Here is a 144,179-nt window from a genome sequence, read left to right as displayed (position 1 = left end):
CAAGTGGAGATGCCTTGATGGCAGAAGGAGCAGCTTCCTTTCCCACAGTGACCTGACAGTCTAGAAGGGGCGTTAGATCTTTGAGCCCCATACGGGACAGGGACCGCATCCGATCTAATCCTCTAACCTATTGTTTAGTACGGCGCTCGGCTCATAGTAACCGTCTAACACAAGCTGCAATTATTTTTATTATAGTTGAAGGATGTGAAAGAGTAAAACACGCTCATTTAAATTCTCTTCAGTCTTCTCATCTGTAAAACGGGGATTCAATTCTTATTCTCTCTGCTATTTAGACTGTGAACCCCAAGTGGGACCTGATTATCTCCTATCTACGCAGCACTTTATACGGTGCTTGGCATATAATAAGTGATTAACCAATTCCACAATTGAATAATATATATGTATATATATACTTATATATGTATATATATAAGTTTTCCTACTCATTTGCAAGTCTTCTCACACAGAATATAGTTTATACTGTTCGGACCTAATCAGTAAGTATCCTTTTACAATTTGCAATAACACAAAGTTCTAGTTTTCTCATCACACTTATTTGTCTGATTCTTGGACAGGCATTTAATCACTTATCGTTGAAACGTATTTCCTTCAGTTTTTTATATCGGTGAACGTCATTTTTCTCCCTGCCTAAGGCATTCGATGAGTAAGAGGAAAAATTGATCAAAAAGATCCGGGAAAATAACGGATTTCTTTCGGTCAGAAAAAAGTTGCTTATATTCCCGGAAAGAACAGAAGTTCTTAATACTGAACACGAACCCTGATAAAAGCGGAGTGACCGTTTATTATTTACGCTTCTTTAAAAATGACCGCCTGAGCCCCCGCAACTGAACCCTCCAGGATCTCTAGAAATGGGTCTCGGGCGTGAGGAAAAAGCGTTCTGGTGAGGGAAAGCACCTTGAGGGGAGGGAATGGGTCAGTCGCCTGTTTTGAGACGCATCATGAGCGCAGGCCTGGAAGGTACGAGACCTAGGTTCCAATCCTGACTCCACTCCTAGTCTGCTGTGCGATCTAAGGCAAGTCGCTTAACTTCTCTTTGTCTCTGTTTTTTCATCTGCAAAATGGAGGTTAAATACCGGTTCTCCCCCACCTGTAGACAGTGGGGTGAACGGCTCTTTCTGATTGCATCTACCTCGGTGCTTGGCACACAGTCAGTGCTTTCCATATTCCATTCTCAATTCTATGATTATTATCTTTTCCGAGCTCTGAGTTCGGTTTATCGTACCCAACGTGTGCTCAGTAAATACTTCGACTGATTCATATCACAGCTACTACAAAATGGCAAGAAGAGCCACAGAAAGAGGTAAATATTTGCAAATGAAATAGCACTGGAAAACATGGAGAATTCTGAATGCAGTCAGGAGATGAATAAACAAAATTCCGGAATTCACGAGTGTGCAAAATATAGTTTCTTGAGAAATCAAACTCGACTTGCGGAGTAAAACCTGCACCGTTCGAAGAGTGGAAGAAAGTGTTAATTTTATAGTTCTTCGTGATGCAGAGACATAAATATTTAGTTACAACTGACATACCAGGCAGGTATCACACTGATATTAATAAAAGCAATATTGAATAAACCTCAAATGAACAAAATCATTACATACACACACACACACACATATATATATATACACACACACATATATATATATATATAAGTTTTCCTATTCATTTGCAAGTCTTCTCACACAGAAAATAGCTTATACTGTTTGGACCTAATTAGTAAGTATCCTCTTACAATTTGCAAAAATACAAAGTTTTAGTTTTGTCATCACACTTATTTCTCTGATTCTTGGACAGGCATTTAATCACATATTGTTGAAACGTATTTCCATCAGTTTTTTATATCGGTGAACATCATTTTTCTCCCTGCCTAAGGCATTCGATGAGCAAAAGGAAAAATTGCTGAAAAATGGAATTACAATTAAACTATGAAGAAATTATTCAAAAGACTAATATTTCCCTGGAAATAAGACACCTTAAAGAAAACGTTCGAGAGTTGGGATTTAATTGAGCAAGATCCCAGACATTTTCAGGTGATTTAAGATGAAGAAAGTAGAATCGTAAATGAAGAAACTATTCAATTACCTTTTTTAAAAAATGTTTCTTCCAACTCTCTATAGTATTATGGAAATTTTCTGCTGATTCTTATTTTCTAAAGGCATTATGCTAATCAGGACTCACAGAGTCATGAGGAAATGTGACAATTTTTAGCTCTTTTAGTGTAGAAAGAAAACTAAATTGGTCATATTTAAAACTCTCAGATGATTTAAAAGTGATTACGCTCAAAATATCGCCAGCAATCTTCCTGTCAAAAAAATAAAAATATACCTATGGTGTCTTGGAAAATTGAAGCAATGTGCAAAATTTGAAAAATCACTGTGGTACTTTCTGAGTGCCTAAGGCAAAGCGCTGTGCTAAGCCCTTTACAACAGAGCGTGGGCCTGGGAGTCAGAAGGACCTGGGTTCTAATCCTGACTCCGCCACCCGTCTGCTGTATGACTTTGGGCTGGTCACTTCGCTTCTCGGGGCCTCGGTTCCCTCACCTGTAAAATGGGAATTGAGACTATGAGCCCCATGTGGGACAGGGACTGCGACCAACCGATCTTCTCTTATCCACCCCGGCATTTAGTACAGTGCTTGGCACATAGTAAGCACTTACATATCGCTATTGTTATTATTACTAGTATTACAGTACAGGGATTCAATATCTGTTCTCCCTCCTTCTCAGATCTTTGAGCCCCAAGCGGGACAGGGACTGCATCTGATCTATTCCTCTAACCTCTTGTTTAGTGCAGCGCTTGGCTCATAGTAACCATCTAACAAAAACCGCAATTATTTTTATTACAGTGGAAGGATGCGAAAGAGTAAAACATGCTCATTTACATTCTCTTCAGTCTTCTCATCTGTAAAATGGGGATTCAATTCTTATTCTCTCTGCTGCTTAGACTGTGACCCCCAAGTGATTATTTCCTATCTACGCAGCACTCTCACTCTCACGCACAGAGGTTAGACACGATCCCTGCCCTTAAGACGCTCATGGGGAAGAGAGATATTAAAATAAATTACAGGTAGAGGAAGCCCCTGAGTATAGTATCAGTATTTTGGAGTTGGGGAGTGAGGTGAGAATAATAATAACGTCGGTATTCGTTAAGCGCTTACTACGTGCAGAGCACTGTTCTAAGCACTGGGGGAGATACAAGGTCATCAGGTCGTCCCACGCGAGGCTCACAGTTAATCCCCATTTTACAGATGAGGTAACTGAGGCAGAGAGAAGTAAAGTGACTCGCCCACAGTCACACAGCTGACGAGTGGCCGAGCTGGGAGTCGAACCCATGACCTCTGACTCCGAAGCCCAGGCACTTTCCACTGATGGACTCTAGGGAGGGGAAATGGGGCGGGGACGTAAACTATTACTCAAGAAGGACTTCCTGGAGGAGATGTGATCTCAGTAGGACTTTGGAGAAGCAGCATAACATAGTAGAGAAAGCACGGGCCTGGGAGAAAGAAGGATTTGGGTTCTAATCCCGGTTCAGGTGTCTGCTGTGTGATCTTGGGCAAGTCTCTTAACCTCTCTGTGCCTCAGTGACTTCATCTGGAAACTGGGGATTAAATCCTACTCCCTCCTACTTGGCCCGTGAGCCCCATATGCGTCAGGGATTAGGTCCAACCTGATGAACTTGTATCTCCCCCCAGACTAGGACAGTGCTTGGCACATAGTAAGCGCCTAACGAGTACCGTAATGATCATTATCATTCCTTCTTTTGGGGTCTGAGCAGTGGAGGCATCTTTATTCAGTGGCAGTGTGGCATTTGGTTTGAGCAAATGTATATTTTTCGGGGGGTGAATAAATGAATTAATTGTAAAATTTAGTGAAAAGGGAGGAATTCATCTGTCTCTCGATGGCTCTGGATTTCGCCACCAGATGGAACTGCACCACAAGCTGAATGACAAATGAAGTAAAAATCAGGACTTTTGTTTCTTCAGCATCCCCTGGGTGTTAATCGACCAATCAATGTTATTTACGGAGCACTCACGCCGTGCAAAACACGGGTCTAAGCGCTTGGGAAAGTCCAGTACACCAGGATAGGTAGGAGGGATCCCCGGCCTAATGGAGTTTACAGTTTACAGGGTGCGGTGCTTTCTTGGGTTGCTTCCGGGCACACATACAGAGCAAGGGTGGCTCAGTGGAAAGAGCCCGGGCTTAGGAGTCAGAGGTCGTGGGTTCGAATTCCCGCTCCGCCACCTGTCAGCTGTGTGAGCGTGGGCGAGTCACTTCACTTCTCTGGGCCTCAGTGACCTCATCTGGAAAATGGGGATTAAGCGTGTGAGCCTCCCGTGGGACAACCTGATTCCCCTGTATCTACCCCAGCGCTTAGAACAGTGCTCTGCACATAGTGAGCGCTTAACAAATACCAACATTATCATTCGGACTTTTTTTAAGAATGGTATTTGTTAAGCGCTTACTGTGTGCCAGAGACTGTTCTAAGTGCTGGACTAGATACAAGCCTCAGTTACCTCATCTGTAAAATGGGGATTAAGACTGTGAGCCCCACGTGGGACAACCTGATTCCCCTGTGCCTACCCCAGCGCTTAGAACAGTGCTCTGCACATAGTAAGCGCTTAACAAATACCAACATTATTATTATTACAAGGCAATCCAGCTGGACACAGTCCCTGTCCCACATGAGGCTCCCAGTCTTCACCCCCCATTTTCCAGATGAGGTAACTGAGGCAAAGAGAAGTGAAGTGACTTGCCCAAGGACACGCTGCAACCAAGTGGCAGAGCGAGGATTAGAACCCAGGTCCTTCCGACTCCCAGGCCGAGACTTTGACCATTAGGCCACACTGCTTCTCCGACATTCACACTGTTTCCATGAGATCCCAAAGGGGAATGATCAGATATTTCAAAATAGGAGCACCCGTGTGGGTTCCAGGAAAAATACAAACTCTATTTTACAACAGTTGCCCGGCGAACGCTCCCCATCCCCGCCAATTCCACAGTGATCACTTCAGATTATTTTTGTTCCTGTGGGGTATGAGGCCCTGAGGGGGTTCAGCTGGCAGTGGACAGTCCCAGGGATTTTATGACCTGCTAATAATAATAATAATGTTGGTATTCGTTAAGCGCTGACTATGTGCAGAGCACTGTTCTAAGCGCTGGGGTAGATACAGGGTAATCAGGTTGTCCCACGGGAGGCTCACTGTCTTCATCCCCATTTCACAGATGAGGTACCGAGATGTTCAGTGACTCGCCCACAGTCCCACAGCTGACAAGTGGCGGAGCCGGGATTAGAACCCACGACCTCTGACTCCTAAGCCCGTGCTCTTTCCACTGAGCCACGCTGCTTCTACGGATGAGACAGCTATTATTACGTTGGCAGGGCAGAGCAGCAAACAAATGCTTTCCTTTCACTGCTAATGTTCCCCCGGCAGAGCCAGTCATTAATGATGACCTGTCTGGGGCACTGAGGAAAAAATGTCTGAGGAAAAACCAATCAATCAGTCAATCAATAGTATTTATTGAGCGCTTACGGTGCCAAGTGCTTGGGAGAGGACAGTATAAAAGGGTAGGTATAAATAAATCCCCGTCCTCAGCGTGGCTCAGTGGAAAGAGCCCGGGCTTGGGAGTCAGAGGTCATGGGTTCGACTCCCGGCTCTGCCACTTGTCAGCTGTGTGACTGTGGGCGAGTCACTTCACTTCTCTGGGCCTCAGTTCCCTCATCTGTAAAATGGGGATTAACTGTGAGCCTCCCGTGGGACAACCTGAGTACCCTGTATCTCCCCCAGCGCTTAGAACAGTGCTCTGCACATAGTAAGCGCTTAACAAATACCAACATCATTATTATTAAGAGCCAAGCGGGAAGGAGAGGTTTTTCCTGCGGAGATACAGGGAACGGTGCAGGAGGGGGTGGTTGGGGACAGATGGTAGAAGGCGTAAAAATGTCCAGTGAACCTTCGGTGAGTGACCAGAGAATAATAATAATAATAATGATAAGTACAATTCCCACATAGTCTCTGATGCAATCTGGTTTCCCTAGCTCTGCCCGCACAAAGTACCAAAGCTGCTAACGACAAAACGGACATTAACCGAGAATGCAGACGAGGTTTCGCAGGCACGAGGGTTTCACGGACACACTGTGAAGCGGTGGGTTGGAGACCGAAGACTTGCCTTGCGATCTAAATCACCGGGCCTCTCTCCGTCCCTCGGTCCTGTAATCCGGAAAATGAGAAGGATGTGTGCCTTGCAACAACTGGACGGGGATACTACGAACGGCAAAGCCTAGTTGCAAAGGGCACCTGCGAGACGGGAGTATAATACATTGTTACAAAATGTATGTAATTTTGATTTTATGTAACTGACGCAGTTTCTCATCTCTCCCCCTCTATTTGCCCACAATTTCCCTCTTCCTGGCAATTACCACCCCTCAAACCCAACGGATTTGCAGCACTTTCCATCTTCAAAGCCTCCTACAATTCATTCATTCACTCATTCATTTATTCAATCGTATTTATTGAGTGCTTACGGTGTGCAGAGCACTGCGCTAAGCTGTTGGGAAAGTAGAGTATAACAGTAAACGGGGACAATTCCTTGCCAGCAACGAGCTTACAGTCTAGCGGGTAGAGCATGGACCTGGGAGTCAGAAGGTCATGGGTTCTAATCCCAGCTCCACTACTTGTCTGCTGGGTGATCTTGCACGAGTCGCTTCACTTCTCTGTGCCTCAGTTACTTCATTTGTAAAATGAGGATTGAGACGGCGAGCGCCACGTGGTGCAGGGACTCTGTCCAACTCGATTTGCTTGAATCCACCCCAACGCTCAGCACAGTGCGTGGCGCGACTACCATAACTCTTATTATTCTTAAACGAACATTCCCGTAAATAAATAAATTACAGATACGTCGTAATTGCTCACACGTTGGCCAAGCTAAGAAGCTTAGCTCACTAGCCCAAGAGGGGCTGGCAGTGAGTGATAAGGACACACGTCCCACACCTCCCGGAGCTGGCGATCCCAGAGCGGCTTGGTGACCAATAAGGCCGAACGCTTAGACCCAGAATGAGAAAATGGCGATGGGTCTTGTCACACGCTCCTTTTTCACCCCAAATCTGGCCAACGGAAGGGAAGAGGATCAGGGAGTAGCGGGGTATATCTGGGGAGGGGTCTCCACGAACTCTTGGTAACAGGTGGAAACTCTGTAGACTGTGAGCTCACTGTGGGCAGGGGTTGTGTCTGTTTGTTGTCAGATTGTAGTCTCCCCAGTGCTTAACACAGTCACATAACATAGAAAGCGCTTAACAAATAACATCATTATTATTATTATTATCTTTCTGTGCTCCTTTTCAGAGTCCTGTTACCTTCCAGAGCCTAGAGAGAGATTCTGAAAGCAAATGATTGCTTTAATGTCCACTCTTGCTCCGGTCAGCCCAGCCAGACACAGGACTCCGTCAACATAGAGTGGAAGATTGAGGCAATTATCGCGACAATTTAGGAAAAGAAAACTAGCAGACGAAAGCCTCTAATAAGCTATTATGGAAGTAAAAGTATCTTAATCAGTTTGGCTTTCAACACTGATCCATATAGATTTTTCCTCGGTTCTTTACTTCATCCTCTCACACTCAAGAAGGGGAGGTTGGAGATGTTCATAAGGAATTCTGAGCGTAAGTAGGCTTATCTCAAAAAAATTCTCCAAAGTAAGATCTTTCATTCATTCATTCAATAGTGTTTATTGAGCGCTTACTATATGCAGAGCACTGTACTAAGCGCTTGGGATGTACAAATCGGGAACAGATAGAGACGGTCCCTGCCCTTTGACGGGCTTACGGTCTAATCGGGGAGTACAAAGCTACAAAGATCTGGGAGAACAAAGTTAACGGCCCAAAGAAAGATGTAGAAGCTGTGTCCAACTCGATTTGCTTGAATCCACCCCAAGGTTCAGCACAGTGAACGGCACAAATACTCTTATTACTATTATAGGGGGAAACAAACATTCCCGTAAATAAATTACAGATACGTTGTAACTGCTCACCCTTTGGCCAAGCTAAGAAGCTTAGCTCACTAGCTAAGAACCTCCAGAACCTCCAGAACCACTCCTCAAGAACCTCCAGTGCTTGCCCATCCACCTCCACATCAAACAGAAACACTCTACCGTCGGCTTTCAACCACTCGATCAGTTCACCCCTCCTACCTTTCTTCCCTGATTTCCTAGTCTAATTCAATCTGCACGCTTCGCTCCTCTATTGCCAACCTACTCACTGCACCTCCATCTCGTCTTTCCCACTGCTGAGCTCTTGCCTCTAGTTCAGAACTCCATCCCCGCAGATTCTTTAGGTTTACTTAGGACACGATTGCTCTCCTTGGCAAGTCTGACCTAAGACCTAAATGGTCTTAAAGCTGACGAGGCCTTATCGTAAAACATCCTCACATCAAAGCGAACTTCTTAGAACAAGGATAATTTTTTGGACATTTTAGTTGGGAAATCTGTGCATTAACTGCCCAAATAAACAGGGGTCATTGACTTCTGGATAACTCGAAGTCTTAACCTGCTGCCTTTTAATTTTGGGTTTCAGCATAAAAGAGCCAAGTTCTAAGAGGTTGTTCTTTGATGGCTTCCGAGATTGAACACTGTCTTATTTTGCTGTTGTAGACATTTAGGCAGGCGAGTTCATAAAAGCAGTGTAACGTGTAATGAAATGCAAGTAAACTACCCATAATAATCACAGTACCTCGCTCTTTAATAACCCCCGTGCTCATAAGTTCCAAAGAGATCTATGAATATTTACCAAGTTCCCAAATAGCTCAACATCTCGGGGAGGTTGTTTGTGTTATACAAACACGCGGAAATTGAGAGTTATAGAGAACGAAGACCTTCTCCAGCAAGATTAAGAATTGCTCAAGGCTGAATAACATGTGTTGGTAGAGGGGAGATTAAGAAAGTACTTCCAAAACTAGACCTTTACACTCTAGGCAGTAGTAGAATAGAAGCTCAGTTACCGATATTTGTGCTTTCTACTGTCGACTTACTGGAACTGAGGGATAGACATTGAGTTTCGCCGTTCTTGGTTTCCCCACTCAGCGTCGTACCTGGAGAGTTTCCAGTACGCTACCAGTCTCGACTACGGGAGGGACGGCCAAGCAATAATAATAATGTTGGTATTTGTTAAGCGCTTAATTGAGCACTGTTCTAAGCGCTGGGGTAATAATAATAATAATAATAATGATGGTATTTGATAAGCGCTTACTATGTGCCGAGCACTGTTCTAAGCGCTGGGGTAGACACAGGGGAATCAAGTTGTCCCCCGTGGGGCTCGCGGTCTTAATCCCCATTTTACAGATGAGGTAACTGAGGCACCGAGAAGTTAAGCGACTTGCCCAAAGTCACACAGCTGACAAGTGGCCGAGCCGGGATTCGAACTGACTCCAAAGCCCGCGCTCTTCCCACTGAGCCACGCTGCTTCTCAAGCAGAGGCCAACCCATTCCATTCCTAGCTTAGGGAAGGGAAGGAAAGTCAAAAGCCACCCGCGCCGGGCAGCAGCGGCACGGGAGAGAGTCGAGGGCGGAGACTCAAATTTACTGCACGGAAGGAAGCAGTGGAAAACCACTTCCGTAGTTTTACCAAGAAAACTCTCTGGATCCACTTCCAGAACCACTGCAGACGGAGGCGGGGAGTTCTGTGGGAGAGGCGTCCGTGACGTCGCTGGGGGTCGGAGACGACTCGACAGCATAGGACCAGACAGGTTCTTGGTTTATCCATCTGTGTATCTATCTGTAATTGCTACCCACCATACTGCTTAGGTAGAATAAATTGGTGCTTCCAACGCAATCGTAATGATAATTTTTACCTGTCTCAGATAACTTTTCAATAATGAATATTTAGGTATATACTGGGGGTGTTGGAAAAAAGGAAGCCTTTTCAAATACAGCGCTAAGTAGAGGACAGTCCCCTTCAAACAGACCTATTTAATCACTGTCTGCCGAATCTACCCTACTTCAGAGCTTAGTAGGGCTTGGCACATAGTATATAGGAGCAGGCTGGCCTAGTGGAAAGAGCTAGGGTCCGGGAATCAGAGGACCTGGGTTTTAATCCCAGTTTCGCCTGCTGTGTGACCTTGCGCAAGTCACTTAACCTCTCTGTGCCTCGGTCACCTCATCGACAGTGTACAGTCTACATCCTGACTACTTGCCATCGGGGCAGAGGAAAGGTTTTGACGCTCTTACTTCAGCATCTCGGTTGGTCGGTCAACTCGGACCCGAACCCAGCCCGCTTCCTTGATCTCCTCCGCCCACGCCTCCCACTCCCCACTCCGGCGGGTGACTTATTTTTTAACCGAAGACTAAAACCAGCTTGGGTGTGAATAGACTAGCTACCGTGTTGAACTCCAGGTAGCCTAATTTAAAACTGAAGATGGAGCAGTCTTGCGTCTATTGCGCATTTTCAGGTAATCAGAATGTAGACTGTGAACTCGCTGTGGGCAGGGAATGCGTCTACCATCTCTGCCGTAGCGTATTCACTCGTCCAGTCGTATTTAGCGAGAGCTGACTGGGTGCAGAGCACTGTACGGAGCGCTCGGGAAGTACAGTTCAGCGACCAATAGAGACGATCCCTGCCCGCAACGGGCTCACTCTCCAGAGTACTCAATAAAGTGCCCTTCACGCCGTTAGCGCTCAGTAGATATCACTGTTTATTGGCCGAACGATACGACTTCTGCAGAAATCAAGGTTTGCCTTCAAACTGTCGTACGCCCCAGTTGAGCCTACTGAAGCTGTTACATCCCCTAACTTGCCAAGGGGATGCAACATATCATACTGACTTTAGGAGCTGCTAAATTAAAAATTAAGTCAGCACAATGCCCGACAGGAGCCCATGGGGGATAATTTTATTAAATGTACTATGCTGCGCTTAAAATACTTCAGTAAGCTGAAAGAAGTCAATCGTGTATCTCGTATCCCGGATATTATATCAAAACCATGCCTGTCCTGCCGTAGAGCTCCATCCCCTCTGAAGTTACACACGGGGCCTGTGGAACGAGCACAGGCCTGGGAGTCGAAGGACCTGACTTCCAGTCCCATCTCCGCCCCTTGGCTGCTGCGTGACCTCGGACGAGTCACTTCGCTTCCCCGTGCCTCAGTTTCCTCATCTGTAAATTGGGATTAAATAACAATGAGGGTAGTCGTTAAGCACTTACTACGTGTCAAGCGCTGTTAATAATGGTGATGGCTTTTGCTGAGCGCTTACTATGTGCCAGGCACTGTACTAAGCGCTGGGGTGGATACGAGCTAATCAGGGTGGACGGAGTCCCTGTGCCACATGGAGCTGACGGTCTTAATCCCCATTTTCCAGGTGAGGTAACTGAGGTCCAGAGAGGTGAAGTGACTTGGCCAAGGTCACACAGCAGACAAGTGGCGGAGGTGGAATTAGAACCCAGGTCCTTCCGACTCCCAGGACTATGCTCTATCCACTAAGCCGTGCTGCTTCTAAATAAGCGTTGTTCCTCCTACTTAGACTGTGAGCCCCGAGTGGGACAGAGACCATGTCCAACCCAATTATTTTGTGTCTACCCCGGTGCTCAGAATGCTGCTCGACACAAAATGGGCGCTTAGCAAGTACCACAGTTACTAATGTGAGACCAGACCCGACCAGACTTGAAAATCCGGTCCCACATTGGGCTCGTGATCTCCGTAGGAGGGAGCCTGGGTATTGAATTCCATTTTACGGATGAGGAGCCGAGGCACGGAGAAAATAAGTGACTTGGCCAAGGTCACACAGAAAGCAAGTGTCAGAGCTGGGGTGAAAACCCCTATCGTCTGACTCTCAGGTCCACGCTCTCTCTTTCCGGCCATGCTGATACATTCCACCGGTAAAGAAACACCCCTGTCTCTGCTCTAGTACATTCCACTGAAGAAATTTGTCAAATTCCACGAGAATCCTAAAAGTAGGGGGAAAAGGGAAATCTCGGTTTCCGCATCCCGCTGAAAAACAGAACGGAAAGGGAACGCCAAACAAAGGAAAGAACGACAGATGAGATTTTCATTTGCCTAATACCTTTCATGCCTTTCCATCCCCCAGCCCTTGCCTCGTTGCTTCTGCCCAGCCTCTGAGAATGCCGCTGATCCCACTTACAGCACCATCACACATCGCTGTTCAGCCGAAGTCTGCTGATTTTCCATTTGGAAAGAAGGAAGTTTGGAAAAGAAAAGATTTTCTGATGTCCCAGATTTGGATTTCAATCCATGATGGAGTCGACGCCTTCTATGAAATAAGGACTCCTTCGCTTTGTTTCGGCAGGGGTACGGGTTGATTCCTGAGGTTTATAAATGCCAGACTCTACATCACGCGAACTGCTGTTAGTGATCTCTGACATTCCACCCGAGCTACGATTAGTCCTGGCCCGATTCCGGTAATCCAACTGGAAAAATTGATATCCCACAATAGAGTGGCTATGTAAGTCTATGGTGTAGGTGATCGATTTATAAAAAAGAATATTCTACAGCAGGCAGGACGTAGCGGATAGAGCATGGGCCTGAGGGTCAGAAGGTCATGGGTTCTAATCCCGTCTCCACCCCTTGTCTGCTCTGTGACCTTGGGCAAGTCACTTCACTGGGTCTCAGTTACCTCATCTGTAAAATGGGGATTGAGACTGTGAGCCCCACGTGGGACAGGGACTGTGCCCAACTTGATTCCCCGAAGTTTAGCGATGCCAGGCACATAGTAAGCACTTAACAGTGCTAGGAAATAAGTCTAATATATTCATATTCATAGTGACAAAAATAATCGATAAAAAACTTTCATCCAGGTCCCACATTCACAGTGCTGCTAAAATCTGCCCTTTCCTCTCCATCCGAACTGCCATCACGTTACCACCATCACTCATCTCATCCCGCCTGGATGACTGCATCAGGCTCCTTGCTGACCTCTCAGCTTCCTGCCCCTCCCCACACCAGTCCAAACTTCACTCAAAACTTTTCATGACATATTATGACATACCGATGACATTACATGACATATTCATATTCATAGTGACAAAAATAATGGATAAAAAACTTTCATCCAGGTCCCATCTTCACCACGCCGCTAAAATCTGCCCTTTCCTCTCCATCCAGACTGCCATCACGTTACTACAATCACTCATCTTATCCCGCCTGGCTGACCGCATCAGCCTCCTTGCTTCACTCTGCTGCCTGGATCTTTTACCTACAAAACTTTTCATGACATATTATGACATATTGATGACATTACATGACATATTCATAGGGACAAAAATAATTGATAAAAACTTTCATCCAGGTCCCATCTTCACCACGCCGCTAAAATCTGCCCTTTCCTCTCCATCCGGACTGCCATCACGTTACTACAGTCACTCGTCTTATCCCGCCTGGCTGACCGCATCAGCCTCCTTGCTGACCGCTCAGCCTCCTGTCTCTCCCCACACCCGTCCAGACTTCACTCTGCTGCCGGGATCTACAAAACTTTTCATCACATGTCACCCCACTCCTCAAGAATCTCCAGTGGTTGTCCATACACCTCCCTGTCAAACAAAAACTCCTCACCATTGGCTTTAAAGCACTCCACCATCTTGCTCCCTCCTGCCTCACTTGGCTTCTCTCTTTTAACAACCCAGCACACCCGGCTCCTCTAGTGCTAACCGTCTCACTGTGCCTCCGTCTTGCCCGACTCGCCGCTGCCTCTGGTCTGGGACGCCCTCCCTCCTCAAATCTGTCTAAACAATTACTCTCCCCCCGCTTCAAAGCCTTACTGAAGGCACATCTTCTCCAAGAGGCCTTCCCAGACTAAGCCCCACTCTTCCTCATCTCCCATCCCCTTCTGCATCTCCCAGATTTGCTCCCTTTGCGCTTCCCCCTTCCCAGCCCCTCAGCACTTACGTACAAATCTGTAACTTTATTTGTATTGATATCTGCCTCCCCACCTCTAGACGATAAGCTCGTTGCGGGGCAGGGAACGTCACCGTTTATCGTTGTAGTGTACTTTCCCAAGTGCTTAGTAAGTGCTCTGGTCACAGTAAGCGCTCAATAAGTACGATGGAATGAATAGGAATGAGTAGACTACAGAGCAGACTATTACCTCTGTGCTGCTCAATCTTATTCATTCCATCGTACTTATTGAGCGCTTACTGTGACCAGAGCACTTACTAAACACTTACTATTACCTCTGGGCTGCAGGCGATTCGGCCCCAAATGGATCCTGTACAGAAAAAGCTTCCCTTCTTTCGTTCATTCATACTAAGCGCTTGGGAGAATGCGACAGGAAACGGACACATTCCCTTCTTCGCACTTCTGGCCCTGTTCCACCTCCGCCTGCCTGTCGGCTCACTACACGCCCAGCCCCGGCATGAAGGCCACCGGAGGGGATGAGAACACTCATGGGGTGGTGGATAAAACCCTAATACTATCATCCATTTCCTCTTAGAAGTTCTTGGTCTTTAGGCTTCTGGACCGAGGCCCACCGATGACTCAGAAGGGAAGACGGCATCGCCGCGGACAGATGACCGTGATGAGCCCGTACGGTAGAAGCGGAGACATTTCCTGACCTCAAAAACCTGACGATCCAATGGATCGTCACCATCGACAAGGAGCGTGGCACGATGAAAGCACAGTCGATAATCGACGATTCCTTCCTTCTAAACCGCAAGCTCCTTCTAGACTGTACGTTCCTTCGGGCCTATTATTCTTATTTTATTATATTATTCTTTCCACTGGACCAAAAGGAGAGCTCGGGATGGATGGGACTGTGCCTCTTCATTCATTCATTCAATCGCACTTATTAAGCGCTTACTGTGTGCAGAGCGCTGTTTAAGAGCTTGGAAAAGTACCGTACGACAATAAAAAGTGACATTCCCTGCCCAAAGCGAGCTCACGGTCTAGAGGCTATAATAGTATAGCTATAACAGGCAATAATAATAATAATAACTGTGGTATATATCTGTGGGGTGGGAACAAGAAAATCGGGTTGGACACGGTCCCTATCCCACAGTCTTAATCCCTATTTTACAGATGTAGGAACTGAGGCACAGAGGAAGTGAAGTGACTCGCTCCAGGTCACACAGCAGACAAATGGCAGAGTTGGGATTAGAACCCAGGTCTGTGTTCATATAAACTTTAATTTTGAGCTGAATGGAGATGTGGAGCAATTTGAAGGAGTGTCACAAATTCTGGAAAATAAACGAACAAGGGGTTTTGATCTGTGCACTTGAATCTGCGACCCTTGGGCAAACTCCCACCTTCAACCCCACAGCACTCATGTACATATCTATAAATTGTATATTAGAAATTGATTAAATTAATGTCTGAACACCCCCCAGACTGTAAGCTCATTGCTTCTAACAACTCTGTTGTATTGTTGTTGTATTGTACTCTCCCAATTGCTTAGTACAGTGCTTTGCACACGGTAAGCGCTCGATAAATACGACTGAGTGAATGAACGGCACTCTCCAAAGGGCTTAGCCCAGTAGTCGGCACACATTAAGTGCTCAGTACATACCACTGAGGATGATTGATGATGTTGGGTTTGGGGCCAAAATATCCATCAGATTCATTAGGGCAGATTTGCCCTCTGAGGGTAGGTACAAGGTAATCAGGTTGTCCCACGTAGGGCTCACAGGCTTCATCCCCATTTTACGGATGAGGTAACTGAGGCCCAGAGAAGTGAAGTGACTTGCCCAAAGTCACGCAGCTGACAAGTGGCAGAGGCGGGATTAGAACCCACGACCCCTGACTCCCAAGCCCGGGCTCTTTCCACTGAGCTTCATGTGGGGCAGGTACCGTGTCCAACACAGCTTTGGTTGTGTCCACCCCAGCGCTTAGTAATCATACTAATAATGGTATCTGTTAAGCACTTACTATGTGCCAGGCACTGTACTAAGCACTGGGGTGGATACAAACAAATCGGGTTGGACAGGGTCCCTGTCCCGTGTGGGGCTCACGGTCTCAATCCCCATTTTACAGATGAGGTAATTGAGAGCCAGAGATGCGAAGGCTAAACAGCGGACGAGTGGCCGAGCTGCTTAGTACAGTGCCTGGCACATAGTAAGCACTTAACAAATACCACAGTTATTATTAGCTCTGGCCTGTTGCCAGGATAGTCCAGGTTCATTATTGGCAGATGTCAGATGTGTCCCACACTTCAAAAAAAAAAAAAATGGCATTTGTTAAACGCTTACCACTGTTCTAAGTGCCAGGCTAGACACAAGCTAATTGAATTGGACCAGTTCGTGTCCCACAGAGGGCTCTCGGTCTTGATCCCCGCTCTACAGCTGAGGGAACTGAGACACTGAAGTGAAGTGACTCGCCCAAGGTCACCCAGCAGACAAGTGGCGGAGCTGGGATTAGAACCCAGGTCCTTCAGACTCCTAGGCCTGTGCTCTATCCACCAGGCCCTGTCGTTTCTCATACTTGGGAGGGAGGACGTGGGGCTGGGCTGAGGTGGGGCGATGGGATGATGGTAGGAGGAGAAGGGGAAGAAGACAAGCGGGAGGGACCGGGGCCTCCTTACCCCTCGTCCCCCAAACCCCGACCATCATCTCACCTGGCACAGGACTCTCCAGAAGGTACAGGCCCCGGGAGCTTCTCCCCATTCCTGATCTGTGGATAAAGCACACAAGAGTGAGGTGGGAAAGGAACCATTTTGGTGTTTGCCTGGGTCAGGAATCTGGAGAGGCTCCCTTAGTGGCGGGGACTTAGGCGCCCTCCCCTATTCCCAGCTAAATTACTGTTTTTAAAGGACGGAAAAATTGGCTTGCTGGTCCACCCCCTCCACCTGCAGAGCCAGCCGGTCTCCCCTTCGGCTCTCCGGCCAACAGGACGTCGTATACCCTGCTTGGAGGGCCCTGGAGAACAGCCAGGAATCAGTCGGAGAGAAGCAGAGAACCGAGGGGGGATTTTCAATCATCGTCGTCAGTGGCATTTACCGAGCACTTACTGTAATTATGATAATAATAATGATAATGGTGTTTGTTTAGTCCCTACTACGTGCCGGGCCCTGAATTAAAAGCTGGGGTGGATACACGCAAACCGGGTTAGACATAATCCCTAGACACGTGGGGCTCACACTCTCAAACCCCATTTGACAGATGAGGAAACTGAGGCCCAGAGAAGCGAAGTGACCTGCCCAAGGGCACAAAGCAGACAGGTGGCGCAGCCGGGATTCGAACCTTCCGATTCCCAGGCCCGGGCTCTATCCACTAGGCCACGCTGCTCCTGCTAAGAACCTGGGAGAGTAAAATGCAACTAAATTGGCGGGCATTTCCCCCTTCCGCGGTGAGTTTACAGTCTAGAGGGGGAGACAGACTTTAATATCAGCAGTCGATTTTCCCACCAACCGAGCTCGGGCGTGGAGCGAGACAGGAATAAGAACCTGCCAATCCGCAGGGTCCCTTAGGATGGCACAACCCAGAAGAGCTGTCGAGTGATTCCTAACACGTACACAGGAGACCGCATCATCCCCGGTCGGAAAACATCCGCTCCTCTCCGCTTTCGCATTTGGATGATGGAGCTTTCCGGTTTCCCCGGTAGAACCGATTCTTATCTTCCCCTGAGGCGGACACCTCTCTCTGGAATCCTTAACTCAGGCAGGGAGGGTTCCACCTGACTTAACCGCAGGGCAGAATTGCTGCCAGAGAAACAGGAGGGCTCGCCATATGACATGTCTTACCCTATGCCATTCCGCCGCGGAGCTGACCCCTTCTATTGCACGCGGTTGGTTTTTAAGGCACCTCGACCGTTAACCAGTCCAACGGGCAGGCTTTGGGTGGGGGTGGGGGTGTCATTTCTTGAGAAAATAAAAAGGTCCAAGTCGTTTTTACCGTTTCAGATCCATCTCCCTCTGAGTTGGAAGGGAAACAGGTTTCTTTTTCTGATAAAAATGAAAAGCCAGTGAGCTGCTGATTCCAGATTTGGATAGGCGATACCGGAACAGGGACAGGTAAAGTAAAATCAATCAGTGGTACTTATTGAGCGCTCACTCATCGCAGAGAGCATTTTACTAAGCGCTCGGGAGGGTACGATACAACAGAGACACGTTCCCTGCCCGTAACGAGCTTGCAGTCTAGAGAGGGAGACAGACATTAATGTAAATACTGTACGATATATAATTTAAAGCTATGTACAAAAGTGCTGTGAGGCAGGGAGTGAGGTGAATATCAAATGCCAGAGATGATCACAGATCCAGATGCAGAGATGATGCAGAAGGGAGAGGCTCGGCAAGTGAGTTCCCAATAAGTAAGCCAGTAAGTGCTTATTGAGAAGCCGCGTGGCTCAGTGGAGAGAGCACGGGCTTTGGAGTCAGAGGTCACGGATTCAAATCCCGGCTATGCCACTTGTCAGCTGTGTGACTGTGGGCGAGTCACTTATCTTCTCTGTGCCTCAGTTACCTCATCTGTAAAATGGGGATGAAGACCGTGAGCCCCACGTGGGACAACCTGATTCCCCTGTGTCTACCTCAGCGCTTAGAACGGTGCTCTGCACATAGTAAGCGCTTAACAAATACCAACATTATGAAGTGCTTAATAAATACCACAATTATTATTATTATTGTGCTGTACTCTCCCCAGAACCAAATAGAGTGCACTTCGCGCAGTAAATGCTCAATAAGTACCACTGAATGACTGACTCTGAATCCAGCCACCTCTTTGAGAACCTTATCTCAGCTGTTTCCCGAAGTTCCCCCGGCGATAGAAAGTGGAGAGGAGGTTTTCCCAGCAGTTCCGCTCCTGTTTTTTCTATTCCAAGAATTCCGGTGCCCAACAAGAAGGACAGGAAATAGGCAGAGGAATATCAGGAAAACAGAGCAAGCCGTGGGAGGCGTTCTGGCTGGAGGCCTGATGGGATCGAGTGTTCCCGAGCTCATTAGCCACCAGCCACCAGCCTTGCCCTGGCCCTGTCTGGGATGTACAGATGGAAAAAGAAGCAGCAGGGAATAGTGGTTGGAGAACGGGCCTGGGAGTCAGAAGGTCATGGGTTCTAATCCCAGCTCTGCCACCGGTCTGTTGTGTGACCTTGGGTAAGTCACTTGTTTATGCCTCGGACACCTCATCTGTAAAATGGGGACCGGAGACTGTGAGCCCCACGTGGGACGGGGACTGTATCCAACTCGATTTGCTTATATCCACCCCAGGGCTTAGTACGGTGCCTGCCACACAGTATGCTCTTAACAAATACCACAATTATTATTATTATTAAGAGGCACAATCATCACCTGGTTGAGAGATTGAGACCCAGAGTGGAAGTATGATGAAGTGAGAGATTAAAAACCACATACACACACACGAGATTAGAAATCAGAGTTCCTGAAGTTACACAATTTCAATTACAAACATCTACCATGCCCAATACACACACACACACACACACAGACACGCGACATACACAGAATGCAAATCAGAGGTCCTGAAGATTTACAATTTTACTTAAAGACGTCAACCATGTTTTATACACACATACGCAGATTAGAAATCAGAGTTCCTGCAGCTTTCCAATTTCATTTAAAAACATAATGATGCAGACACAGATACAGGGACATACACACAACCGCACGTACATCCACACGGAAAGACGACGCGAGGCCTCCTTTGGATTTGACGACGACGCGACTGAAAAAGACGTCAGGAAATGTGCCGGTTAACTGTCGTACTGTACTCTCCCAAATGCTTAGTGCAGGGCTCTGCTTGAGGTAAGCGCTTAATAAATTCGCTGGATGCATGTTTACACTGAGCGTTTACACTGTGAGCAGCAGCTTACAGTGCTTGGCACAGAGTAAGCACTTGACAAACTCCACTAATAAAAAGAAAAATGAAGAGCACTTACTACGCTCGATGCATTATTCCGATGGCTCCCGAGGGTTCGAAACATTTGGCAGACAGGATTCCTCCCCTCAAGGGAGTGGGGAAGATGGACAGCTAAATAAATTACAGAGAGGGAAAACGCCTAGGTAAAATGACACATGCTATGGTGAAGAAGGAGGAGGAAGGGGAATTGAGAAAAGGAAGGAGAAGAAAAGGACCAAAAGGGTCCTCTCCCGTGTTGTCCCCTCCTCCTCCTTTCCCTCCCCTCCCTCCTCCTTTCTCTTCTCTTTTCCCCTTCTTTTTCTTCCTCCTTTTCCTCCTTTTTCTTCTCCTTCTCTTTATCTCCTCCCTCTCCACCTCCTCCCACTCCTCTTCCTCTTCTTTCTCCCCCTCCTTCTCCCTTTCCCGCTCCTCCTCCTCCTTCTCCTCCTCTCTCCCCTCCTCATTCTCCTGCTTCCCCACCGCCACCCACTTTTCTGGTCCTCACTAGGCCCCAGAACTAATTCCCCTCAGCCAACCCTGACACGGGTTGAACCCGATCTCCCTGTCTGAGTCCCAGCCGGAGCATCGGGGACGGGGCAAGAGTTATCCTTCCATGGCCTCCGTGGCAATTTGCATCCACTTCACACTCGAGCTGCTTCCAGGCCACAGCATCAGCTGGCCTCGGTCAACAAGGCCACTTCAGTTGCTGGGCCACCCTGAGGCGGGGAAAGTGAGCCGACCCCTCTGTTCCCTATGACGCATTCTTCGTTCCTCTGGTGCTCACCTTCTCATGGTACTTCGATCTCGTCTATCTCGCCGCCGACCTCTCGCCCACATCCTACCTCTGGCCTGAAACACCCTCCCTCCTCATATCAGACAGATAATTGTTCTGCCCCACTTCAAAGCCTTACTGGAGACACATCTCCTCCAGGAAGCCTTTCCCGTCTGAGCCCTCCTCTCCTTTTCTCCCACTACCTTCTGCTCCGCTCATACTTGCTCCTTCATTCATCCTCCCTCCCTTCCCCACAGCACATATGGATATATCTGTAATTTATTTATCCATTTTTCTATTTATTTATATTACCACCTCTCTCCCCGTCCAGACTGTGAGCTTGCTGTGGGCAGGGAATGTGTCTGATGCTATGCTGCACTCTCCCAAGAGCTTAGTACAGTTCTTTGCACACAGTAAGCGTTCAGTAAATAGGATCGAATGAATGACATCGCTGAGAGATGCTGACCGTGCATCCATCACTACGTAATAGCATCGTACACAATATTTTGCATCAAGACATTGCTCCATCCCTGAGGAACTACCATGCTCCTCCTTCTTCCTCCTCCTCCTCTCCCTTCTCCTCTTCCCCTTGTGGTCAACCCTTGACCAAGTGACCCAGGCAGTTCAGATCTCACCTCCCTTTTCTTCCTACTAACAGATTTCATCCCCTCTCGGAGTCGCACCTGAAGAGTTTCCAGTACTCTACCAGTCTCCACTATGGGAGGGAGAGTCAAGCAGAGGCAAACCCTAGCTCTAGCTCGGGCAGTGGCTAGCAAGCGGCCGGCAACGTGCTACGAATCAAAACTCCCCTGCGCTGGACAGCAGCGTGTGGGAGAGAGTTGAGGGTGGAGGCTCAAATTTTCTGGGTGGAAGAAGGCACAGTAAGCGCTCAATAAATATTAAGGAGTGGTCCAAAATCTCTGGGGGCAACGATACGCCCACCCCACCCTTCCGTGCAGTCAGTGCTTATCAACCAATCGTATTTAGTGAGCACTTACTATGTGCAAAGCACTGTACTTGGAAGAGTACAATATAACAAAATAACAGACACATTCTCTGCCCACAGTGAGTTTACAGTCTAGAGGGAGAGGCAGTTTATGTTGTTAGGGAGGAGAATTCAGGGACCACATTCTGCCCTGTGTTTCCTCTGAAAATCCTGGGTCATATACAATGCTCTCCGGTTCTATCTGCTTGTCAGTTTGTCTCACTGAAGCCAAGACTGTCGTTGGGCAAGTTGAAAGTCCCGAAGGTAGTTTCATCAGAGAAACTGAGACAGAGCCATTTTCTAATCAATCGTATTTATTGAGCACTTACTGTATGCGGGGCACTGTATTAAGCGTTTGGGAAAGTCCAACACAGTGAACCCACGAGGAGCTTACAGGCTAGAGGACTTCTCTTCTTTTTAAAATAAAGATAATAGAAGAGTTCTTATCTTTCCTAGTGACCCTTTCAGAACCCAAGATGCCGGTGCAGGGGGGCACAGGAGAGGATACACATCATTCTACTTCTTTGTCCCTTAAATGGATAATTTCCAATTCAGCATTCTCATTCAGGAGCATCTATTTTCTTTATTGACTAGAAGCATCTTAACAAACTATGCCTCTTTAGAAGGGACGCTATTGTTATGCAGTTCATAAATTAAAGTGGAAGAATCACGCTTAAAGAGGGCCAAAAGTCCAAACCATTCAGTTCACAAGCCTCTTTCCGGTAATGAAACAAGGAACAACAAAAAAAAAAAACCCAGTGAATCATCGGTGAATCAACATACTGGAGGCAGGAGAATGAAAGCTGGGGCCGGAATGTCACAGCCTGATGTATTGATGACAAGTTTGGAGTCATTCCAAACATGAAAAAGTGGCCGCTAAATAAAAATTTTGCTAACTGAAGAAGTCCCTCCCTCTTTCTAGCACTTTGGAAGACTAGGCAGAATCAAAAGTTAAAATGGCCCCATACGCAAAAAGGAGCTAATAATGATGACAGTATTTGTTAAGCACTTACTGTGTGCCAAGCACTGTTCTAAGCACCGGGGGAGATACAAGGCTATCAAGTTTTCCTAAGTGGGGCTCACAGTCGTAAACCCCATTTTACAGATGAGGCAACTGAGGCACAGAGAAGTGAAGTGACTTGCCCAAAGTCACACAGCTGACAGGTGGCGGAGCCTGGATTCGAACCCATGATCTCTGACTCCCAAGCCCGGGGTCTTTCCACTGAGCCACGCCGCTTTTCTAATCCCAGGCAGTAACCCATTATAAACTACAGTTTCTGGTTCCACCTCTTGGATTGCAGGTTTTTAAAAATTTTAAAAACGAAATATGATTTTGGTGGTGTCTAGCGGCTTACTATAACCTGGGTATGTCATTTTCCTTTGTCTGTCATTTATTTTAATGCCTGCCTTCCCCTTGAGGGAGTAAGCTCCTTGGAGGCAAAAATCACGCCTACTATTTCCAAGAACTTAGTGAAGACATTCATTCATCCAGTCATTCATTCATTCAATTGTATTTATTGAGCGCTTACTGTGTGCAGAGCACTGTACTAAACGCTTGGGAAGTACAATTCGGCAACAGACAGAGACAATCCCTACCCACCAACGGGCTCGCAGTCTAGAAGAGATCTGCACATGATAAATGATCAATAAAGACCACTGATTGATAGAATGATTTAATATACGTTCCAATTTCCCCCAAATAGTATATATATCTATAAGCTCCTACATCTAGGTGAAGTACGTCTACCTGATAGGCTCATTATACATCTAAGGCACCAAGACTCTTGGGTTCTTTTCGAGGCCTTATCTTTGACATGTCGTTCTCCTCCGAGAGGCCGTCCCAGACTAAGTCCCGCTTTTCCTCATCTCCCACTCCCTTCTGCACCTGAATTAAGTCTCATGGCATTCAGACAGAGCAGCAGCGTAGCTCAGTGGAAAGAGCCCGGGCTTGGGAGTCAGAGGCCGTGGGTTCGAACCCCTGCTCTGTGTGACTGTGGGCAAGTCACTTCACTTCTCTGTGCCTCAGTTCCCTCGTCTGTAAAATGGGGATTAAGACTGTGAGCCTCCCGTGGGACAGCCTGATTACCCTGTATCTACCCCAGCGCTTAGAACAGTGCTCTTAACAAATACCATTATTATTATTATTCTTATTCCACCCTCCCAGGCCCCAAAGCCCTTATGTACAGATCTGTAATTCTACTTATCCCTTTGCCCTCCCCCGCCCCCAGCTTCACAGCACTTACGTACATACCTGTGATTTTATTTACGCGTATTGATGTGTGTCTCCCCCATTCTAAACTTTGAGCTCGTTGTGGGCAGGGAATGCCACTGTTTATCGTTGTACTGTACTTTCCCAAGCGCTTAGTACAGTGCTCTGCACACGGAAAGCGCTCAGTAAATACAGTTGAATGATTACGTTGGGGTAACCCTTGGGAAAGTTAGCAGTGGAGCCAGGAATAGAATAGAAGTCTCCTGATTCTCAATCCTTATTTAATCCCCAGTTCACCAATGGGAAACTGAGGCATTGTAACACACGGTCACTCTCATTTTGGGGGGTGCGCGTGAGTCATATGGGCACTAAACTTTTTCTGAGAAGGGAACGTTTCTACAGACTCCATTGTATAGTACTCTCCCAGGCACTTAGTACAATATTCTGCGTCCAGTAATCACTCTACAACTACCATTGCTTAACTGATTATTATTAATAATTAATAATAATTCTATTTATTAAGCATTTACTACGTGCCAAGAACTATACTAAGCGCTGGGGTGGATACAAGCAAACCATGTCGGATAGTCTCTATCCCACATAGTCTCACATTCTACCAATGAGGGAACTGAAGCACAGAGAAGTGACGTGACCTGCCCAAGGAACTTGTTTGAGTAGGGAGTCGAAAATCCTACCTCCTTAAACTACGTCTCAAAATGTTTTTAAATCATGTGACGCATCTGCCCCCACTAGCCTCAGGGTTTAAAATGAATTAGTCCCTCAGCCAAAAGTTGAGTCATTATATCTGGAAGTTGAATGAATATACCTTGAGGGCTTCTGATTAAGGGAAAGAGGAAGCAAGGCCTGATTCAATCATATAAAAAAAAAAAATCAGTTTTAGCCCTTAACCTTGAATTTCTCCTCCAGCTGAACTATTTCAATTTTTGAATGCTTGTTTCGTGCATCTTTTCTCCCCTAGGTTTTTCTACCGTGGGGCCTCCGTGTGATTCTCGGTTGGAGCCAGAGGTACCGAGGTCAAAATGCTATTAAAGGGGCGATCGATCATATTTATTGAATGCTAACGGTGTGCAGAGCATGATCTTGTGGTATAGTTGGGGGAATTACAGTTTTACACAATGAGCAAGGAGCTTTCACAAGCTAGAGGTTTGGTGCCAAACTCTTATATAAACACATTGGGGGTAACGATTAGGACTGAATGTTTGAATCACCAGTGGGTTATCGGCATAAAGTGTGGTAACTCCCCAAGAACCCAGATCGTGTCGGTGTTTCTACATGGAGAGAGATGTAGTGAATGCTGAATTAAGTCTCATGGCATTCAGAGAAGATTTTAGGAGACAATTATGGGCTCTGTTGCATCTTATGCAATGCTCAGAAAAAGAAAAACAAAATCTCTTCCTGTTCTGACACCAATGGGACAAAGTTCCAGTAACTTCAAGAATTCAGCTGAGACCTAAGGACTAATAGCAGAGGGCAATAATCAGGTCTCCGGTCCTTATTTAATCTCCAATTTTCCCCATGATGAACCTGAGGTGCGTATAAAGAGAAACAGACACTGCCCCCAACCCCCTCATTGGGATGATTCACTGGGTGAGATTTATGGCATTTATTAAGCACTTACTATGTGACGTTTATTGAATATTTTTATATAGGCCACTGGACTAAAGCGCTTGGGAAAGTACAATACAGTTTGTAATCAATCATATTCATTGAGTGCTTACTAAACTAAGAGCTCGGGAGAGTAAAATATAACAGAGTTGGAAGACACATACCCTGCCCACAACAAGCTTACAGTCTATGGGAGGATACAGACATTAATATAAATGAATAAATTAGGAATATGTAGGTAAGTGCTATGGGGCTGATGGAGGGGTAAATCAAGGGGACAAATTAAAGAGCAAAGGGAGAGGGAGGAAAGGAAATGAGGTTCCGAAAATAGCGAGGGTGGTCATCTGTCAGATATGAAGAGGGAGGGCATTCCAGGCCAGAGGCAGGACGTGGGTGAGAGGTTGGAGGCGGATAGACAAGATCAAAGGACAGTGAGTGGGTTGGCATTAAAGGGGCAAAGTGTACTGATTGGATTGTAGTAGACAATCAGGGAGGTAAGGCAGGAAGGGGCAAGGTGATTGAGTGTTTTAAAGTGGATGGTAAGGAGTTTCAGTTTGATATGGAAGTGGATGGGCAACCCGTGGAGGTTCTTGAAGAGTGGGGAAACATGGCCTGAAGATTTTTGCAGGAGAGTGAAATATGGCCTGGAGTTGGGAATGACAGGAGGGAGGGAAGTCAGCAAGGAGGCTGATCGAGGGGGAAAAGAAAAATGCTTGGATTGACATAGTAGCAGGGAGGATGGAGAAGAAAGGGTGGATTTTAGAGATGTTATGAGGCCGCACTGAAGGATTTGGTGATTTTGAATATGTGGGTTAAGTGAGGAGAAGCAGCATGGCCCGACGGAGCACGGGCCTGGGAGCAAGAAAAACCTGCGTTCCAATCCCAGCTCTGCCACATGTCTGCTGGATGACCTCGGGCAAGTCACTTAAATTCTCTTTGTCTCGGTTACCTCATCTGAAAACGAGGGATTAAGATTGTGGGACAGGGACTGTGCCCAATCTGATTAGTTTGTATCTACCTCGGCACCGTAATACAGTGGCACATAGCAAGCGCTTAGGAAATGCCATTAAAAAAAAGAGATGAATTAAGGATAATGCCAGAGTTATGGGCTGGTGAGGCAGGGAGGATGGTGGTGCTGTCTACAGTGGTGGGAAAGCCAGGGGGAGGACAGTCTTTGGGGGGGAAGATAAGGAGTTCTGTTTCCCTCTAGACTTCATCGTGGGCAGGGAATATGTCTACCAACTGTTGTATTCTCCCAAGCTCTCAATACAGAAAGCACTCAATACATTTGATCGATTGAGTGATGGATTGATCGGACGTGTTAAGTCTGAAGTGTCGGTGGGACATCCCAGTAGAGATGTCTTGAAGAAGGCAAGAGGAAATATGGGACTGCAGAGAGGGACAGAGATCAGGGCTGGAGTTGTAGATTTGGGAATCATCCACATACAGGCGGTAGATGGAGTCACGGGAGCGAAAGAGGGAAGGGTGTAGACGGAGAATAGAAGGGGACCCAGAACGGAGCCTTGAGGGACAACCACGGTTCGGAGATGGGAGGCAGAGGAGGAGCCCAGGAAACAGAATAAGAAGTGGCTAATGCCTTCAAGGGGCTGGGTAGACAGACACCCAAATAAATTCCGATGGGAGGAAGCCTCAGAGTTGGAAGATTTGAACACAAGCGATAGAGGAGAGGGTTTTCTGAGGGAAGGGTTCCTCATGAGAAGCATCGTGACGTAGCGTGGCACGGGCCTGGGAGTCAGAGGGTCAGGGGTGCTAATCCTGGCTCCACCACTTGTCTGCGTGACCTTAAGAGAGTCACGTCACTTCTCTGTGCATCAGTTATCTCATCTGTAAAATAGGGATTGAGACTGTGAGCCCTACGTGGGACAAGGACTATGTTCAACTCTATTTGCTTGTATCCACCCCAGTGGCACATGGTAAGTGGTATTAGTATTTGTATTGTATTTGTCATTATTATGTGGAGGGGGAAGGAGTTCCTGTCAGGAGGGAGAATGTGAGCCCCCCATAGTCCCACAGCACTTATCTGTAATCTCTATATCTATATTAATGTCTGTCTCCCGCTCTAGTCCGTAAGCTCTTTGTAGTCAGGGAATGTGTCTGTTATACCGTTGTCCTGTATTCTCCCAAGCGCATAGCACAGTGCTCTGCACCCAGTAAGTGCTCAATAAACACGATTAACTGAGCAAGAGATTTTACAAGAATATTTGCAAGTTTTAATTTTTGTTTCACCGAGATGCCCCCTAAAAGACTCGTATTTTAAATTATTTCCCACTAAGAGAATTTTCCCTTATAGGCTTTTCAAAAAGATAGACTATGTTCATTCAGTTTTTGTAAAGAACAATCACTTTTCTCTTTCTATGGGCTTTGTGATCCTGCTTATTATAAAGCGGCATTGTAATATTGCTATTAAGTATCTATAAATCTTTTCAGATAGAAATCTAAATTAAATTTTATTTTAAAAGGAGCCCTGAGTTAACTAATATTTTTTCTAGTTCTTATACTTAAATTGACAATTTCCTATAGTAACATCAAGTTCTGTCCCAAATGACTGAAAAAACAGTTACTGGGAGCAAAGCATAACTTTACTTTTGTATTACTGAACATCCCAACGGCAATTTCATTCGACCCAATGAAGACTCTTCCTTTAACGGATGGGAACCACCCTAATACATCAAATTGCCTTCTAGATTTAAGATATAATTGCTGAGGCCATAAATATGTCGTGCTTTCACCTAACATTTGCACTGATTCATTCAGAAAAAGTCATCTCAGTCAAAAGTCTCCTGAGTCTCTGTATTCAGCAAAAATGCTTAAAGTTTGGCAGCCTTCCAGTTTACACATTCCCTCCTCCAAACTCCCCCGATGCTTGCTTTGAATCCTAAGCAACAGTACCAACAGGCAGAAGCGTTGGAGATTAAGTTGCTTTCAGAATTTACTTCGCTGTTTCAGTAAGATTTTTATGGATGTCTAAAAAAATTTTTAAACATATTTTCCAGACATAATGAAAACAAAGGAACATAAAATCTGCTCTTTAGGATGAGAATTTTTCAAAGGGAATGTTTAGAGCATTCCATAATGCTAAATAGAATTCCCAGCAAAACTCTCACAAACCCAGTGCCCCTTGCACCAGAATATGTGCTGTTTTTTTAAACATAGATTCAAGACATGTTCTTGAATCTATGTTAAAAAACTTCTCAATCTGGGCTTCAAGGTTCTCCGTCACCTCGCCCCTTCCTACCTCTCCTCCCTTCTCTCTTTCTACCGCCCACCCCGCACGCTCCGCTCCTCTGCCGCTCACCTCCTCACCGTCTCCCGTTCTCGCCTGTCCCGCCGTCGACCCCCGGCCCACGTCCTCCCGCGGTCCCGGAACGCCCTCCCTCCTCACCTCCGCCAAACTGATTCTCTTCCCCTCTTCAAAACCCTACTTAAAGCTCACCTCCTCCGAGAGGCCTTCCCAGACTGAGTTCCCCTTTTCCCTCTGCTCCCTCTACCCCCCCTTCACCTCTCCGCATCTAAACCCTCTTCTCCCCCGTTTCCCTCTCCTCCTCCCCCTCTCCCATCCCATCCTCTCAGCACGGTACTCATCCGCTCAACTGTATATATCTTCATTACCCTATTTATTCTGTTAATGAGATGTACAACACCGTGATTCTATTAATTTGCTATTGTTTTAATGAGAGATGCTCTTCCCCTCGATTCTATTTATTGCCATTCTTCTTGTCTGTCCGTCTCCCCCGATTAGACCGTAAGCCCTTCAAAGGGCAGGGACTGTCTCTATCTGTTGCCGATTTGTACATTCCAAGCGCTTAGTACAGTGCTCTGCACATAGTAGGTGCTCAATAAATATTATCGAATGAATGAACATGTAAAAACCATGGTATAAATATTAGTCAAGTGCATTGATTAAAAGAAGCTCAGAGGGTTTCATGAATGGCTCCAGGATTGTGAGGCGGCTGGGACTGGAAATGAGTAGAATGACCTCCACTTTACACTTGGCCCCAGGTGAAAGTGAAAGCATCTTTCTGGAGGGCTAATGTGCCCCTACCACTCCACTAATAATAATAATGGTATTTGTTAAGCACTTAATTATGTGCCAGGCACTGTATTAAGCACTGGGGTGGATACAAGCAGATTGGGTTGGACACAATCCCTGCCCCACGTGGAGCTCACAGTCTCGATCCCCATTTTACTGATGAGGTAACTGAGGTCCAGAGAAGTGAATCGACTTGTCCAAAGTCACACAGAAGACCGTTGGTGGAGCTGGGGTTGATAATAATAATAATGTTGGTATTTGTTAAGCGCTTACTATGTGCCGAGCACTGTTCTAAGCGCTGGGGTAGACATAGGGGAATCAGGCTGTCCCACATGGGGCTCACAGTCTTAATCCCCATTTTACAGATGAGGTAACTGAGGCCCAGAGAAGTTAAGTGACTTGCCCACAGTCACACAGCTGACAAGTGGCCGAGCCGGGATTCGAACTCATGACCTCTGACTCCAAAGCCCATGCTCTTTCCACTGAGCCACGCTGCTTCTCAACCCATGACCTCTGACTCCCAGGCCCATGCTCCATCCACTACGTCCTGCTGCTTCTTATTACAGAAGCAGAGACACTCAATGCTGGTGGTAAATGGCAGAGTGTGGTGAAGGTGGGGTAAGGGGGTAGTTTGGGGTAGCCCGTGGCAGGGGAGAGGCCTGGATCACCCCCTCTGGCCCCTCCAGGAGAGGGGAAATTGTGGAGCCTCCATCTTGGCTCCACAAAACAAGACAAGGCCTCCTCTACACTCTTAAGTTCCTGCAGTCAGGCAGTCATACATATTGAGTGCTTACTGTGTGCAGAGCACTGGACTGAGAATACAACAGTAAACAGACACATTCCCTGCCCACAAAGAGCTTATGGCCTAAGAGAGGGAGACAGACACTAATATAAATAAATGACAGATATGGACATAAGTGCTGTGGGGCGGGGAGAGGGGATGAATAAAAGGAGCAAGTCAGGGCGACGTAGAAGGGAGTGGGAGAGGAGGAAAGGAGGGCTTAGTCAGGGAAGGAGGTGAGCAGCAAACGTGTCTTCCAATTCCGTTACACTGTACTCTCCCAAGCCCTTAGTACAGTGCTCAACACACAGTATGTGCTCAGTAAATAAAAATGATTGTTTGAGTGATTGATTGATTTGGACTTCCCCTCTAGGATTCCAACTCAACCCCCAGATGAGAAGTACCTGCCCCTCCACTTGAGCCCCTGTACCAAAAGGGGGTATTTCGAGCAACTCCTTCGAAATAATTCCTACCAGAAAAGTCACCTTGACACTCGTCGTTTCACCGGAACCATGTTAACCACGTATTTTTGCCCCTGCAGATGGGGAGAGTGAAACTGAGGGAAATTTAACAGTATGTCAAAATATCATACAGGTCAGGGGAAGGTCTGGAACCGAAACCTATCCGGTCTAGTTGTTTGTCCAGGACTCATTCAGTCAGGCAATCGCATTTACTGAGCGCTCACTGTGTGCTTACCGTATTAAGCGCTTGGGAGAGTACAATAAATGGACACATTCTCAGCCCAGAGTGATTTCACGGTCTAGAAGGACTCATTCTACATGAGTCCGGTGTCTCTCCCTCCTGAGAGGCACAGGTAAATTCTGAGGGCGGGGAAGAATGATAAAGAATGAAGAACTGACAAGGAAGTTTAAATGCACTGATATTTTCCCCTAAAATAATTTCCCTGGGGCCTCCAGAGGAAGAAACCAGTTTGGCGAAAATGACTCATAGACTCAAGAAATATTTACAACAAAACAAGCAGTGTATTGTCAACATTGGACTCTCCCCAGTGCTTAGTACAGTATTCTACACAAAGTGAGCACTCAGTAAATGTGATTGACCGACTAACTGAAGGAGTTAGCCGATGGATTGATCCTGAAGCCACAATAAAGAAGATGCTCGTAGGGGCCTGGGTCATGACATTCAAGTCAGGAAAAGGACTGTCCATGACAAGTGGTTGGATACCACAGGCTAGGAGAAGCAGCTGACACAGTGGAAGGAACACAGGTCTGGGAGTCAGAGGACCTGAGTTCTAGTCCCAGCTCTGCCACTTGTCTGCTGTAATCTTGGGTAACTCACTTAACTTCCCTGTGCCTCAGTCTCTCATTTCTCTCATCTTCATTTCCCTCCTACCCTTCCTTTCCAGACTCCTGGAGCGAGTCGTCTACACTAGCTGCCTCGTACTCCTCTCCCCCACCTTTCTCCTGGACCCCATCCAATCTGACTTCTGCCCCCTTCACTCCACGGAAACCGCCCTCTCAAACATCACCAATGACCTCCTTCTTGCAATATTTAACAGTTCTCACTCCATCCTAATCCTCCTCGACCTCTCAGCTGCCTTTGACACACTGAACCGTCCCCTTCTCCTCAACAAGTTATCCAACCTCGGCTTCACTGACTCCATCCTCTCCTGGTTCTCCTCTTATCTCTCTGGCCGTTCATTCTCAGTCTCCTTCGTGCGCTCCTCCTTCCCCTCCCATCCCCTAACTGTAGGGATTCCCTCGAGGGTCAGTTCTTGGTCCCCTTCTATTCTCCATCTACACTCTATTGGTGAACTCATTTGCTCCCATGGCTTCAATACCATCTCTATGCGGATGACACCCCAATCTGTATCTCTTCCCCTGTTCTCTCTCCCTCCCTCCAGGCTCGCATCTCTTTCCGCCCTCAGGACATCTCTACTTGGATGCCTTCCCACTGCCTAAAACTTAACATGTCCAAGACAGAGCTCCTTATCTTCCGTCCCAAACCCTGTCCAATCCCTGACTTTCCCTTCACTGTGGACAGCACAACCGTCCTTCCCGTCCAACAAGCCCGCAACCTTTATGTCAACCTTTACTCCGCTCTCTCATTCACCCCACAGATCCAATCCATCACCTAAGCCTGCCGGTCTCACCTTCACAACATCACCAAGATCTGCCCTTTCCTCTCCAACCAAACCGCTATCACATTAGTATAATCACTCATCCTATCCCGACTGGATGACTGCAGCCGCCTCCTTTCTGACCTCCCCACCTCCGTCTCTCCTCACTTCAGTCCATATTCTGCTCTGTTGCCCAGATTATCTTTCTACAAAACATTCTGGGCATGTCATCCCCATACTCAAAAATCTCCAGTGGTTGCCTATCAACCTTCATATCAAACAAAATCTCCTCACTATTGGCTTCAAAGCTCTCTATTACTTTGTTCCTTCTTACCTCATCTCCCTTCTCTCCTTCTAGATCCCAGGCCGCACATTCCGCTCCTCTGATGCTAACCTTCTCGTTGTGCTTCAGTCTCGCCTATCCCACCGTCGACCCCTGACCCACATCCTACCTCTGGCTTGGAACGCCCTCTTTCCTCAAATCTGCCAATCACAATTCCCTGGTTCAAAGCCCTAATGAAGGCTCACCTCCTTCAAGACGCCTTCCCAAACTCAGTCCTCCTTTTTCTCAGCTCCCCCTCCCCTCCGCGTCGCTCCGACTCGCTCCCTCTGCTCTAACCCACCTCCCTGCCACACAGCACTTGTGTACCATGCTGCTTCTCTATGAGCGTGAACTCAATGAGCTCCTCTAGGAACATGACGACCTACAAAAACATAAGGAATCTTTCACTTTACAGAGACACCGTTCTGGTTCCAACTTTTGAGCCAGTCAGTAGATCAGTGAGAACTAAGAAAAATTGGAAAAGCGCTGTTTACTGCTGCCTTATTTCTGAGTTCTATAAGCACAGAGGCTTCTTTAGTATTTCCAAAACTTTTTCCTCAGTATAGACAACATTTTAGAGTATCTTCGAGAACCTTAGTGGGGGAGAAGGAGGTTGAAGTAAATTACAGGTAGCAGGAAGAGGGAAAGGGGATATGCATTTGAATTAGTGCTTATCAATCAATCAATCAATCAATGGTGTTTATTGTGCACTTAATATATACAGAACACTGCACTGAACGCTTGGGGAGTACAATCCATCACATGTGGTAGACATGTTCCCTTAAGCTTATGTACAAAGATCTTTAAGAGATAGGCTGAAATATTATGGGAGTACCTGCCCTCCACTCTATTGAATTCCTATAAGGAGAAAAAAAAATATTTTACAGTATCAAAGGCATAGGCTGAAACTGTGGATCATACTCTATAAATCTGATTCTAGAAAGAGAAAAATATTTTTCCACATACAACATATGTAGAACCAACTGGGCACAGAAATACGTGTAAATGAAATGACATAATTAGGCAAGTTTCCAGGAGAGGAAAAAAAAATGCTGCAAGCCAGGTGTCAGCTTCTACTCAGGTTTGTACTGACCACCAATTCTTCTCATTAATGATCCAAATTCTTAATGGGGAGGAGATTGGTTATAGCACTTTCAGCCAACTCTAAGTGGGTAGCACTACACTCAAAGGCTTCGGGCTGGGAAGGAGACTCACTGGTTCTAGTCAGGAGGAAAATGCAGGGCCCTAAAATGGTTAGAAAGAGAAGCGGCGTGGCCTAGTGGATTCATTCATTCATTCGATCGTATTATTTGAGCGCTTGCTGTGTGTAGAGCACTGTCCTAAACTCTCGGGAAGTACATTCAGGAACAAAGAGAGACAATCCCTGCCCACAATGGGCTCACAGTCTAGAAGGGAGGAGACAGACATCAAAACAAGTAAACAGGCATCAGAAGCATCATTATAAATAGAATTATAGATATCTACTCATTATTAATAAAAAAATAAATAGAATTATAATTATAAATATGTACATATATACACAGGTCCTGTGGGGAGGGGAGGATAGAGCAAAGGGAGCGGGTCGGGGCAATGGAGAGGGGAAGGGGAGCAGAGGAAAAGGGGGGCTTAGTCAGGGAAGGCCTCCTGGAGGAGGTGAGCTTTCAGTAGGGCTTTGAGGGGGGAAAGTGTGCTAGTGGATAAAGTATGGTCTTGGGATCCAGAGGATCTGGGTTCTAATCCTGGCTCTGCCACCCTCCTGCTGTGTGACCTCGAGCAAGTCATTTAATTTCTGTCTCATCAACTTCAAAATGGGAATTGAATATACTTGTTCTCCCTCCTACTTAGGCTATATACCCCACATAGGACTGGGACCGTATTTGCCTGATTAACTTGTATCTATCCCAAGACTTAGAACAGTGCTTGACACATAGTAAGCACTTAACAGAGACCATAAAAAAAGCACAGACCATTTGCTTCCACAATATTCCTTGACATTGCCTTTTACAAGCTCTGTCCCTTCCCTTGGGTGAAAGCCTGCACGAGCACTAAAAATGTTAAATGAATCAAAAGGAAAAGATCAATAGTTTTCACAGTTATGAGAATGTAAGACTCCACTGTGTGCAAAACATTGATTGTACTAAGCACCAGGGAAACATAGCCAGGTGAGAATTAGATAGAGTCTCTGGCTCCCGATCTAAAATAAAGGGGGAGAAGAAGGGATTTACCGCAGAGAAATAGGGAAGATGAAATAATAAAAACAAAAAACAACATACAGAGATAAATACACAAAATGGAATGGAAGAGGAGGAGGACGACACTGCAGTTAGAGAAGCAGAATTCCAAGCTCCGAATCCAAGTCACAACTGAACCCATCAATCAGTGGTGCTGATTGAGCTCCTACTATATGCGGAGCACTGTACCAAGTGCTTGGGCGAGTACACTACAACAGCACTAGCAGACCTGTTCCCTGCCCACGGTGACTTTTCAGTCTAGAGAAAACACCGAAACTGTCGCAGAAACAACTTTTCTGACCTCTGTGGCTTTCTGGAGTTGGCAGAGTTTACATCCTCCCCACAGGCTCAGATCAGGCCAGCGGGCGACCGGAGGATGGCGCGGAAGGAGGAGACCAAGTTTGATGTTGCGAGACGAAGGTCGAGGCTGCCTGGCACTTCCAGTGGAGGCATTTGCCTGAAGGAATCACCTTCTTCTGGCTAAGAGAGTGTGGAAGCATAACAGTTTAGGCCTTGCATGTGTCTCTTCTCTCTCTCTCTCTTTCTGACCTTCCCCTCTGAGCTGTTTCAGCTCTGGTGTGCTCCATTACTTGATTGCCTCATAACAAGGAACCCAAGAACTGCTGATCCTTGCTATTCAAGCAAGCACATCACACCATATCCTCTTTTCTTTGTCCTCTGAAAGATTAGCAATAGTCCCTTGACCTAATCAAGACCCCTGGCCCTGCTTATCAGTAGTAACAGATCACCCAGACAGAAATGCCTGTGGGACTTGGAGATTTCTATCCTAAAATATTTCTCTCATATTGGATTCTTCTGATCATTATGAAGGCTGTACCCATTGTAAAGAAACTCTTGTTTTATTTGAAGTCGAGCTGGCCTTGACTAGCAGGGGAAACTCTGCCCGTCAACCACTACTCCCTAGGAGTCCTAGAAGAAGCTCTGGACTTTAAGCTTGTTGTGGGCAGGGAATGTCACTGTTTATTGCTGTATTGTACTTTTTCAAGCATTTAGGACAGTGCTGTGCTCAGAGTAAGCGCTCACCTCCTCCAGGAGGCCTTCCCAGACCAAGTCCCCCTTTTCCTCAGCTCCCCCTCGCCTCCGCGTCGCTCCCACTTGCTCCCTTTGCTCTACCCTCCCTCCCTGCCCCACAGCATTTGTGTATATATGTACGTATCTATAATTCTATTTGTTTATATTAATTCCCGTTTACTTGTTTTGATGTGTATATATCTAGAATTCTATTTATTTCTACTGACGCTATTGATGCCTCGTCACTTGTTTTGACGTCTGTCTCCCCGCTTCTAGACTGTGAGCTGGGCAGGGATTATCGCTCCTTGTTGCTGAATTGAACTTCCCAAGCGCTTAGCCCAGTGCTCGGCACAGCAGCAAGCGCTCAATAAATGCGATTGAATGAATTAATTCATGAATACGACACCACAATAAACAGTGACATTCCTTACCAATCCAGAGATGAGTTTAATCCAGGAAAGCCTTTCTAGTTTAATGGAACACATTTGCATTTAGTCCTTCACAAACAGGACTAAATTCAAAACCAAACCCATTTAAAGCTGTATTTTCAGCTGTGTGACTTTGGGCAAGTCACTTAACTTCTCTGGGCCTCAGTTCCCTCATCTGCAAAATGGAGATTAAGACTGTGAGCCCTCACGTGGGACGACCTGATCACCTTGAATCTACCCCAGCGCTTAGAACAGTGCTCTGCACGTAGTAAGCGCTTAACAAATACCAACCTTACCTTCTGGCCAATGGAAATCCTAAGAGTCGTATTTGGCTTACTCTGTGCCAACCATTGCACTAAGCCCTGGGGTGGATACAAGCAAATCAGGTTGGACACAGTCCGTGTCCCACGTGGGGCTCACAGTCTTAATCCCTGTTTTACAGATGAGGTAACTGAGGCTCCGAGAAGTGAAGTGACTTGCCCATGGTCACACAGCAGACACCCAGATCGGCACCCAGATCCTTCTGACTCCCTGGCCCGTGCTCTATCCACTAGGCCACGCTGCGTGGCTCAGTGGAAAGAGCACGGGCTTGGGAGTCGGGGGTCATGAGTTCGAATCCCAGCTCTGCCACTTGTCAGCTGTGTGACTGGGGGCAAGTCACTTAACTTCTCTGTGCCTCAGTTATCACATCTGTAAAATGGGGATTAAGACTGTGAGCCCCACGAGGGACAACCTGATTCCCCTGTGTCTACCCCAGCGCTTAGAACAGTGCTCTGCACATAGTAAGCGCTTAACAAATACCAACATTATTATTATTATTATTATTAACAGCTACCTCTAAAATCATCGTGTCCATTTATTCTATTTTACTCTCCCAAGGGCTTACTCCAGTGTTCTGCCCACAGAGAGCACGCAGTCAGTGTCACGGTTGATATAGAGAAGCAGCGTAGCTCAGTGGAAAAAGCAGAGGCTTGAGAGTCAGAGGTCATGGGTTCGAATCCTGGCTCTGCCACTTGGCAGCTGTGTGACCGTGGGCAAGTCACTTAACTTCTCTGTGCCTCAGTTACCTCAACTGGAAAATAGGGATTAAGACTGTGAGCCTCACATGGGACAACCTGATTATCCTGTATCTACCCCAGCGCTTAGAACAGTGCTCTGCACACAGTAAACGCTTTACAAATACCAACATTATTATTATATCCCATTCAGTTTCCCCCACCCGATGCAGTCTGTGCTGCTCAGATACGAAAAGGAATAAAAATAATCACCATCCTTTAATCCTAACTTGCCATAACTTGTCACTAGTGCCAGACACCAGGGCCCATGCGGCTTAACGTAAAGTTGCCTTAGCAGGCTCCGTGTGGCTAGTGCCCTGAGGCAACCAGGCTGCTGTACTTTACATTAACTGGAAATGACTTCTAATTCCGGCCCAACAAAGGCCGACTGTGTTGACATTCATGGGATGGGGCAAAGCACACCTCTTTAGTTTCCGAATGAATGGAAATAACATATTCTCAGCCAGGCCAGCTAACTGCAAAGCAATTAATAATGACTCACAGGAAAGCCAGAGAGGAACTGCCAGAGAAGATGAAGGCCACCGGTTCCTTTATTAAGCAATTCCTGGGAAAAGATGGTCCGACTCCCGAGGACGTAATGGTCAGGAATCTCGAAAGACTCCGGAGGATATTCTTCTGTTTTGCGGCTGGCAGCTCAATTCCTGGCTTCCAGATGAGGTGACAGTCTGGCAGAGGCAGAAGAACCGATACCCTAGTGCACCGTTGAAAATTCTCCCCGTACTTTTTTTTATGGTATCTATTAAGCACTTACTAATAATGTTGGTATTTGTTAAGCCTTACTATGTGCAGAGCACTGTTCTAAGCGCTGGGGTAGACACAAGGGAATCAGACTGTCCCTCGTGGGGCTCACAGTCTTAATCCCCATTTTACAGATGAGGTAACGGAGGCACAGAGAAGTTAAGTGACTCGCCCACAGTCACACAGCTAAGTGGCAGAATCGGGATTCGAACCCATGATCTCTGACTCCAAAGCCCGGGCGCTTTCCACTGAGCCACGCTGCTTCTCTAGGTGCCAGGTACTGTACTAAGTGCTAGGACAGATACGAGCTGATCAGGTTAGACACGGCTCACGTCCACATGCGGTCCGCAGTTTCAATCCCCATTTTCCAGCTGAGGTGACTGAGGCACAGAGAAGTGAAGTGACCTGCCCGAGGTCACGCAGCAGACAAGTGGCAGGGCCCGCATTAGAACCCAGGTCCTTCGGATTCCCAGGTTCACGCCCTATCCACTAGACCCCACTGCTTCTCAGTTCCACTGTGGAAACACTCTCAGATGGCTTTGCTAAGGAGCCCCCGAAATATGTGTCTGGAATCCAAAATAGAGTGAAGCAGTTATTCCGTGGGATTTTTTGAGCACCTACTGTGTACTGTACTAAGCGTCTGGGAGAGTACAATACAACAAAGTGGGTAGACATGTTCCCTGTCCACAACGAACTTACATTCTAGAGGGGGAGAGGTGTATTTATTGTAGGACACGTGTGGGTAGGTGAAGGGGTGTTGGGATGGAGGAGAGGTCGCACGTCTCTGATTGCTTCTCAACTGTAAAATAGGAATAAAATGCATGTTCTCTCTCCCCCTTAGACTGTGAGCTTCATGTAGAACAGGGACTGTGTCCAACCTGATCATCTTATATCTATCTCGGCGCTTAGTTCAGTGCTTAAACGCCACAATCATTATTATTAACAGGACTGTAGGAGTCAGTAAGAGACAGTAGGAGTTTGGAAAAGAAGGATGCCTCAAGGGCCAATGAAAGTAAAAAAGACAAGGAGAGAAAATACCTGAGAGGCAGGAACAGGACTGTGAGTCAGGAGACCTGAGTTCTAATCCTAGCCCAGCACTGTGACCGTGGGAAAATCACTTAACCTCCCTGTGCCTCAGTTTCCCCCTATGTAAAATGGGGATCATCTCCTTACCTTTTAGAAAGCGAAGCCCACGTAGGACAGGGACTGTGTGTCATCTGACTGTCTCGAATCTATCCCGGTACATAGCACGATGCTTGGCCCATAACGCTAAATAATTACCATAAAGAGAACAGACGGGAGAGTACGTGTGGGCTGCTAAGTGAAAGAGTGATTGAGAAGGAAAATACGAGTGGTTAAGCATCTCAGAGAATCGGGAAGAAAAATGGAATCGATGACTGAGGATTGTAACTCTTTGTGGGAAGGAACCATGCCTACCCACTCTGCTGTATTTTCCCAAGTGCGTAGTACAGTGCTTTGCACACAGTAGAGCACTCAGTAAATACCACGGACATTGATTGATCGATGAGTGGGTGAGTGGCTAGGGGAGTTCCTCTGAATTTTTAAATCACTCCCCAGTCTTCAACTCCCTTACTTTAGGATACATTATCTCTATTTTAAAGCCCTCGATGGCCCTACCCTATCTATGCCCTGGTTGAATGAGAGTAACAACCTTTTACCCCGAAAAAAAGACTGACTTGTTACCAGACTGGCATCACTATGGAAATATCGCAGATTAGAATTAATTCAGCAGGGTCTGCCTAAGAGACAAGTTGTTATCAAATATAAACGGAAAACATCCTTCGATTCACCTGGGATTCCAGCAGTAACTAGGGATTTGAAAATATGCAATCACTGCACACCTCGATGACAGTGGATCAGTTCAGTCGATCATCGGCATCTAATCGAGCACCGTGCTGGGCGCTGGGGAGCATACTATAAAAGTAGGAGAGACAGGCCCTCGTGGTAGTAAAAGTCCATTGTATTAATGATAATATTAATGATAGCAGTATCCGCAGGAAGAATAGCAGCGGCGTTTAGTAAGTACTCACTGCCCTAGGCACTTGGGAAGTACAGAATAACAAAATGGCAACACCCCTTCCCCACAGAGAGCTAAAACTCATAAGCGGAAAACAAATATATGCATATATTTTTAGTTAGTCTCCACAGCTAGTATGGTCCAAATAAATAAAATCGAGCAGACGTGTGTGCTCAGGTGGGTGTAAATAAGTGCTGGGAATGGCTGAAGAGATGATAAGGCAAAGGATGCCGGGAAACCAGGTTCACTGGAAACTTTAGCTGCGGGGCATTTTTTCTTGCCCCAGTAGATGGTTCTTTTTCCTGTCTATCGGGGATGCGTCGGGCTTTCTGAATTGCACCTTCAACCATTTCATTCTCAACTCTACTTCTGACTTGCCTAAGTACTGTGAAAATAGGGCAACTATCTGGGTCAGATAGGAAACCAGCATAGATGTGGATGACATCAGCTTACTGATGGCACGGCAGTTTAAACTGTCTCACTTTCTTATCACTCGGCCTCCCACAGGCTCTGAAAACAAGAAGTGATCCGCGGAACCATGATCGTGGGGAATCTCGGGCTCCACATCTGGATTGGTCAGTTAATGACTCATGCCGCATTCTCGGGGCAAAGCAGGCGTGCAATTAGACCTCCACACTTCCCAAAATTTCAAGTTCGACCAACGTTTTTCTTCAAGTTTTTATCCAAAGGCAGGCCAGCAATGAATAAAAAACTAGTTGCTACACTATGATCAATATGAGCTGACATTACAATAGCTCCGTGACCAGTCGAAAGGTTATTTCTACACATCTCCATTCATATCTGCCTGCTCGCATCCTTCCTTTGATATCTACCTTTTCCTATCTTAGGTCAGTTAGTATTATAATCATTATTATCATTAGCCTTATCACTATTATCTTTTTACTCCAAAGTCTCCTCTGAGTGAAAGGCCTCCTTAAAGAATCTGTCCAGCTGAACACCACGTCCAGGATTTTTCAAGCCTCGCGGACGATTTTGGCTGTACGCGAAACGATGTTGCTGTTTTCTTCAGAGCTCAAAACATTAGCCACGCGATCTTGCAGGACCGGGAAAGTAGCCCCTATTAATTTAATGTAATGTGCTGCTGAGACCCCCAAAATTCTAAAATTCTCCACCTCTACATTTTTCTCCAAATAAGAGCCATTTTAATACTATAAAAAACTCCAAATTGTTTCTATTTGCCAATAAGCGGTCCTGGATATATATGGGCAGTCCTGGATATATATATGTGGACTGATTTTGCAGGTGAATTGGGCAAGATGTGATGAAAAAAATCCCAGCCGAATGCACGTGTGGCATTCCATTGGCTCACTTGACAGGTTTTTGATAACGCTCCTACGATGGCTATTTGAGCACCCACAGCGATATTGCTGGCATAGGGTTTTATGGGTTAATCAATCAATCAATCAGTGGCATTTATTGAGCACTTATTATGCCCAGAGCACTCTAGTAAGCACCTGGGGGAGTACAAGCTCTGAGGTTCTGCATCTCGGAAGTAGAGCCGTCCCTATGTTGTGTCGGGCAGGGGTGGAGGGCAGGGAAGGTATCGGGGCCTCTTCCAACCCCAAGAAATGGTCTAGCTTCAAGTAGCTCTACCCGTTTTTTCACAAAACGGTACGCCTGAGGTCACTGGGTTATACTGCGCAGACAGCCTATCTCAACTGACCTCACATATACTTATCTATCATTCTCAATGACCTACGGAGGCCTATAAAAAAAAACCCCGGGAAACCCGACTGACCATAATAAACCATTTTCTGCTTTCATTCAGCTACTTCAAATCAATCAGTCAATACATAGTAATTCAGCAAATCAATAAGAAGCAGCACGGTGCAGTGGAGAGAGCACGGGCCTGGGAACTAATCCCAGCGGCGCCTCTTGTCTGCTGTGCGACCTGAGGCAAGTCGCTTCACTTCTCTGTGCCTCAGTTACCTCAGCCGTAAAATGGGCAGTGAGACCGTGAGCCCCACACGGGACAGGGACTGCGTCCAAATGAATTTGCCTGTATCCACCCCGGCTATTAGCACAGTGCCTGTCACACAGTAAGCGCTTAACGAATACTATCGTCGTCATCGAGGGCGCTTGGAAGAGTACATGGTCCCTCCTGCCCTTGAGGATCTTGATATTATATGATTGTAATTCTCATGATCGTTTCCTTTTTTAAATGCTTACTTTGTGCCAAGCACTGTTTAAAGCATTGTACAAGATAATTAGATCGGAGACGGTCCCTGCCCCACGTGGGGCTCACAGACTAAGGGGGAGAGAGAAGAGGTATTGAGTGCCCACTCCACAGAGGTGGAAACCGAGGCTCAAAGTCACCCAGCAGGCCAGTGAGGGAGCTGGGCTTAGAACTTTACAATCTCAAGGCAGACGGCGACAAACACCATTCATTCACAAAGAATTGGAGAAGGAGATTTAACACTACAATATTGAGAGCCGCTGGGTGGAAAAACCACCGAGACATAAGCATAATTTAATGCAAATCGAGACTTTCCACGAGTCCTAAGGATGGAGGAGCTCGTTCACTGAATTCAATCGGATTAATTAAGCGCTTACTGTGTGCAGAGCACTGTACTGAGCGCTTGGCAAAGTACGATACAGTGAGAAACAGTAACATTCCCTGCACACAAGGAGCTCACAGTCTAGAGTTACTATTAAAGGCATGGCCCTGGCTATTTGGGAATTTTTCCTGGAAGGGATGAGTTTTCAGGAGGGCTTTCAGGAATGGGAGTCTAGTGGATTCGCAAGGGGGAAGGAGATCCAAGTAGGATGAAGCAAACGATCGATCGATCGTATTTATTGAGCGTTTTTTGTGCGCAGCGTACTGTATTAAGTGCTTGGGAGTGTACAGTGTAACAATACACCAGATATTCTCTGCCCACAGGGAGCTGACATAGTAGAGAGAGCACAGGCCTGGGAGTCGGAGGACCTGGATTCTAATCCTGCCTCTGCCGGGTGACTTTGGGCAAGTCACTTCTCTGTGCCTCAGTTACCTCATCTGCAAAATGGGGATGAAGACTGTGAGCCCCACGAGGGACAACCTGATTACCTTGTATCTATCCCAGTGCTTAGAACAGTGCTTGGCGCATAGCAAGCACTTGACTAATACCATCATTATTATTACTATTATTACTGTGGAGGAAAAACCCCTGGAAGGAAGCCAAAAAGAGTTGGATTATAATAATAATGTTGGTATTTGTTAAGCGCTTACTATGTGCCGAGCACTGTTCTAAGCGCTGGGGTGGACACAGGGGAATCAGGTTGTCCCACGTGAGGCTCGCAGTTCATCCCCATTTTACAGACGAGGGAACTGAGGCACAGAGAAGTGAAGTGACTGGCCCACAGTCACACAGCTGACAAGTGGCCGAGCGGGGATCCGAACCCATGACCTCTGACTCCCGAGCCCGGGCTCTTTCCACTGAGCCACGCTGTAGATCATGATCTCATTTGGTGGTGGTAGTCCCCGCTTATTATTCTCCTGATTCCATATCAACGATAATAATAACGATGATAACAATACTCGTTAGGGACTTACTAGATGTCAAGCACTGTACTAAATGCTGGGGTAGATAATAATACTAATTGTGATATCCTCAAGCGCTTACCATGTGACAGGCACCGTTCTAAACGCCGGGGTGGAGACGGGCAAATCGGGTTGGACGGAATCCGTCTCACATCGGGCTCGCAGTCTCAATCCCCATCTTCCAGGTGAGGTAACCGGGGCACAGAGAGGTGAAGTGATTGGCCAAGGTCACACAGCAAATAAACGGCAGAGCTGGGGCCAGAACCCACGACCTTCACGACTCCCAAGCCCGTGTTCTATCCCCTACGGCATGGTAGGTACCAGATAATCAGGCCCCTCGTGGGCTTCAAACTCTAAGTAGGAGGGAGACCAGGTACTGGAACTCCCATTTTGCAGATGAGGGAACTGAGGCACAGAGAAGCGACGCGAGTTAGACCTGTCACAAGTGTAGGTGTCCCAAGTGTCTTACGAGGCGCACAACTGGCGGAGCCTGGACTAGAACTCAGGTCCTCCGTCTCCCGGGGCAGAGCTCTCTGCCCTCGGCCACGCTGCTTAACAAGGGCCCTCTCGTTTTCAGAATGATCTGCTCCTCCGGCCGTAGCACAGGGGGAGTCATCCCCGTTCCCGGGGACGGAAATCCTTCATCCCTCTCCACTAATCCCCTAGAAGGAACTGGCGGACGAGAGGTCCCGTCCGGAGAGCCCCGGAAGTCTGACGCGTGCGCGAAAAAGGACACAGTTGTACTCCCCGGACGACCCAACCCTCAAGGAAAATTGGCATCGGACAACGGCAACGAGGTGACCGTGGCTTTCCGGTTGTGCCACCCCTACCGAACGACGGCTAGTAACGCCGACGCGCCCGGCTAGCAAAGAAATTCAAGGCCCGCAACCCCGGGGGATCAGACTAAATCGGGTGCGGAGGAAAAGAGATCGGAGGGCTGGCGACGAATGATTTTTGTGAAAGCGGAAAAGACGTCCGTCAGCGCCGGCGCGTCCTTCCGCGGGGACCGCCGTGTCCTTCTGCGAGCTCTGTCACGGGGGTTGTGTTGAAGACGGGAGGGAAGGCCTGCTGAAAATTTCCCAGGCGGAGATTTCGGCCGGACGATGAGGTTATTTGAATTCATCAGCGGGGTTGACCCAGTTTCGGGCCGAGCGTCGAACGGCTCTCTAAAATAGAAACGTTCTCGTCGTCCCGCAGGTCTTCCCCGACGGGCGTCGGGCGCGGACCTCGGTGTCTCGGGCTTCCTTTCACCTTCCCGCCAGAAACGTCCTCACCCGGCGGGTGCCCTCGATTCGGACGACCGTGCCGATCCTCCCTTTTTCCAGGACGATGGGTCACGCTGGCGGCGCGCGCGTCTTTCGGCCCCCTCGTAGCTCCGGCTAGCGATGCCGGAGGCTCCCGTGCCTCTCGGCCTACCGTTCCGGGAGACGGGAAGCGAGTCCCCCCCTCCACAAAGCAGCCTTTCGGGTCCCTGCCCCCGGGGGAGTGTTTAGTCTGGTCAGGTGCCAGAGTCGGTGAGCTGGGGCGGGGCAGGGTAGAGCGGGGCAGAGAAGGGAAGGGCAGGGTAGGGTAGAGCGGGGCAGAGCGGGGTAGGACAGGGTGTAGCAGGGCAGGACAGGGAAGGGCAGGGCGGAGCAGAGCAGGGCAGGGCAGGGCAGAGTGGGGTAGGGAAGGGGGTAGCAGGGCAGGACAGAGTGGGGCAGGGTAGGGCAGAGCGGGGCAGAGCGGGGCAGGGCAGTGTGGTGCAGGGCAGGGCAGAGCAGGGCAGGGTAGGGCAGAGCGGGGCAGGGCAGGGCAGGGCAGGGCAGGGCAGGGCAGGGCAGGGCAAGGCAGGGCAGGGCAGGGCAGGGCAGGGCAAGGCAGGGCAGGGCAGGGCAGGGCAGGGCAGGAAGAATCAGCCGAGGCCGGCTGTGTGTGGATGGCGAGCCGGGGCCCGGGGCGGGAGGCTTATCCCGAGGGGCTCCCCTCCTTTCCCGCCTGCGGGCGCGATGCCCCCGGCCCCTCCCCGGGGGTGTCCTGCCCCCGCCCTGAGGCTTGGGTGTTTCCGTTGTGGGTGATGCCCAGCGCCAGCTGCTCCTTCCCTCTCCCCCCACCCCCCACGACCCCCAGGCCCCCCGGGGCCCGCCGGAGGGAGGAGGACGGACCGAGGGACGGACGGAGGGAGGGAGGGGAGGAGGAGGAGGAGGGAGGAAAGAAGAGGAGGGAGGAGGGAAAAGGAGGAAGAGGAAGGAAAGAGGAGGAGGGAGGAAAGAAGAGGAGGGAGGAAAGAGAAGGAGGAGGAGGGAGGAGAAGAAGGGAGGAAGGAAAGAGGAGGGAGGGAGGAGGAGGAAGAGCGAGGAAAGAGAAGGAGGGAGGGAGGAGGAGAAGGGAGGAAGGAGAGAAGAGGAGGGAGGAAGGGGGAGGAGGAGGGAGGGAGGAAAGAAGAGGAGGGAGGAAGGGGGAGGAGGAGGGAGGGAGGAAAGAGGAGAAGGGAGGAAGGAAAGAAGAGGAGGAGGAGGAGGGAGGAAAGAGGAGGAGGAGGGAGGAAGGAAAGAAGAGGGAGGAGGAGGAGGGAGGAAAGAGGAGAAGGGAGGAAGGAAAGAAGAGGAGGGAGGAGGGAGGGAGGAAAGAGGAGAAGGGAGGAAGGAAAGAAGAGGAGGTAGGGGAGAAGGGAGGAAGGAAAGAGGAGGAGGAGAAGGGAGGAAGGAAAGGAGAAGGAGGAGAGAGGGAGGAAGGGGGAGGAGGAGGGAGGGAGGAAAGAGGAGGAGGGAGGGAGGAGGAGGGAGGAAGGAAAGAAGAGGAGGGAGGAGGAGGAGGGAGGGAGGAAAGAGGAGGAGGAGAAGGGAGGAAGGAAAGAAGAGGAGGTAGGAGGAGAAGGGAGGGAGGCGGAGGAGGAGGGAGGGAGGGAGGGAGGCAAGAGGAGGAGGAGGGCTCGGTGTCGGGCCTGGCTGGGCAGGGGCAAGGGGATCGCAGCGGGCGAGCCCCGGAGCCTGCCAGCCCCGCCCGGGACCGGCCCGCAGCCCGGGGGCCGGCGGAGCCCCGGCGGGGGGGGCGGGCGGGGATGGCGCGGATGGGGCGCCCGCGGCCCCCGGCGAGGCGCTGACCGACCGGCCGCCCGCCCGCCCCGGGCCCGGGCCCGGCCATGGCTGCGGCCCGGCGGCGGACGGGAAGCAGGTAGGCGGGGGGCCGGGGGGGCGCCGGGGCCTGGGGGGGCCGGAGGGTCCACCGGGCGACACCCCGGGCGGGACCGGCCCGGCCGGGGCCGGGGGCATCTTCCCCGGACGGCTTCTCGGGGTTCCCCGCTCCCGACCACCCCCTCCCTGCGATTTCCCGGGGCTCCCCTCCATCCCCCCCTCCCCCCCAAAAATTTCCCGGGACTGCCCTCCTCCGCCCCCACCCCCCAAACCCACCCCGCCGGGCGTTCGTTCACGCATTCGTCGTGTCGATCGAGCGCTTACTTGGTGCAGAGCACTGTGCCGAGCGCTTGGGCGGTACGGTTCGGCAACCTCCCCCCCCCCGGCACCCCCTACACCGGCCCTAAATCCTCACCGCACAGTCATGCGAGCGATAGTATTTAGCGAGCGCTCACCGTGCGCGAAGCGTGTGGGAGAGGCCGGTCCCGCCGGGAACGGACACTCGGCCCCCTCCGGCACCCCGGTCCTTAGCCAGCTACCAAGGACCTCCCGGCCCACCGACCCCTGACCCCTGACCCCTGACCCCGCCGCCCCCCACCCCACCGACCTCCGGCCCCGGCCCCTCTCCTGCAAGCCCCGAGATCCCCCCACCCCCCGAATCCAGATGTTCAGCCCCCCACCCCATCCTTCCCCGTCTGCACTCCAGGGCTCCCTCCTATGTGGGGGGAAAAAGTATTCCCAGGTCAGTAGAATTAAATGATGAGACGTAGACCCCCGATTTAGGGTCGGCCCCCGATCGAATCGGAGAGCCGCGGCCCCGGAATAAGGTCGGGAGGCGTGAGGATGGAGAGGTGGGACTCCTTGGGCGCTAGAAGATGTGGATGGAGAGGAGGGACTCCTTGGGTGCTAGAGAAATGCGGATGGAGAGGAGGGACTCCTTGGGCGCTAGAAGATGTGGATGGAGAGGAGGGACTCCTTGGGTGCTAGAGAAATGCGGATGGAGAGGAGGGACTCCTTGGGCGCTTGAGAAATGTGGATGGAGAGGTGGGACTCCTCGGGTTCTTGAGAAATGTGGATGGGGAGGTGGGACTCCTTGGGCGCTAGAGAAATGTGGATGGGGAAATGGGACTCCTTGGGCGCTTGAGAAATGTGGATGGAGAGGTGGGACTCCTTGGGCGCTTGAGAAATGTGGATGGAGAGGTGGGACTCCTTGGGCGCTAGAGAAATGCGGTCCACATTCTCTCTGATTTTCTGGGAAACTTTCAGACCCACGTCGGGGCATTCGATCTCTTTGGTTTCTCCCCGCTTTTTCGGGGGAGACCGGCAGGGAGGCAGGAAAACCACTTGGGGACACACGTGCCGACATCTACAACTCGGAAAATCATTTTAGTCACGGTGATATCCGTAGTAGAGGGTACATTTTTGTCACCGCGTTATGGGCCCGTCGGTTCCATAGCCGCGTGCCGTCGTCAATTTTCAGATCGTGTTCGCCGACTGAGGGACGCGAGGCGAGGATGCCGGCGTCGATTTTCCCTTCCGTTCAGTAGGAGACTCGAGGCCGGTAAGCTGCGGAAGTATATAAATACAAAGGAAAAAATGACACCGACCTTTTCTTTCATCAGTCCGCTCGAGGGAAAATCAGAGGGCGACTGTGAAAGACGTGTTCAGATTGGGCGGGGCGGGGGGTGTTAAACATCTCTCTTAGCCACCTCCTTGGGCAGGAGTATACGGGTACATTTCTGGTCAATCAAAATACAAAGTGCAGATTCGCTTCTCTGGAGGCGATGTATATTCCTGCCAGATTTGACTCACAGAAAAGCCATGTGCTCATTTCACAACCTATTTGCTTTCATTTTAGTAGACTGCAGTGACTCTTATTTAATAAAGATCTGTAGAGATGTTGATCGGTGGTATTTATTGAGTGCTTACCGTGTGCGGGACAATACACTAAGCACTTACTTGGGAGGGTACAGCGGGACAGAATTAGCAGATACGTCCCCTGCCCGTAACAGGTTTGCCGTCTGGAGGACACACCTTAATATGTCGTTTTTGGATTAAAGTTTTCAATTTCTCAGGCAATCGTTGCATTTCCTCACTCTGGGCATCCGTAAAATTCAAAGGCCGGGCTCCCTCTGGCTTAAGTATATGCTGAAGAAATGTTCCGGTGGGATAGAAAGATTTGGATGGTTAGTTTCTAAGACGTGAGTCTGATCTGGATGGTTAAATAGAAATACTGAATGTGGATGGAGTACTAATCTGTGGCAAAATATTGAGGTTTATGTGAGGGTGTAGTCCAACTTCATTATCTTATCTCTACCTCAGTGCTTTTACAGTACCCAGCAAGCACCTAACAAATAAAACGATTATTACTAATCCATTTTAAGCCCCCTAACCAATAATAATCCAGGCTGTGGTGCTGCAGTGGTAGAAATGGCATCCGTTGAGCCCTTCCACTGTGTGAAGCATTTAGCTAAGCGCTGGGGAGAAGCGCCGGGGATTAGGTTGAACCTGCCCCCTGGCCAAAATAATCATAATGATGATGGTATTTGTTAAGCGCTTACTATGTGCAAAGCACTCTTCTAAGTACTGGGGGTGGGGGGGATACAAAGTGATCAGATTGTCCCACGTGGGGCTCACAGTCTCGATCCCCATTTTACAGATGAGGGAACTGAGGCCCAGAGAAGCAAAGTGACTTGCCCAAAGTCACACAGCTGACAAGCGGCGGAGCCGGGATTAGAACCCGTGACCTCTGACTCCCAAACCCGGGCTCTTTCCACTGAGCCACGCTGCTTCTCTAAGGCTTACAGTATAAAGGATGGAGGGGAGGGGTGGGCAGACTAACCGGAACAGCGTAAATTTAATAAAACGACAATTAGACAAACAGCAACTGTACATAACTGTGGGCAGGAATAGACCTCGGACCCCTCCCTTCTCCAAACAGGCACATCCTTGCACCGCTGTCATCGTCTTCCCAACTTTTTGCCAAATAATATGACTAGTAAATAACAAAAGCCAAATGCTTAACAATATTCTCTCCAAATTCTGTGAGCCGAAGAAACTGAAATGAGACTCCTGCTGATAGCCTCGCTCCTCCTCAAATCCAAAAATCTTAAAGATGTTCAACATGTTTCGAATGTTGTTTTTTAAAACCCAAAATATAGTGACTTTCCTGCCAGACTTCTCCACTTCCTCGGGTCCCTTGTGGGACTGGAAACTGCTGACCAAATGAAAAAAATTCAAAAATTGATTGCCAAAAGCTTTTGCTTAGGTTTTGAGCAAATATGAATACATTTAAATTGAAATGGGCTTGCTGGACTTCTGCTTTTGTTTAAAAAGGGATCAAAGATGCTTAAAGTAAGCCTAACACAAAGAGTGGGAAAAGGGGGGGAAAAAAAGATGTGAGAACAGCCATTCTCATGTGAAACAAATGAATAATGGGACTTGATATCTTGCACAGAGCCTTGCGCATGTGGGTGCTCGATGTATCCTTACTCCCTGAGAGCCGCAGAGCGAAAATTGTCGGCTAGGTTTGAGGAAAAAAAAGTACCTGTGTTGATTTTTTTCTTTCTTTCTGGCATTCATTCGTACATTCAGTAGTATTTCAAGTGCTGACTGTGTGTCAGGCGCTGTTCTAAGCGCTCGGGTAGGTGCAAGGTGATCAGGTCGGACACAGTCTGTGTCCCATGTAGGGCTCACGGTCTTCATCCCCATTTTACAGATGAGGCAACTGAGTCGCAGAGAAGTTCAGTGACTTGCTTAACAAGGTCACACAGCAGGCAAGTGGCAGAGGTGGGACTAGAGCCCAGACCCTTCTGACTCCCAGGCCTGTGCTCTATCCACTAGGCCACGCTGCTTCTCAAAGGCCTTGCTGCTTCTCGGGTGAAAGGGCCGTTTCTTGCTCTTAACACGTACAGAATTGAGGAAGCCTCCCTAGTGTTCCGATATATCTGTAAAACACTATTTGCCACTATTTTATCAAGCCAAAACTCCTCACTGTTGGCTTCAAAGCTCTCCATCACCTTGCCCCTTCTTACCTCACCTCCCTTCTCTCCTTCTGCAACCCAGCCCGCACACTCCGCCCCTCTGCCGCTAACCTCCTCGCTGTGCCTCGTTCTCGCCGGTCCCGCCGTCCTACCTCTGGCCCGGAACGCCCTCCCTCCTCACATGCGCCAAACTGGCGCACTTCCCCCCCCCTTCAAAGTCCTACTGAAAGCTCACCTCCTCCAGGAGGCCTTCCCAGACTAAGCCCCCCTTTTCCCCTGCTCCCCATCGCCCCGACCCGCTCCCTTTGCTCTACCTCTCCCCGCTCCACAGCACTTGCGTTTATATGTACATATTTATAATTATGATTCTATTTATTTTTATTCATGATGTGTATCTATAAGTAGTACAGTGCTCTGCACACAGTAAGCGCTCAAGAAATACGATTGAATGAATGAATGGAATGGAATTCTATATATTTATAAGGATGCTACCGATGCCTGTTTACTTGTTTATTTGTCTTATCTCCCCTCCCCTTCTAGACTACGAGCCCGCTGTGGGCAGGGATTGTCTCTATTTGTTGCTGAACTGTACTTCCCGAGCGCTTAGTGCGGTGCTCTGCACGCGGTAAGCGCTCAATAAATACGATTGCATGAATGAATGACTTTTTTGTCTTCCCCACCACATTTCAGAGCAGATGTTTGTATATGTAACTCCAAATTTGGGGGAAGAGTATGGATTCTTCCATTCGCTGAGTCTATGTCAAGAAGTAGCACGGGAATTTCCCTCCACCTACTGTCAGAAGGCTAGTGGTAGGTAGGAGAAAGAAAGTTATCCGCAGTGACAGATACAAAAAGTTACTTTGGAAGAGGATTCATTCATTCATTCATTCAATAGTATTTATTGAGCGCTTACTATGTGCAGAGCACTGTACTAAGCGCTTGGAATGGACAAATCGGTAACAGATAGAGACGGTCCCCGCCCTCTGACGGGCTTACGGTCAAATCGGGGGAGACGGACGGACAAGAACAATAGCAATAAATAGAATCAAGATAGATTCAGATTCCGCACCTCTGGCGGAAGCATTAAGCTTTGGGCTTTGACAGTGGTGAATGTGAACTCTGCTTGAGGATTGTCCCTGACTCACGTCCCGGTACTGGTTTTGCATTTTTAAGATGTTGGTTCACCGGCTTGGCCCAGTTTTAAGAATCAGGTCTTTAACCTTGAAAAGACTGGTGAAGCCAGTGACTGTTTTTCTAAGTACTCCAGAATTGGGAGGCAATTAGTCCATCGCGTGTATCGAGCGCTTACTGTGTGCAGAACACTGTACTAGGTGCTTGGGATAGGACCGTGCTACAATAAATTCCCTGCCCACAAGGAGGTTACCCTCTAGAGGAGGAGGCAGACATCAATATATATAAATAAATTATAGACTATTTTGACTAGTACAAAGTATCCTCCAGACTGTAAGCTTGCTTTGGGCGGGGAACGTGACTATTGTTGAACTGTACTCTCCCGAGCGCTTAGCCCAGTGCTCAGCGCACAGTGAGCACGCTCAGTAAATACGATCGAATGAATGAATCTTATCAAATACTACTCAAGTAGCACCTGTCATAGTAAAATGACCAATGAGTGCTGAGGTATTTTAATTGTTCTCAAAAACTATTAATCGCACATTTCCTTCAAAAGATGGAAATTATTCCTTTTTACATCAAATCACAGTATCCCAGAAGAGCTCTTCGGCATTGCGTGGAGTTCTGCACTGCCTCTCTGAATAGTCATTTAGGACTACGGTTAAAATAATTAACTGCCTGAGTGGAAATTTAAAAAGCTCGCAGTTGTCATAGGACTGGCCCAAATAGAAAAAAGCACACTGCATTTGGAATCATCTAAGGATACGTTTTTTCTCAGACAGGTACCCTGGGTGGATTCGATCCAAGTGGGAATATGTGTAACCCATATAATTTTCCTATAGGAAAATGAGGCTTGTGAAACGATTTGGGTTTCGTCCCCTCGGTAGAGTAAAATAGAGGGTTAAAGGGTCACTCGAGCCCGTATCAGATCTGGAGTTTTCCGGGCTGGCTGAAGCCGGACGGAGAGACCGGGAGTCGCTAAGTTGCCTTCGTCCCCGTTCCGGAGTGACCAGTTTTACTTGAGGACGGAAGTAGGTAGGAGTCGTGTGTCCCTTTTCTTTCTCCCTCCCCTATTCCACGTGGCAGACAAGAGAGCTCAGGAACCAGAGAGCAAGCTGAGCTGAGGACAAAGGGAGGGCGCCAGAAAAGGAGCTTTCTTTCTCCCAGGATTTGGAAATGCCTTTGGGCCCTTACCTTTAGGGCTGTCTTGGTGTCCGTAGAGCTCCTTGTGGGCAAGGATCATGCCTCCCGACTCTATTAGATTGTAATAATAATAATAATGATAGTATTTGTTAAGCGCTTGCTACGTGCAAAGCACAGGTCGTCCCACGTGGGGCTCACCGTTTTAATCCCCATTTTGCAGATGAAGTAACCGAGGCACAGAGAAGTTACGTGACTTGCCCAAAGTCACACAGCTGACAGTTGGCGGAGCCGGGATTAGAACCCCTGACCTCTGACTCCCAAGTCTGGGCTCTTTCCACCGAGCCACACTGCTTGTACTCTCCCAAGCGCTTAGTGCAGTGTTCTGCACACAGTAAGTGCTCAATAAATATGACCGACGGACTATCTGTAATTTATTTATATTAATGTCTGTCTCCCCCCCGGACTATAAGCACGTTGTAGACAGGGAATGTGTTATACTGTTATATTGTAATAATAATAATAATAATAATAATAATGATGGTATTTGTTAAGTGCTTACTATGTGCAAAGCACTGTTCTAAGCGCTGGGGAGCTTCAAGGTGATCAGGATGTCCCACGTGGGACTCACAGTCTTAATCCCCATTTTACAGATGAGGGAACTGAGGCATAGAGAAGTTAGGTGACTTGCCCAAAGTCACACAGCTGACAAACGGCGGAGTCGGGATTAGGACCCACGACCTCTGACTCCCAAGCCCGGGCTCTTTCCACTGAGCCGCGCTGCTTGTACTTTCCCAAGCATTTAGTACAGTGCTCTGCGTACAGTTGGCCCTCGATAAATACCACTGATTGACTCTATTGTTCTGTACTCCCCAAATCGCTCAGAAAAGCGCTCTGTAAACAACACTCAGTAAATAATCTGTAATATTTACCGAGCGTTGTCTCTGCGCAGAGCACTGAACCAAGCACTTGGGAGAGTACAAGCCAACAATATAACAGATACATTCCCTGCTCGCGCCAAGCGGGGAGGGGAGAATCTTCATTCCGCTTGCCTGACCCTCGGAGGAAGGCAGGACCCGTGGAGCCGCATCTCTGTCCACTTAGTTGAACTGAACCTCACCTTGGGGAAACGCAGACGTGATTGTTTCCCTGAGAGGGTGTGCAGACTTTGCCGATATTGCACGCAGATCTTTCTGATCCTCAATGCCCGACACGGGATGAGGGAGAAAGAGTGGATTCTGAAGACCAGGACCACGTTCAACCCAAACCCCTCAGGGAAATCACTATAGAATCTTTCTTCGGGGGAGAAAATGGGGATCATCTTATTTGGAAACAATTCTACTACATTAAAGTTACTATCTCCTCCTACTAGACTGGAATTCCCATAAGGGACAGGGCCTGTCTCCAATCTAGTTACTTTCTATCTACCTCAGAATTTAATCCAGTGTTTGACACATAGTGCTTAACAAATATTTTATTATTATTATTATCATCTAGTTTCCCAGCCCGAATCTCTCTGGCAGTCCCTCTGCTTGAGAGAGGGAGTGAAAATAGTGCTCTCCTAAGATGTCAGGCGTTTTTCACGTATATACCCAAAGCCTTGCTCTCTGTCCAAGCTCAGGTGTGTCGAATATTGTCAGAATTGTTTCCTTTGTATACAAAGGACAGCCATTTATAGCCTGTTTATCTCTCTAGGCCTATATATCCAGATATTACAGGTCTCTGTAATTGAAGATGCCTCCGGGGGTGAAATTCACCTTTGAGTGTGTGTTTGAATGGAAAGGTCCACAGTCCTGACCACACCGGCCAGTATAATAGGTGTGTTTGTTGTGTGCTGTGCTCAGCGTGTTTTCCCTTCTGCACCTTGCCTCGCGATCTGCTCAGAGATGCTTCTTTTTTTGATTGCGGTGTGTCGTGCCGATCTGTCCAGGGTAAATGGCTCCCAGTTCTCAGCTGGGTTTCAGCACTGTCGAAAACTTTGTTATACCTTGTCCTTCAGATATTTCCTCCGAGCTCCTTGCTTTCGGTTTCCCAATTTCCAGTCACCGTCCAGCAGCCGTATGGGTGTCGGCTAGGGTCCATTCTCCCTGTGTGGAGAGACAGTGTGGCCTAGTGGAAAGAGAACGGGCCTGGGAGTCAGAGGACCTGAGTTCTAATTCCGACTCTGCCACCTGTCTGATGTATGACCTTAGGCAGATCCCTTATTATTATTATTAATATTATGGTATTTGTTAAGCACTTACCATGTGCCAGGCACTGTACTAAGCACTGGGGGGATGCAAGCAAATTGGGTTGGACGCAGTCCCTATCCCGCGTGGGGCTCACAGTCTTAATCTCTATTTTGCAGATGAGGTAACTGAGGCCCAGAAAAGTGAAGTGACTTGCCCAAGGTCACACAGCAGAAAAGTGGCTTACTTCTCTGTGCCTCAGTTCCTTCGTCTGCAAAATGGGGATGCAGTACCTGTTCACCCTCCTTTTTTAGACTGTGAGCCCTGTGTGGGACCTGATTATCTCGTCTCCACCCCAGAGTTTAGTTCAGTGCTTGGCACATAGTAAGCACTTAACAGCTACTAGAATTATTATTATGTTTCCCACTTGAGTATAGCCAATAAGTGATGCTGGAGGAAATGTCCGGATAATCAGATTTGGTGTCTGGGTGTATTCATGTCTCTCAGCCTTTGGGAAAATTGACCTGTGATTTGGTGGAGAGCCCTGTCTAGAGTCCTCACCTCTAAATGCTCAATAAATACTAGAGATAAATAATAAACAAACACCAGTGAAGCAGTGTTACGTAGTGGAAAGAACCCAGGCCTGGGAGTCAGATGGCCTGGATTCAAATCCCAGCTCCACCACCTATCTGCTGTGTGACCGAGGACAAGTCACTTGGCTTCTCTTTGACTCAGTTACTCATCTGTAAAATGGAGATTAAGGCTGTGAACTCCGTGTGCGACACGGATCTTTTATGTACTCCAGCTCCTTAGCGCAGTGTCCGGCACATAGTAGGCACTTAATAAATGCCATTAAACAAATGCCACGGATGAGCTGATAATCACAGTCTTTGCCAGCCTCCCAGAGGACGCGTTGACCATCTTGATTTGATTTGTCTACTTCCTCGTATGCCTTTGCGGTGTTCCTTAGGATGTTGACCCTGAAACGGAATGTTTAGCTCTGTATAATAGATTTCCTGGTGCAAACGGATGCATTCCCTCAGTTTTCTTGAGAGGTATCTGCCCAAAATGCCTGGGGGAAGCTTTTCACAATCATTGGCGAGTTTTCTTAAGAATTTGTCTAATCTGCCTACAGACATTTTTGAATGACTCTCTTTCTCTCTAGGACTTTGAGCAGTGATTGAAATCTGTTTGATTTGGAAGATTTACCCTGTGGAGTGGAAATTAATTGTAAAACCTGCATCCATCTCTCTTGTAAAATCACCTAAACTGGACTGGGCCCTCTAGGCATCTTTGCTTTATTCCATTGGTAATGGACAATGGATTGGACAAAATTCCCAGCTCCAGCATGACCCAGCTACCCCATCATGGAGTAGCCTATGAGTTCTACTGATGATGATGATGATAATAGTAATTGTGGTATTTTTTTTAAATGCTTAGTTGGTGCCCAGCACTGTACTAAGCACTGGGGTAGATACGGGAAAATCCGATAATACTAATAATAACTGTGGTATTTGTTAAACTGCTGACTACATACTGTACTAAGCGCTGGGGTGGATACAAGCAAATCGGGTTGGACACAATCCATGTCCTACGTGGGCCTCGTAGTCTCAATCCCCATTTTACAGATGAGTCACTGAGACCCAGAGAAGTGAAGAGATTTGCCTGAGGTCACACAGCAGACGAGTGGCGGAGCTGGGATTAGACCCTCGGACTCCCAGGCCTGGGCTCTATCCACTACACCATGCTGCTCCCTGACCCACGAGGTACTCGTAGTCCAAGAGGGAGGGAACAGGGGTATTTAATCCCCATTTTAGAGATGAGGAAACTGAGGCCAGAGCAGGTAAGTGACCCTGTGCCTAAGGGTACACACAGAGGACCAATGGCGGATCCAGGATTAGAACCCAGGTCCTGTGACTCCCAGACCCGGGCGCTTTCCACGAGGCCCCATTGCCTCTCGATCTTCCGACGGAACCTCAGAATCTTAATGAGCCGCTCAGGGCAGAATCTTAGTGAACTTTACAGAGCGGTCATTTTTTAAAGCTATTCCCGGAGTCCCGGGTTCCGGATGGTTATCGAATACTTTCGTCAGGTCAGTGAAAACTATGTAGAGGTCTTCTGGCTCTCCCTGTACCTTTCCTGTACGTGGCGTGCTGCAAAAATCGTGTCCAGTGCTGTATCCTGCTGAGTTTGGTCAATGGCCAATCCAGGAATACTCTGGCTAGGATCTTGCTGACAATGGAGAGGAATGAGTCACCTCGATAATTATATAATCTGGCGTTTTGCTTATCTCCCTGAAGGTGGTTATGATGGCGGCCTATCCTCGATTGCGTTTAGAGGCCCACGTGACGTCTTTAACAACGTGTAGGAAGCCCTTGGCCTCCCAGTGGCCTGCCCAGCCTGGTATCTCTTTCACTTTGGCATCCCGCCACCCGTCGGGAAGGTTCCTCAGTTTAATTGGCAAGTCACGACGCAAGTCTCTGAAAGCTTCGCTCCCGTCCAAGGTCCGGGGGGGGGGGGGGGGCGGCTCAAGGGGCCGTTGACGCAGGAGCTGTTGTCTCTGCGAGTTAGACCTTTCATTTCAGTCATTTGGGTCAAGCAACTATTTGGAGACTTTGCTTATCCATATACTGGGTAACGTGACAGCTACCTGGAGGGCGGTGGAGTTAGGTGGAGTGGAGAAACTCCCCCTTGTTAGAGTAGGAATTGTGTTTGCCGTCGTTTACGGGTCTGTGGGGATATTAGTGAGGCTCCTCGCAGACGCGATCATTAGCCGGGAGATTAACTTTAGCCGTCTTGGCGGTCTGGAGGCCTCCTTCTCACACAGAGGTTGTAGTCAGAGTGAGCTTGGAGCGAATCAGTGAGCCACGTAATATAATAATAATAATGACTATGTGCCAAGCACCGTTCTAAGCGCTGGGGTAGATACAAGGTCGTCAGGTTGTCCCACGTGGGGCTCACAGTCTCAATCCCCATTTTACAGAGGAGGTAACTGAGGCACAGAGATGTTTAAGTGACTTGCCCGAAGTCGCACAGCTAAATGGCAGAGTCGGGATTAGAACTCCTGACCTGTGACTCTCAAGCCCGGGCTCTTTCCACTAAGCCACACTGCTTTTTAATAGGGTGCTCCATACACCAAGAAGCAGCTTGGTCTAGTGGATAGAGCACGGGCCTGGGAGTCAGAAGGACCTGGGTTCTAATCCCAGCTCCGCCACCCATCTGCCGTGTGACTTTGGGCAAGTCAGTTCACTTCTCCGAATCTCAGTAAAATGGGGATTAAGACTGCGAGCCCCACGTGGGACAAGGACTGTGTCCAACCCGATTTGCTCGTACCCACCCCAGGAGTTAGAACAGAACCTGGCACACGGTAAGTGCTTAACAAATACCATAAAAAAAAAAAAAAGAATGTGTTTGTGCTGATTATAAAACATCATCGTGGGGTTTCAACCACCTGAACTGTACATTCGAAAACAATTTTTTTTTTGAATATTGCTCAGCATCTTCATGGTAAGATGCTTAAGGCTGATATTTTATAGATATAGATATGTATTTATGATACGATTTTTGTTCCCCATTCTGTGGAGTATCTGAACAAATGTTGGAAACAAATTGGTGACCCAAATATAGCCACTAAACAAAATAGAAAAGACATGGGACTGGGTGTCTCTTGATTCTGCCTGCCGCTGGCCGCTGTGTGACTTTGGGCAAGTCCTTTTGCCTCTGAGCCTCAGTTTCCTCATCTGTAAAATGAGGATGATAATGCCTGCTTCTCCCTACCACAGAGGGATGGTGTGAGGTTAAAACGAGATGATTGATATGAAAGTGATTTGCAAGAAGAAAAGTGCCGTACAAAAACCAAAGCATTATCTGTATTACCCACTTGTTATTGGGTCTTCTCTAGGATGTTTCCATTCGTAGTCTCTCGCTTTGTTCTCTTTACTTTTCAAATCTTGGATTTCGGTCCGTGTGTTTGATTGATCTACGTATTTGAAAAGGATAGTTTTTCCGTTAACTTGGGCTGCCTTCTAGGGAAGCTCTAACTTAATTTTTCTGAACTACCGAACTCAGAGAAGACCCCAATGTTGGGGAAGTTCACCTTTTGGTGAGTGTGTGAAAGAAAAGATCAACCAGGGTCATCAAAGTCCCAACTATGTGCAAAGGCACAACCTCATTGGCTAGAGGTCGTGGTGGTTTGCATTCATTCATTCATTCATTCATTCATTCATTCATTCTGTTGTATTTATTGAGTGCTTACTATGTGCAGAGCACTGTAGTAAGCACTTGGAGAGTACAATTCAACAAAGAGAGACAATCCCTGCCCACGATGGGCTCACAGTCTAGAAGGGGGGAGGCAGACATCGAAACAAGTAAACAGGCATCAGTAGCAGTAACTGAGGCTGACTCTGTTGTACCGTACTCTGCCCCCAGTGCTTCGTACAGTGCTCTGCACCCAGTCTGCACTAGGTAAATGCCGTTGTTGATTTTTACTTTTACCTCCTTATCTCACAATCCTTGCAAAACTTCCACTCACAAAAAAGACTCCCTTCATTCTTTGATTTGCAGGGCCTCGTCCTGGTCTTTTCAGTTAGATTCGACTTCACTTTTTAGGTGTCACTTTGTTCCCTTAGTCCCTGCTTTCTATTTCCCAATTTCGGGTCACCAGGCAGCACTTTTTCTGGCCTCTCTCATCCATTCCCCTCGGGTGACCCACCCACCCAACCCAGCCATTACCGCAATGTGAGGAAACTGGCTTGGTTCTACAGCTTCACTGTTGGTGACCCATTCTACCGCTGGATATTGAGTTTAGCCCATTTGTGAGTCTACTGGAACAGGTTGAAGGGGGCCAGTTGTGACATCTAAGAGTTCTGCAGCTGGGGAGAACTTGGGGCAACGCTACGGCTCGTCAGACCTTTAGTTCGGCGTGGGCAGTCTCCCAAGGAATGTGCTAGCCTTCTTGAGTTGACTTCCTACTTCCTTGTCTGTGTTGTATGTAACAGAATTTTGGAGTCTGGATTGCCCTACTGAGACAAGGTTGAGTGATCCTATACATTAAATCTACTTTCGGTGATCTTGGCATACTCCCGTGTCTAGCACAGATCTTTAAGACTCTAGGTGCGTGGTGATAATAATAATAATAATCGCGGTATTTGTTAAGCACTTACTAAGTGTCAGGCACTGCAGAAGTTGATCAGATTGGACGCAGTCCGTGTCCCGTGTGGGGCTCCTAGGATAAGGGGAAAGGTAAACAGACACTGAATCGCCTTCTACAGGTAAGGAAACTAAGGCACAGAGAAGAAAGTGACTTGCCCACATAGCAGACAAATGGCAGAGCTGGAATTAGAACCCAGGTCCTCTAGCCCCCAGGTCTGAGCTCTTTCCACTAGGCTATGCTGATTTTCCACTTTGGTAAGGGTAATTTTGTCATGGCTGGGTTGGAAGAGAGTAACTACACTGCACAGGACTTCTCCAGGTTATGCCACCCCACGATACAGACAGCCTGGGGACTTGGCCAGTATTGATTGCTCACTTCCGGTTTAAACGTACAACCCGGGGACACGGTAAACATCGTGGATGCCTTAGCCCAGCTGAAGTCTCGAAACTAAATCCTTCTCCGCTTCCTCCCCATCTGGACTGAGATCAGGCAGTCAACAACAAATGGCTCACGGAGGAAGTTTGGCCTCCAGTTCGTGCCAGATTTTTAAGGGATAGAAAGCAGCATAGCCTAGTAAAAACCTAAAAGTAAAAGCCTAGATTCTAATCCCAGCTCCACTAACTCGTCGGCTGTGTGACCTCGGGGAAGTCATTTCATTTCTCTGTGCCTCAGGTACCTCATCTGGAAAATGGGGATTAAATCCTACTCCAGTTTAGACTGTGAGCCTCACTGTGGAGACTCTGTCCAACCTGATTATCTTGCATCTACCCCAGTGCTCAGTTCAATGCCTGACACAGAGTAACCACTTAGCAAATACCGTTTTTGGAAAGGGGGCTAGAAGAGACCCCTGAGCAGATAAAGGAGTTCTTTGGGAGTCCTCTAGAATATAAACTCACTGTGGGCAGGGAACATATCTACCAACTCTCTTGTACAGTGCTCTGCACACAGTAAGCACTCGATAAATACGATCGATTTGACTGGTGAACTGGGGAGGCCACTTTAATTTAGAAATGGGCGGTGCGGTTGTCGATGAGTTATCTCCATCTCATTCAGGGGAATAACTGTCCAAGGAGAACCTTGACATTCTCAGACAATCTAATGCATCACTGGAAGATGCTCTAACAGGTGAAGAAGAATTTATGACCTCCCTACCACCAGCTAAAATTGGGGGATTAAAAAGTCTTGCATCACTTTCCAAGGAAGGTGATGAATTCATCAAAGTGATTGAAGAAAAACTTGAGCGAGAAGTACAAAGTGCCATTCGGGTGTTCGGAAGGAGGTAGGCTTGTTACCGGCTACTCTGTGAAGAAAAGAAGGCGGTTGGTCCTAAATTGAAAAATTTTTTCACTAATGTTAAAAACCACAGTTAGCAGAAAATGTTCCGCAGGTGCCACCTCCTGAAATCAATCAATGGTATTTTTTTCAATCAGTGGTATTTATTGAGCGCTTACTGTGTGCGGAACACTGAATAAGCACTGGGGAGAGCCCAATGCCACAAAATGGGTAGGCGCGATCTCTGCCCACAAAGGGCTTTCAGTCCACAAAGGGAGAGAAGCATGAAAGAAGATTAGGAATAGGAGAAACAGCCTGCAAACGACAGCCCCACAACCCAAACCAAAATTCTATTTTGGGTCTTCAAATCAGAGTATTAAGAAAAATGAAAGCATTGATTTTCTAATAAAAAAATGCAATTAGAATGTTATTAAGATTGATGCTAAGGAGGGTGGAAGGATGTAGTATTGGCATTTATAATGAATAACAGTCATTACAGAATTTTTAGTGAGATTTTGAGTAGCCTTTCGAACCTCCCACTTGGGTTACAAATGAGCAGAATGAAATTGTTACCGTACTCTTCCAGCCTGATGGGAAAAACCACAAACATTTTCTTTCGCGGTTGCCGTCGCGTCAAAACTCCATGTAAGTTTTCACTGCAATCTAGAAGACCCACCAAGAATTAGCAAAAGCCGATTTAAATAGTCCACAGCGGTGTCATGACTTGACACTCACAGTTTGCTAGGTTGGATCAAATACCTGTCTTCAGATGTCTAGCTAAGTTGTTTGCAAACCCCATTAACATCACTGGACACTGTGTGTGTATGTATATAAGTGTATATATATATATATGTATATGAATATATGCATACATATTCTGTATGATGCTATAGAATGACTATGCTATTATGAGATACCCTTGCTTGAATTTAAACACGCTCGCACACCCCATGACTACTGAAACTAGAAAAAATCAGCTATTCCTAACACTCCGTAGTCAGTTAATCATGTAGTTAATGCAATGCTGTGCTTTGCATTACTTTAATGAAGGTTAAAACGCAGCGGTCTTAGAGTGACAGTATAGAACACTTAATATCATCCTGGTTTTCCAGAGGCTCTGGAGTGAATCCCAATGTATAACCTGTCGATGATACAGCCGCGTTTTCAAGGAACATAATTCGTTAGTGTTGCGAGACATGCCTACCTAACATAAGGAGCTTCGACTTTAGCCTATTAAAATAAACTGCAATAGAGAGTTGCTCTTTGTAGCACTGGAAATTGCTCAGCTATATTCCAGCAGACGTTGGCAATGCTTGGCAGCTATGTATGTTGGGAACGTCTGTCCACGGAGTCGGCAAACCGGTTTCTGACCGTGGCTGTGGCTTCAGGCTCAAGCCACTTCTGGGTGTGGAGCTGCTATTCCGCGGTCCCGTGAGGTGTTTTAGATCCTCTCGCTGCTCTTCTTTGAGTCTTCCCCTGCATTTAAGGAGCAAGGCGACCGGTGGAGAATCACAGCGTCAAAAAACAGTGGCTGCGTAAACCCATGTGGCTTCTTCTGGGTGTTGGTCACTTTTGAGCATCGCTTACCTAGATTTGGGGTTTGAGCTGGTCCCAGCCTGAGCCGTCACTAATCTAGCATGAAGCAACAGCCTATGTAACGTTTGGGAGAGGCAGCCAGCCCACACTCAAGGACTGTGACCAACTTTGCCACTTCTCAGCTGTGTGACTATGGGCGAGTCACTTGACTTCTCCGTGCCTCAGTTACCTCATCTGTAAAATGGGGATTAAGGCTGTGAGCCTCACGTAGGACAATCTGATGACCCTGTATCTGCCCCAGTGCTTAGAACAGTGCTCTGCACATAGTAGGCGCTTAACAAATACCAACATTATTATTATTATTATTCATCTTTTACTCCAGCCCGGCCCGCAGAGTCCTCTCCTTTAGCCCCAGCTTCCTCACCCTGCCCTGATTTCATCTATCTCACCACCGACCCCTTTCCCACGTCTTCCCGCTGGCCTGGAATGCCTTCCTCTCCAAATACACCAGACCACTATTCTCCCCTCCTTCCAAGCCTTTCCAAGCCACTTCCGAGTGGAGGAGGCAGACCAGCAGCTAGATGGATAGACACCATAACAACGATAACAGAAGAATCGTTAGCAAGGGTGCGGATTATGGTAGAAGACAGGACGTTCTGGATAAAGTATATCCACGGACTCGCTATGAATCGGAAACGACTCGACACTTAATAATCCGAGCCTTACTGAGGTCACGTCTTCTCCAAGAGGCCTTCTCCGATTAAGCCGTCTTTTCCCTGCCCCTCTCCCTCCTGCATCATTTATGCACTTAGATGTTTACCTGTGGGCATTTAGTATTCACCCCGCCCTCAGCCCCACAGCACTTAGCTACATATCAATAATTTATTTATATTAACGTCTGTCTCCCTGCTATGTTGTGATCTTATTGTGGGCAGGGAATGTGTTCACCAACTCCGTTGTACTCTCCCAAGCGCCGAGTATCGTGCTCTGCATGGGTTTATGGCGCCTTTAAAAGACTTTCAGGTGGTTCTGTTTGCGCAACAGCTAGGTCTGTTAATATGAATATATTAAATCTGGACCCCTCCGAGACTGTACAACTCCCCGCCCCAGAATTCACCGGCTCAGCTGAAAACTACGGGGCTGGTTGGCTATTATAGTCCCAGAATGTATTGTAGCGACACCAGTTTAAAAGCCAAAATGTTGAGTATGAATGATAAATTTTGGATTGACTTACGAGTTTGGCCACTGCAGGCCCCACTGACTCAACGGAACCGCCGTTGTAAATAATCCTCGTTCTCCGTCGATCGATGGTATTTATTTAGCTCTTACTACGTGCAGAGTACTGTACTGAACACTTGGGAGAGCACAGTGTAACAGAGGTTCCCTGGCCACGACGGTCTAGAGGACTCTCCCTTGACTTCATCCCCTGGGGCCCCTCTGCAGATTATTGCTGGCACTGGAGAATAAAAAGTAATAAATTAGCATAAAATTGGATTTCTGTGCTATTTTCAATGGAGAATAATAGTCATGTACAGTATTTTAGATGTGTCGAAACAGCATACAGAGGTTGGCTGACAGAAAAAAGAAAACATAATGTTTCCACTCTCTGACACAAGATTTGGAGTAGCCAATCAAGTACAGTACTAGGTGGTATCTGTTAAGCACTTACTTTGTGCCCAGCACTGTACTAACTGCTGCTGGTCTCAGTAGGAAGGAGAACAGGTATTAAATCCCCATTTTGCAGATGAAAGAACTGAGGCACAGAGAAGTTAAGTGATTTGCCCAAAGTCACACGGTGGGCAAGTAGCAGAGCCAGGATTATAACGCGGGTCCTCTGACTTCCAGACCCGTGCTCTTTCCGCTAGGCCACACTGCTTCCCGATGATGGTTCATACGTATTATTCAGTCACTCGGTCCCGCTCTTTGTCTAGGGGGAAGAGCATGGCCAAGTCACTCAAGAGGCCTGGGATCTAGGCCTGCTTTTTTTCACTGTGGCTACCACCACTGGAGGCTTATAACTAATGCACGACCTTGCGTGTCCTATGAGGTGGTCGGGCCCGGCAGAAATCCCGCAAAATAGTTGGCTAACTGGATTAAGTTGCAGAGACCGCAGTGGCTACCAAGACAGCTGCTTGTTTCAGCCTGGCATCAGCACCAATCTGAGGTCACTTCAACCTTAAATGGGGCTTACGTGTTAAAAACCTTCAAATGCCCTTCACGGCGTAATACCCCTCTGCCCGCCTACAGCCAGGAGGTTCTAGGCAGGGAAGAGTGTTGTGGTTTTGGTTTTTGGTTTTTTTCCCCGAAAATCAATCCTTTCATGCAGGTTCTCAGCCCTGAAGGCCCAGACTGAGTCTCATCTGGCAATCTTTATGGGAGAAAGACTCCATAAATCACTATTTGGAGGGCTATTTGATTAATGAAAGTTCTGCAAGGTACCGCAGGTCTTAACACAGTGTTTCAGAACACCTGGTGATTTCGAATGGTACTTTCTGTTCAACCAGAAAACTAAGTGCATTTATTCCTCTTTGTCCTTTCTGACTTTACGCTCTGACCAATGCAGAAATCTGATTAGAGCAAAACGGTTTGTTTTTTAATGTAATATAGGGATGGCCTATGATATTTTGTTTGAAAAACTAGTGAATCTATTTTCTCATTCTGTTGAGGGAAGTGTTTATTGTGTATTTTACAGGGCTTTAAAATAAGTGGTGTGTCATGGTAGGCTAAGGTAGGGTCCACTTCTTTTCTGAGAATAAATAATTCCATGGCATAGTTGGGAAAAATATGGTCTAAAGAAAAGAACGTGACACATCCTAGCCAAAGTGGAAATTGTGCAGTTGTCCCGGGTTGGATGTAGCGATTCCATAAGGGTGATGGAATGTCTCCATGTACTTCCCTCTACCTAGCGCCTTCAAATCCAGTGAGAAACAGCGTGGCTGGGCGGAAAGAGCACAGGCCTGGGAGTCAGAGGACCCTCTTGTCTGCTGTGTCACCTTGGGCAGAAAGGCACTGTGCCTAGTGGGTAGAGCACAGACCTGGGAGTCAGAAAGACTTGGGTTCTAATCCCGGCTCCTCCACTTGTCTCCACCTTGGGCAAGTCACTTATCTTCTCTGTGCCTCAGTTTCATGGGGCTCACAGCCTAAGTAGGAAGGAGAACAAGTATTTAATCCCCATTTTACAGTTGAGGAATCTGAGGCACACACACAAAAAAAGGCCAAGTGACTTTCCCAAGGTCACACAGCAAGCACATGCCAGAGCTGGGAGTAGAACCCCGGTCCTCTGACTTCCAGGCCCATGCTTTATCCACTAGGCCACACTACTTATTCCTTAAGTGTTTCTTAGGTTGCCAGGTTGGGACACATATGATTGAGTTTTTTTGTTTTTTACTGATCACAGTTTTTTTTCCAGTTATGCTTGCATTTCTCTTTATTCCCACCATGCTATAAGCCGTATGAAGTCTCCTGATTAAACCTATAGACTGGTAAAACCTCCCTTGGGAGTCAGAGATGGCATCAGCCCCTGGCTACTGGTAACCGGTAAACTGTAAGCTCCTTGAGGGTGGGGATTGCTTTTACCAACTCTGTTGCTTTCTGAAGTACTTAGAGTGCACTGCACACAGTATAGGCTCAATAAATACCTCTTATTTTTAATGGTACAGGACTGGAAGGGGAGATTCTTTTAATAGACTTCATTAAGAAATATCTGTATTTGTCGGGGAATATCTCGGGTCCATTATTCTTTCCACCCCTCCTCCAGTCATACAGTTTTGGAAGAAAGTTAGCCACATGATGGATGTCTTCATTTAATGCTTTGAGAATATTCTGTGGTTATCATCCACAATTTAGAGTACTGAAAAAATTCCTTCAAAGGATGTTTTCTAGAATTTTCTGAATTCATTTTTTAAGAGTTCTTCTTGATCATCGGCTCTCTTTATCAGCAGAACATTATTCCTGTCCAGACATCAGTTATGCGTTTCACCCCACACCCCAATTCTCTTTTTCTCTTCTTGCAAAGGAAGCCCTTTGCAAATTTCCCTCGGCGGCGTGCGCCTGGAACAAAAGAACTGAGTAGAGCAGCTGGCCTCTCAGCCACTCAAGATCATTCTATTCCTTTGTTCTATGTACAAGCTGCAGGAAAAACCTATAACAAGCTAGCAGGACACCGAGGTAACTTAGATTCTTATCCAGATTACTTGTATTCGGTGCACCAGGGCGTTTACGCTGAGCTAAGTATCTTTGTGGATAAAAGTAAACTAATACGCTCCTATCCTCCCAAACTGATGAGGCATTGGTTTTGATTAATTTCTATGCACAGTTCCAGTAGTGACTGCCACTTTCGTGCCTGAAAGTGAAGGCCTTTGATTTTTTTTCCTATGAAACGTCTCCTGTTTTGTCATCTTCTTATTTTAAGCCCTTTAGAGTCATGAGGTATGATGTTCCATTGCTCGTATCGACAGTGGGAGCCATTAAGGTAGACTCTCCTGCCAGATGGGATTCGACGTATTGGAGCTTTCAGGGGGATCATCTCTGCCCGGGACTATCAGCGCACTGTCTGAAAAGCGCTTAGTACAGTGCTCTGCACACAGTAAGCACTCAGTGAGTCGATGGAATGAATGAAAAGTGGCGGGCTTGAAAGGCACGTTCCTTCGTGGCCCAGTGTGACCAACTTCCCCACCCAAGCTGAGCCTTTCTTTGCCTCCGGCCGGCACTTGTGGAGTCCGAGCTGGTTTGGATTGCCTGAGGAGTCCCCGGCTGGGAAGTTCAGCCGATCGCAGACTGGGCCGGTGGAGGACGGCTTGGATTTGGGGCTCCCCCCGGCACTTGGATCTATCTGGAAAGACCGGGAGATTCCAGAGGCCCTTTCGAGTTGCTTGGGGCTACCAATCTAGTCCAAGATGGGTCCAGAACAGATCCATCCTGAGAATCCCACAACCCACCTAGGCTTCACGAGTACTTGCTGGTGTGTGCGGGCCTGGCCACGGATGACACTCGAGGTGACTAACCACGTTGAGGCAGCACCCCGTGTGCTCCTGGCCCGATCGAGCCATGCTATCTGAGTACTTACCGTGTGCAGAGCACTGTACCAAACATCTGGGAGAGCGCAATGCAATAGAGTTAGTAGACATGATCCCTGCCCTCAAAGAACTTACATTCAAGATGGCTACCGGGCATACCACACTCAGACACTCTGACAATACGTTGGCCCTGTCTCTTTCGGGGTCCTCCCTCCTCACTTCCTCCGTCCCCTGAAATAAAACCATCTTTGCCACTGTCACCCGTCCCCCAGGGACGGGTTCGTTCTGGAATCGGCACGGCGAGAGTGAGAGACCGGGGTCAGAAAGGCCGAGTTTATACAAAATTCATTCCGTGAGGCGAATTGAACTTCCCCTTTAGGAGGCCCCTTGTGGGAGGAATATGATTATTTAATGATATTAGAGCTTCCCTGTCGGGAGGAATATACTTAATGCTTTATTCGCATGTGGGGAAACACCTAGGCCCCGCCCACGAACGCTTCTCAATCAGGAGGAATTCACTTTTGCCTTGTTCGCACGTGGCGAGGCAGCAAGCTACCACCCACAAACACCTCCCACTCGAGAGGAATCCATTCTGCGTTCCACACCCGCGGCTCAGTGCCGTAGCTTCCAGCCCCTCGAGCGTTCAGCGGGACAGTCACCCATCCCACTGGGTGCAATTGCCTTGATGGTGGTAGGAGAGCTCAGCAAATATTTATGGTCTTGACAGACTAGTTATAGAGAAGCAGCGTGGCTCAGTGGAAAGAGCCCGGGCTTGGGAGTCAGAGGTCATGGGCTCGAATCCCAGCTCTGCCACTTGGCAGCTGTGTGACTGTGGGCAAGTCACTTCACTTCTCTGTGTCACTTCACTTCTCTGTGCCTCAGTTACCTCATCTGTAAAATAGGGATTAAGACCGTGAGCCTCATGTGGGACCAACTGATCACCCTGAGAAGCAGCGTGGCTCACTGGAAAGAGCACGGGCTTTGGAGTCAGGGCTCATGAGTTCAAATCCCAGCTCTGCCACTTGTTGGCTGTGTGACTGTGGGCAAGTCACTTAACTTCTCTGTGCCCCAGTTCCCTCATCTGTAAAATGGGGATTAAGACTGTGAGCCCCACGTGGGACAACCTGATTCCCCTATGTCTACCCCAGCGCTTAGAACAGTGCTCGGCACATAGTAAGCGCTTAACAAATACCAACAAACAAACAAACAGGCAGAGAGGGCATCCCACACTCTGGGCAGAGGTCGCAGCCGAACGCTGCACGTGTCGATGGGCTACTCAAGAGGTCAGAGGCCACAGGTATATATTATCTGTAAACTGGGCTGTTCCAGCTTCTGGCCTCAGTTTGTCCAATCTCTGCCTCACCCCTCCTCCATTCTTCATTGAACTGGTACGGGGGCGAGAGTCACCTTCTGTATTCCCGGTCTGGGCCGTCAATCTAGCGGTTTCAGTGAGATCCTGAGTTCAGCTTTGCTGCCTCGGGCAGTAGAGTGAGGGCAGGGGGGCCCGAAAGCAAACAATAACATGTATTGAGCTCTGTCCAGAGCATGAAATGCTGGGGAAAGTAGAATAGAATCGGTAGACATGCTCCCTGCCCTTAAAATTTAGTGGAGGAGACAGATAGTAATAGTAGTAATTGTGGTTTTTGGTAAGCGCTTACTATGTGCCAGGCACTGTACTAAGCGCTGGGGTGGATACAAGCAAATCGGGCTGAGCACATGAGGGGCTCACAGTCTCAACCCCCATTTTCCAGGTGAGGTAACTGAGGCCCAGAGAAGTAAAGTGACTTGCCCAAGGTCACACAGCAGACACGTGGCGGAGCCGGGATTAGAACCCATGACCTTCTGACTTCCAGGCCTGTGCTCTCTCCATTACACCATGCTTTAGGTAGGAGGAGTTAGTAGGGTATAAACAGAGACTATCTGAATATACCCTTTATATAAACAGATAGATTACAAAAGATTTGTACATAAATGCTATGGGGAAAGTTGTGAGCACTAAAGTACTTATGCTGTGTGACCTTGGACAAGTCACTTAACTTCTCCATGCCTAAGGTACCTCATCTGTAAAACGAAGATTAAGACTGTGAGCCCGATGCAGGGCAAAGACTGTGTTCAACTCTATTACTCAGGATCTGCCCCATGCTTAGTACAGTGCCTGGCACATAGTAAGCACTTCAGAAATGCTAACATAATTATCAATTATTATTATTATTAAAATCACATCTCCTCTTAGGGGACTTCCCTTACAAATCCCTCATTTTCCCTCCTCCCTCTTCCTTCTGTATCGTTTCTACACTTGGATCTGTACGCTTTAGGCACTTGATATTCACCCCACTTTCGGCCCCACAGCACCTATGTATAGATCTGTAATTTCTTTTAGCGTCTCTCTCCCCCTGTAGACTGGAAGGCCCTTGTGGGCGGGGAATGCATCTACCTACTCTTGTTATATTGTACTCTCCCAAGTGATCAGTACAGTGCTCCGTACACAGTAGACGCTCAATAAATGTGATGGCTGAGGATTTCCCATTTTGAAGAACTCCTTTCAATGCAAGTACGGTGAAAATTTATGTTTGACAGGGGTCTATTTGTAGATTTTCATTACTTGTTACCCGAAATGAAGCTATTTGTCAGTTTGACTTTCCTCATTAGAGGTCTGACAAAGGATTGTGTCAAATAGACCCACGTTTTATAACAACAGACTCTCTGCTGTGTATTTGAGGGTTATGGTGGGAGTCCTTGACCCCGATCGCTGACAGGAATATGTCTGTGACTCTCTCCTTCTTGGGCTGGGACCAGACCAGCTCTTGAGAAGATCTGCGGGAAATCTTACATCCTTTCCAGTAAGTAGGGCCGTAGAAATCCTTCCGCGATTCGCATCTGAGACTGATAGAATCAGCCATACGCGGGACAGCATGGGGGAAAGGAAGGGCTGTGGGCAGTGGCATAATAATTATAATAATAAATAATTATGGTATTTTTTAAGCCCTTACTGTGTGCCAGGCACCGTTCTAAGCCCTGGGGTAGATTGAAGATAGCTGGGTTGGACACAGTCCCTGTCCCAAATAGGGATCACAGTCTTAATCCCCGTTTTACAGATGAGGGAACTGAGGCACAAGAAGTTAAGCAACTTACCCAAGGTCAGATAGCAGACGAGTGGCGAAGCCGGAATTAGAATCCATGACCTTCTGACTCCCAGACCCGTGCTCTATCCGCTAGGCCATGCTGCTTCTCGATTATTTGATTTTCTCTGATACTGAATCATGCTGGGGCGGAAGCGCTGTAGTGCATTTAATGATGCATTTGGACACGGGGAGCCGAGTCACTGTTAATGATAATTGTGCTATCTGTTCAGCTCTTATTATGTGCCAAGCATCGTACTAAGCACTGGGGTAGATTCAAGATCATCAGATCGACACAGTCCTTGTCTCACGCGGGTCTCACTATCTAAAGGGGAGATAGGACAGATATGTGATATCCCCATGAAGGAAGTGAGACAGAGAGAAGCTCAGTGTCTTGCTCAAGGTCACACAGCAGTCTGTCAACTGTATTTCTTGAGCTCTTACTGTGTGCAGAGCACTGTACTGAGAGTTTGGGAGACTACCATATAACAGTAAATGGACACAGTCCCTGCCCACAGTGAGCTTACAGTCTAGAGGGGGAGACAGGCATTAATATAAATAAATTACAGCTATGTACATAAGTGCTGTGGGGCAGCAGGAAAGTGGCGGAGCCGGGATTGGGACCCAGGTCTTCTGACTCCCAGGCCTGGGCTCTTTCCACTTTTCAGCTGAGCTGGATGTTAGCCCAGATAATCAAGAGTTTACTGTAACTAAGACTATGGCTAAAAGCAGTAAAAATGCTATTTCCTGAAGGGGAATTAAGACTAGAAGGTCACCCGAGGCAACAGAAAAGCCATACTTAAAACATGGATTTGGAATCCCATTTTAACAGGCCAGTTGGACCTTATGTTAACAGGTTCTAAAGACAAACCTGAATTATGTCATCGGTGTATTCGGGTCAACAAAACTTTGCCTTGCTAATCCATCCAATAGGCTCAGCTCCACGAGTAATTCCTTAGGACGTAGCAGTGAATAGAAGGAAGGAAATGGTATGGTGTACTAGCTAAAAACAGAGAATAGGCATTTTATCCCCATTTAGCACATGAGAAATCTAAGGCCCAAAGAACTTAAGTGACTTGCCCAAGGCCATACAGCAGACAAGTAGTGGATCTGTGACTAGTCTCTGTCTCCTGCCTCTAGGTCCTCCTTCTCAAAATGAGAGAAAACTACTAGATCTAAACTGCTTCTCTTTGGCTATTTTCCGCACCACTGAAGAGAAGGTAGGGGTTCGATGCCTTCGTTCCCATTAGGTCTGGATTCCATTGGTCATTGGAACCTTTGTGTGTTTGAACAGGCATCAGTTGGTTATATTTTGATGACTAGCTCCCTGATGATTTTCGAAGCTGTGGAATTCTGACCGACAGATTTCCGGTATTATTCATTAACAATGTTCCATATTATGCTTCACATTTCTTCTCTTGAAATCCCAACACTCTGTAATGCCAACCAACTCACTGTACATCGACCTCCCCTATCTCTCCACCAACCCCTTGCTCATGTCCTGCCTCTGCCCTGGAGCTCCCTCCTTCTCAATTATTATTATTAATCGTATTTATTGAGCGCTTACTGTGTTTAAAGCTCTCTACTAAGCGCTTGGGTGAGTACCATATAACAGCATACGCATTCCTTGCCCACAACGAGCTCACAGTCTTAATATACGATAGGACACCACTCTACTTTCAGAGCCTAATTAAAATCACATCTCCTCCAAGAGGCCTTCCCTGATTAAGCTCTCATTTCTCCTAACCCCTCTCCCTCTTGTCTCTTTTGCACTTAAATCTGTAGCCTTTAAGCTCTTTAAACTCCTCACCATTGGGTTTAAAGCACTCAATCGCTTTGCCCACTCCTACCTCATCTAGCTAGTCTCCTACTACAACCCAGCCCGCACACTTCTCTCCTCTAATGTCAACCTTCTCGTGGTACCTCCATCTCGTCTATCTCACTGCTGACCCCCGTGTCCTCTGTTCTGCCGCTGACCTGGTACGTTCTCCGTCCTCAAATCCGACCGATAGCTACTCTCCCCGACTTCAAAGCCGTACTGAAGGCCCATCTCCTCCAAGAGGCTCTCCCTGACTAAGCTCTCCTTTCCTCCCACTCCTGCGTCACCATGACTCTATCCCTTTATTCATCCTCCCCTCCCAGCTCCATAGCTCTTATGTACCTGTCTGCAATATATTTATATTATTGTCTATCTCCCCCTCTAGACTGTGAGCTCATTGTGGGCAGGGAGTGTCTGTTTACTGTTGCATTGTAGTCTCCCAAGTACTTAGTACAGTGCTCTGCAAAGTGCTCAATAAATATGATTGAATGAGTGAATGAACTTGAAATTGGTTTTACTTCCGGCTTGGCCACATGTCTGCTGGGTGACCTTGGGGATGTCACTTCTCTTCTCTGAGCCTCAGTTATCCCATCTGATTGAGACTTTGAGCCCCATGTGGGACAGAGACTGTCCAACCCAATTTGCTTGTATCCACCCCAGCGCTTAGACAGTGCCTGGCACATAGGAAGTGCTTAAAAAATACCATAGTTATTATTATAATCTATTTCCCTTATCTAATTTGCTTGAATGACTATCCCCACACTGGACTGTAATCTCCTTGAAGGCACGGATCACACCTACCAACTCTGTTTTACTGTACTCTCCCAAGTGCTCTGCACCACAGTAAGCACTCAGTAAATGTCACTGAGTCATTGATTGATAAATCGAGGCCTGGGACTGGGGATTTTAGATAAAATGAGCGAAGGGAGATGGGAATTAAAGGGATTCTATTTTCCATCCTGGGAGACTTGAGCAGGTTGTAAAGCAGGGGAAATAAGCCGGGGCAGGAGGAGAGAGAGAGGGAAAGAGAGAGAGGGAGAGGAGAAGGGGAGGGGTGCAGGATGAAGAAAGCAGTTAAGAGGGGCAATGAAAGCAGAGCAGGCTGTCCTTTCTTGATGTGATAGCAATTGCTCAAACCAAAGATTTTCCATCAACCCCGGTTCTAATTGCCTATACCTATCCTCAGCGAGAAGGAATTCCATCTTTCTTCTTAGAACTAGTTTTCTCTTTATAAGCGTGTTTGTTTTTTATCCTATGATGAATTCATAAAAATACCAGTTATCCAAGCCTGTTGGCATGTCATCAGTTATAAAGATGAATGAAAAGGGTGGGTTGTCATTATTTCATTCCTATTTGCTTGGCTTTTCTAATGGATAGTTTTCTAAACAGTTCCACACACTGTTCTTCCCTAGGAAATTTTGATCTTTCCTTCCCAAACCCTAGTTTGTACTACGATATCCATTTTTACTCCCTAGTCTCACATTTTTTTAATGTTGATTGTTCTGAGCAGTAGCGCTTTAGCTCTGTGTCTATTCGAATAAGAAAACAAAAATTCTCCAGGAAACATTATAGTATAATATGACCTTAGACAAAATGTTTCATCTTGTCAGTGGAGCCAAATAAATCCCTCTTCCCTGTTAACCCATTAGCTCATTTTACAGCTATCTTCTTTCCTATGACTCATTATCGGTTTTAACTTTTTATTTACTTGGATGTGTTTTCAGTGAAAGATAGCTAGGCTTCTTGGTTTAAGTTTAAGTCACAAAAATGGATGAAGCTCTGTTCACTTACCCTTGGACCTCTGGTAATTCTATTATGGCCTTTCAAACATGTGACAAGAGACGACCAATATTGTTTCTGGCTAAGGTTTTTTGTTGTTGCCCGCCATGTTCCCAGGAGGAAATCTGGTGTATTTGTTAAAACCCGTACATCAGGTCTCTTCTGTCGACATTTCAGAATTCAGCACAATGGTGGTGGTCACTTTTCACATAACAATTAGGCAAAAAACTGGGGAAAATGATGAATGGAGTAGAGCTGGCTACCTACTAAGTATATTATTTACCTCACGAAATATGCAAATGAAACAGTGTTTTAGCCCACCTACTTGTTTGCTCTAGAATATCAGATCTCTTGTTAAACCACAATCAAAATGTTGCTCAGGATACTAACTTAGGGTGCAATTCGTCCCGCATAACTTTAGCAAGGAGAGCAGCCCAGGAAACTAAAGTATTTGATTGGCTTATCTGGCTTCTTTAGAAATATTAGCCTCTTTGGACACACTTAGCGAGTAGAGGATCATTACATGTTGTACATTTTGGGGGCTGGTGTGCAATCCTCGAGACCCTGATGACGTTCCAAAATATCAAATGGTGAAGCCGATGGAATCAAACTGTTGAACTGATCTTTTCTCTTCAGCTCCCTTATCCCAAGAGATCCAAAAAATTGCAGAGCAAATTTTTTGTTAATCAGTAACTCCATAAAATATTTCACTGAAACCCGGGTTCATTTCAAACCTTCCACAGGCACTAGTGTTCATGTATTTCCATGAAGTCGGCTATTATATTGCTAAAGATGTTCTTGGATCGCTTTGTGGCTGCATGTTCATTACATCATATCACTCTTTTCCAAAGCAAACATTTCTGCTACTGCATGAAAAGTGTTATTTGGTATTACCACGATAGCCTCAATAGGGTGATTCTGCTTGCATTTTGTCTTACAGTCGAATAAAGTCAAGGGCCGTGTGACTAGGTAAACTAGACTAGCGCCTATTTCACCTACAGATGTTTTAATATGCTTAACTTTCTCCAGTACCGACAACCGAGGTAGTCTAAATACCACAGCAGGGTCTGATTGGCTTTTTCAGATCTCTGCTTTTGTTTGCTTTTTGCAAAGGAGCTTAATCCGAGGCTGGAGATCAGACTTCCCGCTGGGCTCTTGGGTAGCTTTCTCTCTTTCTTTGTGTTCCTAGTGGCAGGAATTAGTGAGAAGATTCCTTCTTCTGAATTAAAACTTTAAAGTAGTTACTATAGTAGCTATACATACATATTTAGGAGGGGAAGTTAAGGCTGACAAAAAAAGAATGGAGATGACCCACTTCTTTTGAGTAGCTATTGGCGTTCTCTTTTAAAAGGTATGCTTTTTCAATGCCAAATAATTTATATATGCAAATGCACGCTCAGAGATCGAGCTCACATTTTATTTGCGTTTGCATGGCTCATCTAAATATGGACATTCATTAAGTAGACCGTTACTCTTATAGCGTTTACAATACACTCTTCATGGTTGAGTTTCGTCAATTAAAGCCAAATTGGAAAATGGGATTAAATTTACCATTCTTTTTCTACAAATTGTCACTCAGTCTTGGCTTCCAATCCAGTCCTGTCTCCCGGATATTTCTACATGGCTGCTCCACTGGGCACCTCAAGCTCAACATGTGCAAAACTGAACCAGTCTTCCAAAACCTCTCCTCTACCTAATTTTCCCATTACTGTTGACAACACTACCATACTCCCCTTCTCTCAAGCCCACATCCTTTAACTCCTCCCTCTCTCTCTCAACATACATATTCAATACCTTTCATTCATTCAGTTATATTCATTGAGTGCTTACTGTGTGTAGAGCATTATACTAAGCACTTGGGAGAGTACGGGAATAACCATAAATAAGGAGCTTGCAGAGACGGTAGATTTGGGTATCATCTGCATAGAGGTGATCGTTGAAGTCATGGGAGGGAATGAGTTCTCCAAGGGAGTGGGTGTAGATGGAGAATAGAAGTAGACCGAGAACTGAACCCTGAGGCACTCCCACAGTTAGGAAGGCAGAGAAGGAGCCCGTGAAGGAGACAGAGAATGAGTAGCCAAAGAGTTGGGAGGAGAGCCAGGAGAGAACAGAGTCAGTGAAGCCGAGGTTGGATAATCTTACCAGGAGAAGGGGGTGCTCCGCAGGGTAGAAGGCGGCTGAGTGGTCGAGGAGGATTAGGGTGGAGAAGAGGTCATTGGATTTGGCAAGAAGGAGATCATTTGTGACCTTTTGAGAGGGTAGTTTCTGTGGCGTGAAGGGGTCGAAAGTCAGATGGGGGTGGTCAAGGAGAGAATTGGAGGAGAGGAACTTGAATCAGTGGATGTAGACAACTCGCTCAGGAAGTTTGAAGAGGAATGGTAGGAGGGAGATGGGGTGCTACCTGGAGGGAGCTGTGGGGTCAAGGAAGGGTTTTTTTAGATTGGGGCAGACATGGGCATGTTTGAAAGCTGTAGGGAAGAAACCACTGGAGAGCAAACAGTTGAAGATTGCTGTTAGGGTGGGGAGAAGGGAGGGCACAAGTGTTTTGATAAGGTGGGAAGGGAGAGGGTCGGAAGCACGAGTAGGTTGTGGCTTTTGAGAGAAGGCAGGAGAACTCCTCTAGAGATACTGCTGGGAAAGATGGGAGAGTTGAAGAAGGGGCAGGAGGAGGGAGGAACTGGGGAGGGGAGGGAAGATCACACCTGATGGGTTCTATTTTCTCAATAAAGGAGGTGGCTAGGTCATCAGGGGCAAAGGATGGGTGAGGAGGGGAGACGGGGTGCGAGCAGGAAGTTAAACATCTGAAACAACTGGTGACGTCAACGGGCATGGGTGTCAGTAAACATGGAGAAATGATTTTGCTGGATGGAGGAGAGGGCAGATTTAAAGCACAAAAGGGTAAATTTGAAGTAAAAATAATTAAAAATAATAGTAATTCTGGTATTGCTTAAAGCGCTTACTATGTGCCGGGCACTTTACATGCAAATTGGGTTGTACACGGTCCCTGACCAGCGTGGGACTTACAGTCTCAGTCCCCATTTTATAGATGAAGTAACCGAGGCACAGGGAAGTGAAGTGACTTGTCACACAGCAGACAGGTGGCGGAGCTGGGATTAGAACCCATGACCTTGGGACTCCCAGGCCCATGCTCTTGCCACTACGTCACGCGAAGTGGACGAGGTCAGTCTGATATCTGGATTCCCTCCAGCTGAGCGGCTCATGCGCAAGACCAAAGGAAGTGAAGGAAGCGGCTCATGACCTAGATTACAAGCTCTTTGGAGACAGGGATTGCGTCTACTAATTTACTGTACTCTCCCAAGTATTTAGTAGGGTGCTGTGCTCAGAATAAGTCCTCAACAAATACCATCGATTGATCAATCTACCATTTTTAAAAGCAGAGTGTCTAATTTACATTTGACCCGGAATATTGAATAAGTTCAAAAAGAGTCTAATTGTATTTCTAAATTTGCTTCATCCTGACATGGACCTAAGCAACTCATGTCAAAAAATTGAGTATTAAGAGCAGTTCTTGGCCTCTTTAATTCTGGTTGAATCGAAGAGGTTTGATTGATTTGAGTTTTTTCATCGTTTTGGACCATCTATGCCAACAGCAAAAAGAAACATAGGCTTTACTTTTTTTGAGTACGGAAACAGTCTCAGAATGCTATTCTGTTGTTTTGGGATTTTTTACTCTAATTCCATTTTCTGGTATCGCAACTGATGATGCTCAAAATGCAGCTCACAGGGAAAAATCAAATGTATAGGATACTTTGTTTTGGAATGGATGTCTTACTTCAGTACTTATACATATACTTCAGAGATATACTTCAGTAAGCCATATATATTAATCTGCAGGTTTTTGCTTTGACTAATCTTTTAAACTTCACTAGGGGTTAATCACTACTGTGAAAAATCACACCGTTACTGCTCATAGGAAATAGAAGTACTCCTGAAAGTTTACAGTCTGCTGATTAAGCTTTGGAACAAAAATTAAGGAGTAGCTACACTTCGTTTTAAAAATTTTCTCTTGCATCTTACATCATGTATTTAGCGTCATTTTGAAACTGAGCAATATGTCTCTTAAGATAGAAGAGGAGGCCACGAGCGATCCCATTTTAGATGTTTTACATTTTCCAAGAAATACGTCTTTTATTACAAAATAATCACGGGAGAATTACGTCACTGACTCCAGTGAGATAGGTTTATTTTGAAAGAAAAAGGTGTACACCCAAGCCCTTCTGCTATAACACCTTATTCTCTTTGTTTGTGGGCCTTCTCAGAGAAGTGAAACGTTTTTCTTCACCGCCTGCGCTACACCCCTGACTTTTTTTTTTGTTTTTAATATGCAACTTTTACTCTTTTAGCAGGAATTCTCTGCTTTGTTTCCTGGATTAGAAACAATGAGGAAAAGCTAAAGCTTGCCCAAGCCAGGTGTTTCTTGTTGGCAGCTCTCTCCCTAATGACTCTGGCTCTCATACAGCAGCTGCCTGCTAGTCGCCTTTGTATGGCCTATTGTTGCATGCCCATCCCTCCTTCATACACATGCTGCCCGGGGCAGACCCGGAGAATGACATCAACTTGCTTATCTTAGAACCCTACAAACCTGACACAGGGAAGGGAGGTTGCCTTGCATCTGCCCAGCCGCCTGATTGTGAGTTCTCCGGCCTATGATTGGCTGGAGTTCCGCCCCGTAATAGGTTAAGCGAAGACCTTGCTATTCCATCTGTTCAACCATTTATTGTTCCGCTTGCCCGCCTGGACGTCTGCAGCTAAAACCCTGGAAAGAAGCTGCTGCCGAAGCTGCTACAGAAACCAATGTCTTTGTGCTTTCCGGCCAACGTGAGTATTCGGGCTCCCGGACCCTGTCGGCGACTGAAACTTTTCTAGCTCCTCAGAGATCGGCCTCCGCTGTGCGGAGGATAGCAAGCCTCCCGCGCGGAAGCCTAAAAATGTAGTTAATCTCAGCGATCAAAAGCTGCATCTTTCTAAAACTTGAATCGTACCTTTAACTTGCTGTGCTTTGTGAAGATGAAAAAACAGATGGCCACGCTAATAATGTGACATCTTGCCAGGATATGAAAGATCGGGGAGCCTTAAACTCTGCGGCTCGAGCGTTAGCATTTTCAAATGTCCGGTGCCTTATTAGTGGCTCACCCTTTGAGCCCCAGTGTTTCACTTCCTCCCCAAGAAGGATGTCTAGCTGCCTTTAGAAGTGTCAGGGAGGTTGCTGTGTAGAACAAAATCTTAGAATGGCAGGTGTTTTCTCAAGTTGGTGAGAGCATAGCCTTGGAACAATGCACAACTTAGTCGGATCCATTTAGATTGGGCTGAATCAGTTCAGTTTCGATATTTTCAGGTGCTACTGAAACCAGCCTCCGGGAAGCTCCTCTGTCTCTGAAATTTTTGTTTCAAAAAACTGCTCGGGCGTCAACCGTTCGCTAAGATAAGATATACAACCTGGAATTTTTGTTTCTTGCATTAGGTTCAGATGTTAGGTTGAAGAACCAAGAATCCTTTCAAGAGAAAGCAGAAAGACCTTCTTGATTCAGTTGGGAGAGAAAATGGGTGCAGAAGGGGTTAAAAAGGAGGTTTTCATTTCTACCACATGCCCTATTGTGTGAACATATGCATAAGTCTATTGAAAGTTTTCTGAAGATGGGCAGGCCACCAGTTGCCGGTCTCTTGCAGTTTCAGCAGACATCTGTTGCCCCAGATCATTAACCAATCTGTTCAATGGGACATCCTTCCTTTGTTAGCAAGGCCAATGAAGACAAGAGCACTCACTGAAATACAATGGTAATTAAATACCCAGAAACTACGGCAGTAGGTATTTATTACATATTCATTATTTTATTTGCATTGTCCTAGGAGCTCTAGCATTTGGATAGCAAGCCCATGCCCGATTTTCCAGCATTTGTAATCCTGCATTGGCCTGAAAATAGACATTCTGTTTTGAGGTTTTTAGCTCAACTATGATGTGATTTGTGTGTGTATTTTGTGTGTGTGTGTGTGGATCACTAGATATCACGTGGGGCAAAAGCAGTTTTTACTGTAGATACGTTCGTAAAATTATATAGCTGTGCGCCCTGTTATATCAATGGATGGAATATTTACTCATCGATTTAGGGTTTTAGAATAATGCAGCATATTTTCAATCAGTTATTACACTTGTTGATAGCTGAAAATTTTCAAAACGAGCATCATCTTAAATTATATATGATTTAGGGGTTTCAGTTTTCACAGTTTCTTGAAAAATCAGGTAAATAGCCCATGCATTTTTAGGGATTTTTGAAGGTGAAGACATCATCGGTTGAAAAATACATTTTAATTTGAGTTTTATCGACTAGGGAAAACTAAGTCTGTAAGACAGAGGCAGAACACACTTCCAGAGTTAAATACCGGATCCCAAACAAATTTAAGAATATAGTGCATACAATTCTATAAGATCTAAAAGTCAAGTTGAAAACCTATGCCATTTGCCAGTTTAAGCCTAAACCTGATTTGTATTTAAATACTTTAACTATGCTTGACTTCCAATAGCTAATATATAATCCGAATGTAGTTTTAAAGGTAATATTCAAAGCCGATTTGGCAGTGATCAGTGCTCATTTCAGACTAGTGAATTTGAAAAGATATATTACATAATATGACAACATTTTGGTATAGCTTACGAAGTGCTTTTTCAACTTTCATTTTTTTCTAGACTTGGATGCCTAGTAGCTAGAGGTCGGGCTTGGGAGCCAGAGGTCGTGGGTTCTAATCCCAGTTCTGCCACTTGCCTGCTGCCTGACCTTGGGCAAGTCACTTAAATTCTCTGTGTCTCAGCTACCTCATCTGTAAAATAGGGATTGAGAATGTGAGCCCCATGTGGGACAGTGACTGTGTCTAACCAGATTACCTTGTATCTACCCCAGTGCTTAGAACAGTGCTTGGCACATAGGAAGTGCTTAACAAATACTGTAATTATTATTATTATTTTGAGGAGTCTTACTATGGTTAAAGGTCACACGGGGTTATTTATCTTAAATCTTTTAATTAAGTTTTATAACTTTTTTATGAGTAGCAACAGGTGTTTCATGATGACCAAAATACATTTCTTGGCTGACGCTTCACTTTTTTTACCCAATGGTGAGCTCTATAGGATTCACCCAGAAACATTCATGGCCCAGGATTCAAAATACATCTAAATGACTGTTGGATAGGTTCGAACCGTGTGTCTGAAAACCTAGAAGTTCTTGTTTTTATTACATCCCGGTCTATGCCATTTATTTCTGGCTCAGTGGAAAGAGCCCGAGCTTGGGAGTCAGAGGTCATGGGTTTGAATCCTGGCTCTGCCACTTGTCAGCTGTGTGACCGTGGGCAAGTCACTAAACTTCTCTGTGCCTCAGTTACCTAGTCTGTAAAATAGGGATTAAGACTGTGAGCCTCACATGGGACAACTGATTACCCTGTATCTCCCCCAGCGCTTAGAAGAGTGCTCTGCACATAGTAAGCGCTTAACAAATACCAACATTATTATTATTATAAAACATGAACAGAGAATTTGAGTGCTTTTTACACCCGCATGAAGTGATATAGAATTTGAAGGCTAATCCTATAGGCTTGGCAGGTGGATCAATCAAGTACATAGTGTATGCTATCGAGAGTAATAATAGTTAGGGTGTTTTTTAAGTGCTAACTTTGTGTTAAGCACTTTTCTAAGCGCTGGGGTAGAGATGAAGTAATCCTAGTGGATAAAGTCCCTGTCCCACATGGGGCTCACAGTCTGCACAATTCCACTAGTGCTGAGGTTTTAAGTTTTGTACCCAGATGAAGCTGATCGTTTTTTTGCAACTAACAGATTGTGTTTGCACAACATAATTATATGTAGGATGTAATAGTGATCCACTACTATCATCTCATTTTTAGAGCAGCTGATTGGAACTTCATCTTTTTTCCATCAAATTAGATGGATTTTTTAATGTCATTTCTACTTATTACCAAATTAGGTAGTTGGAATACATTTAGTTCTTCTGGAGTGCCTGTTTTCACTACACATTTGGGATAGAATGCAACAGCAGAATTAGGGAAAGTTCTTCTAACACATCCCTGTATACAGCACAAGAAGGTAGAGGATTCAGGAACCTTTTGTTAGCGGTGAGAACAGGCAACCTTATTATGGAGGTCCATCTCTTGAAGAATTTTGTGTTTTGGGAAAACTACATTAGAGAAACCATTCGTTCAATGGGAACTTGTGGGTTAGGAGATAGATAGTTCAAACATACACCATTTTAGAATGCAAATTCCTTATTAGTGTTTTGTTCACCATTCGTAGAATGCTTTTCACTCATTGACACTCATTTACTGTGAAATGGCAAAAACACAAAGAAAGACAAAGTACTCTGTGGTAACAGCACAATGAAGGCAGAGGCCGAGCCTGGGAGGTTTAGCGGCCTCTCGTCCTTTTTTTTCCCTCCGGTGATATACTTACTGTGCACCAGGAACTGTACTAAGTGCTGGGGAAGATTCGAGGTAATCAGGTTGGACACATTCTGTGACCCGCTTGGGGCTCATAGTCTTAATCCCCATTTTACAGATGAGGTAACTGAGGCACCGAGAAGTTAAGTGACTTCCCCAAGATCACACAGCAGACAAGTGGCGGGGCTGGAATTAAAACACGTCCTTCTGATTCCCAGGTCCGTGCTCTATCCGCTAGGCCGCTTCTCCAGTCACAACAGGTACAGAGCCGTTCCTTCCTTCCTTCCTTCGCCGAATCCACTTTGTGGACCGTGTTACACAAGGAGAGAGTCGTGTTGTGGGAAAGGCATTCTTTAATTCTGCCATCCTGCATTCTGCCAATGCCATCTGCCATTGGGTATTGAGCGATATCCTATCATGTAGTGAAAGCACATGTCCTAACAACTGGGTGTGCTATAATGGGGGTTCGTTAACGGAGTTCTCTGAAAACAAACCCCCGTGTTACAAGGAGAATGGTGTGCACTCATTCGTTGCCCCAAAATAAAGCTTCTGCAGAGATACAGTTAGAGATATTCCTCTACCCTGTAGGAGCTAATTTTATTTGGGGGCATTTTGTAGAGAGAAAATCAAGTGTATTATGCATCTTTTTAAATTTAGGGAAATCCTTCTTTAAAATTCTCAATTTTAGGCTAAATTAATAAATGGAGATTTCCTCCATCAGTTCCATATTTTACGACATTCACATTTCAACTGACACAAAAGACACTCCTCGAGTTAGTGAAAAAATGTTACGCCACGCTAACGTGTATTTGGACAGGTACTCATTATCTTAGCGATTTCGGTGGCAGCCGCGCTTGAGTCAAGTCAAACTTTTTGGTCGAAATTTAAAATGTTGCCGATTAAATATACTTCCTCCAGTGAGAGCAGATTGTGGGGTTTATGGAACAATGATGTCGGAGCTTCCAGATTGGTTTGGCAGCTGCATTGTTATCAGAGGGTAAACCAGACGCACTTAAATCCCAGTCTCTTTCACGGGCCTTTGTTCGTACCAAATTATTCTTTCACTGTGCTAGCATTCATGGTGGCATGTTAAAAGAGTGCATCCTAGCAACAAGAGGTTGGTTGCTAGGCAGCCCAGCTTCCAATGGGTTTTCCTTGTTTAAGATAGTTTTGGTGGGAGCTCTATGTGGAGGCCACAGTGAGGGTTTTCTTTTTTAACTGTATCCTTTGATTAGAATGCTGTTGTGATTTGTTTCTTGCACTGTGGTGTCAGTATATTACAGTAGTTAATAAATCAGAGGGAGTATTTGCTTTCTATTTTTTTTTTTTTTGGTGGGGGTGGGCTTTACCTTTAAAGGAATTGCTGAACTCACAGAGATGGATATTACCGTAAAGAACTCCGGAGGTTAAATGTGCAGATGAGTTTAGAAGGCACCAAAGAGAACGCTGTTTTTCAGCACCGAAGAAAGATACGTGGAAAGTTTCATTATCTGTACGAATTACAGAAAGCTAAGCGTTCAGGGCGTACCAATGATAATGCCATCGGTTGGCTTGGAAATGCAGAAAGGTGGGGGAGTTGACATCTAATGCATTTAAAAACCATTTTGATTACGTTAAAGATGGCATTTTACCTTGACTTGTATTTGAGTCAGCATGATTTACAGTATTTGTACTGAAACACTTCTTCCGACAGCTAAGAGTTTCCAGCAAACAATGACTAGCTTCTCAGAAAATAGTTCAGTAGCTTCGTCTAACCGTTTGCATAATGTATACTTTGGGGCCTAAAAGATGTAGAAGCTCTTGAATTCAAGTGCTTTTCCACTGTGTAAATAGTTACCCATGACAAGCTCAGATATGTTTTGCAAAGTGCTGCAATTTATGTAGGTTCTTTGCTGACATTTTACCCCAAACCCACTTGAAGAGTGGTTGGCATTTTGCCATTTTCAGTCCTGTGTAAAGTATTCTTTGCTTTGATGCCTGTACCAGCATCTTGGATAGTTAGATGACAAATCTCGCAAACCATTACATGCAGGAGAAAATTATTTCCCTCCATGACAGATTCTTGGCAGAGAAATTCAGATGCTTTCCAAGAGGCTATAAGCAAAGAGAACATTTAAAAATGTTTAATAATGTGCTCTTGGGAGCAAAATAAGAGAAAAAGGTCAATTGTGAGCTAGCGTGAGGATAATGACAAGGGGTTTTATTCAATGCGAGGCAAGAATAACAACACTTATTCCAAGGGGCCGCCAAGGATGGAGCTAATATGCAAGGCTTTGATAATGCCGATATTCTATATGTGTGTTTTGTCATGGGGTTTTAGAAAGCAGGTTTCTGTATTCTACTTTCCATTTACTGTAGAGAAATGAAATCTCCATAAGGTCAGAGACTGTCTTTTGCTCTCTGATTTCTTCTCAAAATCCAATTGATTGGTTTTCTTCCAGATTATGATTAATAATTTGTGCATTAAACTGTGGAAAATCTAAGTGAATAATAATTCATTGTAGTACTTGAGTTTTTACTACATGTCAAGCACTCTTCTGAGCACAGAGGTAGATACAAATTAATCAAGTCGGACACTGTCCCCATCCTACGTGGGGCTCACAGTCTAAGAATAAGGCCAGTTATTTTAATTTAATTATAACCATCCAGTTATATTGCAGTTGCATTGATTATTTAGAAAACTGTCAAAGTAACGTCGATCTGATATCGATTAGACCGTAAGCCCGTCAATGGGCAGGGATTGTCTCTATCTGTTGCCGAATTGTACATTCCAAGCGCTTAGTACAGTGCTCTGCACATAGTAAGCGCTCAATAAATACTATTGAATGAATGAATTCTCTGAGTGTTCAGAGCAGTGCAAATATTCAAACTATGGAAGTGATCACTTTGATTTGGAAAGTTATAGTTGACATTTTACTATGTTTTCTTTTACCTTCCCTTCCTCGGTAAGATTTTTTTTTTAATCTACTGGAACCTTTTAATTTAGAATAGTATTTAAGTACATTTTACCTTGTAGTTGAAAAACCTAAACCTTTTTTTGAAATCTGCTGAAGAAAATGAGATCCCCCCCCCCACCGCACAACACACACACTTAAATGGATTTATTCAAAAGCAGAATTATAACTGCATTTTTCAAGCACTATAAGTTATAACAGCTGTTCTAATATAAACCAAAGATTGCAGGTAGAAAGGCCTTTGGACCACAAAGGCTTGAAATGAATTTCAGAATTCAAGCTGACCAGCTGAACTATTCTTTGTTCTTTTCTCTAGGACTACAGGACACTTTATATTCAGGAATACGTAAAAAACAGCAAAGTGGAGTCAAGTACATGCAGCTTCATGGGCTTGGAAGATCACCTGGGGCATGACCTAGGCCACCTTCATGTGGAAAGCCCCGTGACACAGATACGTGCCATTGTACCTTGGCCAATGGTGGAGAAACCAACAATGGATAGAATTAACTCTAGGAAGGAGGACGCTGCAAAGGAGATGCCCGAAGAGCCTGGAAGCTCCAGTTGTGACTCAGAAGAAAGCACAAATTCGGACAACGAACCAGAGAGGTCGAGTAGCTTGGCAGTCGATTCTTGCTTGTTAACGAAAGTCCACAGACAGCTATGTAGGTCTCCCTGCCTAGAACCTCACAGACTCAAACGCGGTGAAATCTTGCAAGATCTTAAGGCAGAGGAAGTCCCCACAATCCTTAAGGGAGTGACGAAGCCCCCTGATGTAGTGAAAGAATACCAAACCAAACTGGAGTTTGCACTGAAATTAGGCTACTCTGAAGAACAAGTTCAGCTTGTGCTCAATAAACTTGGTACCGACGCTTTAATCAATGATATCTTGGGAGAACTTGTCAAACTTGGAAATAAAAGTGAAGCCGATCAGACTGCTAATTCTGCTAACGGTAGCGTAATGCGGGAAGCGTCCTCTCTCGAATACCAGAGGTCTGAATCTCCGCTTCAGGAGGTTGCGACAGATGATGGCGATAACCTGAGGCCGATAGTTATTGATGGCAGCAACGTGGCGATGAGGTACGTTCCTAGCCATCCTTATTAAGTGCTGCCGAACACTCCTTAAAGCTGCTTTCTCATCCTAGAGTAGAGCTCCTTCAAAAGATTGACATGGCTAAAATGAGTTTAACCTCCTCATTCCTCCATTCTTCTGGATTCTTGCATTGGCTGACCCATTTTGAAAAAACTTTTCTCTCTCTTCCTCTTTCTCTCCACCCTCTTTACCTCAGCACTCCTCCGGGGTCACTTTCTCTTTCATTTAGGACTTGCCCTCAGTGCCACATTAAGAATTACCTCTGTCCTGCTTGTAGTTTTAAAAGTTGTAATAGTTTTTGGATTGTGTTTTGTATGTGTACATGTGTGACAGAGAGAAATTAAGAATTACCTCTGTCCTGCTTGTAGTTTTAAAAGTTGTAATAGTTTTTGGATTGTGTTTTGTATGTGTACATGTGTGACAGAGAGAAAGAGAATGAATATATTGAGTTGGGATTAAACCGTCCAAGTCTATGTTGAGTAACCATAGAAGAAAATCCTCCATTTATAGAAAATAAAACGTGATCTTTTTTCTGCTTTGGAAAGAAGGTGCATCTTATTCCATTTAAAGTTACTAAAGGGAAAGGAAAAATCATTATTACTGAGTGCTGAGCATACTTTAAAAAGACGGTAGAATCGCTAAACGGGATGAGTCAAACTGAAAACTCTTAATCGTGAATCGTATGGCTTGAATAATTACAGGAAACATCTAAATATTAGAGGTAGTGCCTTGTGCAGAGGGAATCTTCGATAAAGGTTGATGGTGAGTTGCTTCACTCCTTTGCCAAGTACCTCTACTGTACTGTATTAAATACTGTAATATGACAAAAAGACAGAAACACCGAGTACAGCCTGGAAGGTAAGGCAGAAGCTGGCAAATGAAACAGCATCTCATCCCTGCTGAACCCATAGGCAGATAGAAAAGTTTATGGTTTTGTTTTTCATATTCCAAATCTACTTGCCCCAATGAGTCTCCGTGCTGTGGATCACAGTGTGGGTAGAATATTCCCTAATTCTTCCAACATGTTATACCCAAATCATGTCAGGAAAACGTGTTATAGCGGAACTGGGCGTCTTGTGAGGATGAGTAAATTTCCACCAAATGTTTAATTCTAGTGCCATATGGATAAAGTTGTTTTTTTTCTTGACCCTTTTGTCTAAGTACACGATGAGAAAAATTACTGACATCATAAAAATACCCCCTAACTCTGGGATTTACTCTGTGGTTCCAGTCACTTTTCCATTTATCCTGGAACATTCTTCCATCAAGACCAAGCTACTGTTTCAGTGCTTCTCTGTTTTTCTTTCCCCAAGTAAATTCATACAGAATTGGGTGAATGTCAGTAAGGTTTCATTAGCAGTGCAGAATACGCGATTCATGTAAATGGATTTTTAACTTTTATAGATTTAAATGGTTAAAAAGAAATAGGTTAAAAGTGGGGTAGGCATTTCTGTCAAGGGTAAGGAGAGACTTCCAACTTAAAAATCCAAGGTCTTTTAAATATATCAAGTTGCTGCACCAAAGCATGAGTCCCTGTTGATCAAAAATGAGTAAGATTACCTAGTTATGGATTGGGTGGCTCATTATTAATAGTAATAATAGTAATAATGACTGTGGCATTTGTTCGGCATCTACTGTGGGCTAAGTACAAGGTATCAGATTGAACATAGTCCTTGTCCCACATGGGGTTCATGGTCTAAGGGGAAGGGAGAAGAGTTATTTAGTGCCCATTTTACATAAAGGAAGCTGAGGCACAGAGACGTTAAATGACTTCTTCAAGATCACCGGCAGACAAGTGGTGAAGCCGGGATTAGAACCGCCATCTTCTGACTTCCAGGACTGGGCTCTTTCCACTAGGCTACACTGCTTCCCATCAGTTCCCACATGGGGTTCACAGTCTAAGTAGGAGGGAATAAGATTTAATCCCCATTTTATGGACTAGCTAACGGAGACACAGAGAATTTTAGTGACTTGCCCAAGGTCACACAACAGACACGAGCAGAGCCGGGATTAAAACCTAGGTCCTCTGACTCCCAGGCTTTTGCTCTTTCCACTTCAGCATGGTTCAGCTCAGGCTTGGAAGTCACAGGTGGCTTTTCTTGGCAGTTAGTGAGGTGAAAATAGCTGCAGTCTAGAATTTAGGACCAGCAACATGAATTTCACTGCTATTTGGAAGAAAAATGAGGAGACAACACTTCTGAAATGATCCCCTGAGGAACTGAGAAGTTTTTCCTTTTAGGGTGGCACTGGGTAAGGTGGATTTTGATTCTACTTTTCAAAAAAACCCAAGCGGTGAGATATTTGACTGATCTGTGGAAAGATAGCCTGCCTTCAAAATCTTACAAATTATGGTTCAGTCATTCAGTCGTATTTATTGAGCGTTTACGGGTGCAGAGTACTGTACTAAGTACTTGAGAGAGTGCATGTAATAACAGACACATTCCCTGCCCGCAGCGAGTTTACAGACTAACGGGATTATGGTATCGCAGACTTGAAATTTCAGCGCAATCAAGTATTTCAGAACTTTCCCAAAGCCCTCCACAGCACCCATTACACATTCCCACACTGGATTTCGGCTTTTCTGTCCTTTCATTTACCACTGAGGCACAGTGGTAGCTTTATGATATAGTTCATAATAGAACCATTCAAGATATCAAGCAAAGGTGAACATCATATAGAGGGGAAACTTTTAATTGCCAGCATTTAATTGGAATTTGCTTTTGGCTGCCCTCACCAGAAAGCACAAGCCTCCTTGTACTATACTTGAATGTTTCTTGAAATACTGACTTGGGCAGAAGTGTGCCATTAATTAAACGATTTAATTAATTTCATTTCATGTCATGTTTAGGTGTTGCTTACCATTTGCTGGGCAGAGTTCCAACCTTTTTAAGGTGTTTGAAAATGGACCCCTTGAAATTGTAGAAAGAATCAGAGCCAATGAAGCAAATTTTTCCCAGGGTTGATATGTATAAAGATCAACGAATGACATTTTCTTCCCATGCCTACCTCTTCCACATCCTCATCTTTAATGCTATTAAATGTTACTGTCTTGGATTTTATAAGCCAATGGTTTAGGAAACTTCCACTTGCTATTGCAAGTAAGTTTATCTAAAGTATAACCTAAAAAACACATAGTATGTGAATAAGCTTATCCCCTACCTTGACTTCCCAACTTTCTTTGAAGTTTCTAACCATCCTACCCATCCATCACAAGTCTCAAGTGGGACTATTTAAATTTTGTCCTTAAATATGATGGATTGTATTTTCCCCACAGCTTCCTCAAACAGTGTCGTAGTTCTGTCAGATCTGGATTTCTTAGGTTTGCTTCTAGCTCCTGCCTCACATTCTTAAAAATGTACTTCACTTCCTCTGTCTTCTCACCTCCCTTCATAATGGGCCTTAGGGCACAAAACTATTTCAGATTAGCACACTTGAGGTTGAACTTTGAGAATGACTTTCAGTAAGCTCCTTACAGGCAGGGGTCATGTCTATCAACTATTGTATTGTACAGTACAAGTGCTTTGCACAATGTCTCTGCACACAGTACAGTACTCAATAAGTATTGATTGGTGGGGGAAAACATAAGTGCTGATCCAACAATAATAATTATAATAATGGTATTTGTTAAGTGCTTACTACGTGCCAAGCAGTGTGCTAAGCAGTGGGATAGATACAAGATAATAATAATAATAATGGTGTTTGTTAAGCATTTAATTTAATGTTGGTATTTGTTGAGCGCTTACTATGTGCAGAGCACTGTTGTAAGCACTGGGGTAGATACAGGGTAATCAGGTTGCCTCTCGTGAGGCTCACAGTCTTAATCCCCATTTTACAGATGAGGTAACTGAGGCATAGAGAAGTTAAGTGACTAGCCCACAGTCATACGGCTGACAAGTGGCAGAGCCAGGTTTCGAACCCATGACCTCTGACTCCCAAGCCCGGGCTCTTTTCACTGAGCCATACTGCTTCTCTGGGGGCAGCAACATGGGAGCAGATGGCTTCTCCAAGGGAATGGGTGAAAATGGAGAATAGAAGGGGACCCAGAATTGAACCTTGAGGGATCCCCACACTTAAGAGGTTGGAAGCAGAGGAAGAGCCCATAAAAGAGAATGAGAATGAGTGTCCAGAGAGATAGGAGGAGAACCAGAAGACCGTGTCAAACAAGCCAAGGTTGGACAATGTTTCCAGAAGAAGAGGGTGGTCGACAGTGTCGAAGGCAGCTGAGAGGTCGAGGAGGATTAGGATGGAGTAGAGGCCGTTGGATTTGGCAAGAAGGAGATCATTGGTGACTTTTTAGAGGGCGGTTTCTGTGGAGTGAAGGGGATGGAAGCCAGATTGGAGGGGGCCAAGGAGAGAATTGGAGGTGAGGAACTGGAGGCAGTAGGTGTAGTAGACAGGCAGGTGGAGAAGAATGGTAGGAGAGAGATGGGGCAATAACTGAAGCGGTGGGGTCAAAGGAGGGATTTTTTAGTACAGGGGAAGCAGGAGCGTGTTGGAAAGCAAAGGGGAAAGAAAAGCCATTGGAGAGGGGAAAATCCGATGAGGTCAAAAAATTGGAGTTCTGTGTTGGGGAACAGGACAGATTCGTGGTGGAGAAGATGTGAGGGAGAGAAGGCAGGTGAGAAGGTTGTGGTCAGAGAGAGGGATATCGGAGTTGGTGAGGGGAGAATTTGTACAGTGACGGGAGATGATGAGATTGAGTTTGTGTCCTAGATGGTGAGTGGGTAAGCTGGAATGGAGCAGGAGGTCAGTGGAGTTGAGAAGTGATAGATGGGCAGCAGAAGAGTCAAAAGGATCGTCTATGTGGATATTCCCCTGTATCTACCCCAGCGCTTAGAACAGTGCTCTGCACGTAGTAAGCGCTTAGCAAATACCAACATTATTATTACTGAGGTCCCCAAGGATCAAAGTAGGGATGGAGAAAGAGAGAAGGAATGTGAGAAAGGGATCAATATAGTTACATAAGTTGGAGGTGGGGCCTGGGGAACAGTAGATCACCTTGACTAGTATCTGGAGTGGATGGTAGAGGTGGATGATATGGGCTTCAAAGGAAGGGAAAGAGAGGGATGGGGGAGATGGAATGGGGTGAAAGACACGGTGGATCAAGAAAGATGCCAACTCCTCCCCCTTTCCTAGTGAGTCCGAGTGAAGATGAGACCCCATCTAGTGAGAGCAACATGGGAGACTGTGTCATCTGGGGAGAGTCAGGTTTCCCTGATGGCGAGGAGGAGCAGTGACTGGATCGAGAATAGGGCAAGGATGAAGGGAAGTATTCCCATGACGGAGCAGAGTTTCCACAGGCTGCACTCTGCCGAGGCTGGCCGGGGGGAAGGGGTGGGGGCGGGGTTGGAGTGGTGCAAGGGGTGGCATAGAAGTTTAAGGGTCCTATGTGAGATTATCAGCAGCAATAACTACTTAATCCGGTGGTTTCCTGAGTAAATTGTTGAGTTGTATGCGGGTCCTTGGCTTCTTGAGAATGGAGAGGTGATTGTTTAGGAGGAAACCAGTTCAGGAGTAAACCAGCGGCTGGGTTGATGTGAAGCAAGGCAGCTGATGTGTAAAAATCCCGGGTCAGGTTCGTCACCTGGGTGTCACACCGCCATGCCTGATCTGTGTTCTCCACTGGGGATTGAGGCCTGACTGCAGAGAGAGGAGGAAGATGAAGTTGCCGTTGGGAGGATAGTAGGCGGTGGTTCCGACGTCCAAATACCTGGTCTGGCTGAGGCAGCTAGGCGTAGAGATCTCAGTGTCCTCGGGCAGGTCTCTGTCCTGGGAGATCGAGGCCTCTCGATGGAGAGATAATAATAATAATTATAGTACTTGTTAAGTGCTTACTGTGTGCCGGGTACTGTACTAAGCACTGGGGTGGAAACAACCAAATCGGGTTGGACTTGATCCCTGTGCCGAATAGGGCTCCCAGTCTTAATCCCCACTTTACAACTGAGGTCCAGAGAAGTGAAATGGCTTGTCCAAGGCCACACAGCAGACAAGGAGCGGAGCCAGGATTAGAACCCTCGATCTTCTGACTCTATCCACCACGCCATGCTGCTTCCTTGTGGCCTCAGTGATCTCGGAGAAATCTCAGTGTCCTCAGGGAGGTCTCTGTTCTGGGCGTCATTCGATGGTCCGCACTGGTTTGTGGCCTCTCAGCGGGGAGATCTCGGCACTACGTTGGCACCGTGCTCTGACAGAGTCCCGAAGAACATTTTTTTTCATCTGTCGTTGCATTCCCCGATAGCGTACTCCGTAGGAATAAGAATTCAGTGATAGCATTCAACTCCATCAGCTCTAATATTCAACTCGCAGCTTCATCACTGATAGTGTTCAGTTCCATCACTTAAAACGTTCAACTCCATCACTTGTAACCTTCAACTCCCAACTCCAGCACTGATAACATTCACCTCCGTCACTTGGTAACATTTAACTGCTCACTCCATCACTGATAGCGTTCAACTCCATCACTTATAAACATTCAACTGCCAACTCCGTCACTAATAGCATTCAACTCCATCCGTGATAGCATTTGTCTCCCAGCAGCATGGTCTAATGGAAAGGGCACAGACCAAGGAGCCAGAGGACTTGGGTTCCAATCCTGACCCTGCCACTTGTCCGTTGTGTGACCATGGGCAAGTCACTCAACTTCTGGACCAGTTCCCACACCTGTAAAATGAGGATTAAAGCCCTCTGTGGGACAGAGACTGAGACTGTGTCCAACCTGACTGTAAACGCTTAACGGGTACCGTAAAAAACAAACAAAACTCCATCACTGATAGTTTTCAATTCCATCTGATATCATTCAACCACACTTCATCACTGCTAAAGATCCTTGGAAGGCTATAGGGCTTGCTGGGTGTAGACTATTACGTGAACACAGTCTTCTACAAGCTAAGTCTCTTTATAGAGCACTTTACCCATTTTGAAAAGTAGGTCAAATTCGTCTGCCTGTGAGTGCTTCTAGAGCACAATGATCAACATTTAACAACTCCTCTTTGTCCTCTTTGACTGATTCAGGGGCATTTGAGGGATGAGGCCTTTAGCTGATGGAGCTGGAAAAGTTTCCTAGAGGTCTAGAATTATTTTGAAAAGCAGCTTCGAGGTCCTTTATAGGATCCTCAAGTAGAAATCATTGAGAAAGACCGAAATTATGAGAACATTGCTTATTCCATTGATGAAGGTGGAAATATCAGAGAAGGGCCCTTCAATTTGATTTATTCAGGCGGATAATTAGGAATACTTTTAGGATTTTGATAAGTCTTTTCAGGGCAATCAGTTGCATTCATTGGGTACTTACTATGTGCAGAGCTCTGTACTGAACGCTTGGAAGAGTATATTAGAATAGAATTGGTAGACACAAACCCTACCCCCCAAGACCTTACAATCTCGTGAGGACAGTCAAACCTGTTTATTAAATGCCAGAGACGACATCAGATTGTGGTATCAAGTGATTTTGTAAGTTTAAAAATGTCATGTAGAGGTTTTGAGGTTGTCAATCAATTATATCACTGAGCATTTACTGTGGGAGAACACTGTAGCAAGCACTTGGGAAACTAAAATACAAAATAACTGGTAGATGTGATACCTACCCACGAGTATCTTAGAGTCTAAAAAAGGGAAAGACAGTAAAGTAGATTGAAGGTAGGGTAAGTAGCAGAATATAAGAAAGTTTACATTACTATTATGGGGCTGGAGTGAGAATCAAAGTACTTAAGGGCCACACAGCTAAATTGGTCGTCGACACAGAGGGGAGGGAGGATGAGGGAAATAAAGGACTTATTTGAGGAAGGCCTCTTGGAGGAGATGTGATTTTTAGGAGGGTTTTGAAGGTGGGGAGAGTGACGGGCTGTCGTTATGAAGGGGAGGAGGGAGTTGCAGACCCTAGGGCAGGTATGAGCAAGGGGCCCGCGGTGAGGTAGATGAGATTGAGATTCAGAGAGTAGGATGGTGTTAGAGGGAGTGGAGTGTGTGGGTTGGGTTGTAGTAGGAGATCAGAGCGGTTAGGTATGAGGGAGAGATAGGAGAGACAGGGCAGGGATTGGGTGGGAAGATGAGGACTTCTGTTTTAGACGTGATAAGTTCGAGATCTTGTCGAGACATACGAGTAGAGATGTCGCGAAGGCAGGAGAAAATACGAGACTGCAGAGAAGGAGAGAGGTCAGAGCCGGAGAGAGAGATCCCGGAGAGAGAGATCTGGAAATCATCTGCAGTAGTTGAAGTAGTTGAACTTGGGTAGCTGAAGCCATGGGAACAAATGAGTTCTCCAAGGAAGTGAGTGTAGGTGGAGAATGGAAGGGGAACCCAGAACTGAGCCTTAAGGAGGCACCCCCACAGTTAGCTGGTAACAGGCAGAGGAGGACTCTGGGAAGGAGTAGTCAGATAGAAGGAGAACCAGGAGATGACGGAGTCAATGAAATCCAGGTTAGATGATGTTTCAAGCAGAAGGGGGGTGGTCCATAGTGTCGAAGGCAATTGAAAGGGTGAGGAGGAGTAGGGGGGAGTAATGACCACTGACCAGTCTCTGTCCCACATTGGGTTCACCATCCAAGGAGGAGGGAGGGCGGGTATTGAATCCCCATTTTGCAGATGAAGAAGCTGAGGTAGAGAGAACTGAAGTGACTTGCCCAAGGTCACACAGTACGCAACCGGTAGAACCAGGATTAGAAGCCAGGTCCTCTGACTCTCAGGCCTGTTTCCACTAGGTCCTGCTGCTTCTCTGGTGAGAGGGTGAGGTAGAGTGGACCAGGAGGTCAGTGGAGTTGAGGAGTGAGAGGAAACGAGCAATGGAAAGACACTGGGAATGTTCACGTGGATGTCGAAGTCTTCAAGGATTGGTCTAGGAGACGAGAAAGAGAAAAGCACGGCGTAGTGGGTAGAGCATGGGCCTGGGAGTCGGAAGGTCACGGGTTCTAATCCCGGCTCTGCCACTCGTCTGCTGTGTGACCTTGGGCAGGTCGCTTCACTTCTCTGGGCCTCGGCTACCTCATCTGTAAAATGGGGATTTAGACATGGGCCAGGGACTGTGTCCAACCTGATTTGCGTGTATCCACCCCAGTGGTTAGTACAGTGCCTGGCACCTAGTAAGCACTTAACAAGTACCATAATTATTATTATTAGAAGAATGAGAAAAGGGTCAACATGATTCAAAAAGTTGGAGGTGGGACCAGGGGGACAGTAAATAACAGCAACGAGTAACTGGAACGGACGGTAGAGGTGGATGATGTGGGTTTCAAAGGAGAGGAAAGAGGATGATGATGATGATGTTGGTATTTCTTAAGCGCTTACTATGTGCAGAGCGCTGTTCTAAGCACTGGGGTAGATACAGGGTAATGAGGTTGTCCCACATGAGGCTCACAGCTTTCATCCCCATTTTACAGATGAGGGAACTGAGGCCCAGAGAAGTTAAGTGACTTGCCAACAGCCACACAGCTGACAAGTGGCAGAGCAGGGATTCGAACCCATGAGATGGATGAGGTGAGGAAATTGTTCAAAAGCTGCACGGGGGAGGGAAGGGGCAAGAAGGAGGCCAACTCCTCCCCCTTGCCCAGTGAGTCTTGGGGAGCAGGGGGAGATGAGAGCAGAGGGCTCCACGGGAGTTAGTATCAGCTGGGGAGAGCCAGGTTTCGGTAACGGTGAGGAGAAGCAGTCAGAAACGGGTCATCAATGAAGGGAGGCTTTCCCGTGATGGTGAGGGGGTTCTGCAGGCTACACAGACGTTGTCTGTATTTCTCCTAAATCTAACGTGCAGCAAAGATCACATCCACAACTGTCCTACTATGGGCTAAGCCGCATATGACCCGTTGGGGAAGCAGCATGGCTCAGTGGAAAGAGCCTGGGCTTCGGAGTCAGAGGTCATGAGTTCGACTCCCGGCTCTGCCGCTTGTCAGCTGTGTGACTGTGGGCGAGTCACTTCACTTCTCTGGGCCTCAGTGACCTCATCTGTAAAATGGGGATTAACTGTGAGCCGCACGTGGGACGACCCGATGACCCTGTATCTCCCCCAGCGCTTAGAACAGTGCTCTGCACAAAGTAAGCGCTTAACAAATACCAACGTTATTATTATATGACCCTCTGACTAGGTCAAGTGCCTTTTTGCTAGAATATCTCTGCATTGGCGAGCAATGTCTGCAGTCCGCGTTTTCATTCAATAGTATTTATTGAGCGCTTACTATGTGCAGAGCACTGTACTAGGCGCTTGGAATGGGCAAATTCATTCATTCATTCATTCAATAGTATTTATTGAGCGCCTACTATGTGCAGAGCACTGAACTAAGCGCTTGGAATGGACAAATCAGTAACAGATAGAGACACTCCCTGCCCATTGACGGGCTCACGGTCTACTCTGCGTGGAGCACTGCACCAAGCGCTTGGAATGGACAATGCGGCAACAGAGTCACTCATTCATTCAATAGCATTCATTGAGAGCCCACCATGTGCGGAGCACTGGACTATGCGCTTGGAATGTACAAATCGGCAACAGATAGAGACAGTCCCTGCCCTCTGACGCGCTTTCTTGTCTCCCACCTTGTTGATGGTGTTAAAGGTGGCGCTTTTGCGGGCCTGTGGTATTTCCTTGTTGTCATCTAAGTTGAGAAGCAGGATGGACTACTTAGAACGGTGCTTGGCACAGAGTAAGCGCCGAACAAATACCATCGTCATCATTATTATTACTGCCAGAACAGCGGCTTCTCCCCTCTTCCTCTCCTTCCCAGAGATTTCAACAGCTGTGTCGCAGAACTAGCTCCGGGGTTTTCAAATTGGGTGTAAATCCCTTTAAATTTGGAGTGACGGTTGCATCTTGACACGCTGACAAGTTCGCCCTCAACACGGCGCTTGGATTCTCTAGCTGCTACTGGCATTATTTTGATTACCTCACTGTTGAAAATGGGGATCATCTGTGAAGACTGAGATTTGGGATTTCTGTTCTAGTTTGAGAATAGTAATGGGGAAGAAGATTGAGGACACAGTCATCACTTAGGGAAGCTTCTGCTTGGAGTTGGGTCCATATATTTCCCTGGTGGAGAGAAAATTCCTGGGACTACGTGGTGATTTAGGAAGGTAAAATGGGCACCTAACATGAGAGCACCGTAACGACGTGCAAAACGTCGACCGGACAAACCTTCCCGGCTTGAGGAATTTCTTGCAATTTCCTCAGTACCTCTGGGTCACAACCTATTGCAAGGTGTTACCTTCTTGTATGCTAAGTGAGAAACCGCGTAAGGAAAGCAGAAAAGTGACTGTTGGAAGACCGCCACAGTCAGAAGACAACATAGTGCCGTGTTTGAGGCTGGGCTTCACCTTTGCAACGTCTGTTCTGTCCCCAGTTCGAGTATGGTCCTTCAAGCGCTTAGTACCACTCAGTAAGCACTCCATAAATATGATTGATTGGTTTTATTTCCTTACTTATGAGATTCCCCAACCCCTTCCAAGTGCCTGGAAGAGTACGGTTCAACAGAGTTGGTAGACATGTTCCCTGCCCAAAATGAGCATGTAGTCTAGAGGGGGAGACAGACATTAATTCAAATATGTTTTTATTACATGTAATTTAAAGAGATGACATGCCTAAGTGCTGTGGGGTTGAAGGGAAAATATCAAATGCCCAGAGGCCACAGATCCAAGGGCATAGACGATGCAGAGGGAAGGCTATTGATGACTGTTTTGTTTTGTTTTGTTGTCTGTCTCCCCCCTTCTAGACTATGATTGAGTGGGGATTGTCTCTATTTGTTGCCGAATATCTCCTCCCTGTCCCTTCTTCATTTTCGTCAAATAGCCGATAACCTAATGGCGGGCGAGCTTTCTCCCCCACTAGGATCTTACTGGGGATAAACCCGACGTGCCTTTTTATGCTGTCTAAGACCGTATGTGATGCTGATAAAGTTACTCAGGAAGGGAGGTGGTCCTTGTGGTCAGTTCCGGTTTCATAGCCATCCTGGAGGCTGGACACTATCGCAGCTTTGCAGACCTTCAGTTTGATATGACAATTGAAAAAATTGTTATCAAACTCTACCCCCCATCCCCAAAGCCATGTTGGCCTTATTATTAGTTTCAACCATTTTGTCTCGCCACACATCTGGGGATTGTACCGATAGCAAGGAGCTAGACCGTAAGCTCCTTGTGGGCAGGAAAATGTCTACCAACTCTACTACAGTGTTCTCTCCCAAGTGCCTAGTACAGTTCTCAACATGTAGCAAGCGCCCAACCCATTTCAGTGATCGACTGCAGCCGAATTTGTGGGCAGTATTAAGTTCGGTGTTGCCAGTGAAAATCTTTAGTTGTGCAGTGGCCAATTGGTTCTTCATCGACACATAACCTTGCTACGAGTGCTGTGGCTTAGGGAAAGTCAGGGAGAAAGGGTTATATTTTTTTAAAATGGGATTTGTTATGCACTTAGTATGTGCCAGGCAGTAAAACCCAGCACCTGCCCAGGAAAACTCTAGCCTACAGCCATAAGTCTTCTGCAAGAAGATGGCCCGGGGCCTTGATCGCCGATGAGGCTCTTTGGCCATCTATCTGAACACCGCACCCCCGAAAAGAGCAATTTGCCAATAAAATAAAACACTTGAACAGCCAAACTACGCTCATTGATGAATTACCAATGCTAAGATATAACCTTGTGGTCCCACTCAAACAGAAAACCTGCAATTAGCCACTGTATCATGCACCATCAGGACGTTAAAAACAAAACAAACCGCAAACACCTAAAAAGGAGACCATATTAAGTCAGCTCGTCTGTAGCCATTCCTGAAGTCGCTATTTTATCTAGGAGTCAAAGAAGATTTCCCGCTAAACTTGGCCAACTGAGATATGCCAGAAACACCTTTAGCTCCGAGTCCTTCCTCTGAGCATAGATTCTTGAGTATAGGTTTTGCGGTCAGGCAGTGGCTTGTTTCGAGTCTCTCAAACTTCCCCCAAGAGGGATTAGAGAGTTTCTCATGATATCGTGCCTGTCTCTAAACCCTAAACACTGTGCTACCGTCAGCAGCGCCGGAGCCGTATTGAACGTTAATGAGAAGGAAGAACGATTCCATAGGGATCAATTAATCAAGGGTAGTTACTGATCACTTACTCTGGGCAGAGCGCAGTACTAAGTATTTGGGAGGGTGCAATACATAGGCATTGGTAGATGTGACCCCCCCCCACCCTCAAGATGCGTACGGTCTACGGAAACTGGACAGGATAATGATAGTTGAACTCATATCTGACAAACTGTCATGGGAAATGTCAGCTCTGTATAGGCAGCAAAGTCTGGCTGAAAATAATTAGACCATATGGGATTTGGAAACTCAACAGCAGTGATCTCCTGTGTTCACAACGTGTGAGAAACAAATGCCAGTTTGTAATCCCCAAAACAACCATCCCTTACCAAGAAAAAGAAAGACAACTTAAATGCATTGAGAAGCTAAACAGTATTATCTTGATTGGCTGTCACTGAAATCCTGGAATTAACTCGGTGCCAAGAACTGGACTCATCATCGCTTGTTATTGTTGGAAAGAGTTGAACATTTTCATCAGTGGCTTCCCTGATGAAATCTGAGCGTGCTTAATAAGTTTACTTTTGTTGCCTACTTGTGGATGTGGTTAAGCGGCTAATAATAATAACGTGTGGTATTTATTGAGCATTTCCCATGTGCCAGGCACCGTTCTAGATACTAGCAAATTGGGCTAGATACAGTCCCTGTCCCCCTGTCCCACATGGGGCTCACAGTCTTAACCCCCCATTTTACAGATGAGGGAAATGAGGCACAGAGAAGTGAAGTGACTTACCCAAGGTCCCACAGCCGACAAGCGGCGGAGCCAGGATTCAAATTCCCGGGCCCGTGCTCTATCCACTAGGCCAGGTTGCTTCTCTGGACTGTAAGATAATAATAATAGTAATAATAATAATAATATAATGATTAGACTGTAAGCCCATCAAACGGCAGGGACTGTCTCTATCTGTTGCCGACTTGTTCATTCCAAGCGCTTAGTACAGTGCTCTGCACATAGCGCTCAATAAATACTATTGAATGAATAATAATAATCTTGGTATTTGTTAAGCGCTTACTATGTGCAGAGCACTGTTCTAAGCGCTGGGATAGATACAGGGTAATCAGGTTGTCCCACGCGAGACTCACAGTTAATCCCCATTTTACAGATGAGGTAACTGAGGCACAGAGAAGTTAAGTGACTTGCCCAAGGTCACACAGATAAAAATGCAAGAGGGGCTGTGGTCGCAAACAAGTCAATGACGTTCCACAGGGTAAATGCAGGAATGTAAACCTGCGGAGAAAAATACTAACCACAACAGAGGGAAGGAATGACTTCTTGGAAGAATTCCAGGGAACTTGCAGAAGTCAGTATGGCAGTGTTGCCTGATGGAAGGAGTACAGACCTGGAAATCGGAGGTTCTGGGTTCTGATCTCTGCTCCACCGCTTGTCTGCTGAGTGACCCTTAGCTACTCATTTAACTTCTCTAAACCTCAGCTTCTTCGTCGGCAAAATGCGATTAAAACCCTGTTCTCCTCCTACTTAGACGGTGAACCCCATGTGGGACAGGCACTGTGTCTACCCTGATTATTTTCTATCTATCCCAGGCTTAGAACAGTGCTAAAACACTGAAACAAAGGCCTCAGAGCAGTGCGGCTTGGAGGAAAGAGCAGCGGGCTTGGGAGTCAGAGGTCATGCGTTCTAATTCTGGCTCCGCACGGTGTGACTTCGGGCAAGTCACTTCGCTTCTCTGGGCCTCAGATACCTCATCTGTAAAATGGGGACTAAGACTGTGAGCCTCACGTGGGACAACCTGATCCCCTCGTATCAATCCCAGCGCTTAAAACAGTGCTCGGCACATAGTAAGCACTTAACAAATACCGTTATTATTATTGTTACCATCATTACAACAAGATGACCGTGAATCAATCATTTAGCACTAAAGTAAAAAGCAGCATCATCTCGGGGCTCATATATATAAGTGCCATTTAGAAATTCCTTGTGGACGGGGACCATGTCTACTAAATCTATTGTATCGTAATCTCCCCGGTGCTTAGTATAGTGTTCTGCACACAGTAAGCATTCAATAATTGCCACTGATTAAAACTAGAAGTTTATTCATCTCATTGGATTCAGCATCGGTGAGGGGTGGGGTAAAAAACAAGTCGCGTCCTAAGCTTTACGACTTAATTGCCAAGAAGTCAGAGGAAAGCTATGAAGGGAATCCGTTAATTGGAAAATACAAGCTATGATGAAAGGTTAAAAACTGACATTCGCTTACAGAGGAGGTGGGGCTGGAAATGTAGATTTGGGAATCATCCACATATTGATAGTAGGTGAAGCCAGGGGATCGAATGAGTTCTCCAAGGGACTGGAGGCTTCCACAGAGATCCAGTTACCCACAGATGAACTCTGTAAGGGGCTAAGATCACAGCATAGCAAACAACTAACTACCTTTACGTGAACCACGAACACAAGGTGGAATGTGTTGTCGGTCCCCGTCGTCTATCTTTTCTGCCACACCCGCCCACACCAACACATTTTATCACCAGTTGTCATCTATGAAGTGTACAGTACGTACTCACATTTTTGTGTCCACTGCGTAATGACCTCGCTCCCATTTTGGAGGAGGAAATTAAAGATGGTTTTGGAGTGCTTAATCGGAAGCAGCGGTAGGCATCCGCAAAGGGTTTGGGGTGGGGAAGAAGGGTGAGCTTGCAAGAACAAAGCAGTGGAGGCCTAGTGTCAATTCCTTAAGATGGTTGCCGACCAAGGGGGGAAGAGCAAAATCAATCGATCGTATCGATCGAGCTCTATGTGCAGAGCACTGTACTAAGCGCCTGGGAGAGTACAGTATAGCAGAGTTGGAAGACACATTCCATGCCTGGGCGAGACATTCCTCTGGGTGAGATAATGGACAATAGATCCGTGGATGGGAAGGAAACGATTGGGTGCCTGTGGTATGCAGTGTTCGGGAAAGTCTCAAGTGTCCTCTTCTCTTATTCCTTCTTTTTTTCCTTCTCCTTTTTTTCCTCCTCCTCCCTCTATTGCAAGACTTAATTCTCATATGGCCTGTGCAGTAGCCCCACCTCTGTTTCAGTTTTACGACAATTATGCAAAGTGGAGTGATTATTTGAGTCAAAGCAATGTATCCCACTCCTCTGCAGGCGGAACCACCTCTAACCCACCCCCGTCAGATGGGAAATAGTGTGGCCATTTATGCAGATTCGTAGCAGTCAGTCTGTTTTTCAGCTGGTGTGACCCCTGGCACTGATAGAGCAGTGGACACCTTTCTGTCTGTTGTTTTCATTTCTCAGTCTAACTCTGAGGGACAAGCGACAGCTCTGGAACAAGCGGCGGTGAATGGGACCCCCGGGGAAATGCTCTAGGTTTGGCAAACTGCGTGCTTCTGAAAAGTGACACATATGGCATCATCATGTACAGGATCATGCCTGTGATGTCACATGCTTCTCAGTGTACCGTATTTTCTAGTGTGTCGGTGGCCAGCCGAATGAGAATGCCCAATTTTTAAAGACCTGCCCTCTCCTCACACCCCTCTGGGGTAACCCATTCCAAATACCGGGCTATCTGAAACTTCTTCTGTATATCTAAGCTCCGTTTTGGATCTTAATCCTCTCTGGCTTCTAGAATACTCGCCCAAACGCTTAATACAGTGTTCTGTATGCTGCTCTCAATTCTCTTCGATTTATCGATCCGTGCTTCAACTTAAGCTATTTTCTCTTTTCCGTATTCGGTGTAAATGGAGACAAGCTGACTTTATAATAGCCCTTAAAGACTGTCTGAAGGTAAACCAGGTGACCTCATTTTTCCGGAATAGATTACCTTAGTTCCTTTAATCTTTCTTTTATAGATCTGATTTTCCAGCTCTTGAATCATCTGCTGTTTTCAGAGCCTCCCAGTTCCCAGAACTCTGGGAAGAATCTGATCAGTGCTTTGGATAACACTAGGCGTGACCATGTGTTGATTATTCTTTGGTGGAAAGTATTCTATGATAAATGGATGATTTTTTTTAAAAAAAAACAAACTATTTCCAAAATGCTATCTTTCAGCCATGGGAATAAAGAAGTATTTTCCTGTCGAGGAATAAAATTGGCTGTAGACTGGTTCTTGGAAAGAAGCCACAAAGACATTACAGTGTTTGTTCCAGCCTGGAGGAAGGAGCAGTCGAGACCTGATGCTCTCATCACAGGTTAGCTCTCTTTTCACTTCTGATTTTTGACTTCCATTCTCTGCTGGTGGAAACCTGCTTCGCATTTCCATTACGGACTGCTACTGAAAAGCACTACTGAGAAGCAGCATGGCCTATGGAAAGAGTCCAGGCCTGGGGGTCAGAGGATCTGGGTTCTAATCCCAGCTCTGCTACTTAGTTGCTTGACCTTGGGTAAGTCACTTCTCTGGGCCTCATCTCCCTCCTACTTAGACTGTGAGCCCCAAGTGGGATCTGATTATCTTCTATCTGTCCCAGAGCTTAGTACAGTGCTTGACCCATAGTAAGCCCTTAATGAATACCACAGTTATAATGGTGAAGTTTTCCGTCGCTCTTATTTCTTTTATTAGTCATTGTACTGATACTTCCTAGTACAGCAAGATGTTGTACTAAGCACTAGGGTAGTAGAAGAAAATCCAATAAAGACAAGCTCTAAGGCCCACAAGGAATTCACTATCTAAGGTGAAGAGGAGAACACATAGGAAATTTGAGTGTAAACATAAGAAAAACAAGTTAAAATGAACAAAAATTATATCAACGGGGGAAAGAAAAATCCATGCTTTCAGAGCGCTTCAGCACTGCAGTCGACAATGCTTGCTTACAAACTGCTACAGTCTTTCCAAGATCAAAAATTGGAAAGGGAAATTTGACTCCTTTGATGCCCAGCAAGAGCAGAAACACTCCTATTAGCTGTACTGCATGTAAACTTATAGCCCCTATTTTGGCAAATACGGCACGAGAGGTATAAAACGAGTCTCTTGCCTTTGAGAAACTGAGCCTCCAAAAGGAGCTAAGAAGTGGAAATATGGCACGAGAGGTATAAAACAAGTCTCTTGCCTTTGAGAAACTGAGCCTCCAAAAGGAGCTGAGATGACTGATTGGGAAATGAAGGGAGAAAGAAAACATGTAACTCCATTCAAGGATATTCATATAAAGGCGGAGACGGTTATAATGGGATGACATTACCCAGGAGTAGGAGGTTTATTCAGGCAAGTCTTCATGTAGAAGACAAAATAGTCTAGGAAGGAAAAAAAACTGACTCAGTCCCAGCAAAGTACATCCGAATTTGGCATTCTGGGGATTTCTAAAAATGCAGATTAATAGCCAAAGGTCCTTTTGGAATTAAATTGCTCTGGGAAACTATGGAAAAGATGGAAGAAATTTGTAGATAGAGGAAAATGATCGTGAACAGTTCTATAAAAGCTATCTGGAGAAGCAGCACGGCCTAGTGGATAGAGCACGGGCCTGAGAGTCAGAAGGACCTGGATTCTAAATCCGGCTCCGCCGCTTGTTTGCAGTGTGACTTTGGGCCAGTCACTTCACTTCTCTGTGCCTCGGTTCCCTCATCTGTAAAATGGGGATTAAGACCGTGAGTCCCATGTGGGACAGGGACTGTGTCCAAACCAAATGCCTTATACCTACCCCAGTTAATACAGTGCCTGGCCCCTAGAAAGTGCTTAACAAATACAATTATTATTATTATTAACAATTTTAAAGCAGCATTGTATTAGTATCGTGATTTTGAAAACGCTACAAGGTGGTATGTAAACTTTATGCATAAGGGCCTAGGACTGGTGCCAAGATGGCATGGTGTGCCCGTAACTGAAAGAGAAGGCTGGTTGGGGAGCTGGGAATGAGGCCGGGTAGTTGGCAAAGATCAGAAAGTGAGAAGTAAAAAGTTCTCACCCTCCTCCTAATAATAATAATAATAATACTTGAGGTATTTAAGTGCTTATTATGTGCCATTCACCAAACGTAGCGTTGGGGCAGGTACAAGGCAGTTGGGTTGCACACAGTCCCTGTCCCAAAGGGGGCTCACAGACTAAATCCCCATTTTACAGATGGGGTAACTGAGGCACAGAGAAGTTAAGCAACTTGCCCAAGGTCACACAGCAGAGAAGTGGCGGAGCTGGGATTAGAACTCAGGTCCTTCTGATTCCCAGGTCCGTCTTCTATCCGTTAGGCTACGCTGCTTCTCTCCTCTCCCTTTGTCGCTCCTATTTTCTCTTGCCACAAATCTCCACATGTTCAGACATGGGGATTGTGGGAGGAAGCAATAAGGATATCCCGGAGGGGTAGTTCCGTATGATGAAGGGCAGAGAAGTGACGTAGGAACACGGGAAAGGAAAACTCTGCCGGCATCCCAGCAGTGGCAGTTTTTTATTATTCTTGTGTTATATTATAGCAATAATTATAATAATAATTGTGGTATTTGTTAAGCGCTTCAATGCGCTAAGCACTGGGGTAGATACGTGATCATCAGGTCCTAAAAGGGACTCAAAGTCTAACTAGGAGGCAGATTGGGGATCGAATCCCCATTTTGCAGATGAGGGAGCTGAGGCCCAGAGAAGTACCCGATTTGCCCGAGGTCACACAGCAGACAAGTAAGTGATGGAGCGGGGATTAGAACCCAGGTCCTCTGGCTTCTGGGCCCATCCTCTTTCCACTAGGTATGGCCAAACCTCTGACTGCTCTCCCACCTTGAAAGTTCCTCCTCGGTGTGTCGGTCATTTCCCTCTATTCCACCTGCACAGAGATGGGCAAAGGAGACATTTGGGACTCCCTTTCTTTGTTGGCCGGCCCCAGCTAGGAAGAATTTTGGCAACTCCTCACGAACGAAACCACAGGCCAAACCTGAGCTTTCCCAGAGTGAGGACAGAGAGAAAAGCCAACTGGAAACCATTTCCCTCCAGGAATGTGGTACCGATAGGCTTCCGCAGAACTCACGTTCGCCTCCCTACTTCTACTTTCGGTAACAGCCGTAGCTAGAAAAAAGGCACCCGCGGCATCCAAGTCTAATTAGTAGAAAACACTGGGTGACTTTCGGGAGTGTTCGGAACTAATCATTCTGCTAGAGATGACAATATTTGTGCGATTATTATGGAAATGATCTTAGCCGCCCTCCACACCTTCCCTTAAGCTAAGCGTCCCAAAATGGGCCACGTAAAAACCACGTGCTTTCCCGACTTGGCCAAAGCATGTGCGACTGGGGCGTCAGGTGACCCGGATTCTAGCCTTGCCGCGTACCTGCTGTGTGACCCGGGGCAAGTGTCTTGATCCCTCTGTGCCGCGGCTTCCTCATCTGTAAAATTGGAATGAAATACCTGTTCCCCCTCCGGCTCCTACCGAGTGAGAGTTGGGAACAGTGACAAGGTCTGATCTGATTATCGTTTGTCTACCCCAGTGCTTATAATAATGATAATAATAATGTTGGTATTTGTTAAGCGCTTCCTATGTGCAGAGCACCGTTCTAAGCGCTGGGGTAGACACAGGGGAATCAGGTCGTCCCACGTGGGGCTCACGGTCTTCATCCCCATTTTACAGATGAGGGAACTGAGGCACAGAGCAGTTAAGTGACTCGCCCACAGTCACACGGCTGACAAGTGGCAGAGCTGGGATTCGAACTCATGACCTCTGATTCCAAAGCCCGTGCTCTTTCCAGTGAGCCACGCTGCTTATCGTAGGGCCTGGCACCTAGTGCTTCCTGTGTGCCGAGCGCAGTACTAAGCGCTTGGGAAAGTTCAACATAACAATAAACGGACACGTTTCCACGGGTTTACGGTCTAGAGGGGGAAGATAGACATTGCTATAAATAAGCAGATTACAGATCTGTATATAAGGGGAGCTGGGAGGGGGGATGAAGGGGATGTACTTATCAAATACCATCATTAACATAATAATTATTCTCCCAAAGAGGAGAATTTTATAATAATAATAATCATCATAATAATTATTCTCCCAAATTCGCCCACTGGAGAATTGAAGACTTGAACCTCCGCACTGTCAAAGATTAGCCCCAAGTGGGATTAGAGGTTTTGCAACCTCCCCTTTTGATTTCTACTCTCCTGGAGAGATGGGCTGATGCTACTACGTAAACTACCCGGCATGCACTGTGAGGTGCACTGCCATTTTGAGAACAGATCTATCGATCGGTCATTGGGATCGGTTGAACACTTTGTGCAGAGCCCTGTGCCGAGTGTTTGGGAGAGTATAATCTAGTCTAGGGAGAGAGGCGGGTAGGGGAAGCAACCAAACGTAAGGGAGAAGTGCTGTGGGGGGAGGAATGGTGTGATCGATAGGGTGATCGTCTATCCTTCCACACTTTACTGCTGCTAATTTACAGACGTTTTGTTTGTTTTATAGTATTTGTTAAGTGCTTACTATGCGCCAGACACTGTACTAAGCGCTAGGATAGATACAAGATTGTCCGGTTAATTATAGTCTCTGTCCCACGTGGGGAACATAGTCTTAATCCCCGTTTTACAGACGAAGTAACCGAGGCCCAGAGCAGTGAAGTGACTTGCCGCAACGTCACACAGCAGTCAAGTGGCAGAGGTGGGATTGGAACCCAGGTCTTCTGACTCCCAGGCCTGCATTCTTTCCATTAGGCCACGCTGCTTCTAGAGTGGGTTTTTTAAAGTACAGTCCATGTCCCAGTCCAAACTATTATTCGTTTATTTTTTTTTGACAATCCAACCTACCGTAAAACCCTGCGGAGTCCCAGCTCTGTGGGGGGAAGGGGAGAAACAACATGGCGGAGTGGCTAGAGCACGGGCCTGGAAGTCAGAGGTCACGGGTTCTAATCCCGGCTCCTCCACTTGTCTGCAGTGTGACCTTGGGCAAGTCACTTCACTTCTCAGGGCCTCAGTTCCCTCATCTGTAAAATGGGGATTGAGACTGTGAACCCCACATGGGACAGGGACTGGGTCCTACCCGATTTGCTTGTTTACGCCCCAGCGCTTAATACAGTGCATGGCCCGAAGTAAGCACTTAACAAATTATTATATCCATAAACAATATTTAAATTATTCCATCTTAACCTTTGTAGTTTGGAGAGAGGTCATCTCAGTAAAAAAAAAATCACCGTGGCCTAATAAAATTTCTATACATATTTGCAAACCTGTCTTTAGATAAAACGGGCTTGACTAGATCCTTTGATTGGCTTGGTGGGTTTTTTTTTGCTGGTAAATGGAATTGTTTCCCTCCCCGTTCTTCTAGATCAAGAGATTTTGCGAAAACTGGAGAAGGAGAAAATTCTGGTGTTCACTCCATCCCGCAGAGTACAGGGAAGAAGAGTAGTGTGCTATGATGACAGATTTATTGTGAAGTTGGCTTTTGAATCGGATGGGATCATCGTATCCAACGACAACTATAGAGATCTCGCTAATGAAAAGCCAGAATGGAAGAAGTTCATAGATGAACGATTGCTGATGTATTCATTTGTCAATGACAAGTAAGTGACTCAGTCTTTGGACTCCTTAGCAGAAACCGCCAGGGTGAGAATCCGTGTCAGCCCTTAACGAAATGGATTTCATTTCGATAAGCTCCCCATCTGGACTGTAACACTGGTTTTTTTTCTTTTTGTCTTTGCTTTTTTTATGGCATTTGTTAAGCGCTTATTATGTGTAGTGCTGGGGTAGGTACAAGCTGATCAGGTTGAACACGGGCCCTGTCTCACAGTGGGCTCACAGTCTTAATCCCCATTTTACAGATGCGGTAACTGAGGCCCAGAACAGTTAAGTGACTTGCCCAAGGTCACCCAGCAGACGAGTAGCAAAGCCGGGATAGGGACCCAGGACCTTTTGACTCCCAGGCCCGTGCTCTATCCGCTAGACCACGTTCCCTCATTGCGGGCAGACAACATACCTACCAACTCTGTTTATATTGGACTCTCCCAAGCACTTAGGTTTGTGCTCTGCACACAGTAGGCACACAATGAATCGTACTGATATATTGATAACTGAAATAAAAGGAATTAAACTCCAGCGCACACTATCCATGTTTGATTTTCTACACTTTTGCATTTCTATAGACCAGGTTAAATTTCCTAGATGTGCCAATTTCCCACAGAAATACTCCTGTGTAAAAGAGTATTTGTCTCCCATTTCCACTCCCTTCTTGGAACCTAAAATTTCTATAAGCAGTGCTCTGAGTGAATGAGTAAGAAGTACAAAAGGCAAGGAGGAACTGCTGTCTGACCCTATACGGCATGGACCTGGGAGTCAGAAGGACCTGGGTTCTAGTTCCGGCTCCGCCACTTATCTGCTGTGTGACCTTGGACAAGTCGCTTCAATTCTCTGGGCCTCAGTTACCTCGTCTGTAAAATGGGAATTACGACCTTGAGTCCCATGTGGGACATGGATCGTGTCCAAGCTGATTACCTTGTATCTACCCCAGCGTTTAGAACAGGGCCTGGCACGTAGTGAGTGCTTAACAAATACCATAAGCAAAAAAAGAAACCTAGCTGAAGAGCTGTCGGTTGCCTCACCTCTAAAATGGGGGGGCCAATGCCTGTCCTCCCCCCCGATTAGATGCTGACCCCCGCGTGGGATAGGGATAGTGTCCGACCCGATCGTCTTGGATCTCTTCCAGTGCTTAGTTCAGTGTTTGGCACACAGCAAGCGCTTAACATGGAGTACATTATTTGACCTGCCCTTCCAAGGAGGTGGCAAGGAGAGTCTACCAGAGTGGCTTGCTGGAACCCAGAAAGAAGGGAAAGAAATGGGGGTGGGGGAAGAATGATCCATCGATCGGCGGTATTTATCGAGTACTCACTGTGTGCAGAGCACTATATTAAGGGCTTCGGAGAATACAGTGCGATCCGTACACAGGATCCCTAACCTCAAAGACTTTACAGTCTAGTGGCGAAAGAGCCGGAGGGGATATTACCTCTAACCGTCTCATTTCCGAGACTTCGGGAGGAAAGAACTCACCCTGGAAGAATCGGTTCTGGTGGGGGCGGGGGGGCTTGCGCAGTGTCATTTGGGTTTTCCCACTTCCCTGGCAGCCGTGTTCTTCCTCGGCCCACTGCTACGCAGTGCGACTCTACTATGCTCTCTCAAGTGCTTAGTAAAGGACTCTACAGAGAATCAATCCCCACTAAAGACCGACGATTGATTGCATGAGAATGTATTTCACATTTAGGATCCGCTTACGACTGAAGTGACCCCGGCGTAAAGCTGGCAGTCATAGGATTTATTAGGCACGGTGTGCAAGGTGCTGTACTAAGCACTGGAAAAGAATAGGCAGTTGGGAAAAAGTCCTCCCTCAGGGGGCCACTGCGGTCTTGGCCTTGGCCAGAAAATCAAGCAGACGGCAAAAGCACCTAAGTCTCCCGATTCCCAGAGCAATGCTCTGCCTGCTGGACTAACAGCGGGACTATAATTCTAATTCCCGCAGTTATGGGGGCGATATTTAAGTACTGTGTTTCTGGGGAGGAAAGGTGCAATTTGAAAGCTCGTTTATTTGGTTGAAAGGCATCGTTAATGGTAATAACGATCGTGATATTGGTAAAGCACCGATTATGTGTCAGGCATTGTGCTAAAGACCAGGGTAGATATGAGATTGGGCACGATCCCCATCCCGCGTGGGGATCGCAGTCTAACGGGGAGGGGGAACAGGTATTTAATCCTCATTTTCCAGGTGAGGAAACTGAGGCACAGAGTGAAGTGACTTGCCCATGGTCACACAGCTGGCAAGTGGCAAAGTGGGATTAGGACCCAGGCCTCCCGATTCCTAATCCCGTGCCAGAAGGCCACACTGCTTCTAATTCACTACAGTGAAGCATGGCGTAGTGGGTAGAGCACGGGTCTGGGAGACAGGAGGTCATGGGTTCTAGTCCCGGCTCCGCCACCTGTCTGCTGTGTGACCTTGGGCAAGTCACTTACCTGCTCTGAGCCTCAGTTACCTCATCTGGAAAATGGGGATTGAGACTGTGAGCCCCATATAGGACAGGGTCTGGGTCCAACCTGATTTGTTTGTATCAATCCCGGTGCTTGGTAAAGTGCCTGGCACACAGTAAGCACTTAAATACCATTATCATTAGTATTATTAGGATTCATTTGCATTAAAATCTCATTTCTGTACCAATTCCAATCCTTGCACACGAGCCTCCTCCTGGATTAGAATTCTCTATCGTACTCCCCGTAGATTCATGCCGCCCGATGATCCTCTCGGCCGCCACGGTCCGAGCCTGGATAACTTTCTGAGGAAGAAGCCTGTCGTCCCTGAACATAAGAAGCAGCCGTGTCCATACGGTAACCAATTTTAACTGTATTCAGCATGCGGTTTGGGGTGCTCTATGAATTTAGTTCTTTCCCTTTACAAAACAATATGGTGATGAAATTGCAGAAAGTATTTTAGGATCCTTAGCTTGTTGTGAGCAGGGAACTTGTCAGTCAACTCTGCTGTATTGCACTCTCCCCAGTGCTCTGCACACAGTAAGCACTCAGTCAATACAGTTGATTAATCGATTACTCCCGGGGACCCGTTTGTCACTGTGTTAGCAGCAGTAGGTTGAGTGCTATTCTTTAGTTGATTGGATTGATTTTTAGGTTTTTAAAAGCCTTTCGTGACCCTCCTTACCATGGTCATACAAGAAATCCCGCCATATTGTACCCTATAAACTGTGTTGCAATGTAACTCAGTTCTCCAAACAAAGGGAGTAAATACAGAATGTGAAAGTCTCTTCAGATCTTGTTTATCTTGCTTCGTAATTAAGCGAGAACAGTAATGGCCCAGGGGATAGGTGTTCACCCTCCGAGTGTGCTAACGCAGGTAGCTTCATCGTGCAAAAGTTTCCATTTACTGCCTTGCTATGTTACTTAGTAACTTCAGCTGGAAACCTTCGCCAAAAAGAATACGCAAATTCGCTTTGGAAGCCGAGCTAGGTTAAAATAGGTAAGACTTGCCTGAATGAGATCCCCGGTGATAGAACTCAAGCAGTTGCTTGTACCAAAGAGAGATCATTCAGAATATGTGTTATTCTCATTCCCCCCGAGTGGTGGGAAGCAGGACGGAACGAGGTCTCCTCGACAGTGCTGAGGGGAGACGGTGCCGGCCTTGGGTTGGGGGCAGGGAAGTCACACGGCGGCTTTTATAATAATAATAATAATAATGGTGGTATTTGTTAAGCGCTTATTTTGTGCAGAGCACTGTTCTAAGCGCTGGGGTAGATACAGGGTGATCAGGTCGTCCCACGTGAGGCTCACAGTTAATCCCCATTTTCCAGATGAGGTAACTGAGGCCCAGAGAAGTGAAGTGACTCGCCCCCGGTCACACGGCTGACGAGTGGCAGAGCCGGGAGTCGAACCCGCGACCTCTGACTCCGAAGCCCAGGCTCTTTCCACTGAGCCACACTGTTTCACTCGGGGCACGCAGAGCCTGTCGGGGGCAGGAAGAGAGTTCCTCGGGGGCGGTGTCAGGGGGTAAAGTCCCAAGCACCTGGCTCACACGAGTTCCCGATTCTATCCATACACTTGACCGAGAGAGGACCCAGTCGCCTTCTTCCCTCTACAGAAGCCGAGAGATATCTCCTCGACTGCCCCGGCAGGTCCCTCCTCGTATTTCGAGCTCGGGTTTCAGAGAACGAGGGCCGGCCTGAGCTGCTTCGCCTAACACGTTTCGTTCTCCACAGGGAAGAAGTGTACCTACGGACATAAGTGTAAATATTACCACCCCGAAAGGGGAAATCAGCCTCAGCGTTCCGTCGCTGACGAACTCCGGGCCATGTCGAGAACCACTGCAGCCAAAACGGCGAGCGAAGGAGGGTTGGTGAAAAGCAACAGCGTCCCTTGCAGCACGAGAAACGATAGCGCCTCCGACGTCAAGCGCGCGGCGCCCAAGAGGCAGTCGGATCCCAGCATAAGAACACACGTCTACCAAGATTTAGAGGAAAAGCTTCCCACCAAAAACAAACTGGAGAGCAGGTCGGTCCCTTCTCTAGTCAGCATTCCCGCCGCCCCGGCTACCAAATCCCCGAGCGCCGCGCCTCCGAGCAACGGCCTTCCGTCCGGGGTTCACTTCCCGCCTCAGGATCAAAGATCGCAGGGACAGTATCCGCCGCTGATGTTGGCGTCCAAAAGTCACGGGACGCCGCTGCCTTACGAACAGTACCCCAGATGCGATTCGCCCGTCGACGTGGGGTATTACTCCATGCTGAACGCGTACTCGAACCTCAGCCTCTCGGGGCCGCGGAGCCCCGAGAGGCGCTTCTCCTTAGACACGGATTACCGAATCAGCTCGGTGGCGTCCGACTGCAGCAGCGAAGGGAGCGTGAGCTGCGGGAGCAGCGACTCGTACGTGGGCTACAGCGACCGGTCTTACGTCAGCTCCCCCGACCCCCAGCTGGACGAGAACCTGAAATGTCCACACCTGCACCCCCACGGCCACGGCCGCCTGACCTCCCAAGCCTTCCTCCAGACTTTCCACGACCCCTCGATCCGAGCGCAGAGTTACGGGCACGAGGACCCCAAGCATCACCCCAGCGGCCCTCCTCTCCCCTACATGGCCGTGCCCCTCCAGCACCCGGCCGCGAGCGCCCGGTCCGGCTGCCCCGGCGACTACCCCCCGCCGCAGAGCTCGGCGCAGCCGAAGGCGCCGCATCCCGGGAGGTCCCTGGCGTCCACCCGGATGGACAGCGGGTCGGATTCCCGCCTGTACGACGGCTCCCCGTCGAGGCAGAGCAAGCCCCGCGCCCGGCCCGACGGGCTCGGGGGCTGGGAGCGGCCCGGTTTCGGGCTGGACCCCTATGGCTACCGTCAGACCTACTCCCTGCCGGATAACCCCAGCCAGCCGTGTTACGAGCAGTTCGCCTTCCAGAGCTTGCCCGAGCAGCAGGACCCGACGTGGAGGATACCCTACTGCGGCCCGCCGCCGGACCCGCCCCGCTACCAGGATAACCGAGAGAAGGTGTACATCAACCTGTGCAACATCTTCCCGCCCGATCTGGTGAGAGTCGTCATGAAGAGGAATCCCCACGTGACGGACGCTCAGCGGCTGGCGGCGGCCATTTTGGTGGAGAAGTCCCAGCTGGGTTTCTGAGAGAGGCCGCATCTCGGCGATGTGCGTGGTCGTTTTCGGTTCAGCTCAAAGGCTGAGGGACGTTTGCTACAATAGCATTTGCGATCTCCTTCTCGGCAAGGAGGTTATACTAGTAATCCATTTATGTGAAATACTCTATCGTGGGATCTGTTTCTATAGAGCCTCAAGCTTTGGAAATATCACGGGGTTGCTGTCCATTCACACCCGACCCTTTTTTAAGAAGAGAACGTGGCCCTTTGTAAAACTATATTCGTGACTGGGTGGGCCGGGGTGGCGGGGCCGGGGGGGTTGACCGGTTGAGTAGATATATCTGTGATATCTGAGACTAATCTTTGGTGCATCAGGGGTTTATATGCAGCACTTTTTATCGGGTTTCAGTCTGAGGAACTCAATTAGTATTCGTCCATCGTTTGCAAAGAATATCTGCAGAAAGTTGAGAGCGTTTCGGTTAGACCCAGAGGACTTTTTTTTTTTCCCAAGCCAAGCTTCCTTTGAACTTTTTACAATGTTTTTAAGTTATTTTATTTGGGGGGAGGGGAGTGGGGAGGAGTGGGTTTCTCTGTATTTTAACCGTTATTTATAGAAAACAGAGACTTCGGCACTGACTTGATCTTTTAAATGAAACGTACGTTACCGGTTTATGTTGAGATAGGTAACAATATATCAGAATGGTTTACAACATGGCACTTTTCATGGTTTCATTTTGGGTCATTTTTTAATTTTGAAATAGTTCTTTTAATGTGTTTGGGGGAGAGCAGATGCAATCAATGGAAAAGGAATCTGTTTCCATTTTTTTTTTTAGGTCAAGGCAAAAGCCTTTAATGTTGCAGTTCCAACTGGCTCTTTATTGGTGCACAGTCGATAAATGGATAAAGTACCCATTCCCCAATATTTACTTTTTTAATCTAATTATTCTCAATACAAGTTTTGTATTTAAGGTACTGTTCGGTTTTCTTGCTATTTATCGAGGCCGGCCCGAGACAGTTCTGAGTGTTGAGGATATGCAACATTTTACTGATACTGCACTATACCGGGTCGGTGGTAAAGCTGTAAAATTCTAAACTAAGAGGGGGGTTTTTTTGTAAGATACTGTATATTTTCTGGAAGGTAGCGTTTTCTGGCCTGTTGTATTATCACGGCCTGGTCCTTGCCACCGATAGCGTAGTTTTAGAAACAGGCAGAAGCCTGTTCTAGTATATTAGTAAGGGACACTTTTGGTTTCAAAGTTTTGGGTTCTCCTAGCTGCTTGTGAATATTTTTAGAGGTTGGAAAGTCGGCTAGGCAGTCAGCCACGGGCAGCCGTTCGCCCGACAGAATCTGGACAGTTGCCTGCCTTTTTTTCCGAATTCCCTATGAGCGTCCGATCAAAGAGTCAATCTCCCGAGATTACCTGGAAGATCTCCTAACTCACAGTGTTGTTGCCGATTAGCCGACTAGCCGCAGTGCCAAGCGAGACCCTGAAGAACCAGAATGTACCTTTTACCGTTGATACAAATTGTATCTTTTTAACTATTTTCATTTGTAGGTCTAGTTAAAACACAAACGTGTAACTACATTTGATTAGACATTTGGGCAACATTTTATCCCTTATTTAAATTTTTAAAAAAAATGTAAGTAGATTTGAGGTCTAGAGTAGGGTAGCCAAAAAAGTTCAGTAATTTATTTAGCTGAGTAAAGCGTCCGTCTCGATTTCATATAATATATATTAAAATGACTTTATTGGCAAATTTCTTCCTCCTAAGACCTAGCGAGTGTGAACTTGACTAAAAATAAAGGTGAAATGCTGCCTAAAAATAATGTCCAAGCACCTTTTAACTAGGATAACATTTTCCCTACTTTATGTGACACTGTGTGTTACACCGAGTAGGAGTCGGGTATACAGTAAATGCTTCTAAAAAGCATTGTGCTTATTGACATAGCCAATAATCTGAACCGTGTTCAGCAAACTTACTTCAGAAAGTGTTCCTCTCTGCAGCTTTGGCCGTTGTCCTCGAGGCAGGGTCGACATTCACCCGTCTCCTGTGACGACGCGGCGGACGATGCAAACGGGCCATCTCGAGCGGTGCCGGGGAGGGGGGCATCACTCACCCGTAGAAATCTTTCGCGTCGATTTGATCGGTCGCTTCGTCGAACGCGTTTCACGGTAGAGGCTGATTCAGTGCCATTAACGGAGTTTCGCCTGTAGACGGTCCCGGTCTCAGTTTGATCGCGAAGATACCGTTTATTTTTTTAATTTGATGGAAGCGGACTCTGCTACGTCATAGCGTGGGGGGCCACTGTCCTTACTGGAGGTACGGTGATTTGATCCGGACTTTTTGTTTGCAGTTTTCGTCTTCGATTATAAATCGTAGGAAGATTTCGGCTAAGCTTTAAGGACTTCTCTGAGTGGGTTGTAGGAGTAAACGCACGTCACATTTTCTATTTGACACCCTGTTGTTTCTAGCAGGTTGACAAAACGCTTACTTGGGTCCTGACCGAATCGTGCGAACCATGAGAAGAGTAGTAAAATCTACAGCTGAGGTGAATAGAGATGAGTTGCCCACATTGAATTCTTCAACTTTAAGTGATGAAAGGCAGGTTTCTAGCTCGCCACCGCCTCAGGTCAAATGGACAGTTCATTTCGATTTCAAGCGTCCAAGCTGTGGGGCATACTTGCAGTACAGCTCGATCTGGATTAGCCGTGCAAATAGGGGCGGAGGTATTGTGGACAAATGAAATCCACGGAGAATCCAAAACCTTCACTTTGGCCAATGTTTCGGCCTACTTTCCCATCGGATCTTTCATTTGAGTTGTCAGCAAATAGAAGAAAGATGACCAAGCAAGAGTAGAAGAAGAGGATTGATGAGGGGAGGAAGAAGCACAGATGGAACCATTAATTGGAAAATCCGTTTTTGAGTCATCAAGGCCTGGTTGTTTTGTGAATTGATATTGTACTTCCAGATTTTCTATCTTGGAGTACAAGAAAGGGCCTGGCTGGCCTTAATATTTCTATATATACGTAAGTCCTGCCAGAATTCATTCTATTTAACATTCAGAGGAGATAACCACAAACATGCCTATCCGCAGAACTTTTCATCCTTTTTAATGAAATGCATCAATGCAAATAATTCAACTCTAAAAAAGAGTCAGGGTTTTGCTCTGCCTTTTTGCTTTTTTAAGAGGATGATTATCGGGTGCCCTGTGGTGGGGGCTATTTTGGCCTGCGAAGTAGCTGACCGATACTGCCAAGAGAGGCAGGGTTATCCGTGAAAGGACCGCCACCTGTCTCAGTATTTTGAGATTATTATGCTGCTCATTTTAGTAGATTGAAAACAACAAAAACAATTTAAATCTATTGAACTGTGCTTAAGCATCGTCACCGTTGGTGGGTACGTACTGAAAGACTAACGCGCGTTCAAAAGTGTAGCAATGCACTTCAACTCTCCTGCAGTTTGGGGATTTGCACATTCCAGTTGTGTCGACTTGAGTGTTTTGGTCAGAGTCTGCCCTAGCATGTATTGCGTTTTTTATTCCGTCACTATATTGGTCTTTTGGATTCACCTGGAGTGCCCAACAAAACTGCAATAGATTCAGACAGATAAGTATTTTTCAGACTGTTCTAATGGGAGTTCATCTAATGAGCCATCTGGAACAGAACAAATATAGAGGAAATACGTAAGCGAGATGGAAGGGAAAATCTTGGCCGTTAATACCTGTTGGTAACTGAAATGAAGAAATCAAAGCTAAAGACTAAATATGAAGTAGCGTTGAAGGAAAAGAATAGGTCTTAAGAAGGAAGGTGCAGGTGAATTTTAGATTAGACTGTCTTTCTCACGAGGGAAGATCTGTGGATCTTTAGGAGAGTTGAGAAAGAGAAGTGACTGAATTTGGAATGCCACCAAAAAAAAAAAAAGCACACCAAACAGTTGGACGTTACTTGTTCAGATATGTCAAGGGGTATTCCACAGATGCACTCGTGTTTATCTTGACGGGTCTGGAGCATCGTACGAATGCACTGATGGCGTTAGAATGTGAATGTGAAACCCCGGAGGGACAGGGACCAGGTCTAATTTCCACCTCTGTGTTCTTTCCCAGCGCTTAGTACAGTGATCTGCACACAGTGGCACTGAATAAATACCATTACGGTCATTAGAGTGACGGAGCAGCTAAGCTGCTCTTCTCCCCTCAGCTTTAATGGACGTGTGTACCAAAAAAAAAGTTGGTTTTCAATAAATTAGACTGTCCTGAATATTTTCAAAGGGCTCCGTTGAATCTCCTCGGTCCAACTCCTGTTGTTTTCTACTGTTTAGAGATTTTGTCTTGAAAACCCCATCTGTCTTAAGGGCAAAACAATCCATCCATATACTGTAGGTTTATTCTCTAGGATAGATGGGACAATGACTGTTGAGTCAGAAATTGTATGTGACTAGTCTAATTGTAGGAAGATAGAACTGAAGTGTAGCGTGCTAAGTGTGTGTATATGTTTGTGTGTACGTTTGTGTGTGTGTGTTTTCTAGACCACAGAAGCCACATATCTAGACTTTCTCTGTCTAGGCTTTTAGTATAGATTTCATTTAGTCTTTTGGGGACTGTCCTCAGTGAATCGTGCACTAATGCAGTCAGTAATTTTGAGGGCATTAAAAGCACACATAGGACAAAACATGCTCATTTGCGGGGCATTGTAAACTGTATGACAGCAGATAATATTCTGTGCATAAGACTAGAAAATAGGTCTGTGTTGATATAACTATCTACTTAAGTAATTCTAAGTGTTTGCTGGTACTTCAGCTTTTAAACAGTGTTGATTGTTTTTACAGGGATCACTTGAATCTTATTTTTCTTTAATATTGCGTCAGTTGACCTGTTTGCAACTTATCTTAAAATCAACCTTGGAAGCTTTTCCCAAATTTCCATTCTGGGGGCGGGGGGAGGGGGTGAGAATCGGTAACGTTTTGAGTTTTTATCTATTTGAGAATGGAAAATCTGTATATATTTTAACCCAGTTTTACAGAATTTATGAAACTTTGCTCCTTAATACACAGCCTACCCAATTTTCCATTTTTCTGCCCAGATCTTTCAGACAAATAAAATTCAGTGCTTTTCATTGAAACTGCATGTCCTCTTTTGTAAGGCAGTTTGTTTCTCAGGGGAGAAAGTTTGTTGGGTTTTTTGTGTTTGGAGGGTGTGTGAGTGTGCGTGTGTGGCAATGTCTTTCTTTTATCCCAACTTTCAAATTTTGCAACTGCCAATCAGAGCACCCTGAAGATGAATTTGGATCACGCGCACAGGGCAGGCCCAGATTGACTTATTTCAGATTTGGTGACTCCTTTTCTTTTCCCCCTAGAAATGTGTAATTTTGGACTGGAAGGTAGAATTTCCATCATCTTTCAACCTTCTCTTGTAGGAACAGTAGGTCAGAGGTTGTGATGAGATCGACAGGTAATGTGAATGTTATTTTCTGTTCCGTACTATTTGCCTGCCCTGTACTTTTTTTTTTGGTGAATGGATTATTCACATCTCCAAAAGCAGTATTTAGACATCATGCAAATTCTTATCTAAACTGTTTGTGATTCAGCTGTTACGAAGCAATATTAAAAGACGCATACGTTTCCCTCATGGTTGGTTGGTCTTTGTTTCATGAAGAAAACGAGTCGGTGCAGTACAAAAAAAGATAAAAGCATCATATTTATCATTCTTTGTTTTAAAATTGTGTCGCTGAATTTCATGCACTTATTTTTAATTCCTCTATATGATAAGTATGTGTTTGTGTTGGTATAGACTAGTTTTTCAGGGCTAGGTTTTGAATTACTGCTCATGGCTTTACCACAGGTGGAATAAACAGAAATTCAGTTCCAGGCACATCCTGAGCCGGGCTGATGATAATTCCTTTTCAATCTTTGGCCAAAATTGTATTTCATAGCAACCTTTGGGCTTCATGATTGACAGGCCCCCAGAGGTCAAACCACACATAGGGCCAGAGATCTTGCTTACCAGACTTGTACTTCTAAGAACTGGTCGATGACAATATTCTCTAAGTGTAAACAGTGGGTAACAAGTCATTTGACAATTCACTGCACCTTGAGGTCTCCACTTGTCAAGAAGAGGCCTGGAGAAATACAGAGGGGACAAGAAGAAGTATTGAAGGTGCAGTATTTTCTTTCCACTCCCAGTTCAGATCACAGCTCTAAACTCACATCTCCCAGGTGAGCCCGTTTTAGTGAGCCACTGTTGGGAGATTCAAGGATAACACAATTAGGTAACAGATGATTATCCAGTTAGGGGATTCTCCCTGCTCTTCCTTTACTTCTGTTCCTTTTTCTTTCCCAGCTGACATTTTGGCCATTCTATAATAATAATAATAAACTTGCCAAGCACTGTAAGATAATCACGTCGGACAAAATCCCTGTCCCACATGGGGCTCACAGTCCAAGTAGGAGGGAGAACGTGTATTTAATCTCCATTTAACACCCTTGAACTTGGATTTGCATCCTATATTCTCCCCCGACTCAGCCCCACAACATTTATGTGCCTATCTGTAATTTATATACATTATTGTCTTGTTTTTTTTTAATCTGCTCACTGCTTTCATAAATCCTAGAACCAGAGCAGAAGTAGAAAGACACACTCAACTCAGTAAGACCGGAAGCGTGATTTCCCCACCCTTTCTAGACTGTAAGCTCGTTGTGGGCAAATAATGTCAAGTGTGTGATAATGTACTCTTCCCAAGGGCTTAGTACAGTGCTCTAAATGTAGTAAGCGCTCAATAAATATGATTGAGATGAGAAAACAGAATCACAGAGACATTCGGCGACTCACCCAAAGGTACAGAAAAGGCAGCATCGGGATTAAAACCCATGCTCTTTCCACTAGACTATTCTGCTTCTCTCACTTCATTACCTTCTGACACCTCCAGGAGAGAATAGAGGGTAAGAAAGACGCAATTCAAATGTTTATTGCTTTTAAGGGGCTTTAGAAACGGTGTTGGTTAGCATCCGAAGTGGAAAGTATGGCTTCGGTCTGTTAATTTAAGGTATCTATCGAGCACCTCTGTGTGCAGAACGCTGTACTAAGCTCTGGGGAGAAGACAATACGCTAGAGTTGGTAGACACGACAGCTGCCTTCCCGGGGCTAACCATCTAGCAAAGAATGTATTTTAAATTGAAATCTGTGAAATTGAGTTTCCCGTGTTCTCCATTTCATAATAGCCCTCGCCAATTCCGTTTAAGAAGGCTGAAGGCAAATTGTCATCTCTTCCCCTTACAGATTTTTCAGCATTGAAATATAAAGCCAGTCTCCCATCAGGGTTATTTGTGAAATGGTTACAGGAAGGAAACGAAGGTCATTTTCTTACTAGGCGATGTGTTTCTGAGATTGGCGCATTTCGGAATAGTGAGGGTTTTCCTCCGTTATTCTTTTGAGATTCTAGTAAATCATTGGAATTTTGAACAGGCGGCGATAAAAGACAAGGGAAGAAAAATTCAAGTGTTCTCTTGGGGTCCAGGAGACTTTAATAGCAAATGAAAATGAGGGTGGGGAAATCACACTTTTGGTCTTACTGAGTTGGGTGTGTCTTTCGACAACTGCCCTGGCTCTAGGGTTTATGAGAGCAGTGAGCAGATTAAAAAAACAAGATATAAAATAGGGCTGTGCCAGTGACTTTGTTTCTGGGAAAGGTAACTCTTATTTCACCTCCTCATGGAACATACCTCTGAGCCATCTTTGGAAAAGACTTTGAGCCCTGAAAGGTTTTCGCAGTGAAGGATTCTTTCCTCCTAATCTGACCTAGGACTCCAAACCTTGTCTTGTGACTTTGGGCAAGTCCCCTAACTTCTCTCTGCCTAAATTACCTCATCTGGAGGATGTGAAGCTGCACGGCCTAGTGGTTAAAGCACAGGCCTGGGAATCAGAAGGAAACGGGTTCTAAACCCGGGTCCGCCACTTGTCTGCTGTGTGACCTTGGGCAAGTCACTTATCTGTGCTCAATTACCCCATCTGTAAAATGGGGATGAAGACCAGGAGCCCAACTTGTTGTCCAACTTGATTATCTTGTAGCTACCCCAGCACTTAATAGAGAGCCTGTCACATGGTAAGCACTTAAATACCATTAAAAGAAAAAAAAACACCTGGTTATTTCTCCACTTTAACACTGGCACCTGATATAAGCTATAATTTTGGTCCTGTTGAGTTCTTCTCTTCCAGGATAACTATAGGTTCCCTTAGCGCTCTTCAAATACCTTGTCCGGTGATCCTTGTTCCTGAGTAATTGATCTCCAATTGTGGTTTTCTTTGGTTCCTTGAAATTACAAGGGTTCGAAGTACTCCCCCGCAGATCATTAGACATTCCCTCAAAGATCACCTTAGCTCTGATAAGAGCACTGTGGAACCACTTTGGATTTTGGATCCCGGATTCCCTGGTTGCCCCATTGCTCTTAACATGAGGAAGGTAAATTGGGGATTAAGACTGTGAGCCTCACGTGGGGCATGAGCTGAATCCAACCTGATTATTCTGATTCTACCCCAGTACTTAATACAGTGCCTGGCACATAGTAAGCGCATAACAAACATCGTTAAAAAATTGCAACATGGGTGATGAAAAACTCATTTTCTGTCCCTGATTTTCCTGTAACTTCACCTGTCCACCTTCAGCTTCACCTGTTCCACTTGCCAATCATAATTTCAAAGCTCTAAGCAAAGCTTTTGACCGGTCAAAACCCAGAAGAGCACAATTCAACTGCATAGGAGAGCCAAAGAAAATCCCATGGGTTGCCTTGAATCTACCTCCTGGCTTGTATAGGGCTAATAGTAGGGCTTAGCCGGTCCTTTCAAAATTGTTGGGCCGCCGGGAAAATAACCACACGGTGCTTAGCTGACTTCACTGGTCACCGGCTTGTTAGCAGTGGGTAGGACCAGTTGATCACTGGTAGACTCTTCCAGCTTAATGATTCTATGTGCGTCAGTACCTTCTGATCATTTTACTATGAAACCGTCATCTTACAAATGGATGCAACAGAGTCGAGTGAATTCCCTATTGAAACAACTAGAGAAAGGACATGATTTTCTAGCCTTCAAAAGCAGAAAACATTCAACCCAGAAAGAACTTTGTGCCCAAGATAATGTCACTTGTTTTACATTTCATTGAGCATTTATTGAGTACTCACTGCTTTGACTGCATTAAATGTGCTCTGGCTAATGGAATGTAAAGTAGATGTGGACCCCGCTTTCAAGGTGTTAATCGAGGAGAGGGGGAGAAACTCCCCTGAGGATAGCTGCCAGCTACTGTTTATAGCAAAAGTACTTTAAAAGGATGTGAAGCTACTTACTGTATGTAGTCATGAGATGCTGCTGTGTAAGAAATGCTAATGAAATCGACACCAGGATGAAAACTCTCTTCTGAAGCCCATCATTTTGCTACTGGTTTCAAATAAAGTAAAAAGAGAAGCATTTGTCTGGCGTCTTAACTGTATTTCATCATTCTACTAGCACACAAACCACGCTTGCAGAGTTTTATCTTCTAACCGATTAATCAGTAGTATGTTAATGAGCACTTCCCTGCTGGGAGACCTTGGGCAGGTCACTTGATTGCTCTGTGCCTCAGCTTCCTCAACTGCAAAATGGGGATTCGATGCCCGTCCTCCTGCCTACTTAGACTGTGAATGTCCCAAATGTCCTGCCCTTACCTTAACCTCAAACCGGCTACCAGTGTTCTCCTCATGTTCCCCACAACACCCACTCTACCCAACCTTCCCACCATAATCTACAGCATCGCCATCCTCCCTGTGCAAATTTACGTCCTCGGGATCAACTCCAGCTACTTGCCATCTTTTTTTTTTTCCCTCACGTTCAGTCTGGCATTAAATCATGTTGGAATTTTCTTCTGCAATTTTATCCCTTCATCTCCATCCCGACACCAACTATCCTGGGTCAAGCTCTCTCGGTCAATCAATAGTATTTATTGAGTGCTTATTATGTGTAGATCACTGTACTAAACGCTTGGGAGGGTACAATACAACAGAATTAACAGATATGTTCCCTGCCCATAGTGAGATTACAATCTAGAGGGGGAGACAGACAATAATATGAATAAGTAATTCGTAATAAATGACTTAAAGACATGTTAATAACGATTAAACTACTATATCCTCCCCCCTCACTGTTCTGCATGCCTCTAACTGTCCCCTCTCGGTCTCTATCGCACTCACCTGCCAGGATTGTTTTTCTAAAATGCCACTGAGCCCCCTGCTCTCCACTCTTCAGAAACCTCCAGTAGTTCCCCATTTCCTGCCACATCAAACAGAAACTCTTGATAATCGGCTCCGAGACTCCACCCGCTCTTCCCTTCTTCCATATCTGCTTTCAACTCCAGCCACTTCGCAGCTCCTGATCTCTGCTCCTCCCAAGCTAACCCCTTCATTTTACCTCAGATTCGTCTCTCCCACCGCCAACCTCTTGCTCACAAACTCTCCCCTGCCTGAAATTCTCTCCCGCTTCATATCTTCCGGATTACAGTTCTCCCCTTGGTCGAAGGCTTCCTCAACTCCCGACCACTACTTAGACTGTGAGCCCAATGCGAGACAGGGACTGTGTCCAACCCGATTAACTTGTTTCTACCCCTGCTCTCAAAACAGTGCTTGTCACACAGTAAGTGCTTAAAAAATACAGAAACAATGAGTCTATTCCTCTATCCCAGGCCAAGCATCTCTCAGTGCTTATGTACGTAATATCCATCCTTAGCGTGCATGAGAAGTAGCGTGGCCTGATGGAAAGAGCATAGAACTGGCGGTCAGAGGGCCTAGGTTCTGATCCAGTCCTTACTCCACCCTGCTGGCTGGATGATTTTCCTCCAAAACCATTCAGACTCTGCTTCCCCACTCCTCAAGAAACTCCAGTGGTTTCCCAGCCATCTCCACATCAAAAACTCCTCACCATTGGCTTTAAAGCACTCCCTCCCCTTGCCCCCTCCTACCTCACCTTGCTACCCTCCCACTACAAAGCAGCCTACACGCTTCGCTCCTCTAATGCTAAACTTCTCACTTTACCTCCATCTCGTCTATCTCGCCGCCGACCTCTCGTCCATCTGCTACCTCTGCCCTCCTTCCTCATATCAGATAATTGCTCTCCCCCACTTCAAAGCCGCATCTCCTCCAAGAAGCCTTCCCTGACTAAGCCCTCCTTTCCTCTTCTCTCACTCCCTTCTGCATCACCCTGACTTGCTCCCTTCATTCATCCTCTCTCTCACCCAGAACATATGTATACACCTGTAATTTATTTATGTATATTAATGTCTGTCTCCCCCTCTAAACTGTGAGCTCGTTGTGTGCAGGGAATGTGTTTATTGTTATATTGTACTCTCGCAAGCGCTTAGTACAGTATTTTGCACACACTAAGCACTCAATAAATACAATGGAATGAATGAATGAATAATCCTGGCTTGGCCACTTGCCTGCCCTATGACTTGAGGCAAGTCTCTTAATTTCTCTGTATCTCAGCTTCCTGGGAACTATTTCGCTCCCTCTCCTGAGGGAGGGTCAATACAACCGAGGACTTGGTGAGTAGCTTTTGGTCATCAAGCCATCAACCCTTCATTTGCAAGCTTTAAACCTCAGCAGATTCAAGCATCCTTATTCTTTCCAATTGGTTGTATTGAGCGAATTTTCTCTTGGCCCATTAATTCTCTCTGGGAATTTGGTTGGGCCTTGGTTACTTGTCTTACCGGAGCATTGACAACATGCTGGCTGGAATTTCCCAAACTGCTTTTCCCTTGGATTGCTCTGATTTATAGGGTGGTCCATTTTAGTCCCAGTTTACACAGTTGAAGAGCCCCATTCTCATGAAGGAGAATTTGAATCGATTAACTGTAAGATCCTTGGGGGAAAAGAACTGTCTCTGACATCAGCAACAGCAGCAGTGGTATTTCTTGAACACTTACTATGTGCAGAGCACTGAATTAAGCACTTGGGAGAGTTTAATACGACAGAGTTGGCAGGCACACTCCCCGCACACAACTCTTTCACATCTACTGTACCCTCAAGGGCGCTTAGCTCAGTCCTCAACACCCAGAGAATGCTCAATAAATACTATTGATGATGGTGGTGGTAAAACAAACTGATTTTTATCAGGCCAGATTTATTCCGCTAGCACGGGGTCAGGGTAAGCTGACTGCCTCTTAAAATGAATTCAATCTTCAGGATTCACGACTAATTACTGTCAGTCATCGGTATTTATCGGGGCAGTTGCTGTGGGTAGAGTATTAAGCGCCTGAGAGAGTATTATACAACAGAGTTGGTGGAAACGTTCCCTGCCCACAAGGAACATATAGTCCAGCGGGGGAGACAGGCATGAAAATAAATTAGGGGTATGTATGTAAGTACTGAGGGGCCTGAGGGTGGGATTAATATCAAGTACTTAAAGCCTACAGATTCAAGTGCGATGAGGATATGATAAACTGGTGCCTGAGCCACTCAGTGAGAGAATTGGAATAAGCCAGGTCAAATCCAGGGCTGTATTTCTCCAGGGTCGGTGAATGTTTTCTACTCAACTCAGAAGCAATTGTATCAAGGCTGAGCTGCTTCAGGGCTGGCATCGCTGAGAATAATAATGATGATGGTATTTGTTAAGCGCTTACTATGTGCCAAGCACTGTTCTAAGGGCTGGGGATGATACAGGTTGCCCCACGTGGGGCTCACAGTCTTAATTCCCATTTTACAGATGAGGTAACTGAGGCACGGAGAAGTTAAGAGGCTTCCCCAAGGTCACACAGCAGACAAGTGGCAGAGCCGGGATTAGAACCCACATCCGCCGACTCCCAAGCCCGTGTTCTTTCCACTAAGCCACGTTGTTCTTCATAGAAAAAATGGCATTTGTTAAGCACTTACTATGTGCCAGGCGTTGTACTAAGCGCTGGGGTGGATATGAACAAATAGGGTTGGGCACAATCCCAGTCCCACGTGGGGCTCACGGTCTCAATCCTCATTTTACAGATGAGGAAACTGAGGCCCAGAGAAGTGAAGTGACTTGCTCAAGGTCACGCAGCAGACAAGTGGCAGAGTCGGGATTAGAACCCATGACTTCCTGACTCCCAGGCTCGTGCTCTATCCACTCTGCCATGGTGCCTGCCGAAAATGTAGAGCTTTGTTAGGAGAAAATGAATTACACTTAGAACCCACATATCCATTTATCCAACACGTAGGAACCTTTGGCTGTTTTCTCCTTTCTTTAAAAGAAAAAAATTGCTATAGATGCTCCGGGTATGAAGAAGTTTATAACGGAAACTTGGGCATTGATCACCTTCTCTCGCTGCCTATTTATCTCTCCCACTTTTCCTGAAGAAGTTAAACTAATGATGAAATATCCATTTGAGGGGTTTCCTAATACCATTTAATTTTCTGACATATTCCAGGGCATTATTCTGGAAAGAGCACAGGCCTGGGAGTCAGAGGACCTGAGTTCTAATCCTGGCTCCACAATTTACTGCTGTGTGACCTTGGACAAATCATTTAACTTCTCTGTGCCTCAGTTCTCTCATCTGCGAAATGGGGATTCAATACTAACTTAGACTGTGAGCTTCATGTAGGACCTGTTTATCTTGTACCTACCCCAGTGTTTAGTACAGTGCTTGGCATAGAGTAAGCTATTCATTCAATCATTTTCATTGAAAGCTTTCTGTGTGCAGAGCACTGTACTAAGTGCTCAGGAGAGTACAGTCTAGCCATTAATGACATATTCCCTGCCCACAGTGAATTTACAGTCTTAATAATAATAATGTTGGTATTTGTTAAGGCTTACTATGTGCAGAGCACTGTTCTAAGCGCTGGGGTAGATACAGGGTAATCAGGTTGTCCTACGTAAGGCTCTCAGTTAATCCCCATTTTCCAGATGAGGTGACTGAGGCCCAGAGAAGTTAAGTGACTTGCCCACAGTCACACAGCTGACAAGTGGCAGAGTCGGGATTCCTAACAAATATCAGTTATTATTAAAACATATCTGCCTCTGTTTGCAGCCTACTATTATTGTGAGGACAGAGAATGGATAATTGAAATCCACGGACAACCCAAAACGCCCCCCTGCCTCCACCTCTCTCGCTAACCCCAAATACAACAAACAGATTGCTCTGAATTCCAACTTCTCTCTCTAATTTCCCCTCGTAGAAATGATCCCAAAAGGAAGATGAAGACAATCTATCAGTGATATTTCCTGAGCGGTTTCTTTGGGCAGAGCTCCGGGCTGAGTGCTTGAGAAGGTACAAGTCCCCAGGAAAGCAGAAGTTGAATAAGCTCTGTAAATATCATTTGAATCACGTTCTAAAATCTTCTGCGACTTAAATGTGCTCTGTAGAACCCTGCTTTGAAACCCGTAGATAAGAGCTCTTATAAAACACTTACCCAGAGTAATGTTCCTCTGTTTCTGAGACACATCATGGGTTCTTCTCAGTAACAGCTCATCCCCTTTCATCGCAACAAGGCAGATGGGATGATTGATGGTAAGTGTTACTAATACAGGACAACTACATTTCTTGGGCACACTCCAATTAAACCAGGCTTCATTAAACAGCCTCAAGAACACTCTGTCCTGTGTGCTTTTATGCAAATCGGCTTGTGATTAGATGTTCTCCCCTTTCAGATGCTAAACCGCTGATAGTTTCCCCTCAGAGGGTTCGTTACACCGGTGTCAGAAATGACTGCTTGCAAAGGGAAATAAAACTTAATATGGAATAAAAGCCTGACAGATTCAGGTTTTCTGAGAAACTGGGACAATAGTCCACAGAATACAGATACGCATTAGAATATCTGTGATCCCTCACATAAAAGCAGGCTGACATGAAGGGAGTCATCATTTAATCAGTTCCATCTGCAAAATGGGAATAGGATAGATGGTGAGTCCCACGTGGGACGGGGCTTTGTCCAATCTGATCCCTTTTTATCTGTCCCAGAGCTTAACGCCTAGTAAGATGGTTAATAAGGGCCATAATTCTGACTCTCTCTTGCCTTTCACACTCTAACTTCCCTTCCAGCATAGTTGTAGGCTGTTGAAAAGTCACAGGAGAAAGCAGCACTGCCATTTTTAGGATATTTTCTTCCCCTTCTTCTCCCCGTGGACTCCATTAAGGCCAAAGAGCTCTTGCCAAATAGGCACTGTAGAAACAAGATAAATCCAGCTTCTTTCTCCTCCTACCCACCTCAGAAGCTCCTCGTTAAATAAACACATCCTCTGCTATCGGGGTTAGCAATCTTCCCTCTCCCGGGTTGAAATGTCATCCCATTATGCCATCATTATTCCAGGAAATCCCATTCCCGTCGGCCCAAACGTTTTCCCCTCAGATCACCAGCTCTCTGAATTTCACTAAACAGGGTGATCCGCCCCCTTGCCACCTTTTCAAAGGGAGCCCCGGACTGATTCACCCCAGAGCTGTGACCCAAGTATCCTCTCTGGGGTTGATTCTAGTGTCTGTCACCCCTGCTATATGATAGGCTCCTGGAGGGCAGTGATCAGGCCGACTAATTTCCATCAGTGCACTTATCGAGCACTTCCAGTGAGCTGAGCACTGTACTAAGCACTTTGGAGGATACAACAGAGTTAGTAGATACTTTCCCTGCCCGCAACACTTCTAATAATAAAATTTTAGTATTTGTTAAGTGTTTGCTAATGTGTCAGGAACTCTACTAAGCTCTGGGCTAGATACCAGTAAATTGGGTTGGACCCAGTCCCTGTCTCACATGGGACTCAGTCTTTAGTCCCCATTTTGCAGAAGAGAGCTCGTTGTGGGCAGGATATGTGTCTGTTTATTGTTATAGTGTACTCTCCTAAGCACTTAGTACTGTGATTTGTGCTCAGTAAGCGCTCAATAAATGCGACTGAATGAATGAAAGAAGGTAACTGAGACACAGCGGGAATTACAATCCAGGTCCTTAAGACTTCCAGACCACAAGGGCCATGCTGTTTCTCCGCAACAAGCTTACAATCTAGAGAGGACGGTAACCCAGAGTTTCTTATCCCCACTTCATCTTGATTTTCTCATGAGTCTCCGCTAACCTTTTTTTTTTCTCTTTTCCTGTGAGTGTCCAACTAACCGAGTCGACGGATCCTGAACGGTTTCATCTCAGAGCTGGGACTGCAAGGCAGTGCACGGGGTCAGGGAACTTGAAATTAGGCAATATGTTCACTGGTGAGTGGAATTTATCACTATTTCCAGATTGTCTGTTACATACCCCCAAGAAGGGATGTTTTGGAAACAAAATTGATGATTGCTAATTCTCTTGCCTCCCAAAAAGGTTTCTTGTCCAAAACTAAAGTTTGGATATAAAATACATTTTTAAATGACCCATCGTGTTCTTTTGTGAATCCTGGCTCTGCCACTTGTCAGCTGTGTGACTGTGGGCAAGTCACTTCACTTCTCTCTGCCTCACTTCCCTCATCTGTAAAATGGGGATGAAGACTGTGAGCCTCAGGTGGGGCAACCTAATTACCCTGTATACCCCAGCGCTTAGAACAGTGCTCTGCACATAGTAAGCGCTTAATAAATACCAACATTATTATTTTGTGGAAAAGACCACAAGAGATGATAGGATGAAACAGAAATTTGAACTCTCTATAACTTCCTCTAGAAGTCACATTTTTCAAACAGCGATATTCCATCAATCAATCAATGATATATACTGAGTATTTACTGTGTGCAGGGTGATGTATTAAGTGCTTGGGAGAGTACAGTATAATAGAGTTGGTAGACGTTCCCTGCCCACAGGGAGCTTACAGTCTCGAGGGGGAGACTGTCATTTAAAAAAATTCCAGATAATGATAATTATAATAATAATAATTACAATAATATTGATATTTGTTACGAGCTTACTATGTTAGGGTTACTATGCTACTGCTTACTAGGGTTAAGTTTACTCTGTGCCAGGCACTGTACTAAGGCTCACAGTCTCGATCCCCATTTTACAGATGAGGAGGTAAGATGAGTACCGGGAGGTACTGGAGTAGAGACGAGATAATCCAGTTGACACAATCCCTGAAACACGTGGGGCTCACAGTCCAAGCAGGAGAGGGAAATCAGGAATAGAATTCCCATTTTACAGACGAGTAAATTGGGTCATCCGGGAATACGATTTAACTTGATGACGGCTATGCTAGACTGCTTGTTTTGTTCTGTTTCGCTTTGCTGTTCGTCTCCCCCATTTAGACCTGGAGCCGGTTATTGGGCAGGGATTGTGTTTTGCCCAACTGTACACTCCAAGCGCTTAGTACAGTGTTCTGCACATAGTAAGCACTCAAGAAATACTATTGAATAAATGAATGAGGCACAGAGAATTTAAGTCACTTACCCAAAGTCACACAGCAGGGAAATGGCAGTTACCTGCTCACTTCCTTCTTTCCACTCAATCCAGCCTACTTTACTATGCCTCATTCAGGTCTCTCCCATCACTGACCTCTTGCTCACCACCTTCTCCCGCTTGAAACTCCGTCCCCTTTCACATTCGCCAGATCACTGCTCTCTCCATCTGACTGTGACCCCATGTGGGACGGGAATTTCATCCAAAATATTTTCCTCGTGTCTACCCCAGCATTTAGAACAGTGTTTGGCACACGGTAAGCGCTTAACAAGTACCATCGTTAATATTAATATTCAAAGCCCTTCTGAAATCTCCTTCGGGAGAACTTCTCCAACTAATTTCTAATCTCCCAATCTTTTATTCCCCCAGCTCCCAGCACTTCTGAGCCACCTAACATTTGATTAGCACTTCCTGCGAAGCATTCACGGGCATATCGTTCTATTACTTTCTCCTATCTGTATTCATTTTAACGTCTGCCTCTCCCGTTCACATCTCCCCCTCTCGACTGTAAGCTCACGCTGAGCGCAGGGAATGTGTCTACCACCTCCCAGACGTTTAATACAGTGTTCCGCACCCTGTAAATACTCAAGCAATGCAATTAATCATCTAGTGGATAGAGCATGGGCCTGGGAGTCGGAGCATTTGGGTTCTAATGCCGGCTTCCGTGACCTTGGGTAAGTCATTTAAATTCTCCATGCCTCAGTTACCTCATCTGTAAAATGGGAATTTAGACTGCGAGCCCCATGTGGGACAGGGACTGTGTCAAACCTGATTAGTTTGAATCTACCCCAGTACTTAGAACCGTGCTTGGCAAAAAGTAAGTGCTTAACAAATACCATAAAAAGTCAAATTCTCTTTGCACTCTCCCTAGCTCTTAGTACAGTGTTTAGCACACAGTAGGTGCTCAACTATTGCCAACTGATTCACTTTACTCTCCAAACCGTTTCAGTGAGTTTTTAGAACTGCTTTTTTTCCTCCGCCGAGGAGGCAACGATCCAATTAATGAAACATTCTTCAAGTATGAGGTCACTGATGCTTTCAGATTTATAAGTAAGGAGCAGCTCAAATTCAGGAGTAATTCAAGTGGGCACTTTTCAGATAGAACACGTTAAAACGGAATAAGTGGTAAAATCTTGACAAAGGAACGCAGAAATAGTTGAGAAATATGAACTATTTCATATTGTTCCTCAGATCCAAAGAACCAGTTGGAAGCACAGTGGCCTAGTTGGAAAAAGTACAGGCCTGAGAGTCAGGGGACCTGGGTTCTAATCCTGGCTCCGCTCCTTGTCTGTTGCGTGACCTTGGGCAGGCCACTTAACTTCTCTGTGCCTCGGTTACCTCGTCTGTAAAATGAGGATTAAGACCGGGAGCCCAATGTGGGAAAAGGACTTGTGTCCAACCTGATTAATCTTGTATCTACCCGGGCACTCGAAACAGTGCTTAAAACATAGGAAGTGTTTAACAAATACCATTTTAAAAAAGGATGATTTTTACTTCCATCGCCATAAAATCATGTACATATAGCAGCACTGAAATTGGGATGAAAGTACAAACTACACTGCAAATATTTCCCTTAAATTAAAAGTTGAGGAAAGAGTATTCTCAGTTTGTTCATAGAGAAGCAGCGTGGCTCAGTGGAAAGAGCCCGGGCTTGGGAGTCAGAGGTCAGTATCTACCCCAGCACTTAGAACAGTGTTCTGCACATAGTAAGCGCTTAAGAAATACCAACATTATTATTATTCAGACCAAATTGGAATCTATTGAAAGAACATCCTAAGATAAAATATTATGTAGAGATTTAAAGCCTAAAGCCTATTCATTTGCTCATTCAATCGTATTTACTGAGCGCTTACTGTGTGCAAAGCACTGTACTAAGTGCTTAAAGCCTACCACGCCAGTGTTCCGAAACCGAAATCGATAAACCGCCTGAATCTGAGCGTACTAAACTCCGCAAAAATGGAACCGAATGAGTTGCACTAGGCCAACTTCCGGCCCCCCGAAGCAACCGATCGTGCCAGTGCTGGATCAGATGCAACGGGGGGTTTTCTGGATTCTGCCCTGTGACCCAGAGGGGTGGTCGTGGAGCAGTGAAGAAGGAGCAGCAGTGGGCGATTCCTTCTGTTGCCCAAGGTGCGGACATTCACAGGCAGCAAGGTCAGCCAGAAGGTGGGTAGCTCAGGAAGTGAGAAGATATGAGAGAGAAGCAGCGTGAGAGAGATATGAGATATAAGAGAGATATGAGAGAGATATCGAGAGAAGCAGCGTGGCTCAGTGGAAAGAGCCTGGGCTAGGGAGTCAGAAGTCATGAGTTCGAATCCCGCTCTGCCACTTGTCAGCTGGGTGACTGTGGGCAAGTGACTTCACTTCTCTGGGCCTCAGTGACCTCATCTGGAAAATGGGGATTAACTGTGAGCCTCACGTGGGCCAACCTGATTACCCTGTATCTACCCCAGCGCTTAGAAACGTGCTCGGCACATAGTAAGCGCTTAACAAATACCAACATTATTATTATTATTATTATATGAGACAGAGAGAATTGGAGAGTCTGGAGTGGGGGAGAGAGCCAGAGAGCCAAAGAGCAGGAAACTGCACCAGGCACAGAACTCCAAGCTTGGGTCACAATCAAGACCGGGCAGCGAGGAAGACAGGTGGAATACAGCAGGACAACGGGACACTGGGTTGGGATCCCAGCTCAGCTTCGGGGAGTGCGCAAGGGAGCGACTAAAGAAACCCGAACTGGCCAGGGACTCAGCTCTGGGTAAAGAAAAAGTCCTGGAAGGGGCGTTCTTTAAGGGGGAGAGGATGGACAGACAGTGGAGGTCATCCCCGCCCTTCCAGGAAGCAGAAGTATTCTATTTAGAAACTTTCAGCCCCCGTGTGCCCTTTGGTAAGTCACATAACGTCTCCGAGCTTCAGTTTCCTCATCTGCAGAACGGTGGCTCAATCCCTGTTCTCCCTCCCATTTAGACTGTGGGTCCTGTGTGGGACAAGGACTTGTCCGACCTGATTATCTTGTATTTCATTCAGCCATATTTGTTAAGAGCTGACTGTGTGAAGTAGTCACCTCGCAGCGCTCAGTACGTCGTCGGCGATTAACAAATGCCGCAGTTATAATTCCTTTGCTGAATGTAAGATGAAGAATCAACAGTTGCATTTAGCAATATCTCTCTTTTACAAAAATCTTCAAGAAGAATCGGTCATATGTATTGAGTGCTTCCTATTGTGAAGCACTGTGCTAAGCACTTGGGAGAGTACAATACAACAGAATTAGCAGGCACATTCCCTGCCCACAATGGGTTTACGGTCTAGGGGCGGAGACAGACATTAATATGAATAAATAATTTATAATATATAATTTTAAAATAGGCATGTAAAGGCCATGGGTTTGGGCGTGGGGATAATATCACGAGTCCAGAGGTCAAAGATTGAGGCGCACAGATGACGCAGAAGGGAGAGGAAGCAGGGCAAAAGAGGGCTTCACTGGGGAAGATGTGAGATGTGACTTTAGTAACGCTTTGACGGTGACCGGCGTATTTGGAGGGGGAGGAAGTTCCAGGTTAGGGGGATGATGTGGGAAAAGGGATCAGCAGTGAAATAAAAGCAGCCCGGCTTAGTGGAAAGAGCATGGAATTGGCAATTAGAGGTCATGGATTCTAATCTCGGCCCCGCCACTTGTCTGCTGGGTGACTTTGGCCGAGTCGCTTACCTTCTCTGGGTCTCAGTTACCTCATCCGAAAAATGAGGATTAAGACTATGAGCCCCACGAGGCGCTTAGAACAGTGCTTGGCGCATAGTAAGCCCCTAAGAAATACCCAAAAAACCCGGGAGATAATTGACATCTGATAAAGACAGAACATTTTTGTGTCCCTCCTCCTCAAAGCCCACCCTGTGAGGACCATCTGCGGGGTTACTCGAGTTTCCAACAATACTCACCCAGGGAAAGTGGGCTTCAGGTTATCCCTCATGCCTTCACTTTATCCTTCCTTGGTAAGATTGCCTCTGGAACCAGGCAGACAGTTTGGGTCCCCACCTTGCAAAAGAAATACCACGGTGTTAGATGGGGTTAGTGAAGGGGTCGATCCACTGAATGGGAGCCGTACGGGTGGTGATCCCCAGGGAGTGGATTGCCTCCTCTTCTAGTGCCAATTCAAGGCCCATCTCCTCGAAGAGGCCTTCCCGAACTCAGCCCTCCTTTCCTCTTCTCCCACTCCCTCTGCGTCACCCTGACTCGCTCCCTTTATTCGTGCCCCGCTCCCAGCCCTGCAGCGCTAATGTACATATCTTCATTTATTTATTTATTCATATAAATGACCGTCTCCCCTCTTCTAGACTGTAAACTCACTTTGGCAGGAAATGGGTCTGTTTATTGTTGTACTGTACTCTCCCAAGCGCTCAGTACAGTTCTCTGCACACGGAAAGCACTCAGTAAATACACTTGAGTGAATGAATGAATAATGTTATCTATTGAGCAGTCACTCTGTGCCCAGCACTGTACCAAGCGCTTGGGAGAGAAGACGGCGACAAGGGGTGAAGCCGTTAGAACCCAGGTCCTTCTAACTCCCAGGCCCGTGCTCTATCCATTAGGCCACGCTGCTTCTCACGCAGTGAACCTTCTGAATGCAGTTAACCTTGTATTTATCATTCTCTCCCTTCCTTTAACAGAATCGCCTGGTGGGTCTGACCTGATTATTTTATATTATCCCACCACTTAGTACACTGCTTGGCACGTAGTAAATGCTTAACAAATGGGTCGGTCGCATTTATTCAGCCCTTACTATGTGCGGAGCATTGCTTACAGTTCGAGAGAATGCTTAGTACAGTAAGCGCTCAATGAAATGATTGAGTGAATGAATGAATGAAGGAGAGTATAATACAACAGAATTATGAGTCACGTTTTTGTTCACTTATAATGAGCTTACAGTCTAGAGGGGGAGACAGACATAAATATGAATAATTCATATAATGATGGCGATTATTATCATTATTATCGATAATAATATTTTGGAATTGCTTTCCTTGGCGACTGGGATCCCTGCCATCAGGTAGCTTGCATTCCAGTGGGGGAAAATAGAGTGGGGCAGTTTTAAGCCACAGGAAAGTGTTCCGTTTCTGTGCCTTAAATTGTCCTAAATAGCTTCCCCAGCTTTTAGCCTCTAGCAACTCCGGGATGTAAACACTGGAAATGGACCCAAATTAGGCCAGCCCTCCCCACCTCCCAAATACCCTGCTGGGAAAGCAAAGATCACTGAGAGCCAGAGGAGATCCAAGGCCTGAGTCCCTTCCCCAAACTGTTATGCGCTGGGGCCTACTTCTTTTACTCTCACTAACTCTCTTTCGGGTCCAGGGAGTGGAGCGCGGAATGGTTGGCCGGCCTGCTTAGCAACGTGTTCTCGTCTGTTTAGTTGAATGGTATCTGTTAAGCACTTACTATCTGCCGGACACTGTATTAAGTGCCGGGGTAGATGCAAGCTAATCGGGCTCACAGACATAATGTCCATTTTACGGATGAGATAAATGAGAAGAGGACTTACCTGGGAACCAGAACTGGGCTCTATTCCTGCCTGATGTGTGAACTTGGGCGAGTCACTTAACTTCTCTGTGCCTCAGTTTCCTCCCCTTAAAAAGTGGGGATTAAGTACCTGTTCTCTCTCCCACTTGGAGTGTGGGTCAGGGTCTGGGTCCGACCTGATTATCTAGTATCTACCTGGCTGCTCATTACAGTTCTTAGCATATACTAAGTGCTTAATTCATTCATTTATTCATTCATGAAATCGTATTTATGGAGCACTTACCTTGTGCAGAGCACTGTATTAAGTAAGCACTTGGGCGAGTATAAGACAACAATAAATAGACACATCCCCTGCTCACAGTGAGCGTAAAGTCTACAGGGGGAGACAGACATCGATATAAATGAATAAATAAATTACAGATATATGTCTAAGTGCTGTGGGGCTGGAAGCGGGGGATGAATAAAGAGAGCAAGGAAGGATAATGCCGAAAGGAGCGGAAGAAGAGGAAAGGAGGGCTTAGTCTTGGATGCTTAACAGGTACCCTTATGATTATCGTTATCATCATTACCGCTATAACTGCCCGTACGGTCTGGGTGAAGCGCCGCAGGGAACCATCGCAAAGCACGGTACGGAACAGAACGATCACTCGATGAACACAAATTGTCCGATTAAATCAGTCTGAACAGAAAGGCAGCCCTGAAGACAAGGCGAAAACATTTCCTCATCCCTCGTTCTCCCGCGCCCATTTTGGGTTATGTTGGTATTTGTGGTATTCGTTAAGCACTTACTATGTGCAGAGCACTGTTGTAAAAAAAAAAATAATAATAATAATGTTGGTATTTGTTAAGCGCTTACTATGTGCAGAGCACTGTTCTAAGCGCTGGGGTAGACACAGGGGAATCAGGTTGTCCCACATGGGCCTCTCGGTCTTAATCCCCATTTTACAGATGAGGTAACTGAGGCACAGAGAAGTTAAGTGACTTGTCCACGGTCACCTAGCTGACACGTGGCAGAGACGGGATTCGAACCCATGACCTCTGACTCCAAAGCCCGTGCTCTTTCCACTGAGCCACATGAGGAGTTGCAGAGAACGCTGCTGCTCCTTCACATCTTCGGTTTCCCCCTTGCCCCACTTCAATCTCACCGGTAGTCTTGCTTTGTTTAGAAAGGAAAACAATGGCTAACACAGCATAATCCACTCCAGTTCTTTGCATTCCAACAAATCTCACTCATTGCCACGCTGTCGTTTCCACATTGTTACTTCTTCCCTTTGCCCCGGCATCCGCAGGCAGAAAGGATAACTTCCTCGCTCTCTCCTGCTCTCCCTCCTCTCCGGTGACCCGGGATTTCCTCCCCGCTACCCCCAGCTACGTCCCAGAACTCCATCTTCCGATGCCTGCCCACCTCCCCCATTATGCACTGTGGAACGTACACTATTCAAGAAACTGGGAATTAACTGCACGGAGCAAAGACACAACCAGGTCCCCGAGAATTAAATCACATCCCAGGAAATCCACTCGCCTGGGAAAACAATTCAAATATTGCTATGATTATTATAGTCGATAAGCATTCACTATGGGCCAAGGAGCGTATTAAGTGCCGGGATCGATTCAAAATAATCAGGTCGGACGCACCAAGTAATCGTGTTAAGGAAAGAGAGGGAACCGTCAATAGAATGCTAACCGCGTTAAGAAGATTAACTGCACGAGAAGAAGCGTATCCTAGTGGATAGAGCACAGGCCTGGGAGTCAGAAGGACCTGGGTCTTTAACTGGCTCCACCACTTGGCCACTGTGTGACCTTAGGCAAGTTACTAACTTCTCTGTGCTTCAGTTACCCCTACTGTAAAATGGGGATTGAAATGGGGGAGGGACGGGGAATGTGTCCAACCTGATTAGTTTGCATCTAACCCACCACTTAGTAATAAATAATGTTGGTATCTGTTAAGCGCTTACTCTGTGCCGAGCACTGTCCTAAGCGCTGGGGTAGATACAAGGTAATCGGGTTGTCCCACGTGGGGCTCACAGGCTTCATTCCCATTTTTCAGATGAGGTCACGGAGGCACAGAGAAGTTAAGGGACTTGCCCAAAGTCACACAGCGGACCAGAGGCGGAGCCGGGATTAGAACCCGTGACCTCTGACTCCCAAGCCCGGTTTCTTGCCACTGAGCCACGCTGCTTCTCTGATAGTACAGTATCTGGCACAAAGTGAGCACTTGATGTATTTTTGGAGGAGAAGATGAGATTTAGCTCTGAATGTATCTCATAAAGCCTGAATCTTAAAAGATTAAGAATATTTATATCACGTAAAGAAAATCTACGGAGAAAGATCAGCTGGGCAGGCTTAGTATGTATTTTCTGGTACTACTGAAAGCCAAACTTAGTGGATTGCTGAAATTTGTTAGAGTCACGCACAAAAAAAAATCTTTATTCTGTAAGCCTTCAGCAACTGAGAGATGGAGAAAACATCACTGAGATAAATGGATCTGCACTTTATTGGAATAGGAATAGGAATAATGGCAATTACTGAATGCCCACCGAATGCAATGCACTGTATTAAGCACTCGAGAAATGCAACCGATGTGTGAGACATGTTTCTTGCCCAGAGATTCTGATCTGGGGTAACGGGGCCAAGAGAACAGTAGAAATAAACTAAATTAAATGTTCAATCAAATATCCCTATATACACAAGTGGGTAGGAAAGGTATAAATAAAGACGTGAATGTAAGAAGCAGCCGAAGAGTGAAGATTCACGTTCCGGAAATCTTAATTAGTCGGCGAAAGTGTACCGAAGGCCTAGCACGGGTGTTTGAACCGGGATACTGGCTGCGTGGGTGAAGAGGAAGGGGTAGATCCATGAAATATTATCTAGAAAAAATCAGCAGGTTTTGGCAGCAGATTGGAGGTGGGAGCAGAACGACTGCCAGGAGTCGAGGACACCGCCAAGGCCGCGGGCTTCGGTCACTGGGGAGATGGCCGTGTCGTCAACGGAGATGGGGGAGTTGGGAGGAAAGTGAGGGTTTGGAGGGAAGAAGAGAAAATCGGTTTGGGACATCAAATGCTTAGTGAAGTGCTCTGCACACAGTAAGCATTCAATAAATATCACTGATGATGACATGATGCATTTGATGTATTTTATGTTTAGGGTTTAAGTCCTCTGTACGTAGTAAGTGCTCAATATATACTATTGAATGAATAAAGTGCCTTGGGATGATCATTTGTGAGGGCTACTGGAATGGGAGTCCATGTGTGAGGGGCAGAGATAGCTGAATGAGAGCAGGAGGGAGTGAACGTCGAGCGGCCCAAACGGGCCCCATTCGACAGTTCGTCGGTGCAGCGCCTGGATCCCGATTGCCCTTAGATCTCAAAACCTCCGACGGTCACCCCTCAAGTAGACTGTCCCCGTTTTGGGGTCAGAAAGTGCCAGACAGGTGGGCTTCAGACATCTGCTTTACTTGGTTTGACTCATTTAGGAGAATTTAGGAGGATTTAGGATTGATTGAGCCTCTCGGGGTCACACTTGAAGAGTTTCTGGTCCTCTACCAGTCTCGGCTACGGGAGGGAGAGTCAAGAAGAGGCCTACCCATTCTATTTCCAGCTTGGCCAGTGGCTAATGAGTGGCAGGCTATCTGCTACAAGTCAAGACTCCCCTTTGCTGGGCAGCAGCGGCACGGGAGAGAGTTGAGGGCGGAGACTCAAATTTACTGTGTGGAAGGAGGCGTATTTTTACCAACAAAACACTAGGGATACACTACCGGAAGGATTGCAGATGGAGGTGGGGCATTCCGGGAGAGATGCGTCCACGGCGTCGCTACGGGTCGGAAACGACTCGACGGCATAAGACAAAGATTGACTGATTCATCTGGGAGAATACACTTTTCCCTCTGAATTCTCTAATAAGGCTCGAAGGCAGCAATTTCCCGAATCCTTTCGTTCCCTCAAAACGACATATAGCAATCACCTCAGTTTCGAAGACAAAACGTAATACGCATTTCAAAAACTCTCAGGGAAATTCAAGAAGCTCCATTTTGCTAAAAAAAAAAATACCCACGTGAACTATCTGAAACAGGTTATTAATTATGCCACTTTCACTTTTCTTACACATAGTCTAGGAAATAATAAAGACGAGTGTGAATTTTAATGGACTCCTCTATTCTGTTAGCACACTTAGTTTCTGAAAAAGATTTCAATTAATTTTCCTCTGCGTGCTTTTCCTCGGCTGGATAACCAAGTTCTCTACAAGATGTTGCTTTCACTGATAGCTCATCTAGCTTCAAAGAAATCATTCATTCATTCAGTAGTATTTATTGAGCACTTACTATGTGCAGAGCACTGTACTAAGGGCTTGGAACGGACAATTCGGCAACAGAAATCATTCAGCTTTATCGCACCAGCCAGCTCCCGCTCGGGTTCCCAGCCAAGTGTCTCCATCGGGTTGTTCTACACAGTCTGCTTGGCTCTCCTTCCCCATCCTATGAAAAATATGTTTGAATGAAGGAATGAAGGAATCCTAAGCCCAAATTTAGGAAACGGCATGGCCTAGTGGAAAGAGCACGGGCCTGGGAGCCGAGACTTGGGTTCTAATCCCAGCTCTGACACTTCTTTCCCCTGTGACCTTGGGTAAGTCACTTCACTTCTCTGTGCCTCAGTTACCTCATCTGTAAAATGAGGATTGAGACCAAGAGCCCCACATGGGATATGGACTGTGTTCAACCTGATTAGCTTCTATCTACTTTAATAATAATTATGGTGTTTGTTAAGTGCTTACTATGTGCCAAGCGCTGTTCTAAGAGCTGGGGTAGATACAAGGTAATCAGGTTGTCCCAGGTGGGGCCCCCAGTCTCAATCCCCATTTTACAGATGAGGGAACTGAGGCACAGAGAAGTGAAGTGCCTTCCCCAGTGTCACAAAGCAAACAAGTGGCCGAGCGGGGATTAGAACCCGTGTCCTCTGACTCCGTGCTCTTTCCACTAAACCGTGCTGCTTCTCCCTTTCTACTGATGCCTGTTTACGTGTACTGATGTCTGTCTTCCCCCCCTAGACCGTGAGCCTTTTGTGGGCAGGGATTGTCTCTACTGCTCTCTCTGGACAGGGAATGTGTCTACCAGCTTTATTGGATTAAGCCTTCAATAAATACCACTGACCGATTGATCGGAGCAACGTCCAGGCCTGCGGGACAAGAGGGGACAGAGTGACAGGTGCCAGGGCGACCCAAAGGCCCTGACCCCGCCCCGAAGCCTCGGCCGGGGCCGGCTCCCCAGCTCAGTCGGCCCCCACGTGAGCCCACCCCCGACCTCGGCCAAATCCGATCCCCACACGCGCAAGCCGGTAGCCTGTCAGCTCTCCAAGGCGGCCCAGTTCCCACGCTTCCCTGGGCTCCCGATCCAGAATCCCGACGCGCCGCACCGGCCGTGCCCCTGTGCCCAGGCCGAGGGAGACTGGGGTCTGGGGAAAACCGAAACGACTGGCTTGTTTTAATCATCCATTCATGAATGGCCACCCAGGCCCTTACTGCCTTCTCTCTTTCTAGATTGTGAGCTCGTTATGGGCCGGGAATGAGTCTCTTATTACGTGTTGTACTCTGTCGGGCGTTTAGTACAGTGCCCTGCACACAGGAAGCACCGATTGATTGGTTGATTTCTTTCACCTCTGGCTGTTCCTCTATCGTAGATCTTTACTGTCTCTTCATTTAAACCCCACAAGGGAAGGGATGTAGCCTCCTCCTTAATCCTGAGCATCAAGCTAGGGACGGATCTCTAGCCGACCTTCGCTATTTTTATGGTATTCGTTAAGCGCTTACTAGGTGCCGGACACCGTACTAAACACTGGTAGATACAAGTTAATCGGGTTGGACACAGTCCGCGTCCCACGTGAGACTCACAGATTTAATCCCCATTTTACAGATGAGGTCACTGAAGCACAGAGAAGTG

The 144,179-nt window shown here is 46.3% G+C and overlaps 1 protein-coding gene across 1 annotated transcript; it reads left to right on the top strand.

The window, feature by feature from the left end:
• The first annotated feature begins 44,648 nt into the window (after window positions 1-44,648).
• On the top strand, window positions 44,649-121,033 carry ZC3H12C (zinc finger CCCH-type containing 12C). The gene is made up of 7 exons (XM_039915016.1): window positions 44,649-44,722; window positions 46,701-46,854; window positions 86,656-87,416; window positions 104,460-104,599; window positions 109,616-109,850; window positions 112,547-112,653; window positions 114,033-121,033. The coding sequence occupies exons 1-7, from the start codon at window positions 44,649-44,651 to the stop codon at window positions 115,436-115,438; spliced, it is 2,877 nt and encodes a 958-aa protein (XP_039770950.1). The 3' UTR covers window positions 115,439-121,033.
• The last annotated feature ends 23,146 nt before the right edge of the window (window positions 121,034-144,179 follow it).

The sequence above is a fragment of the Ornithorhynchus anatinus genome, chromosome 20 (genome assembly GCF_004115215.2).
Source record: "Ornithorhynchus anatinus isolate Pmale09 chromosome 20, mOrnAna1.pri.v4, whole genome shotgun sequence".
Taxonomy (NCBI): domain Eukaryota; kingdom Metazoa; phylum Chordata; class Mammalia; order Monotremata; family Ornithorhynchidae; genus Ornithorhynchus; species Ornithorhynchus anatinus.
This window is presented reverse-complemented; position numbering and strand designations above follow the sequence as displayed.

Excerpts from the sequence above, each read along its gene's own strand:
- ZC3H12C (XM_039915016.1), top strand. The coding sequence starts at position 44,649 with ATGATTTTTGTGAAAGCGGAAAAGACGTCCGTCAGCGCCGGCGCGTCC. Across the intron at positions 44,723-46,700 it reads GGGGACCGCCGTGTCCTTCT|CCCGGGGGCCGGCGGAGCCC; the intron begins GCGAGCTCTGTC and ends ACCGGCCCGCAG. Across the intron at positions 46,855-86,655 it reads CGGCGGCGGACGGGAAGCAG|GACTACAGGACACTTTATAT; the intron begins GTAGGCGGGGGG and ends TCTTTTCTCTAG.